The sequence below is a fragment of the Rhinoderma darwinii genome, chromosome 1 (genome assembly GCF_050947455.1).
Source record: "Rhinoderma darwinii isolate aRhiDar2 chromosome 1, aRhiDar2.hap1, whole genome shotgun sequence".
Taxonomy (NCBI): Eukaryota; Metazoa; Chordata; class Amphibia; order Anura; family Rhinodermatidae; genus Rhinoderma; species Rhinoderma darwinii.
This window is the reverse complement of record NC_134687.1, coordinates 300,948,699-301,092,877: the sequence shown is the minus strand read 5'-3', so window position 1 is coordinate 301,092,877 and position 144,179 is coordinate 300,948,699. Positions and strand designations below refer to the sequence as shown.

Below are 144,179 nucleotides of genomic sequence, written 5' to 3'. Positions count from 1 at the left end.
GTTCTCCCAACCTTCAAGACACGCAACGTTGAACAGTGCTGACATCTTGGCCTAGGTGCGTCGCGATCTGCCAGAGTGATTAAACCAAGCCCTCTCAGTTCAAGGATTCTGTCCCTCTCAGTTTGCGACAAGTGGCTATAACTGGCACGTTGACAAACAGGTGGCATCGCACAATCATCCCACACCACCTGATCCAATTTTTAAAGGCTTCATGTTGCTAAAAAACTTTGCTTTTCATCTGACTTTTATGCCCTTCCCACATGCCACAGATTGGAGCTAGACCAGGTGTTGCTTGTGCTACTGTGAGCAGCCTGCATCACCTAAACGTGCTACCATGACCTCCACCATGCTTCACTGTTGCTTGCAGACACTCATTATTCTCCAGTCAATTATGAGCTGATTGCACTGCTGTACATCCGTTTTCGAAGGGAGGTAGGCATGATGTGTCTATGATCTGCTGCACAAAGTTTCCTTGGCTGACCACTGCGTCTACAGTCCCCAATGTTGCCCGTTTCTTTGTGCTTCTTCAAAAGAGCTTGAAGAGCACATTTGAAACCCCAGATTGCTTTGAAATCTTTGCCTGGGACAGACCTTGTTGATGCAGTATACTTACCTTGTGTAGTTTTGCTGTGCTCAGTCTTGCCATGGTGGACCTGTGACATGAAACGGTCTTCCACAACCTCCCATTTGTAGCAGAGTTTGGCTTTTCCTTACCCAGTTTTGAGCCTCCTACACAGCTGTTTCTGTTACAATTAATGACTGTTTCAACCTACATATCAAAATTATCATTACAATCATGTTTGGTACAATTGGTTAATCATACACCTGACTATAATCCTACAAAATCCATGACTTTGTGCAAGTGTACCTAGAAGAATTGATGCTGGTTTGAAGGCAAAGGGTGGTCAAACCAAATATTGATTTGATTTAGATTTTTCTTCTGTTCATTCACTTTATATCTTGTTAATTGATAAAAAAAACCATTTCTATTTTTGAAAGCAGTCTTACTTTGCAGCACTTTTCCACAACTGTCTAAAACGTCTGCACAGTAGTGTGTGTGTGTGTGTGTGTGTGTGTATGTATATATATATATATATATATATATATGTGGAAGGCTTAGTCCCAGTTCTGGGTGCATGTGCAGAGTAGGTCCCCACCTTACAGAGGTCGCCTTGTTGTGGCCGGTGGGCAAACACTTTTTGATCAAAATGTGCACTAAGAACCTCCCTATTTGTAAGTAGATTTAGCAGTAATGCATATTTATGTATATTTAGTGGCTTAGGTGGCATTTGTGTTCACAGTGTGCTATCGCCATTCTTTTTCATATACACTACCGTTCAAAAGTTTAGGGTCACTTAGAAATTTCCTTATTTTTGAAAGAAAAGCACATTTTTTTTCAATGAAGATAACATTAAATTAATCAGAAATACACTCTATACATTGTTAATGTGCTAAATGACTATTCTAGCTGCAAACTTCTGGTTTTTAATGCAATATCTACATAGGTTTATAGAGGCCCATTTCCAGCAACCATCACTCCAGAGTTCTAATGGTACATTGTGTTTGCTGTGTTAGAAGGCTAATGGATGATTAGAAAACACTTGAAAACCCTTGTGCAATTATGTTAGCACCACTGTAAACAGTTTTGCTGTTTAGAGGAGCTATAAAACTGACCTTCCTTTGAGCTAGTTGAGAATCTGGAGCATTACATTTGTGGGTTCGATTAAACTCTCAAAATGGCTAGAAAAAGAGAGCTTTCATGTGAAACTCGACAGTCTATTCTTGTTCTTAGAAATGAAGGCTATTCCATGCGAGAAATTGCCAAGAAACTGAAGATTTCCTACAATGGTGTGTACTACTCCCTTCAGAGGACGGCGCAAACAGGCTCTAACCAGAGTTGAAAGAGAAGTGGGAGGCCCCGCTGCACAACTGAGCAACAAGACAAGTACATTAGAGTCTCTAGTTTGAGAAATAGACGCCTCACAGGTCCTCAACTTGAAGCTTCATTAAATAGTACCCGCAAAATGCCAGTGTCAACGTCTACAGTGAAGAGGCGACTCCGGGATGCTGGCCTTCAGGGCAGAGTGGCAAAGAAAAAGCCATATCTGAGACTGGCTAATAAAAGGAAAAGATTAATATGGGCAAATGCACACAGACATTGGACAGAGGAAGATTGGAAAAAAGTGTTATGGACAGACGAATCGAAGTTTGAGGTGTTTGGATCACACAGAAGAACATTTGTGAGACGCAGAACAACTGAAAAGATGCTGGAAGAGTGCCTGACGCCATCTGTCAAGCATGGTGGAGGTAATGTGATGGTCTGGGGTTGCTTTGGTGCTGGCAAAGTGGGCGATTTATACATGGTAAAAGGGATTTTGAATAAGGAAGGCTATCACTCCATTTTGCAACGCCATGCCATACCCTGTGGACAGCGCTTGATTGGAGCCAATTTCATCCTACAACAGGACATTGACCCAAAGCACACCTCCAAATTATGCAAGAACTATTTAGGGAAGAAGCAGGCAGCTGGTATTCTATCTATAATGGAGTGGCCAGCGTAGTCACCAGATCTCAACCCCATAGAGCTGTTGTGGGAGCAGCTTGACCGTATGGTACGCAATAAGTGCCTATCAAGCCAATCCAACTTGTGGGAGGAGCTTCTGGAAGCATGGGGGGAAATTTCTCCCGATTACCTCAGCAAATGAACAGCTAGAATGCCAAAGGTCTGCAATGCTGTAATTGCTGCAAATGGAGCATTCTTTGACGAAAGCAAAGTTTGAAGGAGAAAATTATTATTTCAAATAAAAATCATTATTTCTAACCTGGTCAATGTCTTGACTATGTTTTCTAGTCATTTTGCAACTCATTTGATAAATATAAGTGTGAGTTTTCATGGAAAACACAATTGTCTGGGTGACCCCAAACTTTTGAACGGTAGTGTGTATGTGTGTGTATATATATATATATATATATATATATATATATATAAATAAATAATAGAAATAATAGGCGTTTCTGTCCAACAATAGGACCTTTATCAAGCATGCTTGATAAAAGTCCTATTGTTGGACAGAAATGTCGCTATTTTGTTGACTGAATAAAACCACCATTTTTGCCACACACTGGAGTGCTGCAAGATTTCTATTTTTCTACATTGTTCAGTCCTTGGATCAGGATGACTTGCTTGGCACCCATACATCTTCGTCTTGTGAGTGCTGCTGTTTTCAATTTTTTTTCTCTATCTCTCTATTATATTGTATTCTATTAGATAAGCATAAGTTGTTTTAAATAGTGTCCATTTAAATCTGCCCATTGTACATTTATGCTTACTTAAACCAGCTGCCCAAGTGATCAGGGAAGGAATATATGACACTAGATAGAGCAAAAAAATATATATGATACACGCGTTTCTTCACTCTGTTTCTGGAACTGCTCACACACCTCTATCTGCCTGCATATATGGTGGCTTGCTCCCATTTTCAATGGACTAAAGTTGAACAATAATTTTCATCAATATGCCAGAAATTAATTCTAGGTCTACAGCTCCCAAGTGTCTCTATGCTAGGTGCTACAAAAAAAACAGCATGTAGTCTGTCTTATTCCACTCCATCTGCTCCCTCTCCTACTGTCTGTAGGTTAGAAAGATTCAGGGGCCAGTTGGTTACAAAGGAACAGTGTAAGGCCTGCATCACACTTTATGGCATTTTTGTTTTAACCAAACACAAGTGGATAAAAAAGAAAAGAGACAGATCAGCCTTTCCTTTTTATGTTTTTCTTTTTTTTTTTTTTTGGATCCGCTCCGGTGTTTGGCATAAAAAAAACTGCTTGAAGGGTAACTAAACTTTCAAAAAACTTCTGACATGTCAGATGTTTTGATCAGTGAGGGTCTTAACACTGAGAACGCCAACGATTACTAAAACGAAGCGGCAGTGTACTCTGAAAAGAAAGTCTTCTTTTCAGCCCGTACACCAATTGCTCGGCTTTCTGAGGAAAGCCGATCAGAAACTAAGCGGCTCAGTGCTCACCTGAGTGCTTCGTTTTAGTGCCTGGACCCCCACCAATCAAAACTTCTGACATGTCAGAAGTTTTTTGAAAGTTACCCTTTAAACTGCATGTGTGATTCGAGGCCAATGGTTCTTTCTCCTGCAGCATCATTGGGCACCCACTAGTTATTGGGAGGGGGAGGTCCATCAAATGAAAAAGGGTTGTCCAAACCAGAGAGCGGTTTTCTCAGTAATGATATCAGCTTATACTCTTTCCCAGTTGCATGTTAACAGCATTATGTCTATCCTCTGCATTATATTAATAGTCAGTAATGCAATAAGTTTCCATTTTGTTGAAGTAAAGGGGTGTACTTTGGTCAGGAATAAAGGAAATAAAATTATTATGAAGGAAATAAAATTATACTTTCCTTAATGTTCTGCAGAAGAAAATAAATGGGGTTTAGCTAGTTGACTGGGTCAAGATGGTACAAACTCTTCAGACATGGTATACTGCATGACTCAACATATGGAGGTAGCTCTAGTAAAATTTCCTTGAATAGACTTTTTTTGTTTTTTTACTACAACAGATTGATATGATCTCTAATTTAGTTAGACTGCCGATAGAGGTCCTGAGTTCTCTACTTGCAGATTTGCAGTGGAAGGTTTCCCACTGACTGTAAGTGAATGATTTTGGGCTCTGAGGTTCAGATAGTTAATGATGACAATGATGTTATTGCTATGTGAAAGCTGGTTTTCTGATGTGGTATTTGATTGAGCAGGGAAAACCACTCTCATGCCAAGACAGATCCACTAAAATCACAGAACTTGTTCCTATGTGATCTTTTTCAAGACCATAAAAACTGTTGGTCAGGGGGTAAAGATATAAGAAAGAGTATGCAGGTAAAGATAACCATGATGGATTGCTAAATTAATATAAATCAGAGGCTAGCAGCCCAAGATTAGAATTTGGGAGACAAAAATCCCATCCTGATAAGAAGTAGCAATGAGGGACATATACTAGTCCTTCTCAATGAATTAGAATATCATCAAAAAGTTAATTTATTTCAGTAATTAAATTCAAAAAGTGAAACTCATATATTATAAAGATTAATTACACACCATGATCTATTTCCAGCATTTTTTACTTTTAATGTTGATGATTATGGTAACAGTTAATAAAAACCCAAAATTTAGTGTCTCAGAAAATGTGAATATTATATAAGCCCAATTTCAAAAATGATTTTTAATACCGAAATGTTGGCCTACTGAAAAGTATGTACAGTATATGCCCTCAATACTTGGTCGGGGCTCCTTTTGCATGAATTGCTGCAACCATGCAAACAATGCAACAATGCAGACGAACTGAAGGCCGCTATCAAAGTAACCTGGGCTTCCATAACACCTCAGCAGTGCCACAGGCTGATCGCCTCCATGCCATGCCGCATTGATGCAGTAATTCATGTAAAAGGAGCCCCGACCAAGTATTGCATGCATATACTGTACATACTTTTCAGTAGGCCAACATTTCAGTATTAACCCCTTCCCGCTCCTGGACGTACTATTAGGTCATGGTAGCTGTATCGTTCGCGCTCCATGACCTCATAGTACGTCACGGGAGTAACGGCCGTTTCGGGCGTCCTCCCGACACATACAGGAGCTGCGACAGCAGCTGTCTCGTACAGCAGCTGCCGCAGCTCCTACAGCGGGGACCGATCGCTGTGTCCCCGCTGATTAACCCCCTTAAAAGCCGCGTTCAATAGAGATCGCAACTTTTTAGGGGTTAAGCTACCATCGCCGGCCTGCTACACGATAGTGGCCGACGATGGTTACTATGGCAACCGGACACCAAACAATGGTGTCCGGCTATGCCATCGACGGAAGCCTAGTGGGTCCAGACAAAGTCAGGACCCACAATGCTTGCTGTCAGTGAGTAGCTGACCGCTCTGATACACTGCACTACGCATGAAGTGCAGTGTATTAGAATAGCGATCAGGGCCTCCTGCCCTCAAGTCCCCTAGTGGGACAAAGTAATACAGTAAAAAAAAAGTTAAAAGAAGTTGTGTAAAAATAAGAAAATAAAAGTTTTAAAAGTAATAAACGTAAAAATCCCCCCTATTCCCCTATCAGTTCTTTTATTATTAATAAAAATAGATAAACAAATAAACTATACATAATTTGTATCGCCGCGTCCGTAACGGCCTGAACTACAAAATTATTTAATTATTTATCCCGCACGGTGAACGCTGTAAAAGAAAATAATAATAAACCGTACCACAATCACAATTGTTTGGTCACTTCACCTCCCAAAAAATGGAATAAAAAGAGATCTAAAAGTCGCATGTACCTAAAAATGGTTCTGATCGAAACTACAGTTACGCAAAAAATAAGTCCTCGCACGGCTTTATTAGAATAAGGTAACACAAAAAGTGAATGATTTTTTACAAAACGTATTTTATTGTGCAAACACCATAAGACATAAAAAAAACTATAAACATATGGTATCGCCATAATTGTATCGCCCTGCAGAATAAAATGAATGTCATTTATAGCGCACGGTGAACGCTGTAAAAAAAAATAGAATAAAAAAACAATAGTAGAATTGCTGTTTTTTTAGTCACCACGCCACCTAAAAATAGAATAAACACTGATCAAAAAGTCGCATGCACCCCAAGAAAACTACAATGGATTCCTCAAGGGGTCTAGTTTCCAAAATGGGGTCACTTTTGGGGTGTTTCCACTGTTTTGGCACCACAAGACCTCTTCAAACCGGACATGGTGCCTAATAAGAAAGAGGCCTCAAAATCCACTAGGTGCTTCTTTGCATCGGAGGCCGGTGCTTCAGTTCATTACCGCACTAGGGCCACATGTGGGATATTTCTCTAAACTGAAGAATATGGGCAATAAGTATAAAGTTGCATTTCTCTGGTAAAACCTTTTGTGTTTTAGAAAAAAATTGTATAAAAAGGATATTCTGACAAAAATAAATATGTAAATTTCACCTCTACTTTGCTCTAAATTCCTGTGAAACACCTAAAGAGTTCATAAACTTTCTAAATGCTGTTGTGAATACTTTGAGGGGTCTAGTTTCTAAAATGGGGTGTTTGATGGGGGTGTCTAATATATAGGCCCCTCAAAGCAACTTCAGAACTGAACTGGAACCTAAAAAAAACAAAAAACGAGGCAATACTTTGCTTCTCCTAATGAGCATTGCCTACTCCAAGATGACCCCTATAGACCGTTTCAGTGCCCGATTTTCCCAAGCATACACCACCGAGACGTGTATTTCTATTGATGAGTCCCTGGTACATTTTAAAGGGAGGCTTCAATTCCGCCAGTACCTGCCGGGTAAGAGGGCAAGGTATGGTGTGAAGATGTATAAGCTATGTGAGAGTGCATCAGGGTATACCTACAAATTTAGGATATATGAAGGGAAGAACACCAGTGCTCAGCCGCCAGAATGCCCCCCCTTACTGGGAGTTAATGCAAAAATTGTGTGGGATTTGGTGCACCCACTGCTGGACCAGGGTTACCACCTCTACCTGGATAATTTTTATACCAGCGTCCCACTCTTCAAGTGCCTCGCTTCCAGAAGTCCTGCGGCATGCGGCACTGCTAGAAGAAATCTGAGAGGCCTCCCTAAGACTCTGCTTGGGCAAACACTCAGAAGGGGTGAGAGGAGGGCACAATCCAGCAGCAACATATTGTGTGTCAAGTACAAGGGCAAGAGAGATGTCACACCAGTACCCATGTACCAGTACGAGGTACCAGTACAGAGACCCCCAAACCAGACTGCATCCTGGACTACAATAGGTACATGGGAGGGGTGGACTTGTCAGATCAAGCCCTGAAGCCCTACAGCGCCATGCAGTGTGGTATAAGAAGCTGGCCGGGCACATCATACAGATGGCATTGTACAATGTGTACGTGCTACGTCGATGTGCAGGCCAGACGGGAACTTTCTTGGAATTTCAAGAGGTGGTTATCAAGAAACAAATTTTTAGGGACCAAGAAGGGGGGGCACCCAGTACTTCTGGAAGCGAGGCCACACACATTGTACCAGGGCAACACTTTCCAGGAGAAATTCCCCAAACTGGCAAGAAAGGAAAAAGTCAAAAGAGGTACAAAGTCTGCTATAAGAGGGGGATAAGGGAGGACACAATATATAAATGTGACACGTGTCCCGAAAAACTAAGGCTCTGTATGAAAGAGTGCTTCAAAATGTATCATACATCCCTTGATTATTAATCTACCCCAGTTTTACTTACCCTGATGCACTCCGCACATCTTATCCCCCTCGTCTTTCCCTTCTCAGCCCTGCTGTGTGCCCAGGCAGCTGATAACAGCCACATTGAGGGTATTGCCATACCCGTGAGAACCCACATTACAGTTTATGGGGTGTATGTCTCTGGTAAAAATGCTCACTACACCTCTAGATGAATGCCTTAAGGGGTGTAGTTTTTAAAACGGGGTCACTTCTTGGGGGTTTCAACTGTACTGGTACCTCAGGGGCTTCTGCATACATGACTCTGCACCAGAAAATCCCCTGTAGGCCAAATGGTGGTCCTTTCCTTCTAAGCCCTCCCATGGGCCCAAACGTCAGTTTATCACCACAAATTGGGCATTGCCGCACTCAGGACAAATTTGGGAAACAAAATGGGGTATTTTATTTCTTGTGAAAATAAGAAATTTTCAGCCAAAACTACATATTATTGGAAAAAAAAATTTTTGTTTGAATTCCCAACCCAATTCAAATAAGTTATGTGAAAAAACTATGGGGTCAAAATGGTCACAACACCAATAAATGAATTCCTTGAGGGGTGTAGTTTACAAAATGGGGTCACTTCTGGTAGGTTTTCATTGCTTTGATACCTCTGGGGCTCTGCAAATGCGACATGGCACCCGAAAACCAATCCAGCAAAATCTGGACTCCAAAGAACAAATAGCGCTCCTTTCCTTCTGAGCCCTCCCATGGGCCCAAACGGAAGTTTATCACCACAAATGGGGTATTGCTGCACTCAGGACAAATTGGGCAACAAAATGGGGGTGTGAAAATAAGAAATTTTTATCAAAAATGACATCTTATTGGAAAAAATGTCATTTTTTTTAAATTCACAGCCCAATTCAAATACGTGCTGTGTAAAAACTGTGGGGTCAAAATTGTAACAACAACCATAAATGAATTCCTTGAGGGGTGTAGTTTCCGAAATGGGGTCACTTTTGTGGGATTTCTACTGCTTTGGTACCTCAACACCTCTTCAAACCTGGCATGCTGCCTAAAATATATTCTAATAAAAAAAGAGGCCTCAAAATGTACTACGTGCTTCTTTGCTTCTGGGGCTTGTGTTTTAGTCCACGAGCGCACTAGAGACACATGTGGGACATTTCTAAAAACTGCAGAATCTGGACAATACATATTTAGTAGTGTTTCTCTGGTAAAACCTTCTGTGTTACAGAAAAAAATTGAATACAACTGAAATTCAGCAAGAAAAATTAAATTTGCAAATTTCACCTCTACTTTGCTTTAATTCCTGTGAAATGCCTAAAGGGTTAAATAAACTTTCTAATTGCTGTTTTGAATACTTTGAGGGGTCTAGTTTTCAAAATGGGGTGTTTCATGGGGGTTTCTAATACATAGGCCCCTCAAAGCCACTTCGGAACTGAACAGGTACCTTAAAAAAAAGGCTTTTGAAATTTTCTTAAAAATATGAGAAATTGCTGTTTATGTTCTAAGCCTTGTAACGTCCAAGAAAAATAAAATAATGTTAAAAAAAACTATGCCAATCTAAAGTAGACATATGGGAAATGTGAACTAGTAACTATTTTGGGTGGTATAACCGTCTGTTTTACAAGCAGATGCATTTAAATTCTGAAAAATGTAAATTTTCTCAAAATTTTGCAATTTTTCACCAATAAACACTGAATATATCGTCCAAATTTTATGACTAACATAAAGCCCAATGTGTCACGAGAAAACAATCTCAGAATCGCTTGGATAGGTTTAAGCATTCTGACGTTATTACCACATAAAGTGAAATATGTCAGATTTGAAAAATGGGCTCTGAGCCTTAACAAGGCTGCGTCCTTAAAGAGGCTCTGTCACCAGATTCTCAAATCCCTATCTCCTATTGCATGACATGACGTCCAGGCTGGATTTCATGTGTATTCATTATCAGGACACTGCAGTAACGTTAATCTCTGTGTATGTGGCTGCACATCGCTGCTGTGTAAATCAATGGAGATGAGTGTATGATGCTGACTGGTCACTGATTGGTCAGCGTCATACACGTAAACACGCCCAGTTAAAAACACAATACACGCCCAGTTGGACATAACGGAAAAAAAAACGCCCAGTTGTCCATTTCAAACCTCATTTGCATAAATATAAAATAGCTCATAACTTGGCCAAAAATTAACATTTTTTTAAAAAAAAACACGTTACTGTTCTCTACATTGCAGCGCCGATTACATGCAATAGGAGATAGGGATTTGAGAATCTGGTGACAGAGCCTCTTTAAGGGGTTAAAAATCATTTTTGAAATTGGGCTTGTATATTCTAATTTTCTGAGACACAAAATTTTGGGTTTTCATTAACAATTAGCCATAATCATCAACATTAAAAGAGAAAAATGCTGGAAATAGATCACTCTGTGTGTAATGAATCTATATAATATATGAGTTTCACTTTTTGAATTGAATTACTGAAATAAATTAACTTTTTGATGATATTCTAATTCATTGAGAAGGACTAGTATCAAGAACTTTTTTTTTTTAATCAGGGTCCAAAGTAAAAACGGAATTCCAAAAAAATAAGGTAAGGCTTTATAGCTTTTAATTAACTGTTGTATTACTAAACTATAGTACTTTTCACATAGTAAGTAATGGCATATTGTTAGGATATGAGATCCCTTATTTATCGGTGCAGCTCTGATTACTGCGACCCACGCGATCCTCTGTGCAGTGGATGGCTGGGACCCACACCGATCATAATGTTATGGCATATCCTTGTGATACGTCATAACATTATAAGATGGGAATACCCCTTTAAGAAATGTATATACACTCAGTTAGCCACAAGGAGGCAGCATGACACCACCTTAAACTTACAGGATTACACAGATATGTGTTCGTTATAGAGATCCATTGATTTTATAAAACTGTGTCCGAAATATTTTCTAATTTTGTCTTAGGCTACATTCAGACGAGTGTGTCAGATTCACGCACGTCAAAAACACACGTAAATCTGGCCCATGTGTGTTGCGTTATGCATCAGTGTGCTTTGCACTTTTTTATGGAATTGATGCACAAATCACGCATCGTGTGCAGTGTGTGGTTTTCACGCACCCATTGACCCGGACTCTTGCTGCAGGAAAACTCACGCATGTGTGAACGGCCCCATTGAAATCAATGGGTCCGTGTGCTGTGCGTGATTTCCATGCGCAGCACACGGAAGAGATTTGCGCTTGTGTGAATGGGCCCTTAGTTTGACATTTTAACAATAAAATGTCTGACATTTCTTTGTTTAGCTAATAATTTAATCGGACTTGATCTTCAAAAAATCATTGGACATTAGGAAGCACTCACCAAAAATGTATTGTGTCAACGGACAAACTATATCTTCTCAGGTGTCAACCCTGATCTTGTTCAGATCAATAACATGCACCACAATGGGGCAAATTTACATAGAATGGCGTAGTCCCATAGGAGTGCGATGCAACATATGTATTAAAACCCACACGCCTCTCAATAAATTTGTTGCATCTTGTGCTGTCCATGTGCAAGCTATGAGCTGGCATAGATTTCCGCTATAGTTTCCAACAACTTCTGGTGTAAATTAATTAGGGTGCTGCCTGCAAAGCATAATCATTAGAGTCTAGGAGGCAGACCACAACATTCCCTACAACAATGGCCGCAAATTAGTATTCGTGTGTTAGGTGCCCATTTATGGAACCATAACTGTAAAACTGGGGCCAAGATCATATAAAGACTATGCTAAGCTTGTCTTAGCATGTCATCGCCAGCGCCTAGGGTCTATTCGATTAAGGCTATGTTCACACGGGGTATTTTGCTGAGTTTTTTGACGGGGAAACCGCGTCGCAAAACTCGGCAAAAACGGCCCGAAAATGTCTCCCATTGATTTTAATCGGAGGCGTCGGCGTCTTTTTCCCGCGAGCAGTAAAACTGCCTCGCGGGAAAAAGTAGCGACATGCCCTATCTTCGGGCGCTTCCGCCTCTGACCTCCCATTGACTTCAATGGGAGGCAGAGAAAGCGTATTTTGCGCGGTTTTATGCCCGCGGAGCTCAATGGCCGCGGGCGAAAAACGGCGAGAAAAACTCAGCGAAAATCGGCGTGCAGGCAGAGGAATATCTGCCTCAAACTTCCAAACTGAATTTTGAGGCAGATATTCCTCCTGCAAAATACCCCGTGTGAACATAGCCTTAAGAGGGTTTTACACTGGGCGATTATTGGGCAGATGAGCGTTTACAGAAAGCTCGTTCCCGATAATTTTCCTGTGTAAACACAGCAGCAATCAGCAGGTGAACGAGCAAACGCTCAATCATCTGCTGGTCGTATCGTTTTAAAAAAGTTAAATATTATCGTTGTCGGCAGCACATCCTCCTGTGTAAACAGGGAGACGCGCTGCCGACATGATAATAATGTATGGGGACGAGTGGTCGGAGTAACGACCGCTCGTCCCCATCCATAGTTCCATGTGACAAGAGCAAACTAGCGCCGATGAACGATGTCTCGTTCATCGGCGCTCGCTGCATCGGCCGATTATAGGCTGGTGTAAAATTGCCTTTAGAATTGCAGAGGGTTATTGTTAGGGCCTGTTCACATCACCGTTGCCCTTTCGTTGAGGGGTTCCATCGGAGGTTTCCGTCGGGTCAACCCCTCAGCGGAAAGCAAACGGAAACCTCAGCTTCCGTTTCCCTCACTATTGTTATCAATGGTGATGGAAACCTAGCTAATGGTTTCCGTCTGTCACCGTTGTGACAGGGTTCCGTTCTTGACGGAACCAATAGCACAGTTGACAGAGCTTAATGGATCTGTGGGGGCATGTGGGCGGAGCCTTACTGTGCCATGGGCCTGATGCGAGGGTGCCAGTGTCTTACCTGCAAAAGAAAGCAGCTAAGTACTATTGCAGTGTAATTAAAGGGTTTGGGTGATGTTGTAAGGTGAGTGAAATGTGCACTTGATTGCCATGTGTGAATGACGTGTGTGCAGGGAGTATCTTATGTATGAGAGAGATATGTATAGAATGTATGAGTGGCGTGTATATAGTGTGTGAGTAGTATGAATCTGAGTGAGTGGCATGTGTGCGGCATATATAAAGTATTAGTGGTGTCTGCGGCATGTGTCTAATGTAAGTGACACGTATGCAGCATGTATGTAAGGTGTGAGTAATGTGTAAGTGTCGCATGCGCGGCATATATATAATGTATAAATGTGTAAGTGTCGTGTGCGGCAAGAATCTAATGTGGGAGTGACGTGTACAGCATCTATTTATAGTATAAGTGGCATGTGTGTGTGGAATATAGGTGTGTGTAAGTGACGTAGATGCAGTATTAATATAATGTTGAGTGGTGTGTGTGCTAGGCATCTGAGTGAGTGGCATGTGCACGGCATATGTAAACTGTTAGTGGTGTCTGCGTCATATATCTAATGTGTGAGTGACACATATGCAGCATGTATATAAGGTATGGTTAATGTGCACCTGGCATGTATATAATGTGTGAGTGACGTGTGCAGCATGTATGTAAGCAGGGCCGCCATCAGGGGGGTATTAGGGGTAGTGGTGTGAGGGGCCCGGCCAAAGCTAATTGAAAGGGGGGCCCGGCAACTGCCTCGACATTCTTTTGGTAGGAAAAAACGGGCCCCTGCAATGGGGCCCGTTTTTTTCACCAAAAGAATGTCGTGAGCTGCTGCTGCTGCTGCGGGCCCCCTCCCCTCGTCATGGGGGGCCGTCAAACCGTCCGCCCGCGCGCGCACCCGATCGCGCGCACAATGAAACTGCCGTGCGTGCGCACTCGCGAGCGCGCATCCACGAACGCCCGCACTGGAGACCGCCCGCGCGCGCACCCGCGATCGACCGCGCGCGCACCCGCAAACGAAGCGCGCGCACCCGCGAACGAAGCGCGCGCAGCCGCGGACACACATGGACAAAACTTACCTGGAGCCTGGCTGGAGGTGAAGGACTGGACGTCTGGACCGAAGACCTCCCCTGGAAGACATCGCCGGAAGAGGACTGGAGTGGGAGCAGCTCTTCTGACAGTGAGTAAATTATCTCAAAGTGTTGTTTATGTATGGCCCTGTTCACACAGTATTTTGCAGGCAAAAAAAAATCTGCCTCAAAATTCCTTAAAGAATTTTGAGGCAGATTTTGCCCTGCCCACACTATCTTGCCGCGTTTTTTTGCTGCGTTTTTTGCTCGCGGCGATTGAGGACAGCAGACAAAAAACGCAGCGAAAAATGCATTTTCTGCCTCCCATTGATTTAGATGGGAGGTCAGAGGCAGAACCGCGGCAAGAAAGGACGTGCTGCTTTTTCTTTTTTCCGCGACTGGCTCCCATTGATTTCAGATTAAATCAATGGGAGGCGGTTTTGGAAGTTGTTTGGTGCTGATTCTGACGCAGTGTCCGAGTCAATATCAAGGCCCAAAAACTCTGTGAACTGGGCCTTATTGTTAGGGCTTATTCAGACGAACGTGTAATACGTCCGTGCAACGTGCGTGATTTTCACGTGCCTCGCACGGACCTATGTTACTCTATGGGGCCGTGCGGACTGTCAGTGATTTTCACGCAGCGTGTGTCCGTGTGTCCGCTGCGTAAAACTCACGACATGTCCTATATTGGTGCATTGTTCGCGCATCACGCACCCATTGAAGTCAATGGGTGTGTGAAAATCACGCCCAGCACTTCCGCAGCCGTATAAACTATGAATGAAATTAGAAAAGCACCACGTGCTACAAACATACAAACAGAGTGTCATAATGATGGCGGCTGCGCGAAAATCACGCAGCCACGCATCATACGCTGCTGACACACGGAGCTGTTATGGACCTTTTGCATGCGCAAAACGCCACGTTTTTTGCGCGTGCAAAAAGCACACGCTTGTGTAAATCCGGCCTTAGGGTAGGAACACACTAGGCATGAACACTGCGGATTTTATGCAACACATTTTATTGTGGATAATCCGTAGCGTATCACAGTCGCAGCAGAGTGGGTCAGATATGAACAAATCTCATCCACACGCTGCAAAAATAATGGACCTGCAGTGTGGCTTTGGCTTTTTAAGTCGCATGTCAATGTATTCTGTGGAATCGCTGCTCCTCTGTTGCGGAAATGCTGCGGTTCTGCCGCAAAAATCACACAAGAGAAGAAAAAAAAGGTACTTTTTTAAATTGATAAAGTTTAGACTTGCCCCGGCCGTAGTCCTGGTGACGCGATCCTCTATTCTTAGCGCAGCCCGGCCTCCTGTCATGACGTTTCATCCCATGTGACTGCTGCAGCGGTCACATGGTCTACAGCGTCATCCCAGGAGGCGGGGCTACGTTCAGAAGAGAGAGACGCGTCACCAGGACTACGGCCGGGGCAAGTCTAAACTTTTTTTTCCCTGCAGGATTCCCGCAGCGGACACGCCTCACGAAACCTGCGCCACTATTTGGTGCGGTTTTGCTGGCAGAATTCCCTGCGGCTCCCGGGATAAGCTGTGTAGTTTTACTCAGCATATCCGCCTAGTGTGTCCCTTATGATGTCGCTCCTGGAGCTGCTGCCGGTCTCTAAATAGGCAGTTGGTCCAGTAGAATTTGGAATTATTTTTTTTTGTGAACCAGCTTAAAAAAATACAAAACTTTTGTGTTAGGGCCTGTTCACATCACCGTTCGCTTCCGCTCCGGGGTTCCGTCTGAGGTTTCTGTCGGGTGAACCCCGCAACGGAAAGTAAAAGTGATAGCACAGCTTCCGTTTCCATCACCATTAGCGCAGTCGACTGCGCTATTAATTCCGTCCGAAAACCAGCCGGAATGGTGACGAACCACCGCTCCGGGGTTCCGTCTGAGGTTTCTGTCGGGTGAACCCCGCAACGGAAAGTGAAAGTGACAGCACAGCTTCCGTTTCAGTCACCATTGATCTCAATGGTGACGGAAACATCGCTAATGGTTTCCGTTCGTCACCATTCCGGCTGGTTTTCGGACGGAATTAATAGCGCAGTCGACTGCGCTAATGGTGATGGAAACGGAAGCTGTGCTATCACTTTTACTTTCCGTTGCGGGGTTCACCCGACAGAAACCTCAGATGGAACCCCGGAACGGAAGCGAACAGTGATGTGAACAGGCCCTAACACCAAAGTTTTGTATTTTTTTAAGCTGGTTCACAAAAAAAAATAATTCCAAATTCTACTGGACCAACTGCCTATTTAGAGACCGGCAGCAGCTCCAGGAGCGACATCATAAGGGACACACTAGGCGGATATGCTGAGTAAAACTACACAGCTTATCCCGGGAGCCGCAGGGAATTCCGCCAGCAAAACCGCACCAAATAGTGGCGCAGGTTTCGTGAGGCGTGTCCGCTGCGGGAATCCTGCAGGGAAAAAAAAGTTTAGACTTACCCCGGCCGTAGTTTAGGTGACGCATCTCTCTCTTCTGAACGTAGCCCCGCCTCCTGGGATGACGCTGTAGACCATGTGACTGCTGCAGCAGTCACATGGGATGAAACGTCATGACAGGAGGCGGGGCTACGCTAAGAATAGAGGATCGCGTCACCAGGACTACGGCCGGGGCAAGTCTAAACTTTTTTATAAATTTAAAAAAGTGGCTTTTCTTTTTTTTCTCATTTGTGATTTTTGCGGCAGAACCGCAGCATTTCTGCAACAGAGGAGCGGCGATTCCACAGAATACATTGACATGCTGCGGCTTAAAAAGCCACACGGCAGGTCCATTATTTTTGCAGCGTGTGGATGAGATTTGTTCATATCTGACCCCCTCGGCTGCGACTGTGATACGCTGCGGATTTTCCACAATAAAATGTGTTGCATAAAATCCGCAGTGTTCATGCCTAGTGTGTTCCTACCCTAAGGCCGGATTTACACGCGCGTGTGCTTTTTGCGCGCACAAAAACGTGGCGTTTTGCGCTTGCAAAAGGTCCATAACAGCTCCGTGTGTCAGCAGCGTATGATGCGCGGCTGCGTGATTTTCGCGCAGCCGCCATCATTATGACACTCTGTTTGTATGTTTGTAGCACGTGGTGCATTTCTGTTTTCATTCATAGTTTATACGGCTGCGGAAGTGCTGGGCGTGATTTTCACGCACCCATTGACTTCAATGGGTGCGTGATGCGCGAACAATGCACAAATATCGGACATGTCGTGAGTTTTACGCAGCGGACACACGGACTCGCGCTGCGTGAAAATCACTGACAGTCTGCACGGCACCATAGAGTAACATAGGTCCGTGCAAGGCGCGTGAAAATCACACACGTTTCACGGACGTATTACACGTTCGTCTGAATAAGCCCTAACAATAAGGCCCAGTTCAACGTTTTTGGGCCTTGATATTGACTCGGACACTGCGTCAGAATCAGCACCAAAAAACTTCCAAAACCGCCTCCCATTGATTTAATCTGAAATCAATGGGAGCCAGTCGCGGAAAAAAGAAAAAGCAGCACATCCTTTCTTGCCGTGGTTCTGCCTCTGACCTCCCATCTAAATCAATGGGAGGCAGAAAATGCATTTTTCGCTGCGTTTTCTGTCTGCTGTCCTCAATCGCCGCAGGCAAAAAACGCGGCAAGATAGTGTGGGCAGGTCAAAATCTGCCTCAAAATTCGGTGCGCGCTTCCAGGCGGTCGCCGGTGCGCATGCGCGGGAGTTTGCGTGATCGGTCGCACGGGCGGCGGTGTTTGACGGCCCCCATGACGACCCCCATGCTACCCAGGGCCGCCATCAGGGGGGGTATTAGGGGTACTGATGTGAGAAGCCCGGCCAAACCTAATTGAAAGGGGGGCCCGCAGCTCATGACATTCTTTTGGTGAAAAAAACGGGCCCCATTGCAGGGGCCTGTTTTTTTTCTACCAAAGGCAAGTCGCGGCAGTTTGCCGGGCCCCCCTTTCAATTAGGTTTGGCCGGGCCTCTCACATCAGTACCCCTAATACCCCCCCTGATGGCGGCCCTGGGTACCATGATATAGTACTGGACGGAGTACCGTTAACAGGCGGTGCCACGGTAGGGGGGCCCAGAAAATGTAGCTGTAGGGGGCCCTGAAATTCCTGATGGCGGCCCTGTATGTAAGGTGTGAGCAACGTGTATCCGGCATGTATATAATGTGAGTGTCGTGTATCCGGCATGTATATAATGTGTGTGTGTGTGGCATGTATATAGTGTGTGCGCGGCATATATATACATTAGGCCAGCAGCCTATAAGGCGCTAGGAATACTCCATGCGCAGGCCAGCGTGATGACAGGCTGGTCTGCGCATGCGTCCGGCCCGGAGGATGCGCATGCGTCCGGCAGGAACTGTCGTCGCGGGAACGGGGCAAGATAAGTGCAATATTTTTTTTGGGGGGGGGGGCAGCTCTGTGTAGCCCTATATACAAGGGGAGGGGAGTCCTGTGTGGCACTATGTACAAGGGGGGCGCTGTGTGGCACTATATTCAAGGGGGGGGGGGCTGTGTGGCACTTTATACAAGGGGGGCTGTGTGACATTATACAATGGACGGGGGCTGTGTGACACTATATACAAGGGAGGGGGGCTGTGTGGCACTATATTCAAGGGAGGGGGCTGTGTGGCACTATTTACAAGAGAGATAGGGCTGTGTGGCGCTATCCACAGGGGTATGTGTGTGGCGCTCTCTACAGGGGGGCTTTGTGGCGCTCTCTATAGGGGGCTGTGTGTGGTGCTCTCTACAGGGGGCTGTGTGTGACGCTCTTTACGGGGGGATGTGGGGTGCTAGCTATAGGAGGATGTGTGATATCTACAGGGGTTGTATGTGACGCTATCTACAGGGAGCACTGTTTATTTCAGGGGTCTCAAGCACGCGGCCTACAGGCTCTGCTCCGGGACTCATGTGGACAGCGATGTCAGGGAATTCCACAATGGACAGCGATGTCTGGGGCTTCCCCAGAGCCGGAGTCCCGTGCAGAGCGCTAGTACAGGCTCTGCTCTGGCAGTCTGTGTAATTCCCTGACATCGCTGTCCATATATGGACAGTGTTGTCAGGGTCTTCCCCAGAGCGGAGTCCCGAGCAGAGCGCTAGTACAAGCTCTGCTCCGGGACCCTGGAAATCCCTGACATCGCTGTCCACTTATGGACAGCGTTGTCTGGGGCTTCCCCAGAGCCGGAGTCCTGTGCAGAGCGCTAATATCGGCTCTGCTCCGGGACTCTGTGGAATTCCCTGACATCGCTGTCCATATATGGACATGTATGTCAGTGGCTTCCCCAGAGTCCCGGATCAGAGCCTGTACTAGCGCTCTGCTCCGGGACACCGGCTCTGGGGTTGCCCCTGATATCACATTCCTGTCCAGGAGGATCCCCTGACGTCACAGTGTATGGACAGTGATGTCAGGGGCTCCAACAGCAGAGGAATCCCCAGCCAAAGCGTCGGCAACACTCTGGCTGGGGATTACACTCCTAGAGGGAGCCTCAATGGAGCTATCTACTTGGGGTGTGTGTGGCAGCATCTGCAGAGGGCACTGTGGCAGCATCTGCAGAGGGCACTGTGGCAGCATCTACGGAAGGCACTGTGGCAGCATCTACGGAAGGCACTGTGGCAGAATCTACAGAGGGCACTGTGGCTGCACCTACAGAGGGCACTGTGGCACTATCTAAAAAGGGGCTGCCCAATCTTGAAGTGTGTCTGCCAAACGCTGCCAACTCAGCCGCCGGACTGCATGTAGCAACACTTAAACTGGATTGTTGAAATAAGCACGTGGAGAATTCTCTCAAATTTTAAACCAAGCGGTATTATTATAGTAATGTAGTATTATTATTATAGTAATATAGTGTTATAGTAGTTCAAATAACTAATTGATTAACAATAATTTTGTATTGCATCAAATTTGAAAGTAATGCGGCCCATCAACTTCCCATTTTTTCTATATGTGGCCCACTTACCCGGCCGAGTTTGAGACCCGTGGTGCATTACTTTACAGTAGTGTATGCAGTGTATGGTATTATTATATTCAGGGGCGCAGTGTATGGGGCTATTATATTCAGGCATGGCCGGCCTTAGGGTAGATGGTGCCCCGTGCAAAATTATCATTCGGCGCCCCACCCTATCATTTAAAAAAAAAATGCCCCATAGAAAAGTATAATGCCCCATTAGTGCCCCCATGCAGTATAATAAGAATATTTAATAATATAATATATTACAACCCCTTCAAGGACACAGTATTTTGACCTCTAATTGTGCCCAAAATATTATGCCCCTGTAGTACCCATACACAGTATAATGTCCGCTTAGTGGCCCCCACACAGTACAGTGCCCCTTGTAGATGTTGCCATACAGCCTCCCTGTAGACAGTGTCATAATCCCCCACCTCCTCCTTGTCGATCGTGCCATACAGCTTTCCCCACCTCCCCCTTGTAGACAGTGCCCCCAAACAAAAGGCCCCATTCCCACGACAAACTGAGCTGCTCCACAACGGGATCCTTGCGTAGGCCGGTGTGATCCTGTCGCCTAGTACAGAGTTTCCCAACCTTTTCGGACTCGAGGCAGCGCTGGAAAATGTAAATTTCCTCAGGGCACCCCTACCAAAAATAGTTTTGAGAAAGACAGAAAATGGCTAAAAACAAGCACTACACTCGTAGGGTATGTTCACACAGCGTTTTTTGTAAGGCAAAAAAAAATCTGCCTTAAAATTCCTTCAGGAACTTACTGCGTTATTTGACCTTTTTTTTGCCTTTTTTCTTAAGCCGTTGAAGCTAATGCAAAGGACGCAGGAAAAAAAGCTCCAAACGAGTGACAGAGGTATTTTCTGGCTCCCATTAATTTAAATTGGAGGTCAGAGGCGTAAACCACTTGAAGACCATCAGCCCCCCACTCACAGTAAAATGCCCATAAGCCCCTAACTCATAGTAAAATGACCATCAGCCCCCCACTCACAGTAAAATGACCATCAGCCCCCCACTCACAGTAAAATGACCATCAGCCGGAAAGCCGTTGTATCGGAGTACGGGCTCCTAGACTTTCTATTGAGCCCGTACACCGATACATTTATTTACGTAAAAAGCCGAACAGACAAGAAGCAGCTGAGCGCTCACACGAGTTCTTTACTGCTTCGTTCTAGCGATTGGTGGGGGTCTCAGTGCTCGGACCCCCACCAATCCAAACTTCTGACATGTCACCATGACATGTCAGAAGTTTGTCGAATGTTTAGCTACACTTTAAGGCTTCATTCACACGAGCGTGTCCAATTTGCGTGCACAAAAAACAGACTGTATTTAATGCATTTCATGTCTGTGTACCATCAGTGTGCTTTGCGTGTGGCATCTGTTTTTCACGTCCGTGATTCTCCTCTGCAAGCACTTCCTTTTTTTTTTTTAATTTCTCTGCGTTTTTTTTCCGCAACTGATGCGTGAAACACGTACAGCACATGGATATCATCCTAGTGCTGTGCGTGTTTTTCACGCACCCATAGACTTCGATAGGAGACCAGGTCTGCAAAAAAGAACCAAAATAGAACATGCAGTGAATTTCACGCAACGGACACTCGCTGCGTGAAAATTCACACATGTCTGAATAGCCCTATTGACATGCATGTGTCCGTCTGCTGTCAGTTATTTCAACGGACAGCACACAAACGCAGAACACGCTCGTCTGAATAAGACCCATTGAAGTCTATGGGTGCGTGAAAAACACAGACAGCGAACGGATGACATCCATGTGCTGTCCGTGTATTACGCATCAGTTGCTAAAGAAATGCAGAGAAATTTAAAAAAATGCTTGCAGAGGAGAATCACGGACGTGAAAAACGGATGCTACACGCAAAGCACACTGATGGTACACAGACATGAAATTCAGGAAATAGAGTCCGCTTTTTGTGCACGCAAATCGGACACGCTCGTGTGAATGAAGCCTAAGTGTGAGTGGCATGTATATAATGCGTAGATGGCATGTATATAAAGTGCGAGGTCCTTTGCGGTCACTGTCCGCCCCTGGTCATAGTGTTGTACATCTGTAAACCCAGATTATTGTTCCTGATCTGATATCTAGTGCTAGCACTGCCCTTTTTCAGGCTATTTAGATTGTAAGCTCTTCTAGGCAGGGACCGCTCTCCCTTTGCCTTATCGTATTATTTGTTATGATTATTTGCTTGTCAGTTGCTTACCCAATTGTAGCTGCGCTATATAAATAAAGACCATTATTCTTATTCTTGGCACTGTGGTTGACTTTCCATTGTGCACTATTTTGGTCCCAGTGTTTACATGTATCAAATAACTTTATTTTATACATTAGGTTACATGTTCAGGATGACATTGTTTCTCTTCATTTAATACCACATTATAAGGGGTTAAATATTCGTTGGAGATGTGGGAAGGAACATTGTGCAGATGCTCTGTAAATAGGCAGATGTTAGACGTGAGGAGAGCAGTACCTGTAATTGTGTTCCGTGAAGCGGCCAGCAGGAGGAGCTCTTGAGTTCCGGCTGCTGGAAACAGTGCTGTTCTGCTTTTCACTCACACCCCAGTTTCCAGCTGAGAGCTCTGCCTGTGTGACTGATCCAGCCTACCGAGGGGCTGGAGATGGCCAGACTGACGGAGAGAGAGGCGAGGAGGCAGCAGCAGCAGCATCCCCCGCAGCAGCAGCAGCAGCCCCGAGCCTGCCCCATGAGCGGCCCCGAGCAGTCAGACAGCATGAAGGACCTGGACGCCATTAAATTGTTTGTGGGGCAAATCCCTCGCAACCTGGAGGAGAAGGACCTCAAGCCTCTCTTCGAGCAGTTCGGCAAAATCTATGAGCTCACCGTGCTGAAGGACCGATACACGGGCATGCACAAAGGTAAGTACCACCACACACCTGCTGCCTCTCACATCCAGGGGCATTTACACCTCCTAATACATCCAGGGGCATGCATACCTTATACATCCAGGGACATTTACACCTTCTCATACATCCGGGGGCATGCATACCTTATACATCCAGGGGCATGCATACCTTATACATCCAGGGGCATTTACACCTTCTCATACATCCGGGGGCATTTATACCTTCTCATACATCCGGGGGCATTTATACCTTCTCATACATCCGGGGGCATTTATACCTTCTCATACATCCGGGGGCATTTACACCTCCTCATACATCCGGGGGCATGCATACCTTATACATCCAGGGGCATTTACACCTCCTCATACATCCGGGGGCATTTATACCTTCTCATACATCCGGGGGCATTTATACCTTCTCATACATCCGGGGGCATTTATACCTTCTCATACATCCGGGGGCATTTACACCTCCTCATACATCCGGGGGCATGCATACCTTATACATCCAGGAGCATTTATACCTTATACATCCAGGGGCACTTATACCTTATACATCCAGGGGCACTTATACCTTATACATCCAGGGGCATTTATACCTCCTCATACATCCAGCATTTATACCTCCTCATACATCCAGGGGCATTTATACCTTCTCATACATCCGGGGGCATTTATACCTTCTCATACATCCGGGGGCATTTATACCTCCTCATACATCCGGGGGCATTTATACCTCCTCATACATCCGGGGGCATTTATACCTCCTCATACATCCGGGGGCATTTATACCTCCTCATACATCCGGGGGCATTTATACCTCCTCATACATCCGGGGGCATTTATACCTCCTCATACATCCGGGGGCATTTATACCTTCTCATACATCCGGGGGCATTTATACCTCCTCATTCATCCGGGGGCATTTATACCTTCTCATACATCCGGGGGCATTTATACCTCCTCATACATCCGGGGGCATTTATACCTCCTCATACATCCGGGGGCATTTATACCTTCTCATACATCCGGGGGCATTTATACCTCCTCATACATCCGGGGGCATTTATACCTCCTCATACATCCGGGGGCATTTATACCTTCTCATACATCCGGGGGCATTTATACCTCCTCATACATCCGGGGGCATTTATACCTCCTCATACATCCGGGGGCATTTATACCTTCTCATACATCCGGGGGCATTTATACCTCCTCATACATCCGGGGGCATTTATACCTCCTCATACATCCGGGGGCATTTATACCTTCTCATACATCTGGGGGCATTTATACCTTCTCATACATCCGGGGGCATTTATACCTCCTCATACATCCGGGGGCATTTATACCTTCTCATACATCCGGGGGCATTTATACCTTCTCATACATCCGGGGGCATTTATACCTCCTCATACATCCAAGGGCATGGATACCTTATACATCCAGGGGCATTTATACCTTCTCGCACATCCAGGGGCATTTATACCTTATTGTACAACCAGGGGCATTTATACCTTCTCACACATCCAGGGGCATGCATACCTTCTCACACATCTAGGGGCATGCATACCTTCTCACACATCCAGGGGCATGCATACCTTCTCACACATCTAGGGGCATTCATACCTCCTCATACATCCGGGGGCATTTATACCTTCTCATACATCCGTGGGCATTTATACCTTCTCATACATCCGGGGGCATTTATACCTCCTCATACATCCGTGGGCATTTATACCTTCTCATACATCTGGGGGCATTTACACCTCCTCATACATCCGGGGGCATTTATACCTCCTCATACATCTGGGGGCATTTACACCTCATACATCCGGGGGCATGCATACCTTATACATCCAGGAGCATTTATACCTTATACATCCAGGGGCACTTATACCTTATACATCCAGGGGCATTTATACCTCCTCATACATCCGGGGGCATTTATACCTCATACATCCAGCATTTATACCTCCTCATACATCCAGGGGCATTTATACCTCCTCATACATCCAGCAATTATACCTTCTCATACATCCGGGGGCATTTATATCTTCTCATACATCCGGGGGCATTTATACCTTCTCATACATCCGGGGGCATTTATACCTTCTCATACATCCGGGGGCATTTATACCTCCTCATACATCCGGGGGCATTTATACCTCCTCATACATCCGGGGGCATTTATACCTCCTCATACATCCGGGGGCATTTATACCTTCTCATACATCCGGGGGCATTTATACCTCCTCATACATCCGGGGGCATTTATACCTCCTCATACATCCGGGGGCATTTATACCTCCTCATACATCCGGGGGCATTTATACCTTCTCATACATCCGGGGGCATTTATACCTCCTCATACATCCAGGGGAATTTATACCTTCTCATACATCCGGGGGCATTTATACCTCCTCATACATCCGGGGGCATTTATACCTCCTCATACATCCGGGGGCATTTATACCTCCTCATACATCCGGGGGCATTTATACCTTCTCATACATCCGGGGGCATTTATACCTCCTCATACATCCAGGGGAATTTATACCTCCTCATACATCCGGGGGCATTTATACCTCCTCATACATCCGGGGGCATTTATACCTTCTCATACATCCGGGGGCATTTATACCTCCTCATACATCCGGGGGCATTTATACCTCCTCATACATCCGGGGGCATTTATACCTTCTCATACATCCGGGGGCATTTATACCTCCTCATACATCCGGGGGCATTTATACCTCCTCATACATCCGGGGGCATTTATACCTTCTCATACATCCGGGGGCATTTATACCTCCTCATACATCCGGGGGCATTTATACCTCCTCATACATCCGGGGGCATTTATACCTTCTCATACATCTGGGGGCATTTATACCTTCTCATACATCCGGGGGCATTTATACCTCCTCATACATCCGGGGGCATTTATACCTTCTCATACATCCGGGGGCATTTATACCTTCTCATACATCCGGGGGCATTTATACCTCCTCATACATCCAAGGGCATGGATACCTTATACATCCAGGGGCATTTATACCTTCTCGCACATCCAGGGGCATTTATACCTTATTGTACAACCAGGGGCATTTATACCTTCTCACACATCCAGGGGCATGCATACCTTCTCACACATCTAGGGGCATGCATACCTTCTCACACATCTAGGGGCATTCATACCTCCTCATACATCCGGGGGCATTTATACCTTCTCATACATCCGTGGGCATTTATACCTTCTCATACATCCGGGGGCATTTATACCTCCTCATACATCCGTGGGCATTTATACCTTCTCATACATCTGGGGGCATTTACACCTCCTCATACATCCGGGGGCATTTATACCTCCTCATACATCTGGGGGCATTTACACCTCCTCATACATCCGGGGGCATGCATACCTTATACATCCAGGAGCATTTATACCTTATACATCCAGGGGCACTTATACCTTATACATCCAGGGGCATTTATACCTCCTCATACATCCGGGGGCATTTATACCTCATACATCCAGCATTTATACCTCCTCATACATCCAGGGGCATTTATACCTCCTCATACATCCAGCAATTATACCTTCTCATACATCCGGGGGCATTTATATCTTCTCATACATCCGGGGGCATTTATACCTTCTCATACATCCGGGGGCATTTATACCTTCTCATACATCCGGGGGCATTTATACCTCCTCATACATCCGGGGGCATTTATACCTCCTCATACATCCGGGGGCATTTATACCTCCTCATACATCCAGGGGAATTTATACCTTCTCATACATCCGGGGGCATTTATACCTCCTCATACATCCGGTGGCATGCATACCTTCTCACACATCCAGGGGCATTTATACCTTTTCATACATCCAGGGGCGTTTATACCTTGGGGTATGTTCATGCGCAAAATAAAAAACGGCTAAAAATTACGGAGCTGTTTTCAAGGAAAAGCAGCCTCTGATTTTCAGCCGTTTTTGTAGCCGAATACGTGTTTTTTTTTAGGCATTTTTTGGAGCAGTTCCTCCATTAACACAATGAAAAACCTCTCCAAAAACAGCTCAAGAAGTGACATGCTCCTTTTTACAGGGTTTCCTTTTACACACTGTTTTTTAAAACCGCGGCGTAAAAAAAACACCCCGTCTGAACGAACTGTGTTTTTCCCAGACAGCCAGAGGCCTTCATACCCTGTTATGCAGCCAGGGGTAGTCATATCTGGTCATATATCCAGGGTATTCATACCTGGCTAGTGTTCATATTCTCATATCCAGGGACATTCATACCCGGTTATAAATCCTGAGGTTTTCAATCTTGTTATATATCCAGGGGCATCGATACCCTATTACACGTCCAGGGGCTTTCCTGGTATTACATCCACAAGCATTCATACCTGGTGATACATCTAGCGGCATTCATGCCCTATTATACATCCAGCGGCATGCACGCATTACATTTCAGTACCAGCTTATCTTCATTTTAGACTACTACACCCTTTATTACACTCCATGCTGTGTGGGTAAAGTAGCTAGCTGCCCACCATACTTGCCTTTTTCTTTTTTTCAACCACTTATTCACAAAGTTGGCCAACATCGGCCTTTTGCACTGCGCTTTTGCCGATACCTTTTATATTCATTTATTCATTCACCATTTAGAATATTGAAAAGGTGAGTACCATTCTGGAACCCTGCACCCTACTACTGTATTATCCATTGATATCCTGATTCTGTACCAAAGGAGTGCCTGTACCGCTTCACTTATTTATCTGATGTTGATTTTTCTCTCTCCATTACCCCTCCAGGGGGCATATATCGTACCTGTAAAGTACTATACCGCCCTAATGCCGTCCCACTCTTTGCTTCTTGTATATGAATATACAGGGTGGGCCATTTATATGGATACACCTAAATAAAATGGGAATGGTTTGTGATATTAACTTCCTGTTTGTGGCACATTAGTATATGGGAGGGGGGAAACTTTTCAAGCTGGGTGTTGACCATGGCGGCCATTTTGAAGTCGGCCATTTTGTATCCAACTTTAGTTTTTTCAATGGGAAGAGGGTTATGTGACACATCAAACGTATCGAGAATTTCACAAGAAAATAAATGGCCCACCATGTAGTTGTACCCCATTTTAACTACACACAGGCACCCCTACTCTAGTAAATTATATATTTACTTAGTCTTTCCAAGCATTTAATTTAGGTTTTTTTTCTCTACTATATCCAAGTAGCAGCTGGCCTCTTCCTCATATCTACAGGATCATATATGCACCCCCTACGTTTCTTCATGTGTGGAGAGCTAGCACAGGCCCTCTTCTCTATCTACACACTAGGCATTCCAGCTGCAATTTCCCCTGACCTATACGGACATGCCAATATGAGCAGCAGATTGTTCGCTTTCTTTATGTGCATTTTTAGAAATCAGTGGAAATCCTACTTCCCTTGAATGTGTTACCCATTTGATCATAACAGCTATATCTTCAGGCAATATATGGCTGACATTATTGCCAGCGACATTCATTTCATTATATTTTATGTAAGTGTATTATTATGTATTCATATTGGCAATCTCCTCTTAGTATGGTTTTGAAATATAAAAAGCTCTATTATTACATAATTATAATATTACATATGAAATACATATTCATGTCACAGGAAGGAGGAGTTTTGTGCTCTACTATTATTCACTATATATATAGAAAAAAGCAAAGGATTGGAGCAGCACTGTGAACAAATGCCTGACTAGGCTGGTGCAGGGCTTCAAAAATAAAGGAGTGACCTCTCCTTATGTGTTAGATATCCAAAAAAGAGAACGTGAAGCAGCACTCAAATACAGTGAATTTATTCATCCAACATGGAACCACAACGTTTCACCTCCTCTATGAAGGCATTTTCACTTGAAAATGCCTTCATAGAGGAGGTGAAACGTTGTGGTTCCATGTTGGATGAATAAATTCACTTTATTTGAGTGCTGCTTCACGTTCTCTTTTTTGTATATATATATATATATATATATATATATATATATATATACACTGGTCCTTATCAATGAATTAGAATATCCTCAAAAAGTTAATTTATTTCAGTAATTCAATTCAGAAAGTGAAACTCTTATATTATATAGATTCATTACACACAGAGTGATCTATTTCCAGCATTTTTTTTCTTCTAATGTTGATGATTATGGTAACAGTTAATGAAAACCCCAAATTTTGTGTCTCAGAAAATTGGATTATTATATAAGCCCAATTTCAAAAATGATTTTTAATACCGAAATGTTGGCCTACTGAAAAGTATGTAGAGTATATGCCCTCAATACTTGGTCGGGCTCCTTTTGCATGAATTACTGCATCAATGTGGCGTGGCATGGAGGAGATCAGCCTGTGGCACTGCTGAGGTGTTATGGAAGCCCAGGTTACTTTGATAGCGGCCTTCAGCTCGTCTGCAGTGTTGGGTTTGGTGTCTCTCATCTTGCTCTTGACAATACCCCATAGATTCTCTATGGGGTTTAGGTCAGGCGAGTTTGCTGGCCCATCAAGCGCAGTGATACTGTGGCTATTAAACCAGGTATTGGTACTATTGGCAGTGTGGGCAGGTGCCACGTCCTGCTGGAAAATGAAATCTGCCTCTCCATAAAGCTTGTCAGCAGAGGGAAGCATGAAGTGCTCTAAAATTTCCTGGTAGACGGCTGCGCTGACTCTGGACTTGATATAACACAGTGGACCAACACCAGCAGATGACAAGGCTCCCCAAACAATCACTGACTGTGGAAACTTCACACTGGACCGCAAGCAACTTGGATTGATGCCTCTCCACTCTTTCTCCAGACTCTGGGACCTTGATTTCCATATGAAATGCAAAATTTACTTTCATCTGAAAACAGGACTTTGGACCACTGAGCAACAGTGTTGGACCACTGCGTTATATCAAGTCCAGAGTCAACGCAGCCGTCTAGCAGGAAATTTTCAAGCACTTCATGCTTCCCTCTGATGACAAGCTTTATGGAGATGCTGATTTTCTTTTCCAGCAGGACTTGGCAAATGCCCAAAAGTACCAATACCCGGTTTAATAACAGTATCACTGTTCTTGATTGGCCAGTAAACTCGCCTGACCTAAACCCAATAGAGAATCTATGGGGTATTGTCAAGAGGAAGATGAGAGACACCAAACCCAACAATGCAGACGAGCTGAAGGCCGCTATCAAAGCAACCTGGGCTTCCATAACACCTCAGCAGTGCCACAGGCTGATCACCTCCATGCCACGCTGCATTGATGCAGTAATTCATGCAGAAGAGCCCTGACCAAGTATTGAGGGCATATACTGGACATACTTTTCAGTAGGCCAACATTTCAGTATTAAAAATTTTTGAAATTGGGATCTATAATATTCTAATTTTCTGAGAGACAAAATTTTGGGTTTTCATGAACTGTTCCCATAATCATCAACATTAAAAGAAAAAAATGCTGGAAATAGATCCCTCTGTGTGTAATGAATCTATACAATATAGGAGTTTCACTTTTTGAATTGACTTACTGAAATAAATTAACTGTTTGATGATATTCTAATTCATTGAGAAGGACTAGTATATATCCACAGAAACTACAACTCAATGAAGAGATTTTAAGCAGAGCACAAAATTTTCCCTTCTCAGTCCGTAATAACTACACTGCATGAAAAATCATATTTCTGGAATGACCTAAGGCATAGCTTACACATTTTCACTATGGTCTGACCACAATAATTAACTTTGCAACCCATGCTCTGGGCCCAGGATATTCAAAGCTTAGAAACCACGCCACTCTTGTCAGTGGAATGTGCCTGGTATTTCAGCTGAGACCCATTCTAATCGCTCATACAAAAACAAGGGTTAAAGGGAACCCTCATCAACCAATTTTTTTTAGATGGAAGAACATATGAATTGTCCATTGTAACTGGATTTCTTCTTGAATCATTGGGATATCTGTTTCATTGGGGCCAAATGTAAAACTATCCATGAGGTCTTACGTCATTTTACATGCACTAGAATTCGTAGGCCCTTATTTCCAGGTCAATGCTGCACACCTTCGCTTCTTTAAAATGATGTATTACTCCTTCATTTTAGTTCTTCTCCCACTTGCTACTATAGCCTTACTACTAACCTGCCACATATAGTATTATTACACCATCCATCAGTTGAAGCCTGGAAGATTTCTTTGCCTTAATTTTACTAATCAATAACTTGTTCTTTTCCTACCGGGTCACTGCTGTGTATACTGTATAGTCTTTTTCTGAATCTTTCCTAATGCTAATATTGGGTTCATACAGGGCATTTTAGGTCATTGTTGTGTTTTTTTTTGACTGCAGCGACCAGATTTGCAATATGCATTCTCAAGTTTTTTTGCTGTAATTTTGCAACAATTTCAGAACATATATTTATAAAATTTTTTTTAACTCTTAGAATGCTCTGGGTGTGTTATCTGCACCATTCTATCTGTCATATGCCTTCTCCCCTTACGGTATTACTCTACCACCTGAGTGATTCTTGTTCCATGGCCAATTCCTATTACACTTTTATATTACGTTCCTTCGTTAAATTAGCCACAGGCGATTCCACCCGCCCCCCTTAAGCATTCAAATATTTTCTATTACTTGACAGGAAAGGATCACACATTGAGGTGAGAAAAAAAAAGGAAAATTATTTGCAAATATTGTTTGTAATAATTGCATTGTTCTACGTGTAATTTCCCTGTACCAGAGTGAAGTAACACTATAATAGGATTGTTAAAGGCTAACAACAGTCAAAGTAAAGTAAGCATGTCTGTGTTCTGACGGCTGGATCAGATTTGAATTAGTCAGGAGTTATTGAATTCTTTATAGACTCCGCTGTCTTCTTCCTTTTACCTCACACACACTTGAATGAGTGGGATAAGTGATCATGGGTTCTTTTTCAAACAATCTGATTGACAACGAACAACATCTATATAGGTACGGTAACTAATTTGAGGGGGTTGTCCCATCAGGTCCTATTAGGACGTCCCGCTTGGGACCCCCTCTATATGCCAGTATAGGGAGACGCTTTGTTAGCGGGAACGTCCTTGCATTTCATGAATGGTCATTCATTTGGTCCGGCAGACAATACTGCGGTTCCTTTCCAAATTTATCTTCTCTGAGAAGCCACGCTGAAAACTGTGTGTGTGTGTGTGTGTGTGTGTGTGTGTGTGTGTATGTATGTGTATATATATACACACAGTCCACAAAAGATGAACACGGCACTCCATAAAATACTGTAAATCAGGCCATGTGCACGTTACCAAAAAATTATGAATCCACTCCTTGACTTGAATGAATAGAAATAGCCATAGGACGAGTAACCGCACCAGGACTTCAGAATCGATGAAAAAAGTGAGCGACCTGAAGGCTTGAGAAAGGTTCAGGTGTGAACCGAAACGTTGCTCACTTTTTTAATTGATTCTGAAGTCCTGGTGCTGTTACTCAGTTGTGCAGTTGTGGAAAAATACTGAAAGTAAGAATGCTTTTAAAAATAGAAGTGTTAATAGTTTTTTTTTCATCAATTAACAGAATGAACAAAAGAGAAATCTAAATCAAGTCAATATTTGGTGTGACCACCCTTTGCCTTCAAAACAGCATCAATTCCTCTAGGTACACATGCACACAGTTTTTGAAGGAACTCGGCGGGGAGGTTGCTCCAAACATCTTGGAGAACTAACCACAGATCCTCTGTGGATGTAGGCTTTGTCAAATCCTTCTGTCTCTTCATTTTATCCTAGACAGACTCAATGATGTTAAGATCAGAGCTCTGTGGGGGGCCATCTCCTCACTTCCAGGGCTCCTTGTACTTCTTTTTGCTGAAGATAGTTCCTGATGGCATTGGCTGTATGTTTGGGGTTGTTTTCCTGCTGCAGAATAAATGTGGAGCCAAACAGACGCTTCCCTGATGATATTCCATGATGGATATGTATCTGTCTGTATTTCTCATCATTGAGGACACCACTAATCATGACCGAATCCCCAATTCCATTTGCTGAAAACTTGCAAGGAACCTCCATCATACTTCACTGTTGGCTGCAGACACTCATTATTTTACCGCTCACCAGCCATTTGGCGAACAAACTGACTTCTGTTACAGCCAAATATTTTAAATTTTAACTAGTCAGTCCAGAGCTCCTGCTACCATTTTTCTGCACCCCAGTTCCTATGTTTTCGTGCATAGTTGAGTCGCTTGGCCTTGTTTCCACGTCGAAGGTATGGCTTTTTGGCCACAATTCTTCTATGAAGACCACTTTTGGCCAGACTTCTCCGAACAGTAGATGGGTGTACCTGGGTACCGCTGGTTTCTGCCAGTTCTGAGATTATGGCACTGCTGGACTTCTTCCGATTTCGAAAGGATGTAAGCATAATGTGTCTTTTATCTGTTGCACTAAGTTTCCTTGGCCGACAACTGCGACTACGGTTCTCAACGTTGCCCATTTCTTTGTGCTTCTTCCAAGGAGCTTGAACAGCACATCTTGAAACCCCAGTCTCTTTTGAAATCTTTTCCTGGGAGAGATCTTGCTGATGCAATATAACAACCTTATGTCTTTTTGCTGTGCTCACTTGTGGACCTGTGACATAAAACAGTCTTCCATAACCTCACCTTTGTAGCATAGTTTGGCTGTTCCTCACCCAGCTTTAAGCCTCCTACACGGCTGTTTCATATGAAAATTATGATCATTATCACCTGTTTGGTAGAATTGGTTACTCATACACCTGACTATAACCCTACAAAATCCATGACTTTGTGCAAGTGTACCTAGAAGTGTACCTCAATACTGTTTTAAAGGCAAAGGGTGAACATGCCAAATATTGAATTTATTTAGATTTCTCTTCTGTTCATTCACTTTGTATTTTGTTAATTTTATTAAAAAAAACAACTATTAACACTTCTATTTTTGAAAGCATTCTTACTTTGCATAATTTTTCCACGATTGCCTAAAACTTTTGCACAGAACTATATAATTATGCAAAAGTATAATTTTAACATCATAACCATCAGTATAGGTACAATGTATTCAAGTAAAGTTAGTCATACACAAACTGATTAAATATTTTATTCCTACAGTGTAAGTTTATCGGATATACCAAACCATGGCTATCCAAGATAAAGATGTTTCATATATATAAATAAAGACTCACAGAACATTCCACCAATCAGAATATTCTGGATAATGTTTTTATCATTTCATAGTCATGCTTAACCATACTAGCCAAACAGTGGCTTGTTCACCAAAGGACGGCAGTCTACAGCAGAGCCGTAAGTAGAATTTCTTCACGGGGGGGGGGGGGGGGGGGTTGTAAAGGTTCACTCCACTGCCCTAGCCCCATATCTACTCTGGCCAAGGCTAATTGACTCTATATTCATGAAGGGAAAGACAGCCGACTGCTGTATAGCATATGTGCATTTGATGTCAAAGGTTATTGTAGCCATATTTCCAATCGACACTAGGCCACACTGAACAATAATGACTATATAATACTAAAGGGTGTGCCCCAGGCTCTATCCAACTAAATTAACATTGCTCCTAGTAAATTAGTATGTAGATTTTTTACATACATTCACATTGTACTCTTAGACATGGTGAGCAATATTCCATAGGGCTTTGGCATTATGAACCCAACAATACTGTACTTTACAGTTGTGCTTACTGAAACAATGGTGCTTTTCTAGTACTGATGTTAATTTATGATCTCCGTTACCCTCTACCCTATAGCACCTCTCAATTCTTTCTCACCTTTTGTCTTGCTTTCAATGTATTGCTTTATCTCTAGCTCTATAGTTACCTACTTTTCTTCTCTTGTTCTTACAGAAAATCTCCTACTCACTTCTATTTCCTGATACATATGATCACTGCCTTTCAAATACTTGTTCCGTTTTCTCCTACACGTTCATTAGATTTCACCAAAGCTGTCAATTTTCAAATGAATCTTTCAACTAAAAATGGGAAATCATTAGGAATAACTGTTGTGTCTGATATACCTGGTTATATATGATCTATATACCTCTCAACTGTTATTTTACTGTTTGTAGTGGTCATTGATTGTTATCATGTGATTGTTACATGTATTTGTCAAACTGACAAGTCATGAAGGAGAATTTGCATTCAGGGAACATTGAACATACTGATCACCAGTCAAGAGCAAAGTTCAAAATGATATCTATTGTCCGAAATAATAGTTTCGTTTATAGGACACTAGTAATACATTGAACCTTTTATTGTCTATGGACAAAATGTAATGTTTTTATGTACCCAAGTTCCAAAAGTTTTTGTGCCCTTCATTCGCTGCTATAGTATAGTTTCAGTACTGTTGTCTTGAATACACATTTTTCCCACATCAGAAAATGTCAGTCATATGTTAGTTACCTCTCAAATGGTATAATATATCCATATTTATGACAGGTAGTTTTTATGGAACTTGCGTCACAACAAATGTTTGTTTATTCTCTGCCTGGGTACTGTGACATCTGTTCTGGAGATAGGTGTGGGTCCCAGCTCTGGGACACGCACCTATCAGACTACTCCGGCATATACCGTGACTTAAATGTGAAGATGGATATACCCCTTTTAAAGCATGATAATAAAAAATTCTTTCAATATACCGCGGAGGCAAATCTTTGATAAGAAATAGAAAAATAACAAGCTTTACCTGAACGGTCTAGTTAAGTTGTCCATACACATTTGATGAGTCAGTCGAACCTGACGGTTTCGGCAGTAGATGTTGGGGGAACGATGGATTCAGCATGCCAGAGTCTGGCAGCTGCTTATTCTTCTCTCCCCATTGAAAACACATATCTATACGTTTTGAGATTTCATACGTACGTTTTTCATATGACTTGTCTTTCATGGTTGGTCTGTTTTAAGTTGACCACACCATAAGTTAAAAAGAAAAATCCCCAATCGATCTCTGCCTTGATCTGTGGCCTTGTCTAGGTTTCTATTGATGGGATGCAGATTGGCACCGAATAAAATCCAACACGGCAGATAAACTTTTATACAGATATGTCTTCGGTCGGCGTCTGTCACACTCGTTCATTTCACGTAAAAAGGCGTAAGACAGTCTGTAGAAATTGGTCTAAATCTGCCTTTTTGACGGTCCAAAGTCTCCAGGTTTAGACTTATTTAGAACGTAGTTGAACACCATCACCATCCTCACTCATATGAAGTCATGCTCAGAGAAGTTCAGGAAGATGAGAATTGGGGTATTCTAAAAGTTTTCATGCAGGATTAAAGAATCCATTTGACCATGCAAAGCCACTATTTGTAAGTTTACAGATGACCACCTTGATCCCTCTCCAGGCTGTGGTCCTTACAGTAAAGCACCCCAGATTTCAGCTTCCTGCACTCCTGTGGATATAAATTGAGGAGGGGATGTAGGATCTGATATTCATCTCCAGCCACACTTGAATTTTAAGGTTTGGCTAAAGTTGTCTCTTAAAGTGGCGTTATTAGGACTTATTCACACGAACAGTGAAAACGGCTGTGTAATGGGCAGTTGTTTTTTTTAACGGTCGTCATACGGCTGAATAATAATCTATGTATTTCTATGGGGCTATTTTTTTATTAAAAGGACCGTGTGAACGGCCCATAAAAAAATAGGATGTCCTCTTTTTGACCGTTTTCATGGATCCCTCAATAGACTCCAGTCTATGAGGGATCTGTGAAAATGGGACCCGCACAGATGCAAATCAGCCGTGAAAAACTGTTGATTTGACACGTTTCATGTGAATAAGGCCTTGGAGTTTTGAATGAGAGAAAATACATCACCATTAAAGGATAGTAGCACTAGTCATTTGAAAATATCCTGCAGCATTCCCTATTCTGATTAACATTTGTGGGGGATGGGGTCTGACATTTACGGGGACTTTACTGCTTTTGATAGATCAATAATTCCATTGAATTAGATCTCCTAGCTTCTGGCATTGTTGTATTGCCATCTATGGGAAGGGTTCTAAGGGTGGTGAAAAATGGTACTACAAATAAGTTATTTTAAACAGCTGTAACATCGAAAATAATTTATTTCCAAGGAACGTTATTCTAACAAATGGAACTTCCTATTTAAAACTCGGAGATAAAAATTAGTCTCCTGCCGTCGATGGAGATTCGGGCCACCCCCAAACACTTTAGATGGTGGCCAGTCCTGCTGAAATCTATGCCTTCAGCTGATGTTCATCTATGTGTATGGGCATCTTTACTCATAGCAATCCTCACTGTCTAGAAAACCAGTAACAAGCTGTGTAATAACTCATTAGCTGATAGTGTAGTCTGTGGTTTAAGAAATCCCATTAAATGAATAGATCAATAGATATCACAAGGCGAGACATGACTGCAGATCAACTCTAATATACAGCAGATGACGTGCACACATACATACATACATACATACATACATACATACTTTACATCAATAAAACCAAGTGAAAAATATTAACTTGAAATGTATTTTTCAGCCTTGCATCTTCTATTTCATCCTGTTTTTGTATCGATGTACACATTTTTAATATCATTATTGGGGTAAACGAATCCCCTAATATGAGTGTTTGTGTTTTTTGTGTGAACCACAGGTTTCTGAAACCGCTGTAATAGCTCGCTTTTAGTTTGGCCTAAATTCTAGACCCTTGGGGATATTTACTGTAAATTTTATGAAATCTGTTTCCCTCCGGCTTTCTGGATTAGTCTGTATACATTGTACCAGATGTGCAACAATTCCGTAAATCTGAGATATAATCTGCAATGTTAGATTTTAATACTATGATATCCATATAATATAAGCAACAGTGGCTATTAGTAATCCATCTATAGAAAATATCTTCCGTTATTTATCTCTATGTAATGTATCTAATAGGGCATAAAGAAAGAGTGTGTCCCCCTTAATGACCATTCTTTTCCACTTATGGACCCAATTTCAAAAAATTGGATTTAATAGTCTATCTTCACATAGAATTGTGTTTTCTTATCTTCTCGACCATGTGTCTGGTTAGTCTAAAGCGTATTCTAGCTATATGACTATTTAAAAGGTTTTCTGGAACTCGGTCAATGCTTGTAGTTGCTTCATAAGTGCTAGAACTTGTGATCAATAATGTGCATCCCACTGCTATTTGGTCCACGAGTCAAGATTTCAGATAAATAGGATTGTAGGGTTGTATATGTGTATGGCCATGCTACATTCACACTTTTGTAAAACACACACACCTCCATACACTAGTCATCTGAGATCTCCACTCCGAACTCAATTGTAGGGAGATGCATGTTAGAAAGTTTCAGCACTAAAATGGAGGCAGTGTTGGGGTACTGAGAGCTCCTTTAATTCAATTATTTGTAGTGTGATTGCAGAGACTAGGGAATCATGTGGTATAAAACGTAAAATGACACGGGTCCCAATGTAGGAGCCGTGCTGATTCCTGTATCCCTAAAAACAACAAAAACCGTTCCATAACTATACCGGTATTAACCTCTTAGTGACCACCAAAACGCCTTTTCACAGCGGTCTAGTCTAAGGCTATGTTCACACGACCTATTTTCAGGCGTAAACGAGGCGTATTATGCCTCGATTTACGCCTGAAAATAGGGCTACAATACGTCGGCAAACATGTGCCCATTCATTTGAATGGGTTTGCCGACGTACTGTGCAGACGACCTGTAATTTACGCGTCGTCGTTTGACAGCTGTCAAACGACGACGCGTAAATTGACTGCCTCGGCAAAGAAGTGCAGGGCACTTCTTTGCAACGTAATTTGAGCCGTTCTTCATTGAACTCAATGAAGAGCAGCTCAAGATTTACGAGCGTCACAGACGCCTCGCCTAATACGAGGAGGAGCTTTTACGGCTGAAACGAGGCAGCTGTTTTCTCCTGAAAACAGTCTGTCATTTCAGCCGTAAAAGCCTCTCACCGTGTGCACATACCCTAAGTCCTGCACGGCTGTCTGATGACAGCCGGGCTCCTGCTTCAATGTTTAACCTCTTAAATGCTGCGTCAATAGCGACCACAGCATTTAAGTCATTTACAGAGGGAGGGAGCTCCCTCTGTCACCCATCAGCGGACCGCAAATACAATCGCGGGCCTCCGATGTGGTGCCATGGAAGCCAGGGGCCTAATAAAGGCCCCCAGGACTTCCCTGACTATATGCCTATTCGGCCGTGCCAGAGGCACGTCCTAATAGATTGCCTTTCAGAGTTACACTGACAGGCAATAATGCTTTGGTATACTAAGTATACCAAAGCATTATAAAAGCGATCATAAGATCGCATAGTGAAGTCCCCTATTAGGGTTGAAATAATTGTGAAATAAAAATTATTAATAAAGATTACAGTTAAAAAAATAAAAGTACACATATATGGTATTGCCACAACCGTAATTACTCAAATAATAAAGTTAATGTGTAATTTAAACCTCAAGGTGAACACCGTAAAAAAAAAAATAACACAAACTATGTCAGAATTGCTATTTTTTTCCATTGCCCCCCAAAAAAGTAATAAGTTAATCAATAAGTCCCATGTACCCCCAAAAAGTAATAATTAAAACTACGTCTCGTCCCGCAAAAAGCAAGCCCACGTATCACTACTAAAAAAGTTATGGCTCTTAGAAAGCGACGATGCAAAAACAAATAATTTCAGTTTAACCCCTTCCCGACATTTGTCGTAAGTATACGTCATGGAAAGCCAGTGCTTCCCGCAAAATGTTGTATACTTACCACAAATGGATGTCATCATCCCCGGATGTCAGCTGTATCTTACAGCTAACATCCTGGTGGAATGGCGGGGACCGAAGTCGTCGCTGCATTCAAGGTGTTTGCAGCTCATCGGCACCCTAGCAATGAAATTGCCGGGGTTTCGGTGGCTGCAATGGCAACTGGAGGCCTAATAGTGGCCTCCCGGTCTGCCTAGTACGGAAAACTTCCAGCCCCCGCCCAGAGGCGGGGCCTAAAAGGCATCCGTAGCCGTCGGCAAGATGGCGCCGGCTCAGGAGATGAGCTGGCGTTATCAGTGGTGGATGTCAGCTGTATGTTACATCTGACATCTACCTGTAACGGCAGGAACCGGAGCTAGCACCGATCCCTGCCATTGACCCCTCAGATGCAGCGATCGAAAGCGATCACTGCATCTTTGTGGTTGTCAGCAGATCGGCAGCTCTGCCCTGCAATTGCAGGGCTGCCGACTGCTACTATGGCAACAGGAGACCTAACAATGGGCTCCTGCTCTGTCATTACGGAAGCCGATTAGGCCTTGCCCGGAGGTGAAGCCTAATCGGCTTGCTGTCAGTGAATGACTGACAAATCTAATACATTGCACTACATAGGTAGTGCAATGTATTAGAAAAAAAAAATCTGACAGTTGGACCTTCAAGTCCCATAATGGGACTAAAGAAAAGTGAAAAAAAAGGTGTAAAAAATATAATAATAGTTTCAAATAATAGAATCAAACACAATCGCCCTTTATCCCTTATCAAGTCCTTTTATTATTGAAAAAAAATAAACAATACATATTTGGTATTGCCACGTCCTAAACGATAAAAATATTATGTTATTTATTCCACGCACTTAACGACGTAAAAAAAACTCTGTAAGAAACAATGTGAGAATTTCTGTTTTTTGGTCACTTTGCCCTACAAAAATTAAAATAAAAAGAGATCAAAAAGTCGCATGTATCCAAAAATGGTACCTATATAAACAATAGCTCGTCTCGCAAAAAACAAGCCCTCATACAGCTCCATCGACGAAAAAATTAAAACGTTACGGTTCTCACAATATGGCGACAGAAAAAATACATTATTTTTACAAAAGTAATTTAATTGTGCAAAAACATGTAAAACATAAAAAAGTGCTATAAATTAGGTATCGCCGGAATCGTACTGACCCGCAGAATAAAGTTCACATGTAATTTATAATGTATGGTGAGCGCTGTATATAAAACTAAAACTATGCCAGAATTGCTGTTTTTTAGTCACCTTGCCTCCCAAAAAATAGGATAAAAGTGATCAATAGTCGCATCTACCCCAAAATGGTACCAGTAATAACTACAGCTTGTCCTGCAAAAAAACAGCCCCATACCACTACGTCTATGAAAAAATAAAATTAGGTAAGGCTCCAATAAGTCAAGAAAGAAAAAATATGCAGTTGTGCCGGCCCGAGGGGAACATTTCTTCTGTTTCAAGAGGTCATTTATCGAAGCCCTAAAATTAGGGAACCGGGAAGAGGAGGGCCCAAACATATCTGCTGAAAGTGAGGGTGCCTGTATTATACCAGGACAACACTTCCCAGCAAAATTCCCCAAACTGCAAAGGTGCAGGGTGTGTAACAAAGGGGGGATAAGAAAGGACATTTATCAGTGCAACACTGACCTGTGCAGAAAGAATTGCTTCACAGCGTAACACACATCTATGGATTATTTCATTATTTTTTTTACCCCATTATTATACCACCTGACTATGCCCCTGATATACTCAGCTTACATATGCCCCCACATTATAAGCTAAAATACCAGTAAAACTCCAAACAAAGCTACTACCAAACAAAATCTACGCTTCAAAAGACAATTGGTGCTCTGAGCCCTATAAGCGTGCCCAAACAGCAGTTTACTTCCACATACATGGCATCGCCATGCCCGGGAGAACCCTTTTAACAATTTTTGGGGTGTGTGTCTCCAGTGGCATAAGCTGGGCATGACATATTTGCTACTGAATTGGCATATCTGGGGAAAAATTTTAATTTTTACTTTGCTCCATCTGCAGTGCAATCATTTATGGAAAAGACCTGTGGGTGAAAATGCTCTTCACCCCTTAATAAATGCCTTAAGGGGTATAGTTTCCAAAATGGGGTCACTTCTCAGGGGTTTCTTTTATTATTTCACATCAGAGCCTCTGCAATTGTGAACCAATACTTTTGTAAGTTGTCAAATTAGGCCTCAATTTCGCATGGTACTCTTTCACTGTCGAATGTCCAGGCAAAAGATTAGTGCCCCATGTAGGGTGTTTCTAAAACCAGGAAATACAGCATAATAATTAGAGAGCTGTCTTGTTATGGTGGCACAAGCTGGGCACCACATATTGGTATATCTATGGAAACAAATCCCATTTTCACTCTGCAACATCGAGTGCACACCAATTTCTGCAATACGCCTGCGGGGTTAACATGCTCACTACTACCCTAGATTAATTCCTCAAGGTGTGTAGTATCCCAAATGGAGTCCCTTTTGAGTAGTTTCCACTGTACTGATACCCTCACTTCTGGGGGATTTCCACTGTTTTGGTCCCACAGGGGCTTTGCAAATGCGACATAGCGCCCAGAAACCAATCCAGCAAAATCTGCACTCCAAAACTCAAATGGCGCTCCTTCCCTCCTGAGCCCTACTGTGTGCCCAAACAGCAGTAAACAGCCGTTTATGACCACATATGGGGTATTGCCGTACTCGGGAGAAATTGCTCTTGAAATGTTGGGGTGCTTTTTCTCCTTTATTTATTGAGAAAATGAAAAATTTTGAGCTAAAGCTATGTCTTATTGGAAAAAGATGTAATTCTTATTTACACTGCCCAATTCAAATAAAGTCTATGAAACCCCTGTGGGGTCAAAATTCTCAGTACACCCCTAGATTAATTCCTCAATGGGTGTAGTATCCCAAATGGATGTCCCTTTTGGGTAGTTTCCACTGTACTAGTACCAAATGCGACATGCTGTCAAGAAACCAATCCAGCAAAATCTTTGCTCCAAAAGCAGTTTATGACCACATATGGGGTATTTCTGTACTCCAGAGAAGTTGCTTTACAAATGTTGGGGTTCTTTTCCTTTTATTTTTTGAGAAAATGTAAATTTTTGAGCTAAAGCTACGTCTTATTGAAGAAAAATGAGTAATTTTTATTTACACTGTCCAATTCTAATAAAATCTGTGAAACACCTGTGGGGTCAAAATGCTCACTGCACCCCTAGATGAATTCCTCAAGGGGTGTAGTTTCCTAAATGGAGTCACTTTTTGGGCGTTTCCACTGTTTTGTCCCCTCAGGTGCTTTGCAAATACTCTCCAAAAAATGTGCTCCAAAAGCCAAATGGCGCTCTTTCCCTTCTAAGCCCTGGTGTGTGTCCAAAGCAGCCATTTATGACCACATGTAGTGTATTGTTTTACTCGGGAGAAATTGCTTTACAAATATTGTGGTGCTTTTTCTCCTTTAGTCCTTGTGAAAATGAGAAAAATTAGCTAAACCTAAATTTTCTTTGAAAGAATGTAGATTTTCATTTTCATGGCCTACTTCCAATAATTTCTGCAATAAACCTATAGGGTCAAAATGCCCACTATACCCCTAGATAATTTCCTTGAGGGGTGTGGTTTCCCAAATGGGGTCACTTTTGGGGGATTTCCACTGTTTTGGCACCCCAGGAGCCCTTCAAACCTGACATGGTGCTTAAAATATATTCTAATAAAACGGAGGCCCAAAAGGCTCTAGGTGCTCCTTCTTCCTGCTTCTGAGGCATGTGCTTCAGTCCATAAGCACACACGGGCCACATGTGGGATATTTCTAAAAACTGCAGAATCTGGGCAATAAATATTGAGTTGCGTTTCTCTGAGTTACAATTTTTTTTAATTAAAAATGTATTTCTGCCAAAAAAAATGCAATTTGTAAATTTCACCTCTACTTTGCTTTAATTCCTGTGAAACGTCTAAAGGGGTAAGAAACTTTCTAAATGCTGTTTTAAATAGAAAAAAAGGGGAGGATTCCTCCAGCTCACCTTATCACAGGTATAGTAGTTGGCGCACGGATCCACGTGTCGGCACACGTACTTGCATAGACAAAGAAAAAGGGGATTGAATCCAGCGCTGAGGATCAGTGCAACTGATAAAAATAGGAAGCTTCTTCCAAGTTTTATTTTCATAAACTTTAAAAGCAGTGCAAAAAATAATGAAAAGCGGGTATAGTCCAAAGTACAGAGGATGGTTTAGATGATAGGCTGTAGCCTACGCGTTTCAGACGCCTGCTGCGTCCTTAGTCATGGCTCGTAATCTTACGAGCCATGACTAAGGACGCAGCAGGCGTCTGAAACGCGTAGGCTACAGCCTATCATCTAAACTGTACTCTGGACTATACCTGCTTTTCATTATTTTTTGCACTGCTTTTAAAGTTTATTGCAAATAAAACTTGGAAGAAGCTTCCTATTTTTATCAGTTGCACTGATCCTCAGCGCTGTTTTAAATACTTTGAGTGGTGACGTTTTTAAAATGGGGTGACTTATTGGGGGTTTCTAATATATAAGGCTCTAAAAGCCACTTCACAACTGAACTGGTCCCTGGAAAAATAGCCTTTTGACATTTTCTTGAAAATGTGAGAAATTGCTGCTAAAATTCTAAGCCTTGTAAAGTCCTAGAAAAATAAAAGGATGTTCAAAAAACAATGCCAATCTAAAGTAGACATATGGGGGATGTTAATTAGCATTTTGTGTGGTATAACTGCCTATCTTACAAGCAGATACATTCAAATTTAGAAAAATGAAAATGTTTGCAATTTTTCACAATTTTTTTTTTGTTTTTCCACAATTAAATACTAAATGTACCAAGCAAATTTTTCCAGTAACATAAAATCCAATGTGTCACGAGAAAACAATCTCAGAATCGCTTGGCTAGGTAAAAGTATTCCGAATTTATTACCACTTAAAGTGAAACAGGTACGATTTGAAAAATGAGGCTCTGTCAGGAAGGTCAAAAGTGGCCAAAGCGGGAAGGGGTTAAAAGGGTTTTATTGTGCAAAAGTAGTAAAACATAAAAAACCTATACAGATGTGGTAGTGTCATAATCGTACCGACCCATAGAATAAAGGCAACATGTTATTTGCGCCGCACGGTAAACAGCGTAAATTTAAAATGCATAGAAGCATGGCGGAATTGCTATTTTTTTTCTATCCCCCCCCCAAAAAAAAGTTAATAAAAGTTCGTCAAAAAATTATATGTACCCGAAAATGGTGCCATTAAAAATTACAACTAATCCTGCAAAAGAAAAGTCCTCCTACAGACATGTCGACAGAAAAGTTATAGCTCTTTAAATGCGACGATGGAAAAACGAAAAAAATTGCTTTGTCATTAAGACCTAAATTAGGCTGGTAACTAAGGGCGTTAAGGTAAGTACAAGTCTGACTTCTAATCTGCCACCCTCTCCTGAGTTTTGGTTATAGGAAAGGAAGCTGAGATCTATAGTGCTTTATTTTTTTTCTTAGCAAGGGTATCACACTGAAGTGCTTCTTTAGCTGCCCCTGTGCCTGTAGAACTGACATTAAGGGAGCAAGATGGTCACTGGTGAATCAGACGTCGTTCTGCAGTGAATAAAATATGTTGCTTCCTCCGTGTCATCTCTGCAGTGAGAAAATCTTGCTGAACACCACCATGGATCTCAGCTTTGTGGATTTGCATTTGTTCGTCGGGGAGACAGCTACCTAGTGGCAGGTAATGGGTGCAGGCAGCAGCCTCCCCGAGCAGTCTTCAGTGCGATCATGGCCGCTAATAGCAGCCGCGGACACATGATCTCAGGGGGAGTTCTCGCGAAAGCGCTGGAACTCTCAGAATTTTTCAGGCGCGATGGGAGAGGGAGTCTGCCCTTTAGCAGCCTCCTTAACTGTGGAAGGTGTCTCCACAGATAGAAAAAATAGGTTCCAAATTCCCCTCTTCCTCCCCATCTTCTAATCAATCCTCTGAGGAGTATATTCTATTTAAAGATAAGTCTAGGTTTGCTGTGGACAGCAGCACCCAAGCGTTACTTCAGTCAGTCACTGACACTGAGGCTTCTCTACACAGCGCCATTACACCTCGTTGGAGGCATACTTCAATGGCGAATAAAGGGGTCTTGGCAGGTTGCATAGCACCCCACTTTGAGAACTGAACTTATTGGAGTTATTCTTTTCCTCATGCAGGGCACCACAGTGGGGCGGCATCCCCAAATACTGTGTTTGCCCATGTGTTCCTAGTCTGAGGTAGATTGGAACTCTGAGGCAGTTGTTTGCTCCGTTTACCTCTGAGAGAGGTAAACGGAGGGAACTCCAAATGTTGAGGGTGGGCCTTGTTAGCAAAACACCTTCTAAATTATTTACTCAGAGGTGGGCTATACCAGACACCTCCAAGGTGAAGGAATTTGCTCAACACGCCTTCCGTTCGTTCTTAGTGAAGGAGGATGACCTAGGCCTTAGAACTCATGGGAATCCCTGATATTGAGGCCTCAATAGCACCTGAGAGTGACACAGCCTTGCTTTCTGAAACCGCTTTCCCACTCGAAAATATTGATTAGATGCTTAACACATCCAATTTAAAATATCTGATGTGGCTGGTCCTTTGCGCCTTATGTTAGCTAAACCGGAACAAGAGGGGAAACTCTCCAAACCTCTACACGTGAAGGCTCTATTACCCTCCAAAATCGCATTATTAAAAGCGACCAGTAGGGTTGTATTGTTAATAGGCCAGACTCTCTATCATATTTATAATGTGAGAAGAGCCAAATCCCTGACTTCTGCAAGCTGGCGAAACTCACTTCTAAATCTCATGAGCTTCCCAACCTAGACAATAATAATCTGTTTGGTCATGAATTTATACATGAAGTGAAGGCCCGTTATAGGGCATGCAAATCATTTGCTGACCTAAAGAAAGCCATAATCTCTAAAAAGCCCTTTTTGTTCAGAGGACTGTCCATTCAGATCCTTCGGCCCGGCATAATCTGGGACAGCCCAATAGGTCCTTCATCAGACCATTCAGCCAGACGAAAACAAATTCTTCCAGACCTGGGCCCTCCAAGAAATCCCAGTCAGGTAAGAGCACAAACAATCTCGCTTGCTTCAGTTCATACCAAATATGGTCTTTATGGACACTTGGGTCGCCACTTCGTTCTGATCTCTTCCAAAGGCACACCCCAAAGTTTGCGACAAGAAATTCCTCGGACATGGTGCTGGAACTAGTCCTATCTCAGGGAAAGTCTTTCGTCCAAACCGGGAGAAAAGGGTTTGATAGGCCATATCGACGAGTCCGTAAGACCAGACCTAAAGGTGAAACCCTTAAACAGGTTCCTTTAAAAAATAAAAAAAAATAAAAACCAAACAAAGTTACGAGTGGAGAACACGTCAGAACTAAGATACCTCCTAGAAAAGGACATGTATCCAGTAACCATAGACTTAAAGGAAACCTTCCATTCTATTTTACGGCTTCAAAACAAAGAAGCCTTCTACGATTCTGCTGGGGACTAAAATTTACCATTGGAACGTGATGGTATTTGGCCTCTCTAATTCCCTTTACGTATTTACAAGGGTCATGAAAATACTAGTTTCACATCCAAGGTCATCAGGCATAACGTGCCTCATATATACAGACGAGCTCCTCCTCTTCCATTCCAATATGGGCACACTTCTCTCAGAAAGATACCACAATGTCACGGCTAAGGGAACCAGGATTATCTATCAATACAGGAAAATTCAGTTATACATGATCTCCTTTACAAAGGAAGTTCCAGAAAGGACATGGTCAAAGGTGGTAGCCCAATTTTCGGAGAGATTGTCCAAAGAAGAGGTGCCAGTGAGGGTATGATCACACGCTTAACAAAAAAAGTCTGAAAATACGGAGCTGATTTCAGAGAAAACAGCCTCTGATTTTCAGGCGTTTTTGAAGCTGAAAATGAAATATGGAGCTTCTTTTGAGGCTTCTTTTCAGGCGTTTTTTTTAGGTGTTTTTCATAGTTTTCAATGAAAAATCAGCTCCAAAAAACATCTCAAGAAGTGACATGCTACTTCTTACGGAGCGTATTTTTACGCTCCCGTTTTTTGAAACAGAGGCGTAAAAAGACGCCCTGTATGAACTAAATGCTGTTTTTCCCATTGATTTCAATGGGCAGATGTTTGTAGGAGTTCAGCTTCCCTTTTTTCAGGCGTTTTTCGAGGCGAAATACGCCTGAAAACACTGTGTGTGAACATACCCTTAGAGTACTTGCCAGTCTCATAAGGAAACTAGTGGCAACACAACTGAGATTCCACACTGTTCCAATGATATGTGTTTAAATGCAGTTTTGGCTGATCTATCTCCTGAGAGTGCACAAAATGGAACTTGAGAGTAAGGCTGGGCAATTAATCGAAAAAAATAAACGAAACTGAAATTTTGCGTAATTAACAGATGTCATCTTTTGCGTTTTCGGTTTTTCCGATTTTATATTTATTTATTTTCCCGGTTTCAACTGTATTCTCAGGACGCAGATATAGTTGAATACAATGGTAAAGCAGAGAGCCGTGAGGTCCTTGCTCTACCGTTCACGATGTATCTCCGGATGCTGCATAGTGTTAGTCTAGTATGTATTTTATTATTCACTATTGGGGCAGCTATGGGGGCATTATACTGTGTGGGGCGAGCTGTGGGGTATTATACATCGTGGGGGCAGCTATGGGGGACTTTATACTGTGTGGAGGGCAGCAATAGGGGCATCACTGTGTGGAGGGAAGCTACAGGGGGCATTATACTGTGTGGAGGGAAACTATAAGGGCATTATACTGTGTGGAGGGAAGCTATAGGGGGAATTATACTGTGTGGAGGGAAGCAATTGGGGGCATTATACTGTGTGGAGGGAAGCTGTAGGGGCATTATAGTGTGTGGAGGGCAGTTATAGGGTTATTATACTTTGTGGGGGCAGCTATGGGGTATTATACTGTGTGAGGGCCGGGTCAGGGGGTATATTATATACAGTAGTAAACAAAAAGGCTCAGGTTATAAATATTCAATGGAGTAGCATGCAAATAGGTGGCGTGGTATGCAAAAAGCGTGTGGCCTAAATAATAGTTTATTAATTGTAATCGAGGTTACATGTTCAATTAATCAGGAGTTTTAATAGGTTGTAATCGTCCAGCCCTTCTTGAGTCCATCTTGCATCACAGGTCAGGCTAGAGATGGCAAAAATATTGGATTTACCTTTCCCTCAACTTTGTGCCATCAGACACAGTGCAGCGGACTTAACCGTAATGTCCTATGCTTCCCTGACAGGATGGGGTGCCTTCACAAGGCAGCAGTTCAAGAGAAATATAATCTATTGGAGTTCAAGCTACACATCAATCTTATGGAACCCAGAGCTGCCAAGCTGGGTCTCCAGAGGTTATATACCATGTCACCAACCTGTTACACAGTACTGATCCAAATGGACAGCATAAATGCAGTGGCATATCAGAACAAGATAGGGAGCATGAGATCCAAGACCTTGTGCTCAGAGGCTCTAGAGATATGGAATTGGGCAATAGACAGGGGTCTAGTCCTCAAGCCCATTATGTTCCGAGTCATTCCAACGAAGTAACGAATGCATTGTCATGACAGAAAATTATATTGTCTTCTGTGGCTCTGAAATGAGAGATCTTCCAGAGAATAGAGAAGACCTCAGATGTCAGGGAAATGGCTCTTTTTGCCTCGGCCATCTAGGCTCGGACCAAAAGGTTTGTTTCAAAGTTTAGTCTCAAGGGGCATGGAGAGTGGACGCCTTGTCATTTTCATGGACCGATCTGAAGAATCTTTAGGATTTCCCTTCTCCAACACTACTGTTCCAAGTGTTGCAGAAGATCCAAGAGGATCAAGTAGAGGAGATGGTAATTTTCTACCTGTTTTGGCCTTCCAGACCATGGTTCCCAGTGATCTACAAACTAATCCAAGGGAACAAGGTTCCACTCTTTTGGACCAGACTGCTTTCAGGGATCAAGAGATCTTTTGGTACACCTTCCACAATTAACGTCTGATAGGCTCTTCTCCTTCTCGAACTTATTAGATGACGTTAGCCAGCTAATCAACCACTCTGAACCATAGAACTAGAAATGGATATAAGCTTATTGCTGAACTTCAGAACTGGTACTCCAATATGATTTCTAGAGTTAATCCTTTCTCCCAGCTCAATGCGACCTGGAGTTCCTAACATAGAAATTCCTGGCGGGCTTGGTTTGCAACACCATTAAGTCCATGGGTTCTACATTAAACAAATTAATACCATAACTTACCGAGGAAAAACTATACCTTCGGTTCATTAAGGGCGCTTGTGCTGTAGGACCAATCATTCCTAATTAGTCATGCACCTGGGAAAGTGATCCCATATTACATTTTCTTACCACCATGATTGAAGAGGACTGCTACCTTTTGAAACAAAGGTATAAAGCTAGTATTTCTTCTTTCTATAGCCATGCAGCACATACAATAGAGTTTACTCTTTTCCGTCTTATGGAACCTTGGCTATTTGTTGTTTTAATTGCACAGTGAATTCCGTAAAAACAGCGGGCAAAAAAACATGGAGGAATCGCTGTTTTTTTAAAGTTCTACCCCACAAATAATTTTTTTCCCATTTTCTAGTACATTATACGGCAAAATAAATGATGCTACGCAAAACTACAACTCGTCCCGCAAAAATCAAGCCCTCATAGTACCATATCGACAGAAAAATAAAGACGCTATGGCTTCTGGAATGTGGAGAGGAAAAAACGAAAATGAAAATCTGAAAGTTGTTTGTCGGGAAGGGGTTTAAAATAAAAATGAAAAATCCCTCTAAGGGATTAAAAAAAAAACAATGTCAAATAAATAAAAGTTTTTTAAAAAAAATACACAGAAATATATATTTTTTTACAATAAATAAACTTTTCAAAATAGAAGTCCCAAAACATGAAATAATATATTCATATTTGATATCGCCACGTCCGTAACAACCTGTACAATACATTTATAAAATTATTTATGATCGGTGTATGGTGTAAAAAAAATAAAGAAAACTGCAGCGGAACCACTGCTTTTTTTTTTTTTTTCTCCATTTTTGCCAAAATAGACCTTTATATAAATTAAAAGATAATGTAAATGTACCAAAAAATGGTACCTACATAAAGTACAACTCGTCTTGCAAAAAACAAAGTCTCATACAGCAACGTAGGACAAAAACTGAAAAAGTTACGAGCACCGGGATGCAAAGAGGGAAGTATAAAAAAAATGTTCGGTCCTCAAGGCTAAAATTGGCCGTGTCTTTAAGAGGTTAAAGCATTCGAATAGTGCTACTGGTCAAGTTCCCATGCTTTATTTAATTCCCACTTGTTTAACGGGGATTTAGAGTAACCATCCTGCCTTCTTGCGAGAACTCCCACCGGGATCACGTGACCGCAGCTGCTAATTGCGTCCGCGATTGCCATCTGCACCCATTAACTATTGCTAGGTGGCTGTCCTTACCTCTAAAACAAATACCGTTTGAAGGTCATAGATTCCTGCAAACTCTTCTTATTTACTTCTAGTTGGAGACTGTTAAACCTAAATGTGGTTATTAAGGATTAAGGTGCCCCTGGGGAAAAATTTTGTGAGGGCCCCATGCCGCCTCTGGAACTCGAACCACCTGACCCCTTATAGCAGTCACATAAGAAGGGTGGCAGTGCCTGCACGTTACCCTCCCACTGAAGTCCGAGCCAGTGACTTCCTTAGACTTCAATGAGAGTTACGCACATGTGTCTCCACCACTTTTTGCTAGATAGGAATACTGTACGGCCACTCCTTAGGGGTGGGAGTTTTAGGTAAGCAGTGTATATACTACCTTTATAAACAGTCACTGCCAGGAGCACAAATAGAAAATGACAGACCCGACCTGGGCAGGGAGCGTGTTTGGTTGAGGTCCTGAGGCACACTACCCTTGTGCCCTCCTTATAATCGGGCCCTGTTCTATATTGGTTTGGTTTCTTTCCACCGTGAAATTAATATTAGACCTGGCAAACACTGTAAAGACTGTATTTAAAGTGTACCTTGCTCTCCCCCCCCCCCGTCTACATACAGTAATGGACAACTTTTTGTATGCGTTTGTATACAGAGCTAGCCTGCACTGGGCCCTATTTGTCCAGAAGCCCCATAGCGGCCACATGGGCTGCCTCTATGGTATGGATGCCCTTGTAAGTATTTCTGAAAGGGCAGCATTGAGAGATCCACTTTAAGGTGTTACATCAAAGGGGTTTTCCAGTCCCTAAAAATTGATGGACCATCCTCAGGATGGGCCATCAATAGCTGATCAGTCAGGGTCCGACTCCCGGGACCCCGGCCGATCAGCTTCTCTTGAAGGGGGTGCAGCGTTCGACGGGGGTCCCGGAAATTGGACCCAACCGATCAGCTACTTATGGCTTATTCTGAGGATAGACCATCAAATTTTTTGACTGGAAACCCCCTTTAATTGACCTCCTTTTAGTCAACTAGGTAAAGGGACTGTCAATCAAGGTTAAATATACTCTTGCTATTAAATTGTTAAGCACCAATGTGAGTTTTTCACCAAGTAATCAATGCTCCTTTCCTTTTATATTAAATAACATTTCTATATTGCTTCAAACAACTGAGAAGGTTACACAGGGGGTTATACAGTTCCTTTAGATATTAATCAGCTGCCAGTTCATCTTTGCCACATGTGTATGCGCTGCCTTAATTAAAATTAGGTTATTAATGTATAATTGAAATGGTGACAATCCTGCAATAAGATTCATAAGAGGATCTTAGTCATGCTCTGAAAATGATTGTGATACAGAGAAGTCTTGTTCATGTTATTCTAAACTATAGATCATGTATATTAGTTGTTTATGGCCATATGAGCTTTTCCATCTCCTGTAAAATGGTATGGATATGAGGTTTTAATGCTAATGGGTAAAAATAAGGAGAGTTCCATTCAGGCTATAGGTCTGAATGTTGCACCTCCACAAAGTATTTTCGTCCTACATGTGGGACTGTATAAGGGGCATTTATAAAAGAATCAAAAAATATTTATATCACACTTTCGGCTAGATGTAGTATTCACATGTGCTGATTGGTTTCATGTAGGTAGAAATATGCGTAAATATCCATTATATAGTCAACAAATGAATATGAATTATATAGTCAACTAATTACTAAGTTAAATAAGAAAGCAAATGTAGTAAAAACATGTACAACTTTGTGATAAGACAGGAAAGGCATTATATAATATAACCAATTAGGTAAGAAATATCAATCTATACTGTTAGCCAATATTTCACATCAATGATCCATCGATTTTGAGAGATGTGTGCAACCTCTCCAAAAGATTACCTCTTTTAGAAGACCACTCTCTTACCAGATTTCCTGTGAAACATTTTATGTTCCATCCCTATGTATACTGACCATCTTGCTTTAGAGGACTACCCCCTCTAGAAAACTATTTTTTTGATGTTCGTCTCAAAGAGTTTCTACCGTAATGTAATCTTCTTTAACATAATTGTTGCAAAACTATATATATATATATATATATAAAGACTTCTAGTGTTAAACTATTGTCACACTGGCAAGTGTATAAGTCAATGACCTAATATGGCCAAAGGGCTGATATCTGGTTGCACCTTTGCCATTATGCAATAAAGTGCCAGCCGTAATTCATTGGATTATGGCATATTTCCTTAAACTGGTCATACACGTTAGATAGATTTTGGCATCAGCTATCTGCTCCCACTCTCCCATAATCATGCATGTTCTGCTTGGCTAAGGCTGGCCACGCACTTTAGATAGCGGTATGCCAAAAGCTTGTTTGGCCAAAAGCTATTCCTCCCTAATCCCCCATACGTATGCATGCTTGGCAGAGGAAAACTGTCTAAAAAATGGTAAAAGGAGGGGGCCCCCTCTTTTTTTCTATTTTTTTTTTTTTTAGAAAGAATCCCCCATTCTTTGCTTGCTGCCCAAAGCTTCATTTGCTAAAAAAAAACAGCCCTGAAAACCTTTGCCATAATGACCATACGTTGACCAGTTTTATTCTCTAAATTGTTTTATGATAAGGGTCACATAAATATTAGTAGTCTGCAAAACTTCTCTGCCTCAAAATTCCTTGAGGTTCTTTTTTTTTAGCGTTTTTTGCCTGTGGCCGTTGAATCTAATGCAAGTACTAAAGACAAAAAACTCTGCAAAAAAAAGTGCCAGGGAAGAAAGAACATGACGCTTTTTTCCCCCCGAGAGACTCAAAGCCACACGGGGGGGGGAAGCCTCTGCCTCTGCCTCCCATAGAAATCAATGGGGAGCGATTTGGGCCGTTTTTTGGCGCTAATTTCAACGCGGTTTCTGCATCAAAATCAGCTCCAAAAAAGCTCAGTGTGAACTGACCCTAAAAGTGTCCTGTGGTATCTTACACATCCCACAGATACTCTATTGGAAAGAAATCTTGCGAATTTTAGGGTTAAGACTTAGTTCACACTGCGTCTTTGTCCTCTGTTTAGCGCGTGGGTCTGAGAAGCTCCTGCTAGACATGTCCATTAGTAAGGTACAGGCCAAAAGAATGTCCTTCAGGCCCCCGTCTGGCTAGTATACATCAGGACACTGCATGAAATTAAGTATGGAACAGTGTAGTAACCTGCAAGTTCATACACTGTTTTGAAGTTATATTGTACGATTTTGATTCCCTTGTCTTTGTAATATTTCCCTTGTGTTCCCCTCCCCTCTTTGCTACCTGTGACACTTTATGGAAAATGTTAAATATTTTTTTTTAAAAACATATCCGTTAAACGGATACCATATTTAGCTTATGGGTGAATAATGCCAACTTATGTCATCCATCACAGGCATCCGTTTAACGCATATGTCATTTGCACTTCAATAACGTATCCATTATTCGAATGCCATTATAGACTATGGGTGACAGATGCGTTAAACAGATGCCTAATAGTGGCATCCGTCATCCATAGTCTACAATGGCATCCATTTAACAGATAAATCTAGCTCCCAATGTATCTGGAAAGTGGACCCCATATTAGTCCATGGATGACGAATGCCATTGTTTAGGCATCTGTCACAGCCTCCATTTAATGTATACGTCAGGATCTTTTTTCCCGACGAATACGTTAACCACAGGACAAAAATGCTGTCCATCCTGGTGCCATCTCTTCCCCAGGCCGTCCACGTGATGTAAAAGACCATGAATTATCAGACCAGGCCACCTTCTTCCATTTCTCCACGGTACAGTTCTGATGCTCACGTGCATACTGTAGGCAATTTCGGCAGTGGACGAGGGTCAGCATAGGCACTCTGATGGTCTGCGGTTACGCAGTCACAAGCGCAATTCAGTCACCAACATTTCCCACTTACCGACAGCCGCTGACCGTAAGACTCTGAAAACTTGTCAGCACCTCCTTCCTCAGAGATGCCAGCGAACACTGCTCTCTCCTCCTGCTGCTGCCCATAGGGTGCGCTCGCTCGTCCCCAGTCTTAAAGGGAACTTTGTCCCTTCCTCATAGCCTGAGCAATGTTGTATCTAACCCTGTATTGGTCTGCAAAGGTTCCCAAGCATTATCCCGTATCCTGTTTTCCGTATCCTGTATCTTGTATTCTATATCCAGTGTCCATGTCCGATAATCGGTCACGAGCAGGCTTCTGATTATCCGGCACAAGTCATCTACCCATGTACTCTTGTTCTAGAGACTATTATTCACTCTCGTTTGACCACCTGCTACTCTGCTACGGCAGGGCGGCACAGTAGTTCCACATACTCCATAGCCATGACCGTTTGCTAAGCCCATAGATCCCGCTGATCAATCGAAGGCGCCGGTCCAAGTAATGCAAGTGGACATGCGAGATCTCCGTGCACGCCAGGATTAGCTTCTACAAGCGTTCAACTCTATTGCCACATGCTTGGCTCTTGCTCCGGTTACTACTCCACTACCCGCCATCACTCCAGTCAGTTCTGTGTCCGGAATTTCGTTGTCACTCCCACCTCGTAACAATGGAGATGCAAAAACCTGTACAGGCTTAATCAGTGCAAGATCCACTTCCAGTTGCACGCACATCATTTCCCCTCTGATCTGACCAAGGTTGCCTCTATTGTCTCTCTCCTCTATACGGCAAAGCTCTGGCATGGGTGAACACTATCTGGGAAAGTGAGGGGCCGGAATCGTCCAACCTACAGTTATTCTTGGAGACTTTTTGGACAGTGTTTGAAGAACTGGGCCGAACGTCTTCTGCAACTGCTTCGCTTCTGACTCTCCGACAAAGGGAATTGACGGTAGGAGAGTTCGCCATCCAGTTCCGTACTTTGGCAGCAGAGCTTGTCTGGAATAATGAGGCCTCGGTGGCAACCTTCTGGCACGGATTAGCTCCTCAAATAAAAGATGAGCTGGCGGCTCATGATCTCCCGTCTACCTTGTATGCCCTAATTCTTCTGACTACACGGATTGACATGAGGTTCCAAGACCCCGATGTCCGTCGGGAAAAAAGGTCCTACAGACTGGCGCCTAACTTCCAGAGACCTCTGCTACATCCTTCCGTTGTTGTCCCTGAGGAGCCTATGCAAGTGGACAGACTCAGACTGTCTGACCAGGAGCGGCAGCGCAGACGTTCCTCTGGTCTATGAATGTACTGTGGCCACAATTTTGTGCGTCAATGTGTGTCCCCAGAAGCCGGGAAACTCCAGCACCTAGGGTTGATAGGAGAGACTACCCTAGGTGGACTGACGACTGCTGCAAAATTCTCTCCCGAATTATCGATTCCTGTGACAATCTCCTCTGGTGAAGAATCGCACTCTGTTTCCGCCTATCTGGATTCTGTGGTGGCTGCGAATTTCATCCCTCAAGCTTTAGTAGACCGCCTCCACTTGCCCACGACTCCTCTGGAGAAACCTCTAGCAGTTGCTTCTGTGAATTGTCAACCTCTGCCAGACCCAATTCGTTCCATTACTGAACCTCTGAAGTTGCAACTGGGAGTTCTTTACTCGGAACAAATAGCTTTTTATTTTCTATCACAAGCTATTAACCCTATCCTACTGGGTCTACCATGGCTTTGCCAATACGCTCCTGTCCTCGATTGGAATTCGGGAGAGGTTCTCCAGTGGGGATCCCGTTGTCTTCACCGCTGCCTGCCTCAGATTCGTCCTTTCCAGTCCCCAATACCTCAATCACTCTCTGGTCTGCCTCCATGGTATGCCTGTTATGCAGATGTCTTCAGCAAGAAGGAGGCTGAGGTCCTGCCTCCTCATAGTCCTTACGATTGTCCAATTGAATTGCTCACCTCCACGTGGACGGGTTTATCCTCTCTCCTTGCCTGAAACCCAAGCTATGTCGGCATACGTCAAGGAGAACCTCGAGAGGGTTTTCTCAGAAAGTCTACTTCTCTAGCCGGAGCCGGATTATTCTTCGTAGAAAAGAAAGATGGATCTCCCTGGCCTTGTATCGACTACCGTGGTTAAACCAAATCACTGTCAAGAACAAGTACCCCTTGCCGCTAATCTCGGAGCTCTTCAACAGAATTAGTGAGGCCAAGATATTCACAAAGCTGGATTTACGCGGTGCTTATAAATTGATCCGTATCCGCAAAGGTGACGAATGGAAAATCACATTCATCACCGGAGACGGTCACTACGAATATCTTTTGATGCCCTTTGGATTGTGTAACGCTCCAGCTGTGTTCCAGGAATTTGTAAACAACCTCTTCCGAGGTCTACTGTATATCTGTGTGGTGGTATATCTGGACGACCTCTTCATTTATTCACCAGATCTGACAACTCACCGGAAGCATGTTCGCCAAGTCCTGTCGCGTTAAAGGGGGAATAACCTCTACGCCAAACTTCAAAGTCCATATTTGAAAATAAATTCTTGCCCTTTCCGGGCTATATAATTTCAGATCGTGGACTCAAGATGGATCCGGAGAACGTGAAGTACATCTTAGAGTGGTCACGTCCTCAAGCTCTCCGTGCCATACAGAGATTTCTTGGCTTCGCAAATTTATATTGCCAGTTCATTCCAAACTTTTCTTCAGTCGGCATTCACAAACCTCAAGAGAGCCTTCACTTCTGCTTCCGTTCTTCACCATCCTGATGTGTCTTGGAAATTCTCGTTGAAGGCTGGCACTTCTATTGGTACTGGAGCACTTCTCTTTTGAAGAATCCAAGGGTAAGGTGGAATCCTGTGGCTTCTTCTCAAAACTCTGCTCTCCTGCAGAACAAAACTACTCTATTGGGGACCGTGAGTTACTGGGCGACAAATTAGCCATAGAAGAGTGGAGGCGCAAGAACCTCACTTATTTACAGTCTGCTCAACGACTGAACCCTCGTAAAGCCAGATGGTCGCTTTTCTTTGCCATATTCCAGTTCCTACTTCATTTCCGTCCTGCTGATAAAAATATAAAGGCCGATGCACTCTCTCGGTCGTTTGAGACAGATGACTCAGAAGAGGTTCAACAACATATCATTGATACTTCTAGAATTATTTCTGTTAACTCTCTGCAGATTGAAGACATTCCTTCTGAAAAAAATCTTTGTTTGTCCTACTGACAGGAAGAAAATTCTCATCTGGGGTCATAATTCAAATTGGCACTGCACTCTCTGGTATTCGTAAGACTCAGGAGTTTATTTCTCGTCACTATTGCTGGCCCACGCTGCCCAAAGATGTTGTGGACTATGTCTCCTCGTGTACTAACTGTGCCCAAAACAAGGTTACCAATTACAAGCCTGCGGGTCTACTCCAACCTCTGCCTATTCCTGATGCTCCCTGGCAACATATTGGCATGGATTTTGTTACAGATCTTCCTCCTGCTGGATATACCACTGTCTGGATTGTGCCCCTCCATATTGTGTCTGATCGGGGTGTACAATTCATGTCTAAGTTCTGGAGAGCCCTGTGTAAACTTTTGGATGTGAGACTAGACTTTTCTTCTGCATACCACCGGCAATCCAATGGCCAAGTTGAAAGGATTAATCAAGTGCTAGAAAATTATCTTCGTTATTTTATATTTGTTCAACACGACAATTGTGTGCATCTTCTTCCTTGGGCCGAATTCTCCTACAATAATCACACGAGTAAATCTACTGCTACATCGTGTTCCTCTTCCTGTACCGGCTACATCTCAAGTGCATGTCACCAATTCTTCTTTCAAAAGCATTCTTCAGGTCTGGCAGAAAACCAAGTCTGTGATCCGCAATCCTGCAGGCAGTAAATCGCATGGAGAAATATACCGATAGGAAGAGAAGACTTCCTCCTCAATTTCTTCCCGGAGTCAAAGTCTGGTTGTCTTCAAAAAATATTAGTCTGAAAGTTCCCTCCTACAAATTTTCTCTCCGATTTATTGTTCCCTTTTGAAATCCTGCAACAGATCAACCCTGTTTCTTACAAATTGTTTCTGCCCCCTACTCTCAAGATTTCCAATTCCTTCCATGTGTCCCTCCTGAAGCTTGTGGTCCTGAACCGGTACAATAAATCTCCTGGCTCTGCAATTGCTTTGCAGCAGTTCTTCTGATGTCTTTGAAGTCAAGGAGATCCTGGACTACAAAAAGGAAGGAGGGAAGACCTTCTACATGGTGGATTGGAAGGATTTTGGTCTTGATGAGAGGTCTTGGGAAGAAAATGTGGATGCCCCAGATCTCATCAAAAAGTTCCTCCTACGCTCTAGACCTAAGAAGAGGGGGCATAATGGGGATACCGTCGCTGACTGCAGGACTCTGAAACCTGGATGGCGTCTCCTTCCTCAGAGACGCCGGCGAACACTGCTCTCTCCTCCTGCAGGTGCCCGCATGGTGTGAGCCCGCTCGTCCCCAGTCTTAAAGGTCCAGCATGCGCACCAGGAACTTTGTCCCTGGCCAATCCCAGTGTACCCAGGACTTTAAAAGGAACTCTGCCCACTTCCTCATTGCCTGAGCAATGTTGTATCTGCAGACCAACCACGGGGTTAAAGTTTTCCCAAGCGTTATCCTGTATCTTGTATCCAGTGTTCGGTGTTAAGTCCGTGTCTGTGCCAAGTCCAGTGTCTGTGACTACTTCTGTATCAGTACATAAGTTCTGGACAGTGTACAGAATCCGTGCACAACTACTTCTTTACAGTATCCGTGTCCTGTATTCGAGACAAGTCCTGTTGTCCGGCAAAAGCCAACTTCCGATATGCCGGCACAAGCCAGCTTCTGATTATCCGGCACAAGTCACCTACCCTGGTACTCTTGTGCTAGAGACTCTTATTTTCGCTCGTCTGACCAGCTTCTACTCCGCTACGGAGGAGCGGCCCAGTGGGTCCACATACCAAACAGCCGTGACGCAGTTTGTGTTATGATACTTTTCTATCTATCATAGCCGGAATTAACTTATTCAGTAATTTGTGCAACAGTAGCTGTTCTGTGAGATCGGACTAGATGTGCCCGACTTTATTCCCCACGCACATCAATGAGCCATGGGGGTCTATGACCTGGTCGCCAGTTCACCGGTTGTCTTTCCTTCGTCCTCTTTTGGTACTAGCCACTGCATTCCGGGAACAACCCACAAGACCTGGTTTTTTGAGGATACCCTGACCGAGTCATCTAGCCATCACAATTTAGCACTTGTCAAAGACGCTAAGATCCTCACACTTGCCCATTTTTCCTGCACATCCACTTTAAGAACGGACTGTACCCTTGCTGCTTAGTAGAGTCCTTGTCTGGCACCATTGTAACGAGATATTCAATGTTAGTAATTTCACCAGTCAGTAGTTTTAATGTTGTGGCTGTATTCGGTGTAAATGTATACCAAAATTAATCAACTATTTGAAAGAGCATACGAGTGATACTGCGTGTATATAAGTATAAAACTCTTATTATTACTGACCAAAAAGATTATATGATACATATACAGATAATAAAATAGAAAAATTAACTCTAGTTTCCATTTAATTATGGATTTCGTATTTGTGTTATAACAACATGACGTTGCATTTTCTCGGACAGTCACTCGATACAAACCTAAAACAGTAATAATTATTTATGGCACTCCTTAAACTTTACAACATGTTGTGCATTGGAATGTAATTGGAGCATTACTGCCACCGTGTTACTGTAACTTTTTCATTTATGAAATAGTGCACAGAAAAGGTGCCAATTTTCTCAGAGCAAGCAATTAAACTCCACCTTTGATTTTTCCATAGAAGGTTAGAAAAGAAAGCAGTGATATGATTGGTTGTCAGGGCAACAACTCCAGTTTTTTGTACTTTTCATAAATGGTCCAGTGTCTTCATCTTTTGACATGAATAAGGACAAATATAAGTGTAGTGATCAATGCTACATGGATCTTTAATGTACATGAAATTTAAAGTTATGTAATTATCTAATAGCAGTACAGTTAATATTAATTTCCGCAAATTAATATCCGCAAACAGAAAAAATAATTAAATACTTTCTTCAGGTTTATTATACTTTACATTCTGTTTTCATTGGTGAGTGGTACACTTTAACTCAGAGGCTAAGCAGAATTGGACTCTCTAGTCTAACCAATTATAGTTATTGAATTTTTCAAGGGCTTACGTTTCTGTCTGACAACTGTGACCTACATAGGATTGTTCTGTAAGGCTACCTTCACACGTATTTTTTTTTTTTTTTTTCATTTCTTTCTATCTAGCATTGGGTATGAGATTGTTTCGGGACAATTCTTCGGTTTTTGTTCTGATTTACACTTCCGTTCAAAAGTTTAGGGTCACTTAGAAATTTCCTTATTTTTTTAAAGAAAAGCACAGTTTTTTTTCAATGAAGATAACATTAAATTAATCAGAAATACACTCTATACCTTGTTAATGTGCTAAATGACTATTCTAGCTGCAAACGTCTGGTTTTTAATGCAATATCTACATAGGTGTATAGAGGCCCATTTCCAGCAACCATCACTCCAGTGTTCTAATGGTACATTGTGTTTGCTAACTGTCTTAGAAGGCTAATGGATGATTAGAAAACACTTGAAAACCCTTGTGCAATTATGTTTGCACCGCTGTAAACAGTTTTGCTGTTTAGAGGAGCTATAAAACTGACCTACCTTTGAGCTAGTTGAGAATCTGGAGCATTACATTTGTGGGTTTGATTAAACTCTCAAAATGGCTAGAAAAAGAGAGCTTTCATGTGAAACTCGACAGTCTATTCTTGTTCTTAGAAATGAATGCTATTCCATGCGAGAAATTGCCAAGAAACTGAAGATTTCCTACAACGGTGTGTACTACTCCCTTCAGAGTACAGCACAAACAGGCTCTAACCAGAGTAGAAAGAGAAGTGGGAGGCCCCGCTGCACAACTGAGCAACAAGACAAGTACATTAGAGTCTCTAGTTTGAGAAATAGACGCCTCACAGGTCCTCAACTGGCAGCTTCATTAAATAGTACCCGCAAAACGCCAGTGTCAACGTCTACAGTGAAGAGGCGACTCCGGGATGCTGGCCTTCAGGGCAGAGTGGCAAAGAAAAAGCCATATCTGAGACTGGCTAATAAAAGGAAAAGATTAATATGGGCAAAAGCACACAGACATTGGACAGAGGAAGATTGGAAAAAAGTGTTATGGACAGACGAATCGAAGTTTGAGGTGTTTGGATCACACAGAAGAACATTTGTGAGACGCAGAACAACTGAAAAGATGCTGGAAGAGTGCCTGACGCTACCTGTCAAGCATGGTGGAGGTTTACTTTGGTGCTGGTAAAGTGGGAGATTTGTACAAGGTAAAAGGGATTTTGAATAAGGAAGGCTATCACTCCATTTTGCAACGCCATGCCATACCCTGTGGACAGCGCTTGATTGGAGCCAATTTCATCCTACAACAGGACAATGACCCAAAGCACACCTCCAAATTATGCAAGAACTATTTAGGGAAGAAGCAGGCAGCTGGTATTCTATCTGTAATGGAGTGGCCAGCGCAGTCACCAGATCTCAACCCCATAGAGCTGTTGTGGGAGCAGCTTGACCGTATGGTACGCAAGAAGTGCCCATCAAGCCAATCCAACTTGTGGGAGGGGCTTCTGGAAGCATGGGGGGAAATTTCTCCCGATTACCTCAGCAAATTAAGCGCTAGAATGCCAAAGGTCTGCAATGCTGTAATTGCTGCAAATGGAGCATTCTTTGCGAAAGCAAAGTTTGAAGGAGAAAATTATTATTTCAAATAAAAATCATTATTTCTAACCTTGATAAATATAAGTGTGAGTTTTCATGGAAAACACAAAATTGTCTGGGTGACCCCAAACTTTTGAACGGTAGTGTACTTCTAGAGATTTAGATTAAATAAAAGGGAGCAGTGATTTATCCAAAGTCATAAGGGTGTTTTATATTCAGTTTCTCACAAAGTAATTTGAGTATTTTTTTAATTACTACAGTTAGCTAATTGATCAAGACACCTAAGATTAAAATTAGTGGTAAGTAACCAAATGACGGGAAGCAAGTCTTTAGTTATGTTTGTTCTTGTTTCAGTCCTCATGTTGGTAATTTTATGACATGTTTATGCACATGTAATACTAGGGACTAAGACCATAAATACTAGCGTGTGCGTAAACTCTTGTACAAGTAGGTTTTCTAATATCCACCCTGAATGGGTAGTACATGGTGTTAGTCTATATATATATATATATATATATATATATATATATATATATATATATATGTGTATGTGTGTTGTCAGATGTTGTATGTATGTGTGTCAGATGACCTTATGTCTGCAGTTCTTGTTACTGTTGAAAGACTTGCAGGTCACATGTAGGCAGGTCCTAGTACAGCAGCAAGACTCCATAGGGAAGACTGTGAGCTTCTATGTAAGTATATGGGTATATTAGTTTAAGGGGTCTGGGGTCTGTATTAGTTTTAGGCCTCATTTACATGACCGTGCATTTGCGAGTACTTATTATCCGCAATTGCAGATAGTATAGAACAGGTTCTATTCTATGGGCTAATGCACACGACCGTGGTTTCCACTTGCATTGCTTGGACCGCAAAAAAAATAGGACATGTCATTTTACAGAACACAATTGCGTCCGGGCTCATTGAAGTCAATGCACATCTTGTGTGTGCACGGTCCGTGATTTCGGACGGCCCGCGGCTGACACCCCTCGGGCCGTCCGTGCCGTAATCACAGACCGTGCACACAGCTACAGTCGTGGGCATGAGACCTTAGGGGTATGTATTAGTTTAGGGGTCTGTATTTAGGGGGTCTGGGATCTGTATTAGTTTAGGAGCCCTGGGATCTGTATTTAGGGATCTGTCCTGAGGTGGTATTCGTTTTTAGAGTCAGGTCTTGGGTCATTATTAGTTTAGGGGGTCAGGTTTGCAGGTCTGTATTTAGGGTGCTTTTTCTGGGGTCTTTATTTGCTTAGGCTGGTCTGGTCTGGGGACTGCAATAGTTTAGAACGTCTGGGGTCTGTATGAATTCTAGGGTCTGGTCTGGGGTCCAAATTCATTACTCTGAGTTAATGTATGGGCCTTGCGTCTGAATTTTCTTAGGGGTCTGGGGTATGAAACAATTTAGATGGTTTGGTGTCTGAATTTTTGTTCTTTTAAAGAGCCTGGAAATGGCAGCAGAAGCAAGGGGCAGAGAGGTCTCGGCAGGAAACTCTGCAGTTGTCCGGAGAAGTCTCTATTAGGGTATGTTCACACGACCGCCAAATACGTCTGAAATTACGGAGCTGTTTTCAGGAGAAAACAGCTCCTGAATTTGAAGTTTTTACAAATGCACGCTTTTTTCGCAGACGTAATTGGAGCTGGCTTTCATTGGAGTCAATGAAAAACGGCTCCAATTACGTCCCAAGAAGTGTCCTGCACTTCTTTGACGCGGCCATAATTTTATGCGCCGTCTTTTGACAGCAACGCGTAAAATGACAGCTCGTCTGCACAGAACATCGTAAGACCCATTGCAAGCAATGGGCAGATGTTTGCCGACGTATTGGAGCCGTCTTTTCAGGCGTAATTCGAGGCGTAAAACGCCACCATTACGCCTGAAAATAGGTTGTGTGCACATACCCTTACTGTTTTTATTAGATGGAAAAGAAAAGAGAACGACTAATCTGAAAAGGCGTCACCTGTGAACCACTGGATTTATAGAGAATCTGTCACCTCTCCTGACTTGTCTGTAAAAGGAAATCCTTATATTCCACAAAAAGCCCTTGTGTAGTACAGGACTAATAGACAAATGGTTACCATTCCCCTTGTCTAGAGGACAGTCAGTATGTACGGACACAGCACTTTGACAAGGGGAATCGTAACACTCATTTGTCATTGCTCGCAGAGAAAGGTGGTGTTGACTATAGACACGTCGCGCTAGAGTGGCGGTGGAGAGGGGGGCCAAAGTTTGGGGAACAGCCCAGGGCCTATGTTCTACTTAATCCGCCACTGATAACAGCCCAAACTCTATCATCTTATGTTGTTATTTCTCTTCCGTAGTCTCTCCAATTTAAATCTGTCACTTTGCCATTAATTTTGCTTCAAAAGGTACTCTTTCAGTTCCCACACATATTTACTTTCCCTTCTCGCTATGAGTATTCTTTGTGTGGCGATAAACATGCATTATATAGTTGTTTTAAAAGATGTCTACATCATACCTCCAGCCTGTTTTATATATTCTGAGTGTAAGGGAGTGGTGCTGGCCTGAAAATGAATTTTCTCTTGAATTTATGATAATGGAAATATTTTTTATATTATTTAGTTTATGACATTTCTACAAAGAAAAGTCATAATATTCAAATATATGAAAATAGCGGGCGACCCTGAAAGCCTAATGTTAACACCTGCGTCATAGGCTCAGTTCAGAGTCTCAGATTTCATTGTTTCTTTACAGTAAATATAAAGCTGCATGGGTTATTTTTCCCGTCAAAATGGCAGACACCTTGGTGGAACCTGACAGACCCCGTAATAAATTAATGGAGTCCATTGGGCGCTGCTGGTGTCCACTTTGCAACGCATCCGTCATAGCTTCCATTATAAATAGAAGCCACAATACAGATGTGAACAGAGCCTAAGTAACAATACGGATGTTGGGACATCTGTATTATCCTTTAAAAAGCCTTTATATTGAGAATAATCTTAGAGTATATTTATCTCATTATTTTTTACCACAATTTATTTTGGGTGCATACCATTACCTTGCTGCTTTTATATAAACCACTACTAAAAACTTATAGATCCTATATTGCCAAAGTTTTGGTAAATTATAGAATGCTAAGCCTGCAACCAGAATTCTATGCAGTGCAAGGAACGGAGCTGCTGTACATGGTATATATACAGCATCTAAAATAATATCTTTTTTGGAAGTCCTCTAAAGAATTGAATATATGGTAGGTTTTCATAGTCCCAATCCATACAAGACAGGAGAAACTTCATTTTTCAGCAAGTACCTTCACTGACTAGAATGTGGAGTCATTGTGAATTCTTGGTAATGTTAAGGCATATTTATACAGTATATACATATTTGAGCTAAAGTTGAGTGCTGTATCTGGTTGTTAGGGTATGTTCATATACGGCAGGTATGTTATAGAAATTTTTGTTGAAAATCTGTTCCGTTTATCGGAATGTGATTGTTTCTGCAACTTGTGCATTGATTTTTACAAACCCCATTCAGATGAAAGGAACAGTCACAGAAATTTCGGAAACAAATCTGCTGCGCGTGAATTTATGGTTACTAGTAAAAAACATATTCCATCTTGATTGTTTATATACGCATTTTACAATTAAGCAATGTTTGTTCAGCTAGATAAAAGGAAGTCAAGTCTGTACTGTATTTTCTATAAAAACTTCCTCAGGCACTTGCCTAAAGTGGCATAAAATTGGTTCATTTACTTTTCATTTTATTTATCTGTTTATATATTTATCATGATTATATGTAGTATTTGTTGTCATTTAGAAAACATTGATGCGGGTGGGGGGGGGGGTGAAGTAGGTATAAACTCAGGTAGAATTTTATTAGTGTAAGTAATCTCCAGCTTACTTCCTAAAGAGGATTAGTCTGGAGATTGTGCATTTCTGACTATTGGGGATGCCCAAAGCTATTTAGTTACGCAAAATCACCATAAACCTATCTGATATTCAGTAGTGGAAATTATTAAAAGGATTGTCCAAGTTTTTTATTAAATTTTTGTTACAAGGGTCCCCCCCAAAAAGCTGTTTGATTCGTTATTGTAGTACCACCACAGGGGAAATTAAGAATTACACAGTTTTTATTAAAATGAATGGGGCTGTCCATGTAATGCACAGATATGCCGGGCTCTGCAGAGAGAGGGCGATACTGTTTTTGGCTACGCTCTGCTCCCAATAGTAGAGCAGGGTATCAGATGAGGGGCACCCCCTCTATTAACTCAGAATGCCCTAAATGGGTATTTAAAAAATAAAAAAAAATGTAAAACCAAACCACTCTTTTAACTATGCAGGTACAGTAGCAAACATTTGTCTTTACATCTTGTAGAACAAGTGGGAGGCTTGGCGACCGTCTTTTTACCATGATAGCACTGATAACCAGAAGATGCTTTCTCATTCACATTTTTTGTGATGCAAACAATAGTGTCCTGACAGTCAAGCAAACTTGATCACGAGTCATGAGATCATTAACATGTTATACAGGTCTAGCTAAAACACAGAGCATGTTTGTTGGTAGTATATGGTATATATTATCCTCTCTTACTACAATAGGTTGAGTCGAAGACTACATTTTATGTGGCCCAAAAGAACCTCGTGTTCTCTACCTTTGGTGTAAACCATTCCCCAGTCTCCTGCTGATGGTTGCCCGACTGTGTATATTCCCTTGTGTTCCTATATATAACTAGTGCTATCGTTTTCTCTTATGTTCCCATTATTGTCCTTTATTCTGGAGTGTAGTGCAGAATCTAGATCTTTTTGTATTTTTGCTTTATCCCTTGAGCAATTTTCTTTCAGGAGCTTCCCCCAGAGCATTAATCCTGTCACAGCAGCACTGGGCCATGTATTGACGACAGCCGTTGTCATGTCATGTCCCTGCATTTTATTATCCTTTTCTAGATTTACAGAGTTTAACCCTTCAGCCTTCATAATCCTTTCCAATTTTAACAAGTGGATTTATTACACAATAATAATTCAACTTTTAACTCCGTAAAAAACAGAATACTGGGCTGAGTGACTTGTTGCTGAGGATAGTTTGTGTGCGTGCGTGTGTGTGTGTGTGTGTGTGTGTGTGTGTGTTTAAGTGGTGAATGAAATGACTGGTACATGATTGTAGCATGGAGAGGTGTATAGAAATCACTGTATCATTGTAACCAGAGGTATTGTTACACTAGAATATAGTTGTTTGAGGGTAAAATAGACCATAATAACAACCTTCTGAAGTTGCGTGTTGTTTGTTTTTGAGTTTTTAGTATACTTCTCTTTTTTATTTGTTGAACATAGTGTCAGATTTGCGGGCAGCGTGTTACAGAGCTGAGCAGATTGATGTAGGAGGTCCTAATCAGTCTTTGACCGCTATCTCCATATGCACACTCATACAGGGAAGGCTGTCAATCATACAGTGAGACCGCCCACTGGACTCCTAAGCCCAAAGTAAGCAGGCATATAAATGAATAAAATACAAGTTATACTGAATCTTTTCCCACAAAGCTATATATCAATCTGCTCAGCTCCTCAACGCTATCAAACGCTGACTGCATTTTCAACCTGACAGACTAGCTTCAAGGAAGCAAAAGATGTTCAGATGGTTATGCTGATCTAGCTGCAATTTACTCATAGCCATAACCTTCACATCTATAATGTTAATAAAGTTATATAAGACCAATTGAAATTGATTCCATCTGTCTGAAAATGTAATCGACCAGCTTAAAAATGACTCTCAGCCCACACATTGTTATTCCAGCAGTCAGTGGGTATAAGGTGAGTCAAACAAACACGTCTCATCAGGTGGCAATGGGGACAAACAGCATTACAATTTTTGTTACAATTGGAACAATTTTCCATCAGATCATACAAAAACATCTTTCTTAGTGGTAGATAAAGTATATGATATTAAATAAATGTCCAGTTGTACATCTGATTAAGGAAAAATGTTTGTTGACAGCTAACCTTACTAACTCAAGCTGGCCATATACATTGGATAAAAGTTGATTCCGGTATGATCAACCGATGATCTAATGTGTATGGGAGGCCTTCTGACTTTCCACCGATGGCAGATGACTAGGGAAAAAACTATTAGGCATCATGCCTGATCCTTTATATTCACAGGAAATAAGTCGCTACCACAGGGGACTGGCAGCAGCTTATTTCCCTTTCTTCATTGAAAACAGCATGCCCACTCTGTGGTGGAGTCGGGAGGAATAGTTGTTTATCTACAGCTATCTCATATGTATGACTATCTTAATGCTTTATGCACATGGCAGAGTCATGTGCATGGAAGCATGGGGCTCCTTACTACAGAGCTATTAGCACTCCGTATTCTGCCGTATGGTGCATCTGTATGGCGCCATATCATGGATCTATTCTCTAACAGCAATGTGCCATTAAATGGCACCCGATTGAACATGGCACCATTTTTTAACTTATTACTCTCTTGCTTTTTCTCCGCCATGTTGCTAGGCAATTGGTGCATGTTGCTGGTGTCACTAACAAGATATCATTTGATCCTTCAGGCATCCTAAGTGTGTTTATGCTTCTCTGACTTCCTTGGGCACGCATACACACCTACCTGCTTTAAACCCAGTCCGATATATCTCATTTATTGGCTGAGTGTCCGTTTAGTTAGGCTGGGTTCTCACGTCGCTGTCAAAAGGCGTTTTTTTTCTGCCACGGTTTGTGGCACAAAACGCATTTGGACCGTAACATGACATTTGTCCTTAATCCCTGTCACTAGCTAGTTATATTTTTATTGAATGTCTGTGTTTTACCTTGCTCTTTTGCTGGACTCTGCCTATTGCCTGGTACCTGTTGTTCTACACCCGAATCCTGACCTCGGCCATCTCCTGTATTTGCTCCTGCCTTGCCCTTTCATGTACCTCGCCTCCAACTTGTAGTTCTACTGCTGTTTTTAACTACTGGCTCTGACACCTGGCTTAGTCTGACCACGTTTCAGTACTATCTTCTAGCCTGTGTCCTGTCGCTGCTGTGTCCAGCTGCCAACTGGTGACTATTCTGGGAACCGTGACCTGGAAATTCCTTGCAGCAAAGTCAACATCTCCGTATGGAGGTTAAAGCGTAAATACCAAGGGTGCTCTTAAGCTCCGCACCCTAGTCTAGCCTGTGCTAAAACAGTTGTGGCCTTAAAGGTCCACTATCTCGCCCGAGAAACTGTAACAGTTCGATTTGTGGGATTGTATGACAAATCTGACAGAAAAAACTTCTGTAACGGAGGCATACAGAGGTAAAGTAGGGCCACGTAGAAGTCTATATTATCTGTAGTAGACTTTTTAGTATATACCTCTTCATCCCAAAATGTTGAGTACTTTGCCTTTTTTCTACGGCAGATGAAAGCCCTTTGATTACTGTGTAAAGCATTGCTTCTCAAACTGTGAGGAGGACCCCCCCCCCCCCCATTGTTGGTGGGGCACAGCTGGAGAAGCAGTTTTGACCTAAGTGATCATATGTTACACAGGCCCTTCTCTGGCTGCACCAATCTCTGCTTTAGCAACACAATTGACTCATTTTGTGCATACTTTTACACTGGGTTCAGGAGACAAATGAAAAGTAAATTGAGATACATTTGTAGGACTACTGTGTGCACTACGATGAAAGGTGTGGCCCAGGCATCAGTATTTTCTGGCTGGAGAGGCCTCAACAGAATTTTTTTTTAGAAAGCCTGGTGTAAATGGTTGAAAGGATAAAGAGAAAAAGAAGACGGCGCCTCTGCTACCATTGCCTCCTCTATTATATATTTAACGCACATCCATCTTTTACTGTCACTACATTCCCCTTTTTTGTTTGTAGCTCGTCCTCACACCATTTCCACCTTTGTGTAGGATCCTACGTAATTTTGATTATAATGTTCTTTCTTTTTGTCTTTATCCATCTGTTTGTTTTGCATTATAAACCAGAACAAACAGCCTCTCCTTACTATCTATACTTTTCACCCCGTTATCTCCTTTTTTCCTGCTTATTTGTGTCCTTGTACATTCACATTCCTTCTCTTCAGCCTGTTTTCTACTATTTTCTGCATCTCGATGTTTCCTTTCTTTCTGCCCAATCTCTCCCTTTTATCACCCCCTCCTCTCAGGTCCCCAGCTGGCTTATGGCTGTAAGGGAAATCCCCCTTGTGTTCATACCTCTCAAGCGATGCCTAGCAGATAGAACGCTCATATGCTTCTGCTTGTAAAGCTCCTATCCTACTTTGCCTCTCACTTGGAAAGGGTTAAAGAGATGTTCTGAGGGAGGGGGAGGGTGTTTTCCTCTTTTTCCTCCCAATTTTTTCGTTTAATTGTTTTGTTTTTTTGTTACCTGGAGGAGATGGTATTTCAGGCGTTTCCATGGTAACATATCCTTCCCATGTAATGAAGATGCTTGCGATAAAGACAGAAAAAATCCTTTTTCCCGTCCCTGCCCCCATCCTTCAAATACACAGCCTTTAAGGAGGGGGTATCGGAGAAAGAGACCTTGCATTTTGAGGGGGTGGCAAAAAGCCGCATGTCAAGAATCGTAGCCATTTTTTTCATTTTACGAATACATCCAGGCAAAGGAATTTCAGCTGGCATCGGAAAAGGGTCTTCTATTGATATTTAATCTTTTCTTTTGCCGAAGGGCAGAACAAGAAATCTAATTTATTTCATTATCTGTATTCATACTAGTTTCTTATGCAATAAATATTAAAATAGTAAAAAAATTAAAGTATACGTTTTTGGGCCAAAAGGAAAAACAGGTTATGTTAAGGCAATAAGAATTTCATTATATATATTTTTTAATGATTTATTTTTACACCATTGGTACAATTGAATAACTGAATAAAACCGGCTGCTGCCTTTCTTTTGATATAAGTTTTTTAGCAGAGTGAAGAACTTTTTGCTTGTATGTTACCCTATACAGGAAATAACTGATATGGTGTTTCGCTAAATGTGTCCCTCTCATTCCATCCTCAGGCTGTGCCTTCCTCACATACTGTGCCAGAGACTCGGCCATAAAAGCACAAACGGCCCTGCATGAGCAGAAGACTCTTCCTGGGGTGAGTGGAAATTATGTAGACTGATCGTAGTTTGAGTTTTAGGGTTAGGGTCAATGTCCGTGACCAAATTCAGAAAAGACAGAACGGGTTTAAATTACATCCGACTGCATGGCGGCCTCCTGTATCATTTACATAATGATTGTGTGTTGCTGTAGGAATCTATAGAATGATGGGCTATCAATCAAAGATTTCATGTGAACAGAACATTTTATAAACATTAAGGTGTTCAGCCGAGCATGTCATAAGAAGAAAGTGATATATGCTGGGATCTGCACTGAATGGTTGCAGTTTCAGGGAAAAATATGCAGTATGAACACATTGCGCAAGGTTGGTTTTTTAATAATGGACGGTTCCCATTGGGATTGGTGGAGAATATTATAATGAATGGATATAAAATGTTATTCTGTATGGAGTTTGATAAAAAGCATTGATGTGGATTCCATATCAGTATGTTTATGAGGTTTATAAATACACAAGAAAATCTCATAAATCAACCCCTGAATGTGGTTCATCTACTGAAAAATGCTATATTTCTTCTTTCCCATTAGGCATATCATAACCTTCATTTGGTTGTGTTGGTAATAAAAATATTAATAGTGGCAGCAACAAGCATGCAAGCGAGAAAAGAGAGAGAGCATGTATCATTTCTACATATGCTAATGCACATTGCTAATTCATTGTAGGCTTAAACTAGATTCCGTTGCATAGCAACATATTTGGGGGTTATATATAGGGGCAGGAAAGTGCAATATTTTTATGCACTTCATTCACTTTATTGGTCAAATACAAAATTATTTATAAAATCCCTTTATTATGTTTAAAGAGGTTGTATGATATTAGAATAGAAATACATGGCTACTTTCCACTATTGAATGGGGCTGAACTGCGATACCACGCACACCTTGTGGACAGGAGTGGCATAGTTTCTGGAAGAAAACAGCCATGTTTTTCTAATCTTAAATAAGCCCTGTGAAGGGGTTGTTCGGGTTCAGCACATTAATGATATTTTGTGTATAATTAAGCGTTCTACATTTTTCCAATATACTGTTCTGTATTAATTCCTCACGGTTTTCGATATTCATTGTTTACTTCTAGTGGATAAAATTGTCCATGGTCATGTGATGGACACACAGGTGCTGGGATCGTTAGAAAACACAACTCTGATACACATACTGTAACGAGCCATACACCTGTGTGTCCATCACATGACCATGAACAGTATTATGTCCACTAATGGTAAACAATAAATGTTCCTACTGAATAACAACAAGCAGAGTTCTTGGAAACTGTGAGGAATTAATACAGAAAGTATATTGGAGAATTGTATAACTTTTCAATATTTTCATTATACAAGAAATACCATTAATTTGCTGAAACCGTACAACCCCCTTTAACAATGTGGAAAGTTATCAGAAATTGAGGTTCCAAAAAAAATTCCTCTAAAAACTCACCAAAAGGATTTTGGGCATTATAACCTGCATTTCTTTCTTTCTAGAAGTAAGAATGAAAGAATGTATTTTGTTGGTTGCTATGATGTGCAGTATTCTATGCTAGCACTGAGCTTCTAGGAAACCGGATCAGGAAGTGTTGTCGGGGGAGCACAGGCACGGGATGCCTATAACTTCAAACTCTGATAACTTGGCCAATCAATACGACCTCTTTAGACAAAAAAAAAAAAAACGTGCTTCAAAACACATTTATGAGGCTTTAATACAGACAGTCCTCTTTAAAAGGTATAGGACAAATAAAATATGGTTTCTCTACCAATTCGATATATGACCAGCTTATAAACTTTTCGTAATAGGGACTGTCAATGTAATGTAATGTAATGTAATGAAAGAACCAATAAATGGCATTTTCATCACATAGTCGTGTTTAGCTCCAGTCATGTAACTGTTTCTTTGCACATGCGTGGGGGCAGTGAACCTTGCGATTGTACACTATGCCCTGCCATTGATGATCTGTAATAAAATACACCTGATCCATGGCACAAGCCTTTCTAAGCCTGTCATTCAAACCATTTCGAAATAATTTATGTGATAAAATATACAATCGTAACTCCTCTTGCTACTTATTCCTAGAATTAATTTAGAACCCCTTAGACACAGTAATAATGTAGAGAGGAAGTATTATCTATGTCTGATCTTTCAATGAGAGCCAATTCAGCTGTGTTTGCGCCAGATGTCACCCAGGTGCTGAGGAACGACATCTATCTCAATACCCCAAGTCATTGACTTAGATCAGCATAGAACATTATACTACAAACCAACATTAAGAATCGAAAAACACAAGTGCAAAAATATATGCAAACTTTTAATAATTTTATCTTCAATGCATTTTTATTGAGTTGTCTAAGTTTAACAACAAAGCGAAAATAAAGAAAAAAGGACAACAAAGGTATGCAGAATCACGATAACTCAGTAGCACAGAACACTATAACAAGGTATTACAGTCTCATATAGGATTAGTTCACCAACAAAAAAAACATCAAAGAAGTCCGGAGCACAGCATGGATATACATCTACAGCTCAAGCATGGAGCGAGTGTACTAGTGTATGAATCACTGGGGAACCCTGTGGTGGTGCTACTACCCCTATCAATGGCAGAGTGGGATGTTATTTATGCGGTGGGTTTCTGAGCGAAAAACTGGCTTTGCATGTGTTCATACATACACGCACTGTTGACAAGCGTCAGGACTTCTTGAATGTGGGCTTTTGTGGCTTACTTCCAATAGAGAGTTGTTTTGCACACAAGAATGTGGCCAATCACTGTTTGTCGGTAGATTGGAAAGACTTCTTTTTAAAAAAATGTTAACATTTTTCAATAAGGGATACAAAAAGTAAAGAGGGGATGGGGAATGAGAAGCATAAAAGATAATGATAAAGATAAAATTAAAAAACAAAAAAAAAACCATAACAGTCATAACCATTACTATTAAGCTTGCTATATCAATAGCTTCAATAGGTCAGGTGAGGGGATATACATATTAAACAAGTGACAGGCTCTCCCTCCCTCGCATGGTCTTCAACCCCAGTGTGAATGAAAGCATGGGTAGGGAACCGGCCAACTACCCTGCGTCAGTCCCACCGATATGTCATCCAAGAGTTTACCCTGAGGAAGGAGATCGCCATTAGACAGATCAGAGGCGCGACCCCCGCAGGCACCATGAGAATCCGAATCCCCGACAACTCTGGAAAGACTTCTACATTTATAAGTAACAGTTCCACTTCTGGAATTGGCACCAACCCTTATTTAGTCACAGTTTGGGTAGCAGTTCACAGAAGGCGGATGGAGGGGCATGCCGATGAAGTACCTAAGAGACCACAGCGTCTCCAACAAACAGATGGGCGAGAGAGATACATCTTGTGGGTTCTAGAAGGCGTATAGTACCATCGTAGGCTCGTTTTAAAAAAACGCTTCTTGAAAGGTGTTCACACCTCCGTTGTGCTGTTCCATTGTTCTGCTCTGTCAGAGGAACAGAACAAGGGAATAACTGAACCAATGGTTCTGTTGCACAATAGAGACCGCTGGTTGCCGATGGCACCCATTGACTTTAATAGGTTCTGTCGGCTTTCCGTCGGGGTGTCCATGATTTTACCGGACACTACAGAGCAGCATGCTGCGCTATTGTCTCCGGTAAACCTTGCTGGATCTGCAACGGAGGCGCCCAACAAATCCTCTGACGCAGATGTGAACATAGTCTAAGTGCATGTTTTTATCAAACTGTGTGGGCCCACCTGCTTAATATAGAGGCAGATGAGATTTGCCTCTCTCTTAGGCCCAGGCCTACAAAATGTATTCAGGATAGATAGGAACCAGCTTTATTCTATGGGAATTAAATACAGCCTAGAACAGGCTTTAAGAGACATTAGTGGGGCAACAGGTTATTGTATAACAAACATAAAAAAGGCCAGGTTCACACCGTGTTTAGGGTTGGGTGTGTATGCTTGGAAATTCTGACGTATACAGCTAACATGCCCATATGAAGGTCTTCATCACTTAAATGTATACATCCAAATGTGTAAGTCTGAACACTTTACATTTATGCCCAAAACAACAAAAGAGAACAGAATGTTATCACTCTGTAGTTCTGTAGCACAGTAGTAGCTATGTCACACCACACATGAAGCTAGTAATTCACAGGGTGATTTAAGCACAATCTTATAAGCTTTCAGGAAAGAGGCACGTACCAAAAAAATAATTCCCACAACAATTTTAACAATGAAAAACCATTTGTATGGTGGAAAGTATTGTTTTATTGCGTTGCCCCATTCTCTGGGACTGTAGTGAAGTAAATGCTACAATAAAGACTATTACCATCAAGAAAATTTTTAGAACATGTTATTTTTAATTGTCCAAAACAAGGCATATTTCCATCCGTCCGTTTTGTCACATTGCCTTTATTAAATGTATAACCGCGTGAAGTGTTTATGACAAATTTCTTCAAGGCAGCCATATGTATTAGATAGGCAACTATTAGCCCCAACACCTCCATTAGCATGCACATTCAGCTTTGCAGGACATAAATGAGTGGCATTCGGACACAGAGCAGATAACATCTAAACCGTCCAGTCTGTATTTTCCCCATCAGCAGACCTTGGAGTGATCTGCTGACTGCAATCCAATGTTACAGGCCTCCTTTAGAAATGTCTATGTCTCTATATATGTTTGAACTAACTTCAATGAGATAGGGCCACATAAAATTTATGTCCCCGTAAAAGGGCCCTGTCCAGTGCTGAATTTATATTTCCACTCCCTTGATTGTGTGTGCGGAAGCTCCCTATAAGTACTGTTACCTTAATCTCATTTACGTTATGTCCTCTGCTCCACAGGACAACATTCGCCACTTCATGCGTCCCATACAAAGCAATACGTATTAACCTATGTGAGGTTACTGGTTTCTTTTTCTGAGTTTTGTTTTGATGGCCAATCATCGCTGTAATTAGCATTTCATGTTCATGCTGCATGAGGATGCACTAATATATTAATTATTTTTTCATTTAGTTTAATTTTATGTAGCTGTCGTAAGGGTAATTTTAAGAGGACATGCTGTGCTGTAATTTAAGCCTCCTTGCAAAGATCTTGTACTCTCAAACCTCCTTTCACAATTCCGTCATTTTGCATCACTGAAACACAGAATCCGCTATTGATTAACAACTTTTTTCTTTAAATATTTTTATTATTTTTAAGCATATGACAAAGTACAGAAAGCAAAATCATTTGTCAATTCCTGAAATTTCCAGAAACCAAATGCAAAGCGTGTGCAATATTGTATAACCTTCCCCTCCTTACTTTTGTGTCCTTGTTCCTCATTCATATATTGTTTCACTGTAAAAAGGTGATTGGACTAGGACCATGTAATGTTTCTGATATGTATCTGTCTGTATTTTTGAGAACATTTAGGCTACATGCACACATCGGGTATTTTGGTGCGGAAAATACGCACCAAAATTGCAGCAATATGCAGGAAATTGGCAGGTAAAAAACGCACCTAATTGTGCGTTTTTTTAGTTTTGATGCGTTATTCGGCATGTTTCACGCTGCGCGTTTTGGTGCGATTTTCCACAGCACCATACAGATACAATTCACAAGCATAAACACAAGATAAGTTGACATGCTGTGGATTTTAAAATCCGCACCGCAGGTCAATTTACGTGCGCAAAAATACTGCAGCATGTACATGAGATTTCCTGGAATCGTATGGAGTATTCTGGTACTGTTACAAATACATGTGGCAAAAGCGCACGTAATCTGTATCATGTGCATTGACCCCTAACCCCTTAATACCAAAGGTATTTTAAACCTTAATGACCCAGCAATTTTTTAAGTTTTTCTATCGTCGCATTCAAAGAGCTCTAACTTTTTTATTTTTGCGTCGACCTAGCTGTATAAGGACTTTTTTTTTTTGTGGGACAAGTTGTATTTTATAATAGTACCATTTTGGGGTACATATAATTCATTGATTAACTTTTTAATAACTTTTTTAGTGGGGTACTGAAAAAAACCCTGAAATTTCGCCATTTGTTTTGCGTCTTAATTTTACGCCGTTTACCGTGTGGTATAAATAACATGATAACTTTATTCAGCGGGTCGTTAAGATTGCGGCGATACCAAATTTATATGGATTTTTTAATGTTTTCCTACTTTTACACAGTAAAAACACATTTTTTTCAAAATTATTTGCTTTTGTGTCGCCATATTTTAAGAGCCATAACTTTTTTATTTTTTGACCGATGCAGCTGTATGAGGGCTTTTTTTTGCGGGATGACTTGTAGTTTTTACTGGTACCATTTTGGAGTAGATGCGACGGTTTGATCACTTTTTATCAAATTCTTTTGAAGGCAGGATGTACAGAAAACAGCAATTCTGGCGTTGGTTTCTATTATATTTTTTACGGCGTTCACCGTGCGTGTTAAATAATGTAATCATTTTATAGTTTGGTTCGTTACAGATGTGGCGATACCAAACATGAGTAACCTTTTACTTTTTTTCATAAAGTATTTTGTAAGGGGAAAAAGTGTTTTTTTTTAAATTTATTTTCACTTGGGACATTTATTTATTTAAAACTTTATTTAACTTTTTTTAACTTTATTTTTAGTCCCACAAGGGGACTTTACTGTGCAGACTTCTGATCGCTATTATAATACACTGCAATACTTTGGTATTGCAGTGTATTATTGCCGGTCAGTGTAAAACTGACAGGCACCTGTTAGGTCATGCCTCTGGCATGGTCTAACAGGCAATTACTAAAGGCAGACTTGGGGGCCTTTGTTAGGCCCCTAGGCTGCCATAGAACCCATCCGCACCCCGCGACGCACGCGGGGATGCCAGTGGGATGAGAGAGGGAGCCCCCTCCCTCTAAAATCACTCCGATGCGGCGCTCGCTATTCAGCACTGCATCTGAGGGGTTAAATATGATCGGAGACCACTGCTAGTGGTCTCTGATCGTTGCCCTGAAGCCCGAGGCTGTTACTAACAGCACGGGCTTCAGCAGCACCCCGCACGATGCGGGGAAAGTTCTTCTGAAGTGCCGACGTGGAAATGCGTCGCTTCAGAAGAACTACTCTGAACGGCCGACGTAAAAACACTATACGCCGGTCGTTAAGGGGTTAAAGAAGCATTCCTTGTTTGTTTATTTATCATAAGATACCTATCTCCCCAATATATAGACTCCGCATGTATTACCTTATTAAGGCTTCGTTCACATCTGCGTCAGGGTTCCATTCTGACGTTCCATCGGAGCTTCTGGTCAGAACGGAACCCTGACTGAATCAAATAGAAACCATAGGTTTTGGTTCGCATCACCATTGATTTCAATGGTGACGGATCCGGTGCAAATGGTTTCCGTTTGTCTCAGTTGTGCAAGGGTTCCGCCGTTATGACTGAATGAATAGCGTAGTCGACTATGGTATTGTTTCCGTCACAACAATGGAGGCCTTGCACAACTGAGACCAACGGAAACCATTTGCAACGGATTCCATCACCATTCAAATCAATGGTGGTGCAAACGGAAACCTATGGTTTCCGTTTAATTCAGTCAGGGTTCTGTTCACAGAACGCTCGTTGCCAATAATTGCCCTGTGGAAACACAGCAGCGATCAGCAGATGAACGAGCAAACGCTCGATCATCTGTTGGTTGTATTGTTTTAAAAAAGTGAAATATTATCGTTGTGTAAACAGGGAGATGCGCTGGCGACATGATGATAATGTATGGGGATGAGCGATCGGAGTACCGACCGCTCGTCCCCATCCATAGCTCCGTGTGACAGGAGCAAACGCTTATCGGCCGGTGTAAAAGGGCCTTTAGTTATTCCTTTCTATCTGAAGTCTTCTCTTCAGTTGGGTCATATGGCCTCATTCTGACCTGATGAAATATACAGCAGTTAATGTAGATAAGAGTCAGCCTCTTCACTTCCTGATTTAAGGACTGTACCAAGCAGGTTCTCCACAGAGGGGATATAGAAACTTTTGTTACAAACTACTGATGCACAGGCACATAACGATCACACAGTTATAAGTAAGTAGGCTGAGCTGCGACCTTCATTATAAGACCCCTGCACACGACTGTGCCCATAATCACGGTCCGCCCGGATTTGCGGGCTGTGCTCCCATATAAAGCGTAAAAAGCAAACAATAGGACATGTCCTATCTTCTGCGGAGCCTTGCTCCTTATCGGACACCTTCCCGTAAATATACGGGAAGGTGTCCGTGGCCAATAGAAATGAATGTGTCCGTAATTACGAATGAATTCTACGGTCGCGTGCATGGGGCCTAACTGTGTGACCGTTATGTATCTGCTCATCAGTAGTTAGTAACATAAGTTTCGGTACCCCCTCTGTGGGCAACCTTTAGCACAGTTCATTAATTTAGTGAAGAGGCTGACTCTCAATTACATTTAAGGGGTTATCCGGGCACAGGGTGGTTTTTCATACTGATGATATCTGGACCCTGCATCGATCAGCTATTCCGTCTGCCTCCAGGCACCGGATGTCTGTGCCGGAATCAGATGGCTCCGGTCACAGTATAGCGGCCAGTACAGAAGAGGCCGTACTGAAAGAAGAAAAAAGGAATAAGGGAAGGCCTCCATGACTAAAATAGATGGGAGGGACACAGAGTTGGCTGGCCTATGAGAGGAAAAGGGGGGGGACAGCAGGAGGGCTTGAGTGAGAAGGGGTGGGGATTGAAGGGGATGTACCTGTTTCCTGTTTGTGCTCTCCCTCTCTTCGCCAGGACACAGAAGCAGGAACATGTTTGTTACCCCTGCTGCGTCTGATGAGGAGGCTATGGAGCTGTTGTGGGCCGCGGCAGCCTCTCAGGGTCCTGGATGGCTCGGAGCACGAGTAGCGACGCTGCTGCAGGGACAATCGGGCGCTCCGGTCCAGGAGCGAGCAGAGTCGGCTGGAGCAAGCGGGGAGCGCTCTGTCATGCCGGTGGTCGCGGGGCTGCTGGAGCAGGCCGAGGTACAGGACCGGCGTACCAGGGGGTCGGGCAGGAGAAGAGGAGAGCCCGTTTCCCCCATGACTCAGGCCAGGGCTGGCACTCCCGGCGTGACGCGCAGCACGAGGCGCTCGCGCCCGCCCGCAAGGCTGAGTCCTGAAGACATCCCGCGGGCGCGGCGGCGCAAGAGGAGCCCATCAGTGGACCCTGCAGGCCAGACCCCAGGGCGGCCTGCCGCTGCTCTTTCGTCTGGTCCTGGGAGGAATCCCAAAACGCGGCAGCGCCCGGCGGCAGCGGCGAGGAGGACGCGGCCTTCACTTCCGGTCACATCCTCTCCTTCAGCACGTGGCGGAAGGGCAACGGCGACCCTGCATGGTGATGTGCCAGCCAGAGGGTCGGCTCATGGTGTCGTCGAGGTGGAAACGACCAGAGGTCGCAGGATGAGGTCGGTGGTTGGAGTGCCAGGGACGGAACAGCTTGGAGCTGGTTCAGCGGGACGGATGAGGCATGAACTGGAGCTCGGCCAATTGGATGATGCGATGTCACCCCCCCTTTTCTCAGACGAAAATCGGAATTCCCCGTGCACACATTGCCAATGCGGACAGCGCCAGAGGGAGTCCGGAGCATTGGAGGACGGTGAGCGGCGGGCCTCTCCACGTGGACATGGGGGTCCGGCTGACGGGTTCACAGCCCCTGGGCAGCCTGGTGAGTTGACACCTACGTTACCATTTCCAGCTTTATTGTTGTCGGGTATCGGTGTAGAGGGTGTCGCGGCGGTGGGCGTCGCGGCGGAGTCGGGGGTCTCGTCGCTACAGGCGGGTGCGGGGGATAATTTGGTGGAGTTAGTGGGATGTTTAAAAGTGTTAGTGGGGCGGCTAGGTGGTTCCCCTTCCCAAGAACCGTCAGGTGTGGCGCCGGCCGCGGTGTGGGGGGGCAGTGTTGGAAGCGCTCCGGTTCGTCAAAACGGTGGGGGGTTGAATGCCGGGGCAGCGGTGGCAGTGGCGGCGACGGTTCAAACAGACTCGCCAAAGGAGGTTGATAGGGTGCGTCTTGATGATCGTGCGCGCGGGGAGGTTTATGTTTGTTATGAGGGCCCGTTAGGGGCGCATTTAAAGCAGGAGGTAAAGGAAAGGATTTGGAAAGACGAGTATGTGGAGATTTTTTCCTTGCTTCCGCTGGAGAAGTTTAATTTAGATAAGGTGAAGCGGGATGAAACAAAAAAGGATGAGGAAGAAAAGAGACGGTACAGGTTGATTCCAAAAACGTTCGTCAATTGGATGCAGGCTTTTGCAATTTTGGCGAGTGTTATTGGGGAAAAGGCGCCAGATAATTGTTCCGGCTTGTTTTGTTATTTGGATGCGGTGGGGGAGGCGCATCGGGTTTATGGGGGCCAGGCCTGGTTTCGTTACGATGAGCAGTTTCGGCAGAGGAAAGCGGTGCGGCCGAATATACGGTGGGACCATAAGGACATAGCCTTATGGTTGAAAGTGACGGCACTTTATAAGCAGGGGCAGTCCTTTCCCGGGAGCGGGAATGCAGCAGGAACTTCCGGCGGGGGTAGTCAGGCCTCAGGTTCAAAATTTGGGACGTGTTGGCAGTTCAATGAGGGGCAGTGCAAATTTGGAGCGACGTGTAAATTCAAGCATGCGTGTTCACATTGCAGCGGGCAGTCACATGGAGCGTCTAAATGTTTTAAGAAGGGTAAACGACAAGGGGGAGCCAGCGGTGCGTCTGGTTATGGGGGAGACTCCGGTGAAACTCATAAAGATGGCCCCCTTTCTAAGTAGGTACCCCAATAAGGAGGGGGCGCGGTTGATTAGTTTAGGTTTTGGTTACGGTTTCGTTATTCCGCCCCCTTTGCATGAGGTCCCTTTCACGCAGCGCAACCTTAAGTCGGCATATCAGCATGCGGGGGTAGTCTCGGAAAAAATCCGGAAGGAGATTGATCTGGGCAGAATGGCGGGCCCTTTTAGCACGATCCCAGTTCCAGGTTTGGTGGTGTCACCGTTAGGGGTGGTTCCAAAACGAGAAGGTAACAAATTCCGGCTTATTCAGCATTTGTCCTTCCCGAAGGGGGCGTCGGTTAACGATGGCATTGACCAGGATCTCTGTTCTGTGGTCTACACGTCGTTTGATGCGGCGGTAGCATTGGTACGTGGTTACGGAAGAGGGGCTCTGATGGCTAAAACTGATATTCAAGCGGCGTTTCGTTTGTTGCCGGTTCATCCGGACAGCCAGAGGTTGTTGGGATGTTATTGGGAAGGGGATTATTACATTGATCGATGCCTTCCCATGGGTTGTTCGTTGTCGTGCGCGTACTTTGAGGTGTTTAGTTCTTTTTTGGAATGGGTAGTCAGGGAGGTCGCGGGGGTGGAATCAGTTATTCACTATCTCGACGATTTCTTGTGCGTTGGCCCGTCGTGTTCGGGGGTTTGCGCAAATTTGTTGGAGACGGTCAATTGGGTGTCAATGGAGTTCGGTGTACCCTTGGCTGTGGAAAAAACTGAGGGTCCGGTGACGACCATTTGTTTTTTGGGAATTACTATCGACTCCGTAGCAATGGAGTGCAGATTGCCGGAGGATAAGTTGGGGGATTTGCGGTTGGTAGTGGAGCGAGCGTGTCGGATTAGGAAAATTACGCTACGTGAAGTGCAGTCCTTATTGGGGAAGTTGAATTTTGCTTGCCGCATCATGCCGATGGGCAGGGTTTTTTGTCGGCGGTTGGCAGCGGCGACGGCGGGGGTTCGGGAACCCCATCATTTCATTCGTCTGGCTGCAGAGCACAGGGAAGATTTACAGGTCTGGCTCCATTTTCTGGCACAGTATAATGGGCGCTCTCTTTGGATGTCCCGGGCGTTAGATAGCTTCGATTTGGAATTGTTCACTGACGCGTCTGGGGCGGTGGGGTTCGGGGCGTTCTTTAAAGGTCAATGGTGCGCGGGAAAATGGCCGGTTGCATGGGTGGAGGCGGGACTGACGCGTAACTTGGCCCTACTCGAACTGTTTCCCATCGTGGTGGCGGTCACCATTTGGGGAGACAGGTTCCGGGACAAAAAAGTGCGTTTTCATTGCGACAATTTGGGGGTGGTGATGGCTATAAATAATACTTCGGCGTCGTCCCCTCCAGTGGTTCGCTTGTTGCGTCAGTTGGTGCTTTCCTGTTTGAGTTTAAATGCATGGGTGGTGGCGGTGCATGTTCCCGGGGTAGAGAATTGTATTGCTGACGCGCTTTCTCGCTCGCAGTGGGATCGTTTCCGGCAGCTGGTCCCGGACGCGGAGTTAACAGGGGTGGACTGTCCCAGTCATCTGTGGGAGCTGGTATCCAGGCGGCAGGTGCATTGATTAAACGTTCACTGGCCAGTGCGACGTGGTCGTCGTATGCGGCTGGATGGAGGCAATGGGAGGAGTGGGTGAGATCTTTGGGTGATGTGTGCTCGGATGATGATAGGATGGTGGCCTTGCTGTTTTGGTTGGGGGATGCGTTCGCCCGGGGTTGCACGGTCGCTAAGGTTAATCGCTTCGTGGCGGCCATTGCTTTCGGTTGTAAGTTACGGGGGTTGGCAGATATCACGAAGCGGTTCTTGGTGGGCCAGGCATTGAAGGGGCTGAGACGGGGTGTAGTGGTGAGGGATAAGAGGCGTCCCGTGTCATTTCAATTGTTGTGTTCCCTGGAGGTGGTGGTGCGGCAGGTGTGTCGTTCAGAGTATGAGAGCAAGCTTTTCCGGTTGGCTTTTGCGTTAGCCTTTTTTGGAGCTTTTCGGGTAGGGGAATTGGTTTCCCCCAGTTCGGTAAAAGCGGGGGGCTTGTTGCAGGATAATGTCGATTTGTATGAAGACAGGGTGGAGATAGTGTTGCGAAGGTCCAAAACGGACCAAGGAGGGGCAGGACGTCGAGTGGTTTTGCTGGCGGTCCCAAAGAATCCGGTTTGTCCAGTGTTGTGTGTCAAGGAGTACTTGGCGGGTTTAGATCTCTCAGACGGGCCGTTGCTGCGGCACGAGGATGGCTCGTTTCTGTCGCGGTATCAGTTTATTTCGGTTTTCAGAAAGTGTCTGGTGGCTAGCGGGGTGCAGGCAGAGCAATACTCGTCTCATTCTTTCCGTATAGGGGCAGCGACGGAGGCGGTGAGATGGGGTTTAGATGATGCAGGCGTGCAGCGGATAGGGCGTTGGGAGTCGGCGCGTTTCCGTTCTTATGTGCGCTTGAACATGTTGTGATATATTGATGTATAGCATGTTCCGGGTGCGTGCGTTTCCGCCTGAGTATTGATGGTACGCGGCAGCAAGAGGTGGTGCGTGTATGTTCTTCATTTGTTTTGCAGGCCGTGACTCATGCATGGTGTGGATTATGGGACATTCTTTTGTGTACTGGGGTGCCCTTCGCGCGGATGTACGGCCGGACGGTCGACAGCTCAGGATTCCGCGGGATGCGGCGGTTGTGAGGTGGATGGGTATACGGGGAATGACATGGAACAGGGTATTGCCCGAGTTTCACAATTTTGTACTGCTTGACAGGGCGCCGGAGGTACTGGTGTTGCATGTGGGAGGCAACGATTTGGGTATACGCCCTTTCCGGGAGTTGGTACGGGACGTCAAGCATGATTTGCTCTGCTTATGGGCAACTTATCCTAAATTGGTGACGGTGTGGTCTGAGATGGTCCCTAGGAAGAACTGGCGGATGGCCCGTTCTGTGGGAAAAATTAACAAGGCTCGCATTAAGGCTAATAGGGCCATATCGAGCTTCGTGACGCGTAATGGTGGGGTTGCGGTGCGCCACTGGGATCTGGAGGCTGGGACAGGCAGGTACTGGAGAGAGGACGGTGTGCACCTCAATGAGGTGGGGATGGATATGTGGAGTCTGGCTTTGACCGATGGAATTGAGCGAGCGGTGGGAGTGTGGAGGAGCTCGCAGGCGTGAGGTGGTCAAGGCCTGTTTCGCTTTGGCGGGGGGGAGTCCTTGAAGTAGGTCGTAAAAAGTGGTGGGGGGGAATGCATCACGGGATGCACCCCCAATTTGTCGGCTTCTTAGGGTGTTACCCCTTTTGAAAGCTGGGTTATATATATTTATATATATATGGTGGTCATCTGCAAAAAGGTAATTTGGTGCTCCTGGGCCGGGTTACGGCTGGGGGTAAGGTATTTGTGGGCAGATGGCCAAAATTAAGTATCGGTGGCTTCAAGGACTTGCCCCTGTCATTCTGGTTGGTTTATAATGTTATGACCCTGATAGGGTCGCAGTGGGTTATTTGTTGTTATGATGTATCCCCTTTTTTGGGGATTCAAAAAATTATGGTATTTAAAGTTATTGTTATTTAAATAATAAACGGCTGCTGTGGCCATTAAAATCCAACTCTGTTTCAGTGTCTGCTTTGAGAGGGTAGATTTACATAAGGGGAGAAGCGACTCGACTTATTTGAGTCATGCAGCTCTGCTCCTATTCAAGTGAATAGGGACATGGATGCAGTAGTGCAGCACACCGGCTACTGCATAACATCCGGTGCCCAGAGGCAGCTGGAACAGCTGATCGGTACCCACCAATCGTATACTGATGACCTATCCTGTGGAAAGGTCTTCAGTATGAAAAACCGGCCCGTGCCCGGTCAACCCCTTTTAACTGCTGTAGATTTTATCAGGTCAGAGTGAGGTCACATGACTCTACTAAAGAGAAGAATTTAGGTAGAAAGGAATAACTAAAAAAAATTATCCTCGCTGAGTATATATATTGGGGAGGTGGCATTAGTGTCGCAGGGTGCTGTCACCATTCTATGTTTGCTGTATATTGGGGAGATAGGTATCTAATGATGATCTAAAAAAAAAAAAAGAACCTGGCCATTTCTTGTTAACATTAGATTGAGTAAAAATAAAACGTAACCAAAAAGAAAAGAAACAGCCTACGATAAAATATCGAACACTTCCAACTCTGGGGTTAATGTAAAATCAACATCACTTGAAATAAGTATAGGAGCATGACCATAAGGATTGTACAAGAGGTCTGGACCAAAAGTTATATAAAAAAAAAAAATCTCTTACTCATCCCACACATATAAATGGTAGATGGTGACATTTTAGATTACATACATGACTTAATATACGCACTGTAAAACACCATTAAGGTTGTGTTCACATCACCGTCTCTTTCCGCTGAGGGGTTCCGTTGGGTTAACCCCTCAGCGGAAAGGCAAATGAAAACCTCAGCTTCCGTTTCCCTCACCATTGAACTCAATGGTTGACGGAAACCTAGCTAATGGTTTCCGTCTGTCACCGTTGTGACAGGGTTCTGTCGTTTTGACGGAATCAATAGCGCAGTCGACTGCGCTATTGGTTCCGTCAAGAACAACGGAACCCTGTCACACTGGTGACAGACGGAAACCATTAGCTAGGTTTCCGTCAACCATTGAGTTCAATGGTAGGGAAACGGAAGATAAGGTTTCCGTTTGCCATTCCGTTGCGGGGTTAACCCGACGGAAACCTCAGACGGAACCCCTCAACGGGAGGGCAACAGTGATGTGAACAGGCCCTAAATCCATGTCTTGATATCTACTGACAGCTTCTGCAATTTCAAAGTAGCCTCAAAAAATCTTTTACGTTATAAAGTGCCTTTCCAAGAAATTATGAGTTTATTTAAAGGGGTTATATGGGGACCAAAAATTATTAGCAGTGTACTCACTGCAGTATGTGAGTACACTCGCTAATATACATTCCGGTTCCCCGTTGCGATGATTCTGAGATTTTCATTGTTTGTTTTTTTATATAGCGCTGTCGGGGGACGGGAAATCTAGCTGCACAGCCTTCATTGATGAGGATACAACTTTTCATCATGTGACCGGGCCCGCCGTACTCTATGTACAAGCAGTAGCAGTAGTACAGCAAGTACATAGAGTACAGCGGGGTCGGTTACATGATTTGCTTGCTGTCAATGAATGGGAACATTCTTGTTTTATGTACACAGGCTGAAAACTTGTGCAGATCTAACACTTCTCACAGCTGAGGATTTGCTACAGTTGTATTTATTCAATGCACTTTATTCTGGGTGATTGCCTAGGGCAGCATTGATGTAGTGATAGGTTCTCTTTCAGTGGATTTTACTAAAAGTTACATACACAGCTATTACAGGTATATTAGTTAATGGAAAGAACTCCCATAAACTAGAGTGGAAATGACCGTGCTTATGCGTGCCCACCTTGCCTCTATTCACCCAACAAGTGGAAGTCCCAGATGTAGAACTCCCACCTACCAAGAAATTATGGCATATACTGTTGATAGGTCTCGCATGGGAATACCCTTCTAAGTTGTATTGCGGCCCTTTGGGAGTAGTTCAATCTGATAATGTGGCCCTCGGACCAAAAAAGGTTGTGCACCCCTGTCTTAGAGCTTTGTCACATGAATAACGTAACTGGTCAATTGACACATTTGAGCAATTCCAAAGTGTGTATATACACCAATGTAACCTATACTGTGTGTTTCTACTGCCTCCGCTGAGCAGAATTGTGGAAGAGAAGCCCAGACTAAGCCAATCGGATGTCTTTGATGCTTAAGGAGTCTTGAGAGAATTTGAGAAGGAGACCGACAGTTAGACGGCAGGAGTGTTATACATACTATACACACGGTGCTATATATACTACTGTATATTCAGTATGGAAAAAAAGGAAGGATTGATCCAGCGCTGTATGGTGATTAAAAGGGAATCAGTTTTCCCACTTTTATTGGCATCGAAAAATAAGTAAAAATGGAAAGAGACGCAGTATCAAGGTGGTTTCAAAAAGGGCAAATGCCCAAGCCTACGCGTTTCGAACACTAGCCGTGTTCTTATTCATGGCAGAAAAATGTATATGCAGTACACACATGTAACCTTGCATGAGTACTGTATTGGCATTTGTGAGCTACCTCAGTCTATCCATACTGTTGAGGAATAAATTAAGAACATACTCTGTTGCTGTTGTCCTTATTGTGACTGAACAGTTAGTAGCCCAACTACATTGCTGTATAGCTCCTGTGCCGAAATATGCATTACTATTTCTGCATTATGAATTCAGTAGTTTAAAGAAACTGTCGCCCACAAAAGCCGCCTTAAACTACAATAATCAGTATATAGCGTAAAAGACGCAGATTCCGAATCTTTAACTTTTATCTTTCTTCTCACTTGCATTCCTCCACTGTCAGCCCGCAAAAGGGCTGTGCGCTGCATGCTGATACATAGAGTGGACTCCTAAGCTCGGCGATATAATGGAGCGGCATGGCCCGTTGATGGGTTTATAGCGGAGAATGCAAGTGAGCTTACAGATTGTAAATCAGCGTCTTTTAAGCTATTAAGTGATTATTGACGTTTAAAGAGGTTTTTGCAGGTGACTGTGTATTTACAGAATATCTCGCCGATTACAACGAGCAATGAGGCGTTTCACTGTAATACAATATTCATACAGATAAATGTCTGGATCTGTTCAACCAGATAGACGAAAAAGTCACAACTCTTTTAACCCATTGCCACCAAATGAAACCTAGCGATATTTAGTATGGTGTTTCTATGGAAACGAAGGGTGAGTAAAGCTTGCTAAACCATGTGACCTGCTCTGGGGCAACCTGAGGCCATCAAATTAGAGCGGAAGCATCAAACGCAAGCATAATGAAGCACATCTCCGCAGACATCCTACAACCTACGCCATCATCCTCCCTTACAACGGGGATTTTCTTCTAAAACAACATGACAGAGGGAGAAAGCTGGAGAAAGATCAGTTACAGAAAAGGAAATGAATAGGAACTGGATTGAATCTAGTTTGTGTTTTAAGAGGGAGCGCAGCAGAGAGTAGGAGAACCCTGAGGCACGTTTTATTTCTTTCCATGTCAGTAAGGTGCTTATGTCTTATCACTATTTGCAGTACGCTAATTCACAACCTTCTTGGCACAAGATAAAACAAAATGGCCAACTTAAAGGGAAAACGGATCTTTTGTTCAGACGTTACAGAACTTTCATTTACCAAAGAAATAGCGTTTGGCGTGACTAGTGTTCAATTGGCAGGCTTCTTCTGGCCACAGAAATACGCCTAAACGCTCGTCCAAGGGCATAGAGACGTTCCAAAACAGGTGGTTTCAAAGAAGAGGAAGTCTAACAGGTGGTTACCATTCAGCTATAATGAGGATTCTGGGCAAAGTCACCCATCTGAAGGAGACTGGCAGTGCTTTTTCTTCTTGTGCATCTATCTGTTCCCTTTTTCACCTAGGTTCGTAAGGGTTGGCCTACTTTTAAAGTCTTATATATATTCCTATCAAGTAGTGAGATTTTTTTTTTAAACAAAGAGAGCAAATGTAGTAAGAATAAAGTGATCAAAGAAAATGGTGAGTCACCGTGTCATGGGAGATTACCAGAGTTTAGAAGGGTATTAATAGGCCTCTGGCAAATATCCCATTAGAAGGCCCCTATAGCACTATACGAAATACAAAAGAGAATGTGCTACTATTATCAAAAACATACGTGTATTATGTTTTCTCACAGAGAAAGTTACATGCTACAAAGCATACTGTTTAAAAGCGCAAAACTGTGGCAAAACTATGGGGCTTTTGCAAAATTGCAGCATTTCAATCGCAAAAATAAAACGTGATTTGACCGCACCGTGTCACTATACGATTTCCTTTCTGATTAAAATGTAGGTTAATATTTGTATGGAAAAATCACACGTGTTCTGTATCTTGTTGCTTGACCTGATAGCAAAGTGTGACAAAGTATGGCCTAATCTTTACTGTGAAATAGGATCCTTCTCAGTAATGAGGCTCAATGAGTTGTTTTACACTTCGCATTTGTTGCAGAATTTCAAATGAGGAATCCGACATTTTTCGACAAAGTACAGTACAATACAGGTGAGTGGGGGTTTAACAAACCCCATTCACATACAGCATACAAAATATCTGCAGTGGGTTCAAGGTATTCTGTGGATTTCACTAACTTTAATGCAATTTAGTTGCAGATTTTGTTGTGGATTTTTACCCCTTCCCGACCAGGAGGAAAGGTATGGAGCAGGCACAGGTCATAAGTTGTGCGTGTCGGCTATATGTTACAGTCAAGACTTCACTGCAACCAGGGCGGGTCTTAAAAAGATCCTGTAAATCACGCGATTCCGAATGATGAAACAACGATCGCTGGTCAAGCCCCCAAGGGGGAATTATATAAATACAGTTAAATAAAGTGTGTGTGTGTGTGTGTGTGTATATATGTATGTATGTATGTGTATATATAGATATATATCTATATATATAAACACACACACAAAATATTAAAGTTAAAAAAGCAACCCTTTCCCATTTTCCCCCAAAAGCTATGTAAAAAATGTTTTTTTGCATAACTAGAGTTGCCGCATCTGTAAAAGTCCTAACAATTACATTATTTAACCTGTGCCATGAACGCAGTAAAAGGAAAAAAAAACATTTAAAACATCAGAATCGCTGTTTTCTGCTCACCTCATCTTCTACAAAAAATGTAATAAAAAGTGATCAAAAAGTCTTAAGTACCCCAAAATGGTACTAACAAAAACCACAGCTCGCCCTGCAAAAAACAAGCCCTCACACCGCAGAATCGACGGAAAAATAAGAAGTTCTGGCTCTCAGAAAACAAATTTTATTGTTAACAATTCGTTTTTTCCTTGTAAAAGTAGTAAAACAAATACTATATAAATTTTGGATCGCCGTAATCATATTGACCCGTTGAATAAAGTTCATGTCGTTTATACTGCACGTGAACGCCCCTTAAAACAAAACCCAAAAAACACTGGAGTTGTCACATGTGAACCATTTTTTCCCCATTCAACCCCACCATTTTTTTCCAGTTTCCCAGTACATTATATGGTACAATAAATGGTGCCATGTAAAACTACAACTTATCCCACAAAAAACAAGACCTCATTCGGCTATATCAATGGAAAAGTTATGGAAGGTGAAGAGGAAAAAACAAAAATGAAAAACCAAAAAATGGCTGCGGAGGGAAGCTGTGCATGTAATACATAGACAGGTCAAGTCCGGAGAGAAATCCACTGCTTGATAGTGGCTTACTATTTAAGCTCATAGAGGGGGTCCCGAGGGGGGAACGCCTATTTATGACGTTTGTATGCCATATTAGGGTGGAGGAAGTCCAGAGTAACCATGAGCTGCCACTCCCCCTGTCCAGCCGCCAATGATTGACCGCTTTCTCCCTATGCACATTAATCGGGAGAAAGCTGTCAAACAGCAGTGGCTGGGCGGGGTAATAGCAGCTCGTGAGTACGCCGGAGTCTTATTCCCAGCGCGATGCGATCGCTGCAACGTTCTAAATTCACAATTCATTTAACTATCAGACATAAGTAACAGACCACTGAAATCAGCGTGTCTATAGCTCAGAGAGGGCAGCATAAAGTCACTGATAGGTTCTCTTTAATTTCTATGTCCTTTTTATTCGTATCTTACATTTAGGCCTCATTTACACGAGCGTGTGCGTTTTGCGCACGCAAAAAACGCTGCGTTTTGCGTGTTCAAAAGGCACTTAACAGCTCCGTGTGGCCTCAGCATATGATGCGCGGCTGCGTGCTTTTCGCGCAGCCGCCATCATTATGACACTCCGTTTGGATGTTTGCAAACAGAAAAGCACGTGGTGCTTTTCTGTTTACATTCAAAGTTTGACAGCTGTTGCGTGAATCACGCTGTTCTCACAGAAGTGCTTCTGTGTGACCTGCGTGATTTTCACGCACCCATTGACTTCAATGGGTGCGTGATGCGCGAACAGCGCACAAATATAGGACATGTCGTGAGTTTTTTTCAGCGGACTCATGCTGAGCAAAACTCACGGACTGTCTGCATGCCCCCATAGACTTACATAGGTCCGTATGACGCGCGTGAAAAGCACGCGCGTCGCACGGACGTATATCACACTCGTGTAAACGAGGCCTTAGTGAGCTTATTATTTTATTGAACAATACTTATTATTAATCTCCTTTAAATTACAAAAATGAACATCTATCTATCATGCCGATCAAACGGTCACAAATTCATTCTAATTTTTGATGCTGAAATGTTTATTTTGGCATAAATGTTCTTTCATAAGATTCTGTATTATGTGATTAAAACAAATAAAAAGAGATTTAAAAAAATAATAATTCTTATTTTTGATAGATATAACCTAAAACCAAATTCTAGAGCAGTCGGAGGAGGTGGAAGTTTTAAGAACATTTTCCACTGTTCCCCTGTTCACATCAGCGTGGGCCTTCCATTTGGCTTTTTGTTCATCTGTTCCATCAGTTGAACGGAAAGACAAACGGAAATAGTAGTTTCCGTTTGCAATATCATTGATTTCATTGGTATTTTGTTTTTCAGTTTGCCTCCGTTCTGCTTGGTTTACGGTTTTTTGTTCACGTAAACAATAGCATAGTGTGCCGTGCTACTGTTTCTGTGAAAAAAACAGAAACCTAGCGGAACTGAGGCAAAGTAACAAAAAAAATCAATGGTATTGCAAACAGAAACTATAATTTCCATTTGTCTTTCCGTTCATCTGTTCCTCTGACGGAACAGACTGAACGGAAAGCCAAATGGAAGGCAAACGTGATGTGAACAGGCCCTTAGTTGTTTACACCTTTTATCTCCTTTGTTGCTTTGTCCCCTCTTCTGCACACAATCTGGTATATTATATAGTGAATACCATAATAAACATAGTATTTATATAGAAACATGCTGTAGGCTATTACATCTGTTCTACGATTATGTTCCATTTTTTGTGTATGGAAATTATACATCAAACTATCATTAAACGTCAAATGCAGAAAAAAGAAGGGTTGATTCTACCATAAAGTGAAATCGCTCTGCAATAGTACCTGAGAGGTACATGTAAGTGAATGCAGCATGTCATAGCAAGTATTTTAGGTTTATAGCTGCTCCCTTAGGCACTACTCATGGTCAAATTTTGAAGACAATACTGTCAGTCAGGGACTTCTCCAGTTTTATGTGGGTCTTTGGGCAATAGATTCACAGTGGGCCCCCTTAGGCTATGCTTACACAGGGCGGATTTGCAGACAGAAGATCCGCAGCTTATTACAGTAGCAGCAAAGTGGATACGATTTTTTAACAAAGCTCATCGACACGCTGTGGAAAAAATCAAATGACAAAACGTGCATAAATTGACCTGTGGAGTAGATTTTTTTAATACACAGGATGTCAATTTATGCTGCGGAATGGTTGCACTTTTGTTGTGGATTTTTTCTATTGGGTTCAATGTGGAGGTAAATCCTCAAATCGCAAATGTTGCAATTTTTGCTTCCTGCCGCAAAAATCAAAAACTCCTGATAAAAAAAAAACGTTTTCCTGTTTTCAATTTGATTTAAAAAAAATCCATACTTACCTCACTAGCCTTCCTCGGCAGGTCTCTGTTCAGTTCACAGAGAACTCACCCAGTCTATGTTACCTCACACAGTCCCACTTAGACTCTCGCCCACCGTTTACAGCAGACAGGATGATGTCTCCCTCCTCCACCCATGCTTCAAGGCTGTCTCCCAGTAGGCCACAGTTCCCTGGCTCTCAAGGATTCCACAAATGGCCACAATTCCCTGACTCTCAAGGGTTCTATATTACTCTGTAATCAATATGACTATGGGACTACACACCACGTCTAGGTCCGCTACTGCGCACAGTCACCACAGGAACAAGGCATCCTTCTATCTAGGACCCTGGCTTGTCCAAGGCTCCTACATGCTACCCCTCCCAGTGAGTAATTCACACAGCCCAGCCCAATTCAGAACAGCATCTTTAGGCAATGTCTCAGGCCTACAGGGCAACCCGTCCCCACTGCAGCAATCCAAGCGGCCCGTCAGAACACGGATCCTTCTGCATCTCACCAGGACCTGCCTACAGCCTTCCCCGGGTTTGTGCACAACTTTGCTCACCCTCTCACTGGTTCCCACCCCTGTGCTGACCACTTTCACAGCCGCATCTGAGCATGATCTGGCCCCTCAAGCCAACGATGCACTGGAGCATTCATCGTGCACGGAACGCTTCAAACCACCCTCATCCATGGCCTGCCACTATCACCGCCAGACAACTAATTGTCACTTGCTATGTCACCACCCTCTACTTGACAGATGCCCCAACCTTCGCTCGGCAAAGCAGTCAAACCGCCTCCCCAAAGGTCTCGCTTCCTTCCCGGTTGTTCGACCTCCTTTTCAGCTTCACATAGTCTATCACTGCTGCAGTCACCAGTCTCCCCTTCCTCAACACTACTGTCAATGGCAATCAGGTCTCGGTATAACTTGAACCCAGACCAACAGCTCCACACAGACAAACAGCACTCCGGTCTTACACAACACGCGGTTCCCCCTCTCTCCTCCTATTGGCAACAAACCTCCTCCTTATATGGGCTTCTCTCTGCCCCCTCCTGTCAGCGTTGTGGTGCAGCATGTCAGTGTCACACTAGCAAGTCCAACATAACTCCTACATAACTCCCCTGCTTTCATGCCTTGTCCAGTCGCATCACCACATATATGCGACAGTACCGTAGGGTACCATAATCCGTCATCCGCTGCCATAGGAGACAAAGGAATATATATAAAGGGCAACACGATATACATATATATTACATGAACAAATCAACACCTGAGCAGTCGTCTTAAAGTGACAAAATATACATGGACAATACGTAGGCTGTAAATGGGCATTCTCAGTTCACCCTCCATACAAGTGCAAATAGTGCCAACCTCAAAGTAAAAGACAACACTTGTTACATTCTCCCACGCTGTTCACTCTACAGTAAGCAGCCAACGAGTTAGATGCAGAGGCGTAACTTGAAGTTCCTGGGCCCCAATGGAAAATCTGTAACGGGGGCCCCCCATCTACCATGTGCTTTATATGTACACCCAATGCCCCTGATTAGATATAAGCAGCCTATCAGCAGTTGTTGCACGTAATATCCTCTTCTGATGATGATCTTGGTACAGGAGAAGGATGTCTGTGCAGCAGGAGTGCTCTATTTGTGATCCCACATGCTGGGACAGGACAACGAACAGTGTAAGAATGGAAAACATATCTGTCAAAATGGTGCCCATTCAGCAGTGATTCAAACCTGAGCTGAAGAAAACTAGAATACTCATTCTTAGCACTAAATATTTGCTTTTTAAACCCTGCGGCCATTAACCTAATGATGCTTTACAACTCTTGCTGAAATATAGCCTCTGCTAATACAAGTATATTATCTATAGTTTGCTATAAAAGCAATTTCCCAATAAAAAGTGTAGCTCTATAACTGCTGAAGTATTGTAATTGTCCTTATATAAGAATGCCTGTTTCAGTAATACGGTCCTCTCGCCCAAAAATTATCATCACAAAATAAGTGCGTGTGTGGTAAGGTGGAATTTCGCTGCTCACATGGCATATACGGCTGATTACTCTAGAACGCAAATTACACCTACTATCCGTATTGGATTTACTGTATATTTTAGGCACCTCTAGGCGCAATATATGTGAGGCCTTAGGCCCCCTCTATCAATGTGTGAGCTTGGGTCCGCTAATCCAAACAGATCAATCGAGCCGGCATTCAAATTACTTTTAGGCTATATGCACACTTCGCGTATTTTGTTGCGGAAAACTGCAGCAATATGCAGGAAATTCGGAGGTAAAAACCGCACCTAATCGTGTATTTTTCAATGCGTTTTTCAGCGTGTTTTCATTCTGCGGATTTTGGTGTGACTTTCCACAGCATTAGGCAGATACAATTCGCAAGCGGAAAACGCAAGATAAGTTGACCTGCTGTGTATTCTAAATAAAACGCAGCTCAGGTCAATTTCTCTCACGAAAAAAATACCACCGCATGTAGATTTCCTGGAATCTCATTGACTATGCTGGTACTGTATTACGCTGTGGATTTGCCACATGCAAATCCGCGCAGCAAAACTGCACGTAATACACATCGTGTGCATTGAACCTTACTCAAATGCATCACGCAAACTTTCCCGAAAATAGAATCCTAAAAAATGTTCCCCAATCTCCAAAGTTTAGGTTTATATTTTAGGCCAATATGGGTAAATGTCGGGCTGTTGAAAGAGGTACAAGTGCCACTCACATTGTATACTACTGCCAAATATTCTTGCTTCTGTTCCACCTTAGTCACATTTTTTTAATTCATTGGTTAAATTTCCAAAACCTACCATGTTCACATATACATGAGGATAATGCTCTCATACAGTGCCCGAATGTTAATACAATACAGTGTTCAGATCATAGTGGCATGCAATCCCAAAATAATACTGCCATACATTGCTGAAATTACAGTGCGATATAGTACCTATAGATGTAGCAGTGCTGAGTATGCCATATAGTACCTACAGATGTAGTAGTGCTGAGTATGTCAGTTAAGTTCATATGAATTTGCCATTTATCACAATTCATTGTGATATCTTAATGTATTTGTGTTTGTACAAAGAACTGCAGATAAACCACCTGAGCGATCTTCACCAACAGTTATCATAGTGCACAATTTAAACAGTCAAATGATAAATTTAGCTATGTACAGTACCCATATAATGGTCCCATACACTCTTTAATATTACCATACAGTGCTCAAGTAATAGTACCATGGTTCATAAATAATAGTCTTATACAGTGCCTGGATAAAAGTGCTATGTAGTGCAAATAACAGTGCCATAAAGTATATCAATGATAATGGAGAAAATAGCAGAGCCATAAAATATATGAATGATAATGCCATACTGTGTGGAAATAAATAGCTGCGCAATACAATGCCCTCATTATAGTTCCATACAGTGCTCACATAATACAGGTACAGGGCTCACATACAAGTGCCATAACAAATAGTGCTGCCAAATAACTGGCAAAAAATATATATATATCCCTGAATACATTGGCCAGACATCCAAAACCACCAATGTTAACATATTGTTTGCTGAACTAAATAACTTAAAAGTTGGGGGGCGTGGCTTTGATGGAAGCCTGAACAGACGTGTGAACCAGAGCTCCTGCCATCCTGCATTCCCTGTCGTTATCACTGGCTCTCCTTCGATATCTACCAGTGGACTATACCCCTACGCAGTCTGAGTGACTTCTGGCAGCTGTATGACTGCGATCCTCCTGGTCCCGCCAGAGCACACTCCAGCGACGCCATCTTGTAGCCACCTCGCCGACTTGCAGTTATTCGCTTAATCTTCCCTTCTACCAGCCACAGAGGCTTCGGAGAGTCTCTTTGGACGGGGTATGTGCACATGTACATTTTCATCTACTTACCTGATCCTTATTCCAATCACCGACATCTTGGGCTTGGTTTCCCCCCAGTGCACGCTCGACTAATAGGAGATCCCCGGTGCTTGCATCAGACTTGGACCTAGAGACTGCAATCTCTTACATGTAGTAACGGCAAGCGGACTGACGTAGTCAAGCCACGATACCCTCCAGTTTCTGTCCCGATACATACAGAGCCCTTCTGTGCATACTGTAGCCTACAATATCCTTTTGCTAGAGATCTCCACAGGGACAACAGCCCGTTTCCAACTGCCACAGATAGTTATACTACACTTGGCAACCATAAGAGGACTTTATGCACGTTTTTTTCAAATACCCTCATCCTTCAATTTAAGACTTGGTCTCGGAGATAACCGCCATTTTGTGGATTTACAAGTTCTTTTATATATTCCATCTTCTTCCTCTATTTGTGACTCACATCTTCAACTCCTCATAACCACCAGTTATCTAATTGGAAGCGCATATCTTGTTATATATTAATTTAACAGTGACTGACTTCTTTAGTTCACCATAACAATAGACGTGTCCTCTAACCGGACCAAGGGCCCTTCTGCCACAGAAAAACTGAAAGACTTTGCTAGATCTGATCCTCCTGAAGCAATTCGGTCCTTACACTAAATCTCTGGACCCGCCTCGAGCGACCCTCTTTGGGGATGTACTTTACGCCAAGTATCTCATCAATTAGTTAAAGCCATAACGGCATGCAAAACATCTCTGACTGGGAAAATGTAAGAAATTAAGATTGATGTAGGCCACCTACGACAAGTTATGCAATCGATAGAATCTCGTATCTCACAGCTAGAAGATAGATTTACACCAATGATCTCTACAGTAACTTCTGTGTCGAAAAAGGCAGACACGTGACAACAAAAAGCGGATGATCTTGAAGACCAGTTACGCCGGAATAATATTTGTATAATTAGTATGCCGGAACGGTCTGAGGCACAATACACTGATCGCTTCATAGAGACTTAGGTGAAGGAAACTCTTGGTGACGACTTCTCTCCGATGTTTGTTGTCGAACGGGCCCATAGAGTACCTGCAAAACTGGTTAAAAGTTTAGTTCTATTCAAATTGCCAAAACATCTCAAAAATATGATCTGACCCACTGCTCATGAATATAGATCTGTTTAGAAGTGTCTGCTGTGTCATTGTCAGAGCCGCACCGTCCATGAGACAAGATGAGCATCTCGCCTCAGGCGGCGCCCTTCTGCCTCTCTGAGGGGGCGGCGGCTCCACTGACACCAGCCGCCACCCCCTCCTGTACTATAATTGTACCTGCGTCTATAGGACACAGATACAATTACACGCATAAGCGCTGAATGGCGGGACAGGTTCTGTGTCGCACTATTCAGTGCCTTTCACTGACGTAAGCGGCGCGCACCGCTTGCATCGATGAATGACAGGGCAAGGCAGCCTGCCAATCATCGCCTTTCAACGACACTACGTTGAAAGGCGCTGATTGGCCGGGCAGAATGACTTGCCCTGCCACACAGTGCCGTGCCGTTCGGCTCCAGCAGACCTGCATTGCAAGAAGACGGCACGGGAGTGAGTTTAGGTGTGTATTTAAAGTTTTTAGTTTTTTTTTGCTAAAAGTGTGAGGGGCTATATGTGCAGCACTATCTACAGGGGGGTAGGGCTGTATGTGGGGGCTATATGTGCAGCACTATCTATAGGGGGTGTAGGGCTGTATGTGGGGGGCTATATGTGAAGCACTAACTACAGGGGGGTAGGGCTGTATGTGGGGGCTATATGTGCTACACTATCTACAGGGTGTAGGGCTGTATGTCGGGGCTATATGTGCAGCACTATCTACAGGGGGTAGGGCTGTATGTGGGGGCTATATGTGCAGCACTATCTACAGGGGGTGTAGGGCTGTATGTGGGGGGCTATATGTGAAGCACTAACTACAGGGGGGTAGGGCTGTATGTGGGGGCTATATGTGCTACACTATCTACAGGGTGTAGGGCTGTATGTCGGGGCTATATGTGCAGCACTATCTACAGGGGGTAGGGCTGTATGTGGGGGCTATATGTGCAGCACTATCTATAGGGGTAGGTCTGTATGTGGAGGCTATATGTGCAGCACTATCTGCAGGGGGTAGGGCTGTATGTGGGGGCTATATGAGGAGGACTATCTACAGGGGGGCTATATGTGCAGCACTATCTACAGGGAGGTAGGGCTGTATGGGGGGGCTATATGAGGAGCACTATCTACAGGGGGCCTAATATGTGCAGCACTAGCTACAGGGGGGGTAGGGCTGTATGTGGGGGCTATATGAGGAGCACTATCTACAGGGGGGCTATATGTGCAGCACTATCTACAGGGAGGTAGGGCTGTATGTGGGGGCTATATGAGGAGCACTATCTACAGGTGGGCTATATGAGGAGCACTATCTACAGGGGGGCTATATGTGCAGCATTGTCTACGGGGGGGGGGGTAGGGCTGTATGTGGGGGCTATATGAGGAGCACTATCTACAGGGGGGCTATATGAGGAGCACTATCTACAGGGGGGCTATATGTGCAGCATTGTCTACAGGGGGGGTAGGGCTGTATGTGGGGGCTATATGAGGAGCACTATCTACAGGGGGGCTATATGAGGAGCACTATCTACAGGGGGAATTGTATCTTCATTTATAGGTGTAGAAATTTTTGAAAAGTGAGAAGCTGAAGACATCTGAGCGGAAATCTGCTGAAATGGGCCATGTCCGGGAGAAGTCATCATAGAGGTCTGGACCAGATGGTGACAGCAAAATTCAAGAGACAAGGCAGCACATCCAAACATAACAGGAATTTATTAACCCACAAATACGACGTTTCAGTCCAACAGGACCTTTCTCAAGAATGCAGTTCAATTTTCGCCTCAGGCAGCAAAAAAAGCTAGAATCGGCCCTGGTCATTGTACAACAATAAGCACTCACTATCCTTTCCATTACTGATTAAATCTAAACCTTGTGAAAGATGGGTCCTTCATCTCTGGTCACTAAACTTTTCACCATCAGGGAATAGATGAAGGGAGAATAAATTCTAAACAAGCAATGTGGACCCCTAGCTGAAGCTTATGGTTCAGGGGATTTGCCTACTTTTTAAGTAAAACACACCTCCCACATTCAGCTAATCACACATTATTGTTTCCACCACCATATCAGTGACTGGCATATGGCAAAAAAAAACAAACGTGCCCCTATTGATTCGGAGTCTATTCAAATTACGTACTGTTGGAGGGGGAGGTGCTTCATGGCGTCACAGTAACGCTTGTTAGCATCATGGTTAAAAAACGCAGATTCATTTACTTCATCAGATGTCAATATCCTTAAAACCACTAACATATACAAAACTATACCATTTCATATAGGTATCTAAATGGATGCGTTAAAAATAAATCTGTAAACCTGGCTGCAGATTCAGAACCGGATACACAATGTGAAAACCCAAACCGAGGAGGAGATCCAGGGATTATTTGTGTATTCTACACCTCATCATCTTCTATAATGTTAAAACCCCCAATTATGCAGCCTCTGGATGATGAGCATTTGTTGGAATAAACACAAATAAGGGAACATGCTTTAAGTATAAGGCAAGGACCTACATCTGTCCAATCCTATCACCACATAAATTGCTATAAGTGTATGGCTGGGTCATCCAATATCCACAATATGTGTGTTGGGTCAGTTTGTACCTAACACCAAACTTGCAAATATTTCATGATATAACAAGGTGCAACATATGGGGAGGGACAATGAGTGTAAACTGTGCCCCTTATGCATGAGCTTGATCTTTAGAACAACATTTTCTCTGGGGACTAGGGGTCATATGCTTTCATATAAAGCAAATCAACATTGGTTGTTCATTCAGGTCATCAGGGATTACGGTTTTCAATGTGAAAATCCATCTGGACAAATTTTGTAGAAATGTTACTATATGTTATATATATAATAAATAATAGTCCCATAAAATGCACAAATCCTAGTGTCAACATAACGTAAAAGTACCAAATACTGCCAAAAATTGCTTCAGGTTTACAATGTTGTCAGTATCAACTATATTACTTTGATCATATAGCCTGCAATATTAGTGCCTTTTATGACATCTTTCATATAGTATATATGCACTAATCATAATACTCATATAATAATACCATTTATAGTTTCCATATTGTATTTGCCATCTAAAAAAAAGGAAAAATGTAGAATAAAGGAAATGGTTTCAGCCAGTGATCAAAAAGAGATTGGCTTCCATTATAGAGTAAAGCTAGAACGTAGACCTGAACAGCGCCTAAAAGGAGTACTGACCTTCCTGCATTCTTTATAAATACAGGCTAATCCGACAGAGAAAATAGTTATACGTCTTGCGTCATGTCTCTCTCATACTCTCCCCAATGGCGATACAGTACAGTGCATACAGTCACTGGAGAATAGAATGAAAATGTGAACAAATATGTTGTATGGTATGCATCTGTGTGTTCCCAGAAGTGCTTGGATAGAGACCACGTGACGTGCTGTACGGAAATGAAAACTGAACATGCATTTTATGTGTAATCCGTTTTTATTGAAATTTTGGGTTTTTGGCAGGGTATACTGGTTGTAATTTACAACAGCTAGAGAGCCATAGTTTATAGACTCCTTATTGGCTCATGTACACAGCCATATTATGGAGATGTATGTGGAAAGTTCCATCGCATGTGGTATTATACAGGTAAGGAAAACAATGTTCAACTTTGAGTGCCGCCAAATAGGCAGCATGGATGAAGCCTTAGAAGAAGGGACAGCCAGAAGAGCAAGGAAAGCGAATAGATAAGAAAAGGGGAGGAGCCACTTTCGTTATGTTTCATATTTTTGTATTTTGCTTTTATCCTCCATAAAAAAATTTTAGAAAAAAAATAGCAACCAGAACATGCGGATATTTAAAAACAAGTATTTGCCTGTGTGTGAATGGAAAATCTAATTTCCTCGTTCACTCTTCGCTAAACATCAGTGGTTAATAACATTCAAATTTCCCCTATGTGAACCTGTCCTTAAAATTACTGGTGATAATTATCAGTGCTATGAGTAGGTTGCCCAAACCCATTTTAGAAAGCAATCTCCTAGGAATATAAATTGGAGGATTTTTTTTTTTTAGATTTTTTTTTAATGGATTCACATTAGAAGCAGTCTGCATTCAGCAATTGTTTAATCAATGAGTGTTTATAGACTGAAAGAATTAGTAGATGAGAAAGCCGCCTCTGGGGGGTTTTCTCAGAGCTTTATATATCTGCTGTAGGAATCTACATCCTGCAGGTTTCCAGCTGTTGCTAAACTTCAAATCCCATGATCTTCCAGTCGCTAATAGGGGCTCTATTGGGAAAAAAATTGCGGATATTTATATTGCATGCCTCAGAATGCCAGTTTCCTTCCTTGAAGATATGGCAGTATTTTATCTAACTCAAAAGTGAACTATGTACAAGATTCTTTTCTGTACAAACATTGAAGAGCTATATGTTCGGCTTTTACTTTATTTAAAGGGGTTCTCCGGGAATTTAACTTATGGGACGAACTGCAGTGCCAGTGTAAGCATTGCTAAGCCGCAGCTACTTATGCAGTTCGGCGGGGGTCCCAGAGGTCGGACATTTACTACTAAAACATTGCTGTTGCAGGATTGGCTATCGACGTTGAAAGCTACGTACACCTTTTGGGGTCTTTTTTTTTTTTTAACGAAATTTATTGATTTTATGTTAAGAAATTTTGTAATGTATCTACATTACAGATACTAAGGACAGTTACAATCTAGATGCTATGTTAGGTCAAAGTTACAGGGGTTGCCTTCTATGGCCATCCTCTCTTCAGGCGGAGGATGGGGATTTGGGGTTTCCCTAACTTCCTCACATCTATTTCATTTCTAGAAACAAAATGCCATACACGTTAGTAAACGCCCATTGAATCAATATAACATAATAATATAACATATACTGGTAGTCGTATTAGAAAAGTGTTATTTCAAGTCATATTTGAAGATTTGTCTCAGTTGCATAGCAATTGCACAAAAATATCTCAAGGCGTTTTGTATACGTTACATGTGAGACGTTTCTGAAAGGTACCTTCAAAATTATTTATGAAAATTTAGTAAAAATGTGTTGTCCACGTCGGAATTCCCTTATTTCCCTTATTCTAGTTTTTGCTTATGGCACATATAACTGCTCCATTTTATTCTTACAAATGACCCCTCTCTTCATGTCTCGTTCAGCTTTAACATATTGCCCGCCAGCTTTTACTAAATAAACTGATTTTATGTTCTGCCTTCACTGTGAATTATTCAGCCATGGAATATTATAATGAGGTTTTCGCCATCGTTCTGGGATAGGACACAGCTGATGAATATGTAGGATATGATTTTATTTCTCATAATCACCCATATGTTGTGTGTATGTAACCTTCCTGAAGCTGTGTATAGCTGTAATAGACATATCATATATTTTAGAGGTTTTCTACATAGGGAGCTGTAGACAACAGAGGTAATGGAGCTGAAATAATCATGGTGAATATGGCTAAACAGACTGATCTCTATTAGGATGATGTCTCAGGCCCTGCTGACATCTGCGTTCAGGCTTCCATTGTTCCGCTCAGTCATTGACTTTAATGGGTTCCACCTGGTTTCTGTCAGGCTGTCCGTGGATTTAGGCCCCATGCACACTAACGTGCTTTTGCGGTCTGTGCATGGCCCGGGAGCCCGCACGCAGAAAGAACAGATGTGTCTTATTACGGCCGTCTTCTGCGGTCTGGGCTCATTGAAAATAATGCCCGCGGCCATGTGCATTGCCCGCGATTTGCGGGCGGCTTGCGGCTGACCGTCCGCTACCGGCCGACCCGAAAATCACGGGCGTGCACATGGCTACGGTCGTGTACATGAGGCCTTACCGGAAATAAAAGTGCATCATTCTGTGCTATTGTTTCCGGTATTTTTGTTGGAATGTGCGATGGAGGCCCCGAACAGTGCCTCCAATGCAAAGGTTAACAGGCCCTCAAGGCCCAATTACACGTGCCAATTATCAGGCAAACGATCGTTCATAGAACGCTCGTTTCCGATAATTGCCCTGGGCAGCGGTCAACAGATGAACGCGCAAATGCTCGTTCATCTACTGATCGTATGGTTTTAAAAAGTTAAGATATTTTCATTGTCGGCATGATGATAATGTAAGGGGTCGAGCGATCGTAGTAACAAGTGCTCGTCCCCATACATAGCTCCTTGTGACTGGAGCAAACGAGTGCCGATCAACCAGCTGACTCGTTGATTGGCGCTCGTTGCACCGGTGTAAGAGGACCTTTAGCCTTCTAGAAAAGATAGACATCTAAAAATAAACATAGACTTTTGTAATGAATCAAAAGTTCTAATGTTCGCATCTGATAGAAAACATGATTCGCTCTAGGGGGGCATCTGAGACTGGCAAACTGGGAACCTCCATCACTACATGTGATGCATTATTTTTTTTTATTTTTTTCATTCTCAAATGTTACAGGGTATGCAAACTACTACGAGGGCATAGTTAGCGGACACTGTTATGGGCACATCTGTAATCGGTGTATGCTGTTTTGGGGCATCTGTGCTTGTCGCACGCTGTTTTGGGGGTGCCTGTGTTTGGTGCACTCTTATGACGGGCATCTGTAACTGACAAACAACGAACATGTCTTTTCTTAAACAGATCCCATCTAGAATACCATCATTTAGAAAACAGGTTGGTTTTGCAGTGCTGGGGTGGTGCATTTAGCATGCTTGTTATTTTCCACTGTGGTTGGTAAATCCCTTGGTTTGTAGACACTCCACAAAAAGTAGCTTGAGTATCAGAAATGTCTAGTCACCCCTGTCTGAAGACATGACTCAGAAATGAGCTAACTAGCGATCGGTTTTAGTCTTTTACACCTCATTGCCACAAAGTAGCTTCGTGGTTAGCCCTTTTCAACAGCATCACTTATTAGATTACGTTTTTTAAGCTATAATGAGCAGGACACCATACAATATATAGCCAAGTTTTACATTACAAGCAGTTATTTGGTTATGGTTGTGTAGCCAATCCCTTAGGTCCAACTGTGTCTTCATAATAGTGCCAACCACAGCACTAGCCAGTACCTCTGAGTCCGCCTCAGTGCTGCCAGTCTTCACCTAACTTATTTTTCCATGCCCCTGCCTCTTCAGCAAGAAGGAAGATATGTGTGCGCTTCTGTATACCGGTAACTTCCTGTTCCTGAGGGAATTTCTCCAGCAAGAAGGAAGTTACGTGTCCGCTCCTGTACACTGGTAACTTCCTGTTGCCTGAGGGAATTTCTCCAGCAAGAAGGAAGATACGTGTGCGCTCCTGTACACCGGTAACTTCCTGTTCCTGAGGGAATTTCTCCAGCAAGACGGAAGTTACGTGTCCGCTCCTGTACACCGGTAACTTCCTGTTTCTGAGGGAATTTCTCCAGCAAGAAGGAAGTTACGTTTCCGCTCCTGTACACTGGTAACTTCCTGTTGCTGAGGGAATTTCTCCAGCAAGAAGGAAGATGTGTGCGCTCCTGTACACTGGTAACTTCCTGTTCTTGAGGGAATTTCTCCAGCAAGAAGGAAGTTACGCGTGCGCTCCTGTACACTGGTAACTTCCTTCTTGCTGGAGAAATTCCCTCAGAAACAGGAAGTTACCGGTGTACAGGAGCTGACACGTAACTTCCTTCTTGCTGGAGAAATTCCCTCAGGAACAGGAAGTTACCGGTGTACAGGAGCGGACACGTAACTTCCTTCTTGCTGGAGAAATTCCCTCAGGAACTGGAAGTTACGTGTGCGCTCCTGTACACTGGTAACTTCCTGTTCCTGAGCAGATTTGCACAGGAAACTGTCTTCCCAGATGAATTGATGTGTGTGGCAACCACTGCCAGGACAAAAAAGTCTGTCCTGCTGAATACTGGGCACTTGGAAGGCGTGCTGTGTCTCCTCAAGAACTATGAGGTGCCTTCCAGATGAGGCATGCGTCCATGTTTGAAAATCACAGATCTAGTGGATCGTGGCAATCCCTTATATCCACTAGTTTCTAACCAAACCCAGTTGCTTCCACTGTGGTGTATTTGGTCTGTGCCAATTGACAGACTGGGTATGGGCATTAGCTCATAGCAACTCTACACCCGTCTGCACTGACAAGAAGCTACATACAGTGGAGGAAATAAGTATTTGATCCCTTGCTGATTTTGTAAGTTTGCCCACTGTCAAAGTTATGAACAGTCTAGAATTTTTAGGCTAGGTTAATTTTACCAGTGAGAGATAGATTATATAAAAAAAAATAAAGAAAATCACATAGTCAAAATTATATATATTTATTTGCATTGTGCACAGAGAAATAAGTATTTGATCCCCTACCAACCATTAAGAGTTCAGCCTCCTCCAGACCAGTTACACGCTCCAAATCAACTTGGTGCCTGCATTAAAGACAGCTGTCTTACATGGTCACCTGTATAAAATACTCCTGTCCTCAGACTCAATTAATCAGTCTGACTCTAACCTCTACAACATGGGCAAGACCAAAGAGCTTTCTAAGGATGTCAGGGACAAGATCATAGACCTGCACAAGGCTGGAATGGGCTACAAAACCATAAGTAAGACGCTGGGTGAGAAGGAGACAACTGTTGGTGCAATAGTAAGAAAATGGAAGACATACAAAATGACTGTCAATCGACATCGATCTGGGGCTCCATGCAAAATCTCACCTCGTGGGGTATCCTTGATCCTGAGGAAGGTGAGAGCTCAGCCGAAAACTACACGGGGGCAACTTGTTAATGATCTCAAGGCAGCTGGGACCACAGTCACTAAGAAAACCATTGGTAACACATTACGCCGTAATGGATTAAAATCCTGCAGTGCCCGCAAGGTCCCCCTGCTCAAGAAGGCACATGTACAGGCCCGTCTGAAGTTTGCAAATGAACATCTGGATGATTCTGAGAGTGATTGGGAGAGGGTGCTGTGGTCAGATGAGACTAAAATTGAGCCCTTTGCCATTAACTCAACTCGCCGTGTTTGGAGGAAGAGAAATGCTGCCTATGATCCAAAGAACACAGTCCCCACTGTCAAGCATGGAGGTGAAAACATTATGTTTTGGGGGTGTTTCTCTGCTAAGGGCACAGGACTACTTCACCGCATCAATGGGAGAATGGCTGGAGCCATGTACCGTCAAATCCTGAGTGACAACCTCCTTCCCTCCACCAGGACATTAAAAATGGCTCATGGCTGGGTCTTCCAGCACGACAATGACCCGAAACATACAGCCAAGGCAACAAAGGAGTGGCTCAAAAAGAAGCACATTAAGGTCATGGAGTGGCCTAGCCAGTCTCCAGACCTTAATCCCATCGAAAACTTATGGAGGGAGCTGAAGATCCGAGTTGCCAAGCGACAGCCTCGAAATCTTAATGATTTACAGATGATCTGCAAAGAGGAGTGGGCCAAAATTCCATCTAACATGTGTGCAAACCTCATCATCAACTACAATAAAATGTCTGACTGCTGTGCTTGCCAACAAGGGTTTTGCCACCAAGTATTAAGTCTTGTTTGCCAAAGGGATCAAATACTTATTTCTCTGCGCACAATGCAAATAAATATATATAATTTTGACTATGTGATTTTCTTTTTTTTTTCTTCATATAATCTATTTCTCACTGGTACAATTAACCTAGCCTAAAAATTCTAGACTGTTCATGTCTTTGACAGTGGGCAAACTTACAAAATCAGCAAGGGATCAAATACTTATTTCCTTCACTGTACATTCTGCCCACTACTGACTTTATCATAGATCATGAGAAAAGAGACAGAAGCCTTGTCCTCATTGCACAAATATTTATTGTACCTTGTACAAATGAGCAGTCACTCCAGTTGTTGTATATATGTATTAAACATTGCAGTGGAGGGGCTGTGAGCGCAGCTTATGACTTGTGTGGCAGATCGTAATGTGCAGTACAGCCCAAATTCTATTCTCTTCTTTCCATCAGTTTTGGTAATAAAGCTTACTGTAATTTGTATATAGTACCAATTATTGTATTGTTTTCTGCTTATGTATTTATGTAAAAATAGCACTTATGGGCCTTTCATATCCACCTTCTTAGGGCTTCCCTTCGCTTTTCACAGAATGTCAGCTTCTGTGCATTTTACACAAGCACTCATACACAGATTTTGAAAAAAAAAAAGAGGTACAAGTGGCGTGTGCCTCTAAGTGCTGGTTGCCACGGCGACCGTAAATGTCAGGTTCCGTGCGGTGAATAGTCGTTTCCATGGTAACCCCATCCTTTTCAGAGAGGTGCTGTTATAGCTGGAGTGACAGGTCTGGGGGGAGGGGAGAGGGACAGGGTGGCACGATGTGTGTGTGCAGTGTGTACATCTGTCTGAGAATTTATACATTGCTATGCATGAGAAGACATGTTAGAAAAAATTAACATGCATTACTGTGCAATTTATGTGTGTAATGATGTGTACTCTCTTACATGACTCTGCATGTTGTGTTTGTACGTTTATTCATGTATTGTAAATTTAGTTTTCTTTTTCACATTGAAACTGATTGAAATAGTTATGTAGTGCAATAGAATACCCGTGTGCATTCTGTGGATCTTTGTTTATTTGTATTATTGTGTAGTATACATTGGACACACAAAACAACACTAATTTACATATATAATATGTTTACACAGCTGTAGCAGAGCTAAATTTCTCATTGCACTTTGATCTCTTTCTGTATAGATAACTTGGTAGGTTTACCTACTATATACATGCCAGTCTTTATTGTGAATTTCCACTGATGCGGGGTATAACTCTGGCCTGTGCCATCTACATCTTCTCTGTGCATCTTCTAAAGATTGTAACTAACAGAGACTGAGCATTAGGGGGTCTGCTTTGCTTCTAGGAGATAAAGCAGCTGGGGACAAGCAGTAATGTGTGCTGAACTATGTAGAGAGTGTGAATGCAGCCAGAAGAAAATGGTCACTGTATGCCATAAGAACTAAGAGTAATTAAGGGGAAAAGACAGCGCAGGATAAAAAGAGCAAAGGGTGAATAAGAGCGAAAACCCGAGCAACACAAAGAGCACAATGACATGGGAGCAAGACCAAAATGATACAGTACAGAGCCAGTGACACAGAAATATAGAGAGACAGATGCAGAGCCTCAGGCAGAAGCACAGAGACCTACACAAACAGACAGACTAAAAAAAAGCAGATATATGTTTAGACAGTGATAAGCGAGCAGAAGAGAGCGCATGGAAGAACAAGGGGAAACTGCAACTTGAATTGTCAACTATACTTTGAAGATGCACAGAGTTTTATATTTGATATTGTAAGCCTTCATGCAGTTCTCCACTATAATACCCATTATTTTTCCCTATAAAAGCTAGAATTTGGAGAAGTCATAAAATATAAATATTATGTATTGCTGCAAACCTACTCTCAGGACCTGCATTTATTGCTGCCTCCACGTTATTATTGATTAAGAAGCCTTTATAAGATTGGTAATTACTGTATTTTATCATATTATGACTCTTTGTGTCAGTATGGGGAGGAGTCATAATTCAGTGTTGAAAAATGGCACATATATTTGCTCCATATGCATAAATTTGCGTATTTTTTTTTAATGTTCTGACACTTTGATAAAAACTTCTTTAGAGGTGTCGATTGTAACATAAAACCTTTTTCAAGTACAGAAAAGTGTTAGAAATATATCACAACAAGGGCATTTATACACTGGCACAGATCCTGTATGGAAGTCATCTAGTCTGTACTACTCCTTTAGTATGGAGCAGTAAAACCTCCGTGCACTGCCAAACATGCGCCGCACAGCTCCATGTGTATATATTTGCTATCAGTGTGTGAAGAGTGGGAGAAGAGGGTTGCATTGACCATCCAACACAATGGACAGCACTTTGAACACATTTTATAAGTGGTCAGAAACTTGTAAATAACTCATGAAAGAATAAAGTAACGTTAAAACCAAGCACACCATTGTTTTTCTTGTGAAATTCTCGATAAGTTTGATGTGTCACATGACCCTCTTCCCATTGAAAAAACTAAAGTTGGATACAAAATGGCCGACTTCAAAATGGCCGCCATGGTCAACACCCAGCTTGAAAAGTTTCCCCCCTCCCATATACTAATGTGCCACAAACAGGAAGTTAATATCACCAACCATTCCCATTTTATTTAGGTGTATCCATATAAATGGCCCACCCTGTATATCCAGTAACGACGGCAGGGCGGAAGTGCATCATGAAGTGAGGAGTGAACAAATTGGTCATGTGGTGCGTATGCCATTGGAAGGGAGGGAAAAAGGGGAGGGCAACAATGTGGGCGTCTTAGAGCAGTAACAAGGATGGAAGGTGAAAAAATCTCCGTGCCAAACTGGGCACGCGCAGTAGATACGCAGCAGTACAGACGCCGTCAGGGGAGAAGGAGGGGATGGGGGTGTATAAAAGATGTATATGTATAAATGGCACGGATGTATAAAAAATGTATATGTATAACTGGCAAGTAGCGGGGACATAAAGAAAGCACACTTTGGTAATACGTTAGTGGTGCCCCAAAAGTGCACAAGTGTTAGATCAAGTGCAACGTGCAAAAATAAAGTGAGTATTGTTGCCCTCCCCTTTTTCCCTTCTCTCCTCCCCTGGCGGTGACGCACCCATCACCTGACCAATTTGTTTACTCCTCACTTCATGATGCACTTCCGCTATGAAAGACCCCCCACTTGTCACCGTTCGAAACGTTGCCACTTTTTACTGGATGTTTGACCAATAAAAGAATATATTGATTGAAATTTGGGAGACGTGTGCTGCTGTTCAACCACGCTTTTGCTGAGGATTACATTATATCAGACTGGGTTTGTCTGATTTTATAGCGTGACACCGCTCATGATATCGGGATTTGTGCTGCTTCAAACACTTTATTTTTTGGATTATATCCTGGGGATATGTCATTAATGGCCTTCTTGGGAAGACCCCTATAAATGCTGCAGTCACTATTGACCGCGGTATTTGACTAGTTAAACGGCCAGGAACAGCGCCATCGCTGTTCCTGGCCATTAGAGCAGCGTGTCAGCTGTAAAACACAGCTGACACCTGCAGTGTATGGAGAGGGCTCAGCGCGTGAGCCGCTCCGCTCCAAACATCATCCCCTCTCCGCTCTATGATGTGGCGACACATCATGGGTCGGGAAGGGGTTAAGCAAGAAGCAGTCAGGGGACCCGCGCTGTCAGGTCCCTTGACTGCCCACTATAAGATGCAGGGACTTTTTAGCAAGATTTATTCTTGCTAAAAACTGCGACTTATAGTCCGAAAAATACGGTATGTTAAATTTGTAGACCTAATATATACTACCCAATTTTACTTTTGAGCTAACATTCTCCCCCTGACGAAGCCTGGTTGCGAAACGCGTTGGGTGTAAGTGGGCTCCTGGCACATTGCTACTCCTTACCTCAATGTTTGTCTGCATGGTTTGTACATTTTTTATCCTTTAGTTTACATTTTTTGGTTATTTTGCCATGAATACCCATCTATTCGGGTGGTCAAAGCTCATCTGTTTAATGTTTAATGATTTATCTCTAGCTTACCATTGCAGACTATATGCAATGTGTTATATATGTTATTGCCGGCAGCCCACCCAGTTATTTTTCATCTGTGTGGACTCCTTTTATTATCATTCCTATTTTATGCTATTGTTGTGTGTATCTTTTCAAAATATATTTCAATTAAAACTATTTTATTCAAGATGTCCGGTCATTTAACACCGGGTGCTTGTATTGGTGTTTATGTATGACTTTGGTGTTTTGACCATTTATACATTGGGACATATCCTCCTTGGTGTAATTTATGTGATTGGTGTTAAACCAAATAACCTGTACTTTGTAAATCCATTTACAGAGGACGTGTTCATCACTTGTGGTGACTTTTAACTAATGAAACACAATGAGGGAAACTTTTTGCAGCATTTTATGCATTTACAGGGCATATAATTTACATGAAAGACTTTTCACAAAAACATATTTATAATAGTAAGAAAACCACTGTGAAAAGACAATCTATATCAGAAAAAGGGAAGTTATATATTAACCCCTTAACATCTGGGCTAATTCTTATCTCAAAAGTGTAACCAAATTTTTGGTGTTCATTCCTTTTTTTTTCATTTGGTACACTGCACTCAGATGAAGAGTTGTCGTATAAATTAATAATTACCTCACAAATATCTTGATTTAAAGGGCTTGTCCAGTTTAGAAAATCAATTTACATATACCCTATTAGTTAATAAAGGGGGTCTGGTGTTCAGGATCCTAATCTCTGGGCCAGAGTAGAGAGAGATTACAAAAAAGGTGTCTCTCTCTGTGGACTACCTGTCCTGTCCTGCATTACACAGACAATCCATTTACATGAGTGGGCACTGTGTAATTCTTCATTTCCCCTGTGATGGCACTGCGGGGAAACCTTTACTGCCAGGTTTCTCTGCAGATTACAGCTGATAGCTAGCAGGGGGACACTTAGTAATCAGTTTATTTTCAAGGGACAACTCTATCAAGTTGGAATTGTCCAAAGCCGACAACCCCTTTAAATCAAGATATTTGTGAGTAAGGTTTAGACCAAGGATTCTCAAACTTTTTTCTACTGGGGCCTCATCAGCCAGAAAATTGTGATCTCCGAGCCTCAACACCAGTAGTGAAAAATCCATGCCAAATGTAAAAATTTTGCTCAATTTATCTTTTATTTGTCATCTAAACGAACAGAAAAAAAGTCAATTTTGCTCCAGAACGAAGAGATTAGTCCAACCAGAGAGAGTTTTGTGCAGCATATAATCACTTGCGGTCAAAAGTCCTTACCTAGCTGCACCTCACCAACAACTGGGGACACACTTTACTGGTGAGGACCGCCTCACAGTTTGAGAAGCACTGTTAGACAATTAGTAAATCACTAAGTTCTCAAACTTGTGGGGTGGTCCTCACCAGTGAGGTGTCCAATAGCCAATACAGAAATAAAATTGTCTACCATTTTTGATGTCTCTGTCTACTTATTTAATTTCATGTATGATGTTGTCTTAAAGTTTTCCAAAATTGACAAGCACAGATATAACATGTTTTGTTTCACAAATGCATCACCATTTTACAATTTATAAATCAATCTCATCTACGTAAAATGTTGGGTAACTTTAATAATCCATTACTTATTTTGTACTGATCCTGACTTATAGACTGTATTCTAGTCCAGAACTGCGTTTACAATTGAAGTACATTGAAACAGTGCTGTTCTGCATTTTCGGTACGTTTTTGTGTACTACTCTTACCAAAATGGAAATTAAGCAAGCTCTGTACAAAGACCCTGAACAAGCAGGGAATACTGGCATATTTCAGCAGCCTGAGAAATTGTGAGTGCAGCTGTGATAAGAATGTGCTATAATATAAGCAAGGTATATAAGCCGTTGCATATTTGTATCTATATGTTAATTGTAAAATACTTTTTAAAGGTTTACCTACGCGTTATGCTATATATGTAACTTTGAAAAGGTATTGTACTGATGTGCAGTAGTGTACGTTATTTAGGATCATTTCTACTACACTATAGTAATGAAACTAACATTTCTTGTAGAATCGCAATTGAATATGATCACAGATATTTCCGAAATTTTAGATTTTGTATGTTTAAAATGAAAGGAGCTCCTGTAGTTCTGATGGCACTCGAATATCTTGTTTAGCATTGCTCAATATACCGCATGTGAATGGAAATGCAGCATTTATGATCCCTGACTAATAGTGAGTACAGTTGCTATGAAGGGGGTCCTGGCTTTGTTTTGCCACCTTTCCATTCTTTCTTTTGTATTTTTTGCTGATAATAAAAGAGCATGTGGAACCTGAACATTCATGGTGCAGGTTTTGCATTCTTATTTTGGCAATTTACGGTCAGCAGATGAGTTTGAGGGTGAGTAGTATTCCAGGTTTTGCCGTGGGGCCATTTGACTACTACTAAGACCCCTGTTTAGCAAAGAGGTATTAGGATTTTCTGGAGAATTGGCATGTACAATAGTGTATCTCTACGAGATTTCCCCCCAAAACTTAAAATGGCCAAATATGAATATATCTGAAGATGAAGCAATAGGCAGAGTTTCCTTAATATGTATTTTATTTTTTACTTTGACATTTATAAAATTTAAAAAAATAACACAATCTGGGCTTGTTACACATAGTAACCAATCACAGTTCAATTTTCTGAAGTAGTTAAAGAAAAGAAAGCAGAGCACTGATTGGTTGCTATGGGCAGCATATGTGGTTGTAAATTTGCTTCTTAGCAACTGATCACAAACTGTCATCTTTATTATTAGAACATTCTAAGAAAGTGACAAGTGGTTATCGGATTCTGAGACACTACGACAATCAATATGGCGGCAATTTTCCCTTTTTCATAATGTGAATGCAAAAAAAATCTAATATAATTACCAAACTTTGACTGTCACTCTTTCTTCTGATTAACTCTTATGTGGCCATTTTTTTTTTCTATTTTTGGGTGGAAATCCTCGGGGTAGTGTAAACATGGAAGCTTTTTGTTTCTTCATCTATGTATATGGTCCTATAAGGTAATCCTATCAAAGCTACATTTGATCTTTAAACTCTTTTTTTTAATTTTTTTTTATTTTATTGAATCATTCTGATGTCCGTTGTGTGATGCTGACAGGTCACAGGGAATCCCTTTTAAGTGTCATTTTTACATTACTTTTACACAAATGTTATTTGTAAATAAAATATTATTTTCATTCTCTACTATACATATTTGTATATCTACTATATAGTCCAAACACCTAGATTTGGCCCATGTCTTCTTTTCTAGAAAAAAAGTTAAATAAAAAAAGGAACAAAAAACTTATTGAGTGGGTAATGGCTAAAGGTTTGGGTGAGAAACATTTATCCCGAGTGTTCTCTGGTTCCAGATGGCACGACCAATTCAGGTGAAGCCAGCAGACAGCGAGAGTCGGGGAGGTATGTATCCTGTAAGAGTACCCCTTATCAGGGTCCAGCAGTGTTTTCTGCTCATTGTTGAAGAATCCATCACCATTCAGAGTTGTCTGTTCATTAATGGCATTGATTATTTTACATCCCAGATCCCAGCGTGTTCATTGTCAATGTGCAGATACATGGTATCATTATACAACACAGCATGTTCATTATTACAGCATCATACTGGGAAGCCATCATTAATGTATACATACTCATCATCATTATCTATAAGGTTAATAGCCTGAAGGATGGGTGGCTCTCCATCCACACAGTTGTCATAAAGCATAGGTGCTTCAATTACATTTGCTAAATATTCATGTATCATTGGTGAAAATGACATGGGCAATAATTGCCCGCTTGACAGGGTTCCGAAGCACTTCTGCCACTGTATTCTTTTCCATTGTGCAGTGTATTTGTTATATACATGCTATAATTCTGCCCATGTCCGCTGTTTAATATGATAATTGACAACCAGTATACAAGTGTTTAGACGCTGCAGGTTTTCAACAGGATGTAAATGATTTCTTCATAAGGCTGATCAGATCTTGACACTGGGAGGACAGTAATCCCTATGCTATTGTCTGAAGTAGCACCACTATTTGGCTTATCTGACAAAACACATTTCTAACATTCATTTAATTACCATAGAAGATATCCTATAGTAAATTGAACTAGTTAAATCAAAAAATTGGAGGCGACATTGCATATTTATTTTAAAAAAAACAGTACAATGACCGTCTGCAGCGTTGCAAGCAGCGGATCAATTATCACTATGTGTCATTATACAAGCCGTGCTTTCATTGCTGGCCATACACGGAAAGATTTTATAACTATGACCCAGCAGACCATGGTTCTTTTAAGATACATGCGTGGCTGACATATAATTATGTTGCCGTGGCAGAAATGTTCATGTCAACATTGATTTTTTTTTTCATTGATTTTTTTTTTTTCTAGAGTTAAAGAAAAATTGTTAAATGTAGGGGAAAGCTGTATGATTTCTGCCTCACCCTTAGTTCAGAGTTCATGTGTCAGAGTCTTTGTCTTGGCTGTGACAACCTTTATTAATGTACAGGCGCCCATGTCTGGCACACAGGTGAATCAAATGGCTTCGCCTGTGTGCCAGACATCTGTGTAACGCATGACCCATATATATATATGTGTGTATATATATATATATATATATATATATATATATATATATATATATATATATACATTGGGACCAAATGTTGTTACAGCCATTTTTGCAAAAGTGACATCAGGTTGGTTGTCACTTTTGACTATGCTTCTCAGAAACTGATCACCAGCTGTCATTTGTTCGGCATGTTCAAGCAATAACATAGTGACGATTTACCGAGAAGCTAATTCAAAGTTGACAACCAATATGGCTGTCAAAAATGGCAGTATCTCCGAAAGTAAAACTACTTCTGATTTACTGATATATGGCCATTTTTAGGTTTTGAGCAAAAATCCTCTTTAAAAGCATTTCGTCTTCTCATTTATGAAATGATAGATATTACAGTAGCATGACGAGACGGGGCCCCTGTGCAAGAACAGTTTGTGGGTTCCTTGCAACAGCTAGTTTATCAAGAGCGAGGGGCTCATCATAGAGCTTCTTACTATGATTCTCTATAAAATTCTCCAGCTGGTGGATTAGAATACATCAGTAATTTTGATCAAAGGTAATCGAGGTCCCTTAGCCGATAGGAGAAACTGTAATTTTTTATTGTGGCCCCCTTCCCTACAGGGTTTCTGTGTAGCTGCACAGGTTCCACCTATAGTAAGCCTGCCCCCGGGGTTGTGAACATGCATAGACCTAATTAGTTCTGGTCTAAGCCTATGTTCACACTACTATCACAGGCTCCTTTCAGCAGCCCCGGCAAGTTTAACCAGAAGAATAGCGCTGCATTCAGTGCTATTCTTCCCATCAAAATATTGGATATCACCTCGGAATCCGATGTACGCCTTTTGTAAGTCAATGATGTCCATCGTATGACAGATCCGGCAGAGCGTTGTGGCTTCCGTTATAAGCCAAAGCCACAACGCAAATGTGAACATAGCTTAATAATGAAGTCAAACATGACCTAGCCCAATCCAATATTAATAGTAAGAATAGTCCTCATCCAGCTAAACAATATATAATGTCAGCCTAGTTTACTAAAAATTGACTCCCTTTCAGATTGGCAGCTGGAGTTTATCTCTATAACAATAACTGGAATAGCACTCGAGCATAGTCTTATTGTAGAACAATAATTTCACCCTTGATGGCACATATCTTGTCATTTTCTGCTCGTCTCAAATCAGAACATCTTTACGTGTATGGTGAAGCAATGAAAGTGATTTCGGACTGGCTGCGGTGGTTTCGCTCATTTCCACCTATATGTACTGTTAGTAAACGGCTTCTGTGGTTATGTAGCATTATTGTGATTATTGTGGATTATTATCAGCATCCCCATACAAACTGTTGTATCCATTGTATCTATTGTAAACCGCACAAACCTAAACCGTAATGTACTTCTCCTGCACGGATGATTTGTTTTATGTGTGTATATGATCTTCCTGGGACCCCATGTCTTTTTTTATTTCTGTATATCCTCATTGATGTATATTTGGTTATATTGTGAAGTAATCAGTGTATACATACTCATTATCATTATACAGTCCTGCGTCCCTACATTCCCCTGCTTAGTCCAGCCTCCCTGACCTGGTTTTACCAGCTCTGTCTATAGCAGCTGAGCGCTGCCTAAACCCTTGCAAAATTCATCACCACCGCCCTGGCACACCGCGTGCCGGCACTGCCCATTGTCATGGTAACCAGATGCAGCTTCCAGCTTCAAACACAAATTTTCATGGTTGCTGGACAGCATGTGAAATTGCCAATCAGAGGGTGAAGAGAGAGGGGAGGGGGCTCTTGTGGGAGGGAGGGGGGCCTACTGTGTGTCTGTGTGGAGGGAGATTGTGAGGAAAGAGTGCAACAGAGCATGCATGATGGGAGGGAGTGCGAGGAGGAGGCTGTGTGCATGGGAGAGGAGGAGGGGGCTGGATCAGCTGTGTCTACTATGTCAGTGCAATATTGTGGAATGTTTAGTGGGTCACTGACATTTGTGTGCCATTCTGCATGAGTTACCCATGAATACGTATTACTCCATTTCAATATACAGGCAGATGCCAAACCTTCCAATGTCATCTTGATTGCATGTAAACATATGGCATATGTGCACATCTGAACCATATGTAGAAATATGTGCATGCAAATGTATAAAATACCATATTGGTCAACCAATACATCCATCATTTTATACTCCCCCCAAATGTCACTTTGTGTACGCAGTATACTCTATATGTCTGATTGATGAGGCATATATAGTATGTCCATGTGCTGCATGTATCATCTTTATCTTATTTTGTCATATTTATTTTCCTCAACATACATTTTATAGCCTCATTTATAATGCAGGGTACTGGGATTCTATGATTTAAAGGGAATATGTTTATAAAAGACAATGAATAGCAAAGCTTTCCCTATTAGCCTTATGGCTATGTAGATTATGGATATCTTCAAATGAAAATAGAACTCTAGTCACTTTATTGTATGCAGTCAAACAGGGGCAGACTGACCATGCAAACATAAGGGCAGTGCCTAAGGGCTTGTGGCCAGAGTGGGTGAAGGGCTTTTGGTTATTTAGAGCGCACCTTAAAGTTTGGGCCTGTGCAGGGCAAGCAATGAGTAAAAAAAGAAATGCAAGCCGTAACTGCTGCTCAAATGCATGGTATTGGCCCAAATGAAATGTATCATGACTATAGTAAGGGGCCCAGGTGCTAAGAAAAATGAAATAGTATATGTAGAAGTAAATAGATGTTTTTTAAGTCCCCTAGCATATGATATAGCATACATGTGTATAGTTTCACCAACATATTTAGCCTCCAATAATACTTTTTCATACAAACAAGTCAACAGTTGTAAAACACAACTTGTAAGTTGAGGACTGTGATGGTTTGTGAAGCCCTTGTATGCACTTCCCAGAACATCACTTTGCCATATGTTCGTATATACAACAATATATTTATATGATATAATTATATATTAATGCTTTTACTTCTAGGGTTTGTAAGTTTGTCATTTTTTTACTAAATAACCTATGTGACTAGGTGGCACTAACCTGACAATTGGGGCCACAGGTGATCGCAAACTGTTTGTGGGAATGCTCAGCAAACAGCAGTCTGAAGAAGAAGTAACCAGCATGTTCCAAGCCTTTGGCTCAATTGAGGAGTGTTCTGTTCTACGAGGACCTGATGGCAGCAGTAAAGGTAAGACCAACAGGAAGGAAACGTCCTCTGCCAATGGGGAATATTTATGGCATAGCATGCTTAGTTTCATTATATTTCCCATGGGTGACATACAAGTAATTGTCTTTGTTAGTTTTTCCTAATATTTTTTATTACACGGCCGTTTTTAATACTTACGTAGTTCTTATTGAGACATACATTTAGCAAAATACTTAGTCACTGATACATTCACAGTAAGCACTTCATTCATTTACTCATTTAGTATTGTCTTTAGTTCCATTTAGTGTTGTTGTTTTACTAATAAGTTTTCTATGCAAACTATATACCCATATGTTTCCAGGCTGTGCTTTTGTCAAGTTCTCATCCCATGCTGAGGCTCAGGCAGCGATACATGCTCTACATGGGAGTCAAACAATGCCAGTAAGTATTCTGTTCTCTAGTCATAGCTCAGATCTGACCGCTTCACCTGTGTGCCAGTCTTATATTTCACCTATGTATAAGAAATATAGAAAACACTTTATATATGTATGCCATATAGTAACATATATAAAGGTTGTTTCAAAGAACGACCTTTAATATCTTAAAACATTGCTTCTTTTCATTTCTGAAATTTTAAGGGTTACGACTCAGACCCGATTTGTTTGCTTCCAATAATAACTATCCTAATTCAATCCAGACCAACTGGGCTACTTCCTCATATAATAGTCGTTCGCCTAACCATCCAATATATATAGTGTCAGCCTAATTTTGTTACATATGGATCATTTCTGGCCAATATAATTTAAGAGTGTCCACATTGAAGGAAAAAAAATAATTTTTTTTTTTTCGTTCCCCCGGAAACAGTGCCACTCTTTTCCATGGGCTGTGTCTGGTATTGCAATTCATCCCCACTCTACTGTATATGAAGTGTCACTGAGAGTACAGTATCTCTGTATGCTTTTATCCAATTGACTCTACCACTGTTATGGTTCGCCACCCATGTTGTAGCCAACTCCCTTAGATTATGTCTATAGTCTATTTGTCTCTTTACATTTTGGTCTTTTCCAGATGGACAAATTGTTGCTTTTTCTGCTATTTGGTCCCAATAATCCCTAGATTACTCGACAAGAAGTAATGGGGGATGGGGTTTTACATAATGTAGTATTTGTATTGCATGTTTTATATTGTTTTCTAAAGATCTACGGTGGTATCCTCAAAGCTAGCTCTTTTTCAAAGCATATATCTTACCTCTGTAACCAAAATCCACCTGCCTCGTTCCACAGTCTGTAACGTTATCAAATCATAAATCAGAAGATTTCTCTGAGTTGTCAGGTTTTGAAAACCTATTTCCAAACACCATATTGGGGAAGTCTGAGTTAATAGAAGGGGGTCCCCCACTCAGGATCCTCTTAGTGAAGAGCAGCTACAGCGAGTGTCTGTCACTCTGGTAAACCCGGCCGTCCATACACGTACAGGTCATTGGTTTCTATGGGAACTGTGTCATGCTTTGTTTCTGCTGCGGTGGTGCTGCAAGGAAATTGAGCGTTTGTTGCCAGCTCCCCCACATAATATATCGTCCCAGAAGCAGGACAGACCGTGAGCAGCTTATCATTGGGGAACCCTGTAACAAAGAGATGCATACAGAGTGGAGTACTCACCTTTTCAGTGCATTTTTTTGAGAAAAACAGAATTAAAGTTATCCTTTATGGATTTGACAGAAATGGAAATCGTCGCAGTAAGGAAAAATGCTTTAAATATTAATTTCTTCAATATATTTTCCTTAATTAAACTAAATATCAGTACTGAATGATACACACTTCCTCTGACCAACATTAAGCTATAGGTGATGCTTTGCTTGGTCTCATGTATAATCCACGAACTATATGCTACCTATGTTTTGAAAGAAGGTAGGAGTTTATCCATTATATATATATATATATATATATATATATATATATATATATATATATATATATATATATATATATGTGTGTGTATATATATTTTTATATATATATATATATATATATATATATATAGAGAGAGAAAAATGTAGAGCACAGTAACGGCACCAGGACTTCAAGGTAGATGAAAGCAAAAGTGGATTTATTTCACCTCAACACAGCAACGTTTCGGTTCAACAGGAACCTTTCTCAAGCCATCTCCTGGCATGGCCTGATTTGTTATAGCATTGGAGTGCTGTGTTCATCTACTCTGGACTGTATATATATATATATATATATATATATATATATATATACATAGCGACTTGCCACAATTCTGGCAAAGTTGCCCTTTTTATAAAGAGTGAGTGCCTTTTGAAACTGTAGCATTCACAAAGAGTAGAAGCATGTAAATTGATATCATACTTCTTTTCCCTTAGTTTATATTTAATATATTGCAACCTGTAGTGGCAATGAATCAGCGTAAATCATTAGAATACGGACCTATTACTTTTGCGTGTTATAATGTCCTGCCTATTCAGGTTTTAATGAAGCCCAAATAATTCTACGTTCCCAGCAGCCAAACCTCTCATGACAACACTTTTTAACATCCGCCAACAATCCTAATGCTTTGGACAACGAGAACTAGTTATTCGCTCTATTTGGGTAATAATAACCATGTGACTACTTTTCAGTCTAGGTCCATACGTTAGGGCCATTGGATAAGTATAGTATGCCATCCTCTCTATTTTATAGTCCTTTAGTCCTTTGGAGAGCCCTGATGTAGAGACATCAATAACGTTTTCCCCTGAGTGTTTGTGGTGTCTGGACACACGGTAATCGTACTTACTGATTTTAGGCATGTTGCATTATATGACCCTGGCACAGACTCGAATATCTGAGCCCGCTGCTTATTGATGAATCTCCCGAGATGTCGGCTTCAGCAAGTCCAATTTTCACATTGCTGGGGAAACCAGTCTCATGTTTGAAAATGATTCTAAAGAGTTTCTGAGTGACATCAGACTTTGGCCATATTTATCTAAGACTATTCATGAAGTATACGCTGCAAATCCAATTTAAATCACTAAAATGAACTGGTGACCTACCGACATGTAGAGGATGCTTCGAATTATTAGATGAGGGGGGCGGGGCTAACTGTGTCCACTAAACAGCCCCTCCCAAACTCTGAATTAGAAGGCGTAAATATTGGGGGCTATAGTTTGAATCCTAGAGAGTCAACAACACCGAGTTGAAGAAGTAGTCTTGATCATTTACTGCTATTAAAATTGACATCTTTGGCCTTATTAAGAAGAATCAATAGTGCCATGTACCTTTCCTCACCGTTTTAGAACACTGAAAACATATATGACCCGACCCTCACAGTTAAGTAACAAATAACAGATATGACCTGAGTCACGTAGAACACTTTGTTCACATTAGCATCATGGTGTCCCTTCTTAATGGAGCCATGACATCTTTGACGGATCCAATCGACATAATGGAATCCGTTGGTTTCCCTCTTTCTTTCTTTTTTCTTTTTTTAAGGCAAGAATAGGGCTGCAGATTTCTTGTTTCATTCTTGCTGTCAAAAAAACAATGTAACAGAGACCAGCGCCAGTGTGAACAGAGTCTTACGTAATCTCTGAATGTCTTTTGTTTTTTTGTTTTTTGCATTGAGATGCCAAGATTAACTCCTATAATAATAACAAAAGTATTGTTTTTTTATATATATTATATTGTTGCTTTGTAAAAACATGTTAATTGTCATACGGTAGAATGCAGTGTTTAATTTTATACTAGTGGGTCTGTTTGTTGGCTTGCGTATTTATGACTTTGACCCAATATTAAAGTATAACTGGCATAGTAACAATGACAGATGATTGGCATAAAAGCTAAAAATCCTATTATATATTTATCCTTTAGGATAAAATGAATGAGTAGCCAATTATTGCAATCTGCTAGTCACTGCAATTAGCTGTGATTATGCAGGCTCATGTACATGGCCAACCTGGGTCCAGTTATCTTGCCATGTGGCCTAAACATAACTACCATGAGGTAAAATATGCATTCGGCATTACACATTACTAGGATTTGCCATTTTGAAATGCTTTAATGACTGAAGAAAGGACTATTTATAAAGGCTGCTGTTTGCCTGAACGTGTTCCTTAGTTTCCATAACATTCATTGTTCCATTCCTTACCTCGACTTTAATCTTTTCAGGGAGCCTCATCCAGCCTTGTGGTCAAATTTGCAGACACAGACAAAGAGCGAACTCTGCGTCGAATGCAACAGATGGTTGGACAGTTGGGAATCTTTACTCCATCACTGGCACTCCCCATAAGCCCATACAGCGCCTACGCACAAGCGGTAAGTCTTTTAGCCCTCAGCTTTTGGGAGTCATCTGAAATTCCTTATTATAAGTATTGAATATGTATGTGTGTGTGTGTGTGTGTGTGTGTGTGTGTGTGTGTGTGTGTGTGTGTGTATTATATATATATATATATATTATTATTTTTTTTATGCTTTGCTAGCTTATGCGGATAGTAGGGTTATATGGTGATCCGGCCTCCAGATTAAATAGCTGCACACCATAGATTCTGCTCTTCTATGGTCTCCATCTTTTTGTCTGCTAGAACAAATGACAGGTGTTTGCCTGAAATGTTGCACTTGATATTCACGAAATGTTAGTTATTACAAATGGACTTAGGACAAAACCAATGTAGATACGTGGAAATCAAGAGGCGCTAATGGATTGTGAAGAGCCATAAAGAGACAGAAGAATAGAGGACAAAGGATCAAGATATATCATTGGAACAGACATTTAGGGTGTATATTGTGTCTCACCACAATGTAAGCTTATATGATGCTCTAAAATTAAAATGGAATTAGAAATGCCATTTATTCATAAAGCAGATACTAACTAGACAAAATATGGTATTTTACTTTAGTATTCCAAATTACAGCTGGAAAGAGACAAATAGAGTGCTGACCTGGAGATAGGGTGCTGGGAAGAGGAACTGATAAATATTGCACTATTGAGCGATGGGGCTTGTAATAACATGAAATGGAGTATGGATTAGTGATTGATGTGGCACGAGTGGAAAAATGAAGCAGAGAAATCGTGGGATGCTCTGAAGGCCAGCTAAAACTGGAAGGAGAGAGCTTGGATTGGGAGGGGATGCAGCTGAGGGCTGGAGAGATACACATAGTACGTCACAGCTAGAAAAGAGAAATCCATTCTCGTCACTGGCTCCCCAGGGCAGATGAAGAACAACCAACAGAGAAGATGCTATAGGATTGTTAGGAATGACTGCCCCCTTGTGTCGAACCGCTGTATGGAACAGTTTGAGATGTGCTGCTTTAAGCCAATGTACTATAGGGGGATTTGTATTACTATTCGATCCGGTATTGTGGTGAACTGACAGAATAGTACAACATTTTCTTAATGATGTTATGTTATCTAGTAATATAGGGTCACGTAGAAAATTTGCTGCAACTAAACCCATTCTCTATTGCTTATACGTTGCATGCTCAGCACCGCAGATGGTTAATGTTATATACGCAGTGGTCACAAGAATTGTTTGTTTTGCTCAATTTGTACTTTGTCATTTTCCGATTTCAGCTGATGCAGCAGCAGACAACCGTTCTGTCCACATCGCATGGTAGTTACCTGAGCCCTGGCGTGGCATTTCCGCCATGTCATATTCAGCAGATTGGCGCTGTAAACCTGAATGGGCTACAAACCACACCCATAACAACAGCATCAGGTGAGCTCTGCTTCATCTTAGACTATGTGTTCTTATGATTCTATAGTATAGAATTCATCTATCAATGTCTGTATAGTAACTAGTATAACCGGTTTCATTTGTAAAGGTATAACTTGCATTTTGCCAGTGGAAGAAAATGATGAGGATGCTTCGCAATAGTATGCTGAGTTCCTTTGTAAAAGGAAGGGTTTCAGTTGCTTAGCAACACTGGAAGCAGCATTTCAATACCAGGAGTTGTGTTGCTTAGTAACATGAAAAAGAGTTAAGTTGCCTAGAGACACTGGGAGGAGTACATCGCTAAGTGACACTGGCATGTGTTGCCTAGTAACTGTGAACAGCTGTTATTAGTTAAAACTGTTTTCGGTAATTGTTTCTGCCCGGCAATTATCTATATTTTCTCTACAGGACTACATTCTCCACCTGTCATTGGCACTGCCGGTGTCCCTGGGCTGGTTGCCCCATTAACCAATGGATTTCCCGGTCTTGTACCATTTCCAAGTAGCCATCCTGCTCTGGACACAATTTACACCAATAGCATTGTGCCATACCCAGGTGAGAGGGAAATGAAATTTTCAATTGACCAGTGGATTCGTTGACAGACAGTTAGTACAGGCTCTGACTTTTTCCTTATTTTTTTCTTATCGCCTATATTTGTTGCACAGCCCAGAGTCCTGCGCTGACTGTGGAGAGTCTGCATCCTTCCTTTACAGGGGTACAGCAGTATTCAGGTATTTATTTACATGCCATCCTAGATCTATGACATATCCCTTTTGCTTTTGTTCTTTTTCAAGAAATGCAATCTATTTACACCTTTGACAAATCCTTTTTGTTTGAAGGTTCTGCCAAAAATGATCTGATCACAGGGTCTCCCTCTGCTGGTACCCCTAGCAATCAGCTGTAATCTGCGGGGGAATCTGGCAGCAGATGTTCAATCCCCCTGCAGAGTCCCCACAGGAGAAATGAAGCTGTACAGGGCACCCAATGAAAAAAAATTATCTGTGTAACAAATGGACGTGCTGGGTCCTCCAGCAGCTGCTCTCCACTCTGGTTGATACATGAGGGTCCTGAATGAGGGACCCCTTTCTAGTAAGGCCCAATGCACACGACCGTGAAAAATCTCTGTAATTGCGGACCGTAATACGGTCCACAATTACGGACCCGCCCGGTTCTTTTGCCCGCGGACACCTTTCCATACCGCTATGGATAGGTGTCCATGCCGTAGAACTGTGCCGGGAATTATGGAGCATTTCCTACTTTTCATTTTTAATGGGCCGTGCTCCCTTACTGCAAGAAAATGCGGCAATCGCGGGCCGTGTGCATGAGGCCTAACTTAGTATTCTTGTATAGGGTATTTTAAGTTGATTTTCTAAATTAGACCACTCCTTTAATTAATCAATTACTTAAATTATTATATGCTTTTTTATATTAAAACTGATGTCTTGCATTGTAATTGCAGAGCAGCCATGTTCATGTCTCACTCTATGATCTGCCATTTTGGAAATATCTAATATTCCAATAATGTCTAACATTTTTCACATACGAGGTGCATCCCAAAAGTAATGAGAATGATTTCCAAAAAAATGGTTTTATTCAAAAAACATACAATTAGGCTCGATCACCTTCAGTGTATTCACATATATCAGTTGCATCAGCATTCGTTTTTCTCAAGTGATTAGAACTGATCCAAAAACTGATGCAAAAATGTCTCGGTTGCCATCAGGCTTTTTCACGATTTTTACTACAAAACCATCAGTTGTCGTTCGTTGTCATCAGTTTTTACCATCCGTTTTTAACATCAGTTTTTACCACAATGGTCCACCAAAAATGCAGTCTAGGCTCTGAAATTGTGTGGTGCATAGCTTTTGATAGATTGGATGTCACGTAGCGGGTTAGTGGACCCACTACGCCGTACCGCCGTAGCGGGGAGGCAGCTGGCCAAACAGGAAACCCCAGCAATACAATGTCCCGCACGAGGGTAACTGGATAGTCCAGACAGTGGCCGCAGCTCTGGCACTGATGGAGATGGGTGCAGCAGGTAACGCCAAAAGTGGCGGATGACACAGGTGCCGCAGGTTGCGCCAGACGTGGCGGATTCCTCCGGACGTCGCAGATGACACAGGACGTGGCGGATTCCTCTGGATGTGGCAGATGACACAGGACGTGGCACGACTCGATACTAAAGGCACAGCACGGGAAACAGGAACAGGTAACAAGGCACGGGTAACAAATGGAACGGGAAACACTAAGGGACCATTTGCAAGACAGACTGGGAAAACTAACAACGCTCAGACAAGAAGCAGAAGGCCTGGGGCCTTCTTATAGACCAGGAAATCGTGGCAGTTGATGATGATGACGATTTCCTTTGTGCGCGCGCTGGCCCTTTAAGGCCGGACACGAGCTTGCGCGCGCACCCTACGGGACACAGCAGATGGGAGCGGAAGTGAGCGCTGGCGTCTCCTAGGAATGAGATGGGGACCAGCGCTCACGGATCCATGGCTGCGGGCGTCGGGAGGTGAGTAAACCCGACGGCCCGCGGCCATGGACGCTACATTGGATACATGATAGATTAGATACTTGTTGTGTACCATGTCAGGGCTCTCCTCTGCTACGGCCTCAGCGCTACACTGAAGTCTGATACACACATTGTAATGAAAATGGCCATCTAGGTCCGTTTTTGACGGCCGTTTTTTATCCGTTCCGTGTCAGTGTTTTCCGTTTTTGACACATTTTTTAAAACAAATGAATTTCATGTGTAGATAATGAAGCAGTGCCCTCTATATATAATGCCACAGTATCACCTGTAGATTGTGCCACACAGCGCCCCCCTGTAGATTGGGCCTCACAGCGCCCCCCTGTAGATTGTGCCACACAGCGCACCCCTGTAGATTGTGCCACACAGCGCCCCCCTGTAGATTGTGCCACACAGCGCCATATATGGACAGTGACGTCGGGTTACTCCCTGAACGGAATCCCCGGTCATAGCATTGCCGACGCTGTGGCCGGGGATTCCCTCAAGGAGGACTCCCTGACGCCACTGTCCATATACGGACAGTGACGTCAGTAGCTATTCCTTGAAAAAAATTCCCGTTGCCGACTCTGGTCGGGAATTCCGCTCCATGAGGAGTCCCTGACGTAAATGGCCATATATGGACAGTAACCTCAGGGGTTTCCTCTAGGAACGGAATTCCCAAGCCAGATCATCAGCAACGTGGATTGTGCTCAATTAGTAGCCACTGATGTCACTGTCCATATATGGACAGAGACGTCAAGGGCTTCCCTGAGCACAGCGCTTAAAGTAGCACTGTGCCTGGGGAGTCCTCGGCGAGCGGAGGAGCTCCCTCTGCTCCTCCGCTCTGAACTCATCTGAAGCAGGGAGCTGATGGTTCCCTGCTTCAGGATTGGGTTCAACTCAGCGGGACATACCACCGGATGCTAAAAGAAGGTGGATGCGGCAGCACGCGGCGTTCATCCGGCCACAGTTAAAGTAAATAGAACAAGGCGCCGGACCTCCCTGGGAGCCGGACTCAAAAATGCTGCAGGTAACGTTTTTGGATCCGGCTTCTGCACAGGTCCAGCGCCGTACGGAGCCACGACTGATGTCCCCTGTGCCAGGATAGATCCCATAGAAAGCTATGGCATCCGTTCTAGCATCAGTTTCCCTCTGGCTATTCTGCAACAAGCTGGAGGGAAACTGACAGGAGCAACGGACATATGTGAACGGCCCCTTAGTACCCTGCGACTGAACACAACGATTCCAGCAACACTGCCATTCTTCGTAGCAGTGCTGGAAGTCCCCATGTGAGAGGTTGTTCAGAGCCCTCGTCGCGGCTGATTGGACATTTTCAATAGTACCAAAATGGTCCTTTCAGGTGAGTTTTGATTTTGGGGAACAAAAAAAAAAGTCACACGGTACCAAGTCAGGGCTATAGGGTGGGTGAGGAAGGGAAGGGATGTTTTTTGTGTCAAAAACTCCCTCACTGCCAATGATGTGTGACTCGGCACATTGTCATGTTGGGGGATCCACGTTTTGGCAATGTAAGGGTGCACTCACCGTTCCCCTTATACGCTTCAGGACCTGTAGGTAAAAATTCTGTTTGATTATCTGTCCTGGTGGTACATATTCTTGGTGAACAACTCCCTGACAGTCCAAAAAAAACAATGAGCATTGATTTGAGACACGATTTGCTCATGCGGGCTTTCTTCAGTCACGGTGAATTGGGAGTGTGCCTTTCTAAACTCTGCCTTTTTGTTTCAGGATTGTACTAAAAACTCCATGTTTCATCTCCAGTAATCACTCTACACAAAAAGTCGGGCCCAGTTGTCACACGATCTAACAGTTCGGGGCAGATGAACTCCTCGTGGGGAGCGTAAAAAATCATTGTTACTTTTAGGACGCACCTCTTATATATTTGTGGTGGTGTCCGTGATGCAGCGCAATTGGCACTTTCTGTTATTCCCTTGATCTGCTTCCCTGACCGCTTCAGTTAGATTCACACTATGTTTGGCAACTACTTTTGATGTATAAATTGAAAAACTTGGCCTAAGGCCTAATGCACATGACCGTAGCCATGTGCACGGCCGTGATTTTCGGGTCGGCCGGTCGCGGAGTGTCACCAGCGAGCCGCCCCCAAATCGCGGGCCATGCACATGGCCACGTCCATTATTTTCTATGAGCCTGAAACCACGGTCATGTGCATGGGCCCATAGAAATGAATGGGGCCACAATTCTCCCGTGGATTTTCGGGGGAATTGCGGCCACAAAAGCACGTTCGTGTGCATGGGGCCTTAGACGATATCGGCAGACTTATGCGAATTTAGTGTCCTTTTGGCATACATTTGGCTGCTATACCTTTGCTTCAACTATGCTTTTAAATACAACTGTGTGCACAAAGAAATACTTGGAACATGGATATACAGTTTTTCCAATGCGAGTCAATTGCAGACTTGTGCAACTGCACAGGCATACGTCTCGGGCATACATTCACAGTCCCTTTTCATATGTGCACCCTGTAAGTAATGCCAGAACGTGGTCTGAGCCTATTACAACAATACTTAAAATATAACTTTTAGTTCACTAAAGGGAATATGTTAAATTAGAAGAAAGTAGTGTTGTTTATGGTCAAACCTATGTAATTTTGAAATATATTTACCCTCTACTTTTTTTTTAAGAGCATTTTCACCTCTGAACATCATTTTACAATCATTTATCAGAACTGTCTAACAGAAAAACGGGCCATGTTGTACATAGCAACCTATCAAAGTCCAACTTCCATTTTTCGAGAGCAGTTTAAGAAATGAAAGCTGAGCTCTGATTTGGTTGCTATGAGCCAATTTCTGTGAAACTATTTTGATCAGGGGGTTAACTAGGCTGTGTCAGGCCATGTGCCAGTCCCAATGCCCCCCCCCCCCCCCCAGATCAGATAAAAAAGGCTTTAACTCACCGCTGCTGCCTTCTCTTTTCTGCAGGGGCCTGCCCCCTATACTCTTCAGGCTGTCACATCAGGCCCCGTAACACTAGGTCTGTGCCACGGCGCATACAAGGTCATGACACTGGACGTTGTGTGCTGTATTGCAAACAATGTCCTGATGCTGCCCGGTGTCAGGACCTTGCATACGCTGCGACACAGTCCTTGTGTGCTGTAGCCTGATGTGACCGCCTGAAGGGATTCGGGATCTGCAATCTTTACACTACTGGTTTTGAAAACTGAGGCCTGGTCGTTGGCTCTAAATATATACGGCTCCTGCACTAAGCTGTGATACAGCCGTGTGCACAGATCCTGAATGTGGGATTTTTCTTTATCTGCCGGAGAACTTTATACATTGTGCCATTCTGCCTATAAATACAGAGCAGTATGATATTTGTTTTGTCAATTTGGCTGCTCACCATTTCTCTTTTTTCCCCCCACACCAGCAATTTATCCCACAGCTGCTCTTACACCTGTCACACACAGCACCCCACAGCCTCCTCCTATACTGCAACAACGTGAAGGTAAGCATCTGATAAAAAGTTTTTCTGGATTTAAAAATCTTTGCGTATGAGTTCAAAATGAATAAAATAATAAACCATGCAATATATTATTTTTCCGATTCCACTCCAGTCCCCTGCCGCCGATCTCATACTTCCAGCAACTCCTGTTTCTCTTTCAAAGTGACATGTAATGTACCCATTGCAGTCAATTGCTTGCCGAAATTGACTGACATCACTATGGCCCAAACTGGAACCCATGGTGGTGCTAGGTTATGCTGCAACCCAACAGCCCAAAATGGGAGGGCCCGAGCTTGTCGCCCTTTTCACCCCTTTTCCATACCTTTTATAAGGGAAAAGAATGGCATTCATCTCTAGCCATGTCCTACCCATTTGTTATAGAAATCTGTGCATTTTGCTAAGAAAATTCCCCCAATGTATCAAACCAGCCTACAAATCATACCTGCCAAGTATGAGCTCTTAATGGATAGCGTGTTGCTATTTCTGGATACTTATGTCATTTTTGTACCCCAGATTCGGTCAGAATAAATTAGAAATAATGCAAGATATATTTACAAAGTTACTCAATATAAACTATTGTGTCGTCGTTAAAGGGTATGTCCAAACAAAAAGTCAATATTCAAAAGGTATCTTATTGTATGCCCCGTTATTACTGGCCCAGTATGGGAATACAATGCAACAGGGGTAACTCAATTATTTGTAGTGAAGATCCATTTACATGGCCCTGCAGTAAGAAGGTCCGAGCTGAACACCAACAGTAAGGCTATATTCATACGTGTTGTATTTGCCATTCCGACCCGTGGATCTGCAGCAGAAATCCGAGGCTTATGTGCCACACAGTTCCCATAGTAGATAGTGCCACAAATAGTCCCCTTTGTAGATAGTTGCCACACAGTGCCTCTTGTAGACTATGCCCCCTTTTAGACAATGCCAGACAATTCCCCTTGTAGATAGTGTCCTATGGTACCCCCTGTAGATAGTGCCACACCCTTCCCATAGATAGTGCTACACTCCCCCCCCCCCCCCCCCCCCCGTGGATGTCCCACACAACACCTGATTTTTTTCTGCCTGCAAAATGCCCTGTGTGAACTAGGCCTTAAACTAAATATAAAGTATTAGAATTAGACCACAAATGGCAAACATGCAACAAATCACTGTACAAATTATCATCAGCACACATTCATGGCTGAATCTCAAAGTTCTAAATAAACTGTGTGTGAACTATACCCAAGCCAATTCCAATAAGATGTTAAATGTGGCACAATAAAAAGTCATTATCAGCAATTTCTGTGAGCTAGAATGTGCAGCTGCAGAAGCTGGCCATAGACATGACATGTTTGTTGGTGGATCCCACAGATATCAATACATTGGAGGGTTGGATTTTTAACCTGTCACATTCTTTGTTTCCCCTGAGATAAGATAAACCAGGGATGTCTGGCAAGCCATTTATCTCCCACCTGCTATAGTAACATACTCATGAATCAAGCCATGGGGGCATTTTTGAAGGGTGGATTTAGAGAAGTTGGCAGTCTTACATGTATGCCCTGCTATAGATTTTTTTTTCTATAATTTAAACAGAAGCAATAAAACAGGTGCAGTTTCCGCCCAGGAGCATGAACCATAGAGGCTTAGGAATCCATATACACCACTCACTGGGCCCGCAACTAAATCCTTGGATTCAATCAGAGAAGGGAACGAGTCCTTTAGTTTGTATGTAGGGTAAGCTACAAAATGAGACACAGTGGTAGAAACAATGAGTGAGGGCTACTCTGGTCCAAAGAACAGGGATGGAGAATGGAGGTATTTTTTGTATTGTTGGTTGATTTGGTTATCATTGCAACTTGCCTTACTCGGTGGGTAGGGGGAAATAACTCCCATTCATTAAAATGCTGCTGTGGGACATGAAAGAAACTTCCTTTCCTATGCATGTTACACATGTACGTTATGTGTTGCAATATACAAATAACATATAAGCAATCTTTCAGCTGTTCTATATGATGACTTTGGCATTGCGATCTTCACAGACCTGTCAAACATCCAGAAATCATGTGATGTTACTTCAAATGAAAGTCACGTGACACAACTGCCTTGGCCCCCATTCACTTCACCATGTTGCAGATGTATTGAGTTGCCATAAAGTGAGACTCAATGCATTCCTGTGAATTAAAATTTCTCTTGTCTATTGTGTGAAAGTCACACAGCAGTCACACAACTAAATTTGGAAATATAGATGCAACACAAGTACATTAAAGGGGTTTTCTCATAGTGATCATTCATCTCCTATCCAAAGGATAGGTGATAAATGTCTGAATGGTGGGGGTCTGACCACTGGGATCCCCACCTTTCCCAAGAATGGAAGTCCCAGTGTGCCCTATGTGAATGGAGCAGGACTGCGCATGCTCAGCCACCACTTCATTCACTTTATATGGGAATGCCAGAGATGGTTCTCGAACTCCTACCGATCAGACATTTATCACCTATCCTCTCATTCACTTCTATGGGAGTTATGAAAACAGTGTAGCACAGCGAGCTATGCTGTTTTTGTATTTTCTGACCTCAGGAAGTGGCCCGGGAGGCCGCTGGAACCGAGAAAGGTAGTACGGAGCTTAGGGTGCCCAATTCTAGAGATAGGTGTAAGTGCCATATCATGTGGATATGACATAAATGTGTATGATTGGAAAACTGCTTGAAGGCCATGATCACACAGACACAGTTTTGATGCAGTTCCGTTTTTTTTAGCCAAAGCCAGAAGTGGATCCAAAAGGAAGGAATGGTATAATAAAAGACTGATGCATCTCCATTCTTTTGTGTCCACTCCTGAGCCAAAAACTGCATCAAAACTGCGTGTGAGATCCTGCTTAAAGTAGTTTTCCATTTTTATGTAAATAAAGCTTACACATTGTATTAATGAAAAAAGGGAGAAGCAAAAACAGGGCACTCTTTTTAGAAAATGTAAAAAGTTATGAATTTATATTTATATCAGCCAAATAAATTAAAAAGAGCAGGGATAACGTCTGGCAAAGATGCTGGGAATAAATAAACAAAGCCCATACATTTCATAGTGATATAGAAGTATAAAATCAGTCAGTAAATAAATAAATAAAGTTAATTCATCAATGACCAGAATCATAATAGGGTCTACGATTCAGGTGCTGCCACTAAATTTAGTCATGCTTTTGTGCCAGTGTGTGATACCAAAAATGTTCAGAGTATTTACGTAGAATTCTAATTTAGAGGTCCAATTTGAGTCCTCCCGCAAATGTGGGGACCCAGGATTTACAGAATATTAATGCAGTAGAGCATAGTAATGGCGTGATAGCTGGCTTTCCCTTTAATAAGGTACCACACCAGTCCAGACATGAGGCATTGGTACCACCTTGGGACATCCAATCAGAGGGTGTATACAGAGCCATCGTCAATCAAGTACTAGTAGCCATATTTAGGTACAAACCCCTTTGTACATGTGAAAGTAACACCTCCTCCAGTCTGGAAAACCAAAAAGCAATTCAACCAAGAAAAGTAAAAAAATATGTAATGTAAAAGAAAATCTAGAAGACAAAGATGTGGGTCCCAGGAGTCAGACTACGCAATGGTAAACAATCACATGGGCAGAGTCCCAGGACTTACACCATACTAAAGAAACATATTGAACGTCAATTAATTATTGAGCCTCAGGGGCAGTTTTCAGAGTATAAATCCACATACTTTCCTTTTGTAGAAACAGACGGTCACTGTTACCTCCTCGATTATCTTTAGGCAGCTTATAAATAGCCGTATAGGATGGGTTGAATGGTGACTGTGTATGATATTCTTTGAAATGCATTGCGAGGGGACTTTTCACGTCTCCATTTCGAATATCGCGAATGTATTCCCTAAATCTCAGTTGTACCTCGCGAATAGTCTTCCGAAAACATATATTTAATTTTATATCCGTGTAACAAAGTGTAAGACCATGCACATGATTAGATGTAAGAAATGATACCCATTCTATGCCACCTTAAAGTAGTTTGTATAATTAAAAGTTAGGCAGCTTTCTAATAAACTTGGTGTTTAATTCCTCACTATTTTATTGATCTTTGCACGCGGTCAGTAAATAGAAATATTCTAGTTTACATCCAAAGACTGAAATCCTGTACTGTCACCTCTAACTGAACCATGTGCGCAGCTTGTGAATTGTCCTCATGTTAAGAGCTGTGTACTTGTGTCAGTTGGGCATGATCAGGTTAGGTTTTCAGCTTCTGCAAATATGGCCATTATTGATCAAAACTGACCTCGTTGCCCATAGTAACCAATCAGCTCCGCTTTCACTTGTTAACCTGCTCTGAAAAAAATAAATGCTGCTCCGTGATTGGTTGCTATGTGTAGTTTTAATACATGAGGCCCAGTGTTTCTTTTAACTGAAGATGGGGATGAATTGTAACAAAGTATACGTAACTTTTCACTATGCAATGAATACATTTTATTCGCACAAAAATGAAAACCCTTTTCTATGTACAAACGTTTCTTCAGCAAAACTGAAATCAGAACATGGATAGTTGCTTTGGAGGGCTAGCAAGTCATTTACACAAGATGGCAGGTAGCCCATGAAAACAAAACACCCTCCCATTAAAGTGGATGAGCACTGATAGCTGTATAATCTTTAGAATTAATAGGCCCTTAACCCATCTCTGTATTATATATTGCATTCTTCTCCCCAAAGGGCCAGAGGGTTGTAACCTGTTTATCTATCATCTGCCCCAGGAGTTTGGGGATAATGAGTTGACACAAATGTTCCTGCCATTTGGTAACATAATTTCATCCAAAGTGTTCATGGATCGAGCAACCAATCAGAGCAAGTGTTTTGGTGAGTTCTAATAACTTTCGTCTTTTACAGTCAGTTCTTCGGCATACAAAGATTTTGATGCAAATATCTGTCACAATGATCACCATTTGTATTTGTATGCCTTTTTACTCTAGGATTTGTCAGTTTTGATAATCCATCCAGCGCTCAGACAGCTATTCAGGCCATGAACGGCTTTCAGATAGGGATGAAAAGGCTGAAAGTCCAACTAAAGAGGCCTAAAGACACAACTCAACCATACTGACCATCTTTAGACCCAAAAGACCAATCTTGGTCATACAGGTAGGAGCTCATTCTCTAAGCATGTCGTAGATATATCTATGATGAAATAATAATGACATGATGCATTTTCTTTTTTTGTAGATACACAATGGACCTTTGACCCCCTCAATCCTTCCCTAGAGGATTATGGGAAAAGAAGACTTTTTACCACTAAACACTCTGTCCCACCCCTGAGCCTCATGACCTTTGTCCCTCACCCACACCCAAGGACCAAAAGGTGGCTTTGGGGAGGAGCAGGAAGAACCAAGCTACCTAAACACAAGGTTGTGTCTTGTGAGTGTTCTATGTCTGTCTACTGAACGCCCAGGAGAGACCATCCATAAAGTAACAAACTTGCACCTGATGACCTCCCTCAAATGACCAAATATGTGAGGGGGTACAGGACGATACTTACGCCAGAGACCCTTGGGATGACAACCCCCCCCCCTCCATAAGAGTTGCTACGGATTTGCAGTGCAAAGAACTATCTGTTTACTTATTTATATGAACATATTTATTTATTGGGGAGGCCCAGTGCAACCTACTTACACCCCTTCCACTGCCAGAGGGCCGATGTGGGATGGTGTTAGACATTGTTATATTTTGCTTTTTAGATTTTTATTTTTTTTCACGGAGCACAGGGTGTTCTGGGTGAGCAGGAGTGGAGTACAGCAGAGTTCAAAAGTCATGTTTACAAAACGCCCCATTCACAGGGCATACCCATTTTTCTGCTGCTCGTACACCTGGCCCCCCAGAAAAGGGCTTGACTTTTGCATCTGCTCCAAAACCCTACTCTGTGTCTTTCAGGATTGAGAACCTCTCAGTGTTGCTGCGTGAAGAAAATCTGCAGAGTGAACCTGTATCTGCTAACCATGCCTCATTTTCAGATTTTTGCTTTCTCCTTCTATCAATAAGGGGGTAAATGAGTGTTTGGATGATTAGCTTAATAAGGAATTTTCCTACACAGAAAAAAAAATATTCTGAATTGGTTAACAATGCCAAGTATGACACAACTACGTTTCCTATTTAGAAAAAATGTCCTTCAGTTAAATTAGTCAATTATTCAGTGGTTATAGGGCTCTGGCATAGATGATTTGGTGTATGGCAGTATTTTTTAAAAACACTACAGACATTAAAGCTCATTTTTTAAATATGCAAAAGAACATCAGATATACTGTCTGGTAAGGACATGTATCAACTTTTGCTAATATGTGCACAAAGATTTTATTAGTGCAGATCTTTTGCATTGGTTTTCCAATTCAGGCACTTTTTAGCTGCACTTATAAGGCATCTAATTTGTGGGCTAAACTAATATTCAGCCTATCATATCATTAGCCACTAATGAAACCATCAAGTCCCGCTCTCCTAATAAAACGATAGGCTGATATTTCAATTATTGATTCATTTGCCAGTGCTGAAGCCTAAGGCCAGTGCTACACCTAGACTTTTTGTAGTACTACTGATGGATTTTAACTCTTGAGTGACAGCTGCAGTCCACAAGATTGCAATCAACTCAACGCATTCATTTGAACTGCACTGTAGCTCAATAGTTAAAATCAATCTGTAGCACTACAAAAGTCTAGGTGTAGCCCTGGTCTTACGTGAACCTACGGTTGGCTGCCGTGCTAGGATAGGTTTGCACCTAGTGATTCTCACTATGATCTGATAAAAAAAATGAAAGTTCCCCTTTAAACGTTTTCTAAAATGTCAGTGAGCCATGGCAGAAGATTATTGGTGGGGTTTTATGTCCTATATTCCCACCAATTGTTAGTACGCAGGGGCTGCAGTGCTCATTCGAGCACCATTCCCCTTGGTTTCCTAATTCAGAGATCTTCACATGCAGATCTCATTGTAGTGAATAGGAGTTTCCTACTAAAGACTTGGAGATACAAAGATTTCTAGGTCAGAAAGCTGAGGGGCCTGACTATGGGATGGTCTCTTCTTTCTTGTGATCAAAGGGCACAAATTCCCATCAGTGACCATAGAAATAATTATTCTTGAAAAATTGTTACCATCCGAGCAGGATATAAGTGTGTTAATGTCCAGTTGAGAGCATCATAAATGAATGGAACATTGGCATGATTGGCTCTAAAATCTGCAATCCCAGCTTTTAGTTTGTCAGTTGGCCTATATGCCAGATATTGTTGCAGCACTACCCCCAACAGATGAGTGGGTATAGAGCTTTTGGTATCCTTACCTACCATACGAAACAATTCTTGGTTGTCCTGTATTTCAAGCCAGCAGTACCTACACGGTCTGCCATATAACCGCTAGCTGCTAGAAGCACATTACATGGTCCACAATAGTCAGCAAATTTGGCTAACCATACAAGTCTTCGAACAGCTGTATCTCCTATGGATACATTGTGAAATCTGCAATAGGGGGATAGATAGGGATAGTTTAGGCCCCCTGCTGCCTGAGCTCCACTGCAGAAGCATGGCTTGACTTCATGGTAGGTATTACACAATCTCTGAGATACAGATTTCCTCTAAAGAAGAAAAAAGTGTTTATTGAGAAATATCCAGGAGAGCATGTAGGAGGAGAGAGAGTAAATTTTTGAATCCATTTGCAATAGTACAAAATGATACGTCTGTAAATGCTGTTGATTGCCCCATCCCCCATAGTCCTAGAGGCGAGGTAACAGCCAGCTCCAAGAACGAGGGGTCGTTGCATCTGTGGTCACTTGTAAATACCATTTTTATACTTCTAACATTCCTTATCTCAGATGTGAAAAGACGAGGCCCTAGTTAAGCACAAAGAAGAGTAGGGGGGCTTCTCCGCTTGCTTACCTCTCTCCATGCTCCAGCATAGAAGCAGGACTAAGTAACCGATACCTTCTTTCTAAATGGATAGCTGTCTCACAAACTACAGGTTTCTTAATGGTTCGCCATAATATCCTACTGTAGGCTGAGCACAACTTTCGCTTACCCACATTTGCTTTTGCAGGGTCCCTGAAAGGCACTATATGTATATAGAAACAAAGAGTATATTTGTGCTGCAGAGTAAAACAGATTACTACTTGTAAACCTTTGCAGTTTGAGTTGGGCCACAATCAGATTTTGACTTTAAGAAGCATTACCAGGCCCCGCTCACTGTGAAAAGAGAAACCCTTTAGGTGGCAGAAGTGTACTGTAACGTTGCGACACATTAATGACACAGAAAGGATTAACACTTTATGCCAGAGTCCACCCTGAATGCCGTATGGTGGAGAACTATGGCTACAGTCTGCCTTTACTTACAATGAGAAAAAATATGACATAGCAAAAGTGGACTTTTCATAAGAAAGATAAAGCACAGTGTTGACCTGATGAACTGGATCATACTTGGTGGGAAGGGGTTGATGCAGCTACTTATTCAGCACTGATAACTCATCATATATCCAAGGCTTGCTGGCTTGGTTAACCTACATACTAGAGAACGTTTCCAAGATGGCCACCAACATGAGCAGGGAATCTTCAGGGCTGTCAAAGTTTATTAAACATATCCTGTTATTTTCAGTGCTAAGTTGACATCAGAAGAGAAAGCCACACATGAAACTGTGCCTCATATGGACGAGAGCTTTCTCTGCATCCTCTTCATGCCTTGTCCGGGCTGCACATCCCCTGGGTGTGTATAAGATTATGTCTGTGGCCGAAATATCCAGGTGTTCAGAAAAGCTGCCGTTTACGAAAGAATTAAAAGCTAATTCTTAAGGCTCTGCATCTGTGTGCCTTTTTATAAAAAGTAATGTGCGACCTGTTCTCCAATGTTTTAAATCCTGAACGGAGTGCGTGCATTTGTGTGTATGAGTGCATGTGTGTATCTCGGTATGCCAGTTTATGCATATAAATATATGTACAATATATGGAAGATATGGTTCATTACAATGCGGAGGGTCACTTTTCATAACATTTCTGGGCCTGGTATTCAGTCCTGACGTTTTATTTTCAAAGCTAAAAAGCCAATTTCACGATTATGGCGGTAGTCCTATCGATGGATAAGGCTATGGGTATGTGCACACGAGAACTGTCTTTTACGTCTGAAAAGACAGATTATTTTCAGGAGAAAACAGCTGCGTAGTTTCAGACGTAAAAGCTCCTCGCATTATGCGAGGCGTCTTTGACGCTCGTAATCTTGAGCTGCTCTTCATTGAATGCAATGAAGAACGGCTCAAATTACGTTGCGAAGAAGTGTCCTGCACTTCTTTGCCGAGGCAGTCAATTTACGCGTCGTTGTTTGACAGCTGTCAAACGATGACGCGTAAATGACAGGTCGTCGGCCCAGTACGTCGGCAAACCCATTCAAATGAATGGGCAGATGTTTGCCGACGTATTGTAGCCGTATTTTCAGACGTAAAACGAGGCATAATACGCCTCGTTTACGTCTGAAAATAGGTTGTGTGAACCCAGCCTATGACTTCAAACTATTGCTTCCTTGCATGGTACACAAGGGAAAAGTGTTGGGCTGGAATCTCTTCTACAGACTGTGTTGATAGCTAATATTAGACCTCAGCATATGGAGCGAGCAGGCAGAAACTGGTGATGCCATTCTCTTCACTGTTCTTTGAAAAGAGGGGGAAAGCTGTCTCACAGTGATTGGTTACCAGGGTGCGCTAAGAGAGGAAGGGAGAGCATGAGAATTACATGCAAGAACTTAACGGCGAAATCTAGATATGAGCCCCAGGAGAGCTTATATGGCTGACGGGAAGTTTCTTCAACTTGTATAAGAAAGTGAAGGCAGAAGAAGCCTGAAGGACAAACTGCTGAGCTTAATAGAGAAAGACTTCACGCAGTTAGGGCTTATTCACACGAACGTTGAATACGTCCGTGTGACGGTCGTTAAAACAACGGCTGTCACACAGACGCATATATTTCAATGGGGCCATTCACATGTGTGAAGGGTCCGTTGAAAAATAGAACATGTCCTATATTCTTCAGTTTTCACGGATACCTCCATGAACTCAAGTCAAGTGAAAACGGGTCCTTCATGGGTCAAACTCGGACGTGAAAAATGTCTGTTTTTCACGTCCGAGTTTTCTCACGTTCGTGTGAATAAGCCCTTATTTTTTCTATTGGTCAAACCCCAGAAAGTCATGTACTGTTCAGATATACCAGGTAACTACTAAATTTAAAAAGATCTCTGACAAATAAACCATAAGTCATTTGCAAACATAACAATCAATAGCTTATTAAAGATCCAAAATTAAAACCATTGTAATCCATCCAACACAGCAAATACTAACTGTGTAACAGTAAAATATGTTTTACAAATCCAAGGGAATATAAGACACTATTTCCTATATTGTAGGATAAGTCAATCACCGGCAACGTAGAACAGTCACTGCTCCTACACTATAAATCTTCTACAGCTGCCCCGGGAATCAGCTGATCGTTGTGGGTCTGGCTTCTCTAACCCCCGGTGATCAGCCATTATCGCTCAAGGCAGCTATGACAATGCAGTCACTCATTTCGCAGGGGGAATGTAGTATTACACAGGACCCCCTCTGTGACATCCATATGCTCTAATAACGTATATGGAAAGGGTTGTCCTGCTTTGTTTAAAATCAGCCATGTATTCGTGCATTGCCTTTTCACATGAGTGACTGTCAGATGTATACAAGGCTGCTCATGATAGCAGGGCATATGCGTTGCAAAGCCTTAAGACGAGACTCAAACCACTGATCTGAGAATAAAGGTGGGTTAACATGGGAGGATTTCTGGCCATAACGAGCGCTTGATCGACAATATAACAAGTCGATTACCGCTTGTTTACCAGCCCTTTTACACGAGCCGATCCTATACTTTATTGGACGACCAATTGTTAATATGACCTTCGTCCCCATCAGTTTGCATCATTGTAGCCATCACATCCCCTGTTTACACGAGGAGATGTGATGCTGACAACTATGTATTTATAGGCTGCATAAACAATGTGATCAGCCGACAAACTAGTGTTTGCTTGTTTGTCGGCTGATCGCTGCCCTGTTTACACGGGTCAATAATCAGCAGAACGCTCGTTCCCAATTACAGGCCCGTGTAAATAGGTGTTAAGTACTGCACATTATTTTAGCGCATTAAAATTCCGGACATTTTTATTGTGGTAGTAGCAGCAGAATTGTTATATTGTGTGGACCTTATAAAGGGCCTTTCAGTATTCCTATCACAGTTAGGCCGGATTCACACTAGCGTGTAAGTTTTGCACACGCAAAATACGCTGCATTTGTGTGCGCAAAAGGTACGTAACAGCTCCGTGTGTCATCACCATATGATGCGCGGCTTCATGATTTTCGCGCAGCCACCATCATTATGACACTCCGTTTGGATGATTGTAAACAGAAAAGCACGTGGTGCTTTTCTGTTTACATTCATAGTTTTACTGCTGTTGCGCGAATCACACGCGTCCCATGGAAGTGCTTCCGTGTGGTGCGCGTGATTTTCACGCACCCATTGACTTCAATTGGTGCGTGATGCGCGAAATACGCACAAAGAACGGACATGTCGTGAGTTTTACGCAGCGGACTCACGCTGCGTAAAAATCACGGACTGTCTGCACGGCCCCATAGACTAATATAGGTCCGTGCGAGGCGCGTGAAAAACACGCGCGTTGCACGGACGTATATCACGTTCGTCTGAATAAGCCCTTAAGATGTTTTCCTAACATACAATTAGGAAATCTTCTTCTATATTAAGATAAGCATTTGGGGATCTTATAATTTAACACTGATTTTGTGTAACTGTAAGCATGTACTTATAGTTGTTAAAAGAAACTAAATGTACAATCTCAATGCACACCAGAATCATTAAATCTCGCTTACTGTGGTCAACATTTATCAATGTGGGGACTTTAATATCAAATTTGCACAATTTTTGCGATTTTTCTCCACCCTTGTCAAATTGGAAAAGTGATGATAAAAGCGGTTGTGGTCTCCAAGGAGTTGTAATCCAGGCCACAAATATTAAGTGGAGTAAGGGAAAATGGCAAACATTTTTTGGCGCAAATTGACATCTGCTCATAGCAGGCATTGAAGGTTATTTTGCCTGTATGACAAGTCAACATACACCAAATTTATTAACAAGCGTGAGCCAACTACTCTCTACATGATGTAAAATATGTCAGTCTCCGTAAATGTTCACCATTGTGTTTTTGTTTGTGGTGTTTTTCATGCA

General features: G+C 42.4%; 1 protein-coding gene across 3 annotated transcripts; it reads left to right on the top strand.

Moving 5' to 3' along the window:
• Positions 1-22,646: 22,646 nt before the first annotated feature.
• On the top strand, positions 22,647-140,728 carry CELF5 (CUGBP Elav-like family member 5). Of its 3 annotated transcripts, none has more exons than XM_075825435.1 (13): positions 22,647-22,973; positions 71,717-71,799; positions 115,905-115,953; positions 120,121-120,279; positions 120,599-120,678; positions 124,401-124,547; positions 125,803-125,947; positions 126,353-126,499; positions 126,610-126,675; positions 131,859-131,936; positions 136,633-136,776; positions 136,890-137,055; positions 137,137-140,728. In XM_075825435.1, exons 1-12 carry the CDS (start codon positions 22,718-22,720, stop codon positions 137,015-137,017), a joined length of 1,482 nt encoding a protein of 493 aa, XP_075681550.1. In that variant the 5' UTR covers positions 22,647-22,717; the 3' UTR covers positions 137,018-137,055; positions 137,137-140,728. The 3 variants fall into 3 exon arrangements, with proteins under 3 accessions (XP_075681550.1, XP_075681551.1, XP_075681552.1); XM_075825436.1 differs by having other exon boundaries at positions 22,648-22,973; positions 120,151-120,279; XM_075825437.1 differs by lacking the exons at positions 115,905-115,953; positions 120,121-120,279; positions 120,599-120,678 and having other exon boundaries at positions 22,648-22,973.
• The last annotated feature ends 3,451 nt before the right edge of the window (positions 140,729-144,179 follow it).

Bases quoted from the DNA above. Each gene is read 5' to 3' on its own strand.
- CELF5 (XM_075825435.1), top strand. From the start codon at position 22,718: ATGGCCAGACTGACGGAGAGAGAGGCGAGGAGGCAGCAGCAGCAGCAT. The intron at 71,800-115,904 runs GTGAGTGGAAAT...CTCTGGTTCCAG, and splicing joins AGCAGAAGACTCTTCCTGGG to ATGGCACGACCAATTCAGGT. The intron at 120,280-120,598 runs GTAAGACCAACA...ATATGTTTCCAG, and splicing joins ACCTGATGGCAGCAGTAAAG to GCTGTGCTTTTGTCAAGTTC.